Source organism: Papio anubis, chromosome 4, assembly GCF_008728515.1.
Source record: "Papio anubis isolate 15944 chromosome 4, Panubis1.0, whole genome shotgun sequence".
Lineage (NCBI taxonomy): Eukaryota > Metazoa > Chordata > Mammalia > Primates > Cercopithecidae > Papio > Papio anubis.
The window spans coordinates 134,894,576-135,016,471 of NC_044979.1; the positions used below are offsets into that span (position 1 = coordinate 134,894,576).

Genomic DNA, 121,896 nt, shown 5'->3' on the forward strand with positions numbered 1-121,896 from the left:
TGGTCTCGATCTCCTGACCGCCTCGGCCTCCCAAAGTGCTGGGATTACAGGCTTGAGCCACTGCGCCCGGCCACATGGACAAAATTAAAGTGTCCTGCGGTATAGAAAAGATAATAGTAACCTACCCATTTTATATGCAACACTGTGCCATTTTCTAGTCTATTTAAAAAATGTTTTGGGTTTTTTTGAGGGGGGGGATTTTTCCATTGTGTTGAAGAGATGGTCTCACTCTGTTACCCAGGTTAGGGTCCAGTGGTACAATAACAGTTTACTGCAGCTCTGAACTCCTGGGCCCAAGGGATCCTCCCACCTCAGCCTTCTGAGTAACTAGGACTACAGGCGCATGCCACCACATCTAGTTAATTTCCTATATTTTTATTTTTGTAGAGATGAGGGGTCTTGCTATGTTGCCCCGGCTGGTCTCGAACTCCAGGCCTCAAGAGATCCTCTTGCCTTGGCTTCCCAAAATGCTGAGATTACAGGCATCAGTCACTGTACCCAGCCTGTTTAATTTTTTTTTTTTAATACTTGCCATGCCCTGCTAAATTGATTTCACCATTCACTAGATGGGTCATACATAGCCTGCAGATTGAAAAATGCTACCTTAGGCCATCCAGAGCAGAAGTCAGAAAACTAGCCAAATCTTGCCTTTAGCCTTGTTTTGTTTCACCTGCTTTTTGTTTTGTTTTGTTTTGTTTTGTGTTTTGTGTGTGTGTGTGTGTGTGTGTGTGTGTGTGTGTGTGTGTGTGTGTTTTGAGACAGAGTCTCGTTCTGTCGCCCAGGCTGGAGCGCAGTAGCGTGATCTCAGCTCACTGCAACCTCTGCCTCCCAGGTTCAAGCAACTCTCCTACCTCAGCCTCCCAAGTAGCTGGGATTACAGATACATGCTGCCATGCCCAGCTAATTTTTGTATTTTCAGTAGAGATGGGGTTTCACCATGCTGGCCAGGCTGATCTCAAACCCCTGACCTTGTGATTTGCCCGCATTGGCTTCCCAAAGTGCTGGAATTATAGGCGTGAGCCACCGTGCCCTGCCAGTTGTTTTTTTTTTTTTTTAGAAATTGAATTTTATGCCTTCAGGCAGGCTTCGCTTCATCTGTACCATATCCAATCTTTTTTTTTTTTTCTTTTTCTTTTTTTTGAGATGGAGGCTCACTCTATCACCCAGGCTGGAGTGCAGTGGCGCGATCTCAGCTTACTGCAACCTCCACCTCCTGAGTTCAAGCGATTCTCCTGCCTCAGGAGAATGCACCACCACACCTGGCTAATTTTTTTGTGTTTTTAGTAAAGATGAGGTTTCACCATATTGGTCAGGCTGGTCTCGAACTCCTGACCTCAAATGATCTACCCTCCTTGGCCTCCCAAAGTGCTGGGATTACAGGCGTGAACCATCGCACCCAGTCACATTTCCAACTATCTGATAGCCAACTGCTTCACACATCTGTGTAATCTGTCTGGCCCCTGAATACATTTCTGTTTGGGCTTTCTAGATCTCTAGATTCTAAAGCCATAGATAGGTGCATTGATGCATTCCACAAATATTGAATGAGTGTCTCTCATAGGCCGGTCACTACTGCTGACAGTGGGAACACAGCGGAGAACAGACAAAATCACTGCCTTCTTGGAGTTGAGATTGTATAGGGAAGAGACAGATAAGCTTAAAAAGTGCTGGCGGTAGCTGATTGGCTCAAGCCTGTAATCCGCTTTGGGAGGTGAAGACGAAGGCCCGGATCCACGAGGTCAGTCGAGAGACCATCCTGGCTAACAGGTGAAACCCGTCTCTAAAAATACAAAAACTAACCGGCCAGTGTGAGCCTGTAGTCCCAGCTACTCGGGAGGCTGAGGCAGGAGAATGGTGAACCGAGGCGGGCTTGCAGTAAGCTGAGATCGGCCACTGCATTCCAGCCTGAAGTGACAGAGCAAGACTCCGTCTCAAAAAAAAAAAAATATGGCGGGCGGTAGCGGTGAGCTCAAGCCTGTCCCACTTTGGGAGGCGAGGCAGGGGCCCGAGGATCACAGGAGTCAGGAGATGCGAGACCATCTGGCTAACACAGTAGAAACCCGTCTCTACTAAAAAATACAAAAACTAGCAGGCGAGGTGGCTGAGACTAGCCTCTAGGTGAGGCAGGAGAATGAACCGGAGGCCCAGACTTGCAGTGAGCCAGAGATCCGGCCACCACACTCCAGCCTGAGCGACAAAGTCCGTCTCAAAAAATAAAAAAAATAAAAAAATGCACTGGGCTGGAGATCACTTGAGGCTGGGAGTTGAGATTAGCCTGAACAACATAATTGACACACCCCTCTCTACAAAAATGCAAAAAAAAAAAGCCAGGCACAGTGGCTCCGTCCGTATCCCAACGTTTGGGAGGCCAAGGTGATGGATCACCTGAGCAGGGAGGTTCAAGGGCTGGCTGGCAACATGATGAAACCTGGTCTCTACTAAAAATACAAATATTAGCCGGCTGTGGTGGCCCACGCCTGTAATCCCAGCTAGTTGGGAGGCTGAGGCACAAGAATCGCTGAACCCAGGAGGTGGAGGTTGCAATAAGCTGAGGTTGCGCCATTGCACTTCAGCCTGGGCAACAGAGCAAGACTCCGTCTGGGGGTGGTTGCGGGGGATGGAAGTAAAAAAAAAATTAGCCAGGCATGGTGCTGTGTAACTGTAGTCCCAACTACTCGGGAAGCTGGGGCGGGAGGATCGCTTAAGCCCAGGGGTTTGAGACTGTAGTGAGCTATAATTGCACCCCTGCATTCCATCCTGGGCAACAGAGCAAGACTCTGTCTCTAAAAAGTAAATAAAAGAAAGAAAGTAACAGAAAATAAAGTGGGAGGGAGATATGCATGCTCTAAGATCTATCTACCACAGATTCCAGGTTTTTCACCCTTTTGTGGAAATGACAAAACCTAGTATGTTCCTACCTAACAGAGGAGGGCTGAGGGAAGGTGAGGGAGCACAGCTGCAATTTTCCCCTAAAAGAGAGTTCTCAGCCTGCCCTGGCAGATAGATCTCACCCATCACGTCCCCAAATTACTCTGCCAAATGTCGAAGCACCAGTCACTTTAACCCAGAACATTTCAAAACCAGACAGCCATGAAGGAGGAAACTCTGTGGTCCGGGCGCATGGGCCCTGGGGTTGGAAGTGCCTCAGACGCATTTTACATTTTCTCCGAATTCAGCCTTCACAGTCCCCATCGCCCCCTCTCCCGCGGGATAAATGGCCACCTCATTAGCTCTGCACACATGTCCTTCCCGACCTGACTCCTAGTGACTGTGCCTGCCTTATCTCTTTTCTCTCCTCCCTCACGTTTTCCGCTGCAACAAAACCAAACACAGCACCGTGGGGGCTTTCACGCTTCTGTGCCCTTGGACACGCTGTATTGCAGCCTGGAAGGCCTCTGTCCTCCATCCGCGCGTCCTCACTCCCTCGCTACGAACTCTCATTCATCCTTCAAAACCCAGCCTGAATGTCCCCTCCTCCGGGTCACCCCCTTTGACCTGTCAATCCCCTCCCACCGTGTCCCCAGCAAGCTTTTCGGTTTGGCTTCTCTGCACTCTCATGACCGATTGCCCTACATCTTGGCGCTCCCAGACTCGGGCCTTCTCCAGCACCGGAGTCGTCTGGGTTGCTCGCTTTACACTCCAAGCGCCTAGTACCGAGCCTGAGTGGGTGCCAGAGGGCGCACTTAGGCTCGGGCTGGCTCCACCCGCCCAGTGCCTCCCCTCGACCTTCCCCGTGGCCCTGAGGGTGCCCGCGCTCCTGCATTTCCCGTGCACCGGGCTGCCGGTAGTTCGACCGCCCAGCCCCCGCGGCAGCAACAGCAGCAGCAGCAGCAGCAGCAGCACCGGGGGAGCCCCCCCAAGCGGACTACAAGTCCCGGCAGGCTGCGCGCGGGCCGCGCATGCGCAGCGGGGGCCGGCGTTTGAGTGGCAAGTTGTTTGTTACAGCGAACACCAGCTGCTCCCCGCGCCGGGCGCCGCGCGCCGCTGCTCCGCCGCTCGGCCCCTCGGTTGCTGCTCCGCCGGCGCTGCCTCCCTCGCCCCGCGGCTCCCCCTCGCAACTTGGCTGGCCTCCTCCCTTTTGTCCGGCCCGGCCTGGCCGCCGCCGCCCCCCGCGCCCGGCGCCGAGCTCCCGGGTCCCCGGGCCGGCTGTCGGTGCCGGCAGGGCGCGGAGGGGGCGGGGGCCGCGGCTCGTCCCCCCGCGGATGAGCCGCCGCGGACGGGGCGCGGGCGGACGATGGAACTCCACATCCTGGAGCACCGGCTGCAAGTTGCCAGCGTCGCCAAGGAGAGTATCCCGCTGTTCACCTACGGCCTGATCAAACTTGCCTTCCTGTCCTCCAAGACCAGGTGAGCGCGCGGGGACGCGGCGCCGGCCGGGGACAGACAAAGGGGGCGCACCCCGGGCCGCTGTCCTCGCCGCCGCGCCTCGGAAAACAACTTCGGGCCCCGGGAGCGCCCCCGCCCCGCCCCCGCCGCCGCTTCGCCCGCGTCTGACAAAGCCCGAGCCACAGGGTCCTGTCTCCCGAACCCCCCGCAACCCTCCACCCCCCGCCCCCCCCACCCCCCCCCCCAAGGCAGCCGCCCCCCCACGCCTCCCCCCCCCCCCCCGCGGTCGCCCCCCCCATCTCCCACCCCCTCCCCCATCGCAGCCCCCTCTCCGAAATCCGGGGGGCTGGGGCGGCTGCAGTGACGGATCCGTGAATGGATGAAGGAACGAACGAATGAATGAATGAAAAACAGGTGTGAGGACGCGGCCGTGGAAAAAACAAACTAACGCCCCCATCCCCCTCATCCCTCGGTTGGGCCGGCCCCCGTCGCCACGGCGGGGGGAGGGATTCCGCTGAGCGCGGTTACCCAGAGCAGAAAATCATAAAATCATTAGTGGGTGTTTATCTCAAGGTGCCTACGAGGCTTGTTCGCGGACGGCCTGGAATTGGGGGGGAAGCGGGGCTGGGCGAGGGCCAGGGAGGGGCTGCAGAGGACGTGATTCTTTCTCCTTGGGGTCCTGGAAAAGGGGTGGGGGATGTTTTGCCCAACCGTGGAAGGGGAGGAGCAGGCGTGTTTATGCATCTGCCTTGAGGCTGGGCTTGGATGCTGCAGGGGGAAAAATAGTTGAAGGCCTTGGAAGGTAAAAGAGGGAGACACACACACTCACAGACACACACACACTCTCACTGTCTCCCTCTCACTCGGATTTTCCCTGTGCCAGGTAAAGGTTTGACTTTGTGAGCTCCGGTGGGTGCTTGCATTAGGGTTTTGTTGTTGTTGTTGAAGGAGCCTGAGCCCAGGGGAGTGTGAGTACCAGCTAGCTGCTGGAACTTAAGTCTCGTTTGCCCACCATTGTGACTGTTAAAAAGGAATGATAAAGTTGTTACTGACTGGTTTTTCGCGGTTTGGGGCGGTGGTGGCTCTCCCTCACTGCAAAATGAATGAATACATTACAGGTCAAGGTTAGCGTGAAAATGACAGCCCCCTTAGGCTGCCCCCTTTGGCACTGAGCTCAAGGGACACAGGGAAATAATTCCATCCGAGCCTGTTATCTGCCTGTGAAAGTTCTTGCTTGGAAATCTCACTTTGATGTGTGTGTCTGAGCCGGGTGCTCAGTCCGGCTATTGTTTGCGAGATGGAGCCAGATCTGCCGGTGGTATCTTGTTTACTTTCTTCTCCGGCTGCTCAGTAGGGTATGGAGATTTGAAATCCTCGCCTAGACTCTGCCACGGAGCCTGTGCTCCCCGTTGATTGCAAAGGGTAATGATTAAACAGGTCATTTGAAAACAAAAGCCAACAGCTCGGATTCTGAACCGCGCCCCCACCCCTCACACAAAAGACCCCTCTGGCTGTTGACACTTTCAGATCCTGCTTCTGCCTGCCCTCTGCCCCCCACTCCCTAGCAGGGCTTGACGTTCCAAGGCTTGGAGGTAACAGAACAGCCTTGTTTTTCCAAGCCTTGGCCCTCAGCCCTGGGCAGCCCCCTGGCTGATTTCTCGGCCACCATTCAAATGAGGATGATGACTCAGGCTGCGGCTGTTCACTGGGCCTGGGTGCTGGAAGGAGGGGGCATTTGGGGGCTTCTTAGAAAGGTAGCAAAGGGCAGGATCCCTCAGCCCCTTCCCCTTGGTGGAGGGACTGGACTTCTTCCAACCCCCAACTCAGGGCTCCCTTTGGGGACTCATGGATAGGCATGCCTCTGGGGACAAGCCCCTCTGCTGGCCTCTGTGAACACAAGAAAACCTACCTCTCAGTGGATCCTCCTTCCTCCCTCCCGCAGAAGCAGCCTGTCCTGTCCCAGGCCCAGGTGACCCAGCTGACTAGTCCAGTTTCAAGATGACTCAGAGGCCAAAGGCCATCTCTGCGTTTCCTTGGTCTGGCCTCAAAAGGTGTTGGAACATTTGTCAAATGCCTGAGGACCAGCCACCCCAAGCACTTTGAGCCCAGATAGTGGCTCCGGATCATGACCAGAGCTCCCTGCCTGCGTGGCTGAGGCGAAGTGTCTCTCCTCTGGCTCACACTTTGTCCGTCTGTAAAATAGAGATAGCACTACTTGGCCCACTCGTGGACACAGAACTGTGTGGATGGCATGGGATGATTGTGGGAAATGGCTTTTTAGCAAGTGTTAATGGGTCGTAGAGTGGGGATATAGCATTTAAGCTGTTTTCAGTAATCAGCCATCCAGGTAGAACCCCCTAGAATCTTCCTGCAATACCTGCCCCCGGGTGTTGACCCATAGCTCTGTCACCTCCCTCTCCAAAACCTAAGTTTAGCCCAGACTAGCATAGCATGCCCTGAGGGTCCTTGTGCCACCTGTTTACTTTTTTTTTTTTTTTTTTTTTGAGACAGTTTTGCTCTTCTCTGGGCTGGAGTGTGATGGCGTGATCTTGGCTCACTGCAGCTTCCACCTCCCAAATTCAAGCTATTCTTCTGCCTCAGCCTCCCGAGTAGCTGGGATTACAGGCATGTGCCACCACGCCTGTCTAATTTTGTGTGGAGACGGGGCTTCTCCATGTTGTCAGGCTGGTGTCGAACTCCCGACCTCAGGTGATCCACTCGCCTCGACCTCCCAAAGTGCTGGGGTTACAGGCGTGAGCCACCGCGCCCAGCCCGTTTACAATTTTGTCAGTCACATTCTATAGCATCAAATCATTGACGTGGCATTCGAGGCCCTTTGGGATCTAGATCCTGAAACCTCATCTTTATTTTTTTATTTTTTATTTTTCTCTTTTAGAGACAGTCTTGCTCTGTTGTACAGGCTGGAGTACAGTGGCGCCATCATAGCTCAATGCAGCCTCCAACTCCCGGGCTCAAGCGATCCTCCCACCTCGACCTCCCAAAGTCCTGGGATTACTGTGCCTGGCCTTGAATCCTCATCTTTAGCCCTCCCCCAGCAAATACACAATTTGCCTTATTGTTCCCTACACACCTCTGTGCCTTTGTATCTACCTCTCTTCCATCTGCCTGGAATATTCTCCCCACCCACCATTCTGTTCAATCCTCAAGAGCTAATGACAGCACCCTGAAACCTTCCTGAACCTTTCCCTCCGCCCCTTAGCAGACTTAAGTCACTTCTTCCCTCTCGTGGAGTGGAGTTGTGGAAAGGGAATGGCATTAGGAAACATTTACTCTGTGTGGGGGTGTGGCTGGGTCCAAGCCATACAGAGATGCCTTGCCCCTTCCTCTGCCAAGCCCTAGAGCCTGGTGGAAGAGAAAGAAAGAGGCCATCACTCTACAGCAGGGGGGAGTCAGGGAAGGGCTGGTCTAGCAGGGTACCTAGAAGACTGGGTGCCTACCTGCAGGAGATGGCACTAGATCTTAGAGCTGTTTGTTTGTTTTTAAGAGATGGGGTCTCACTCTGTTGCTCAGGCTGAAGTACCGTGGCACCATCATAGCTCACTGCAGCCTTGAACTCCTAGGCTCAAGCAATTCTCTAACCTCAGCCTCCCAAGCAACTGGGACTGCGGGTACGCACCACCACACTCAGCTAATTTTTAAATTTCTTGTAGCGATGGGGGTCTCACTGTGTTGCCCAGGCTGGCCTCGAACTCCTGGCCTCACATGATCCTCCCACCTCAGCCTCTCAGAGGTTACAGGCATGAACTTGCAGGCATGAGCCATTGGTCCTTAGGGCTTTTGAAGGAGAAAAGCCGTAAGGGCCAGTGGCTCACACTCGGAATTAACTAGTCGGAAGAGGGGATCTAGACCCCAGGACCCACAGGTGCGTTCTGTGTATTAGGTATTAAACCTGCTTTGCAAACCAGGAACCTGGGGCTCAAAGATTAAGTGACTTGCTCAAGGTCACGTAAGAAGTGATAGACCCGGGATTTAAATGTGCAAACCTGCACCTCTCTGCGTAAGCTCCGAGTTTTTGCTATTGCAGGTTGCAAGAGATGCCCCCATTGAATGGTTATGTCCAGCCCTTCTGTCTGCAGCACACTGTTCTGAAAGGTTTGGGAGCACAGAACTGAAATGCTGGCCTTTCTATATTCCCGCCTACTTGGCCTTGGTGGGCCTTTTCTTTATTTTTTTCTTTTCTTTTCTTTTTTTTTGAGATGGAGTCTCACTCTGTCGCCCAGGCTGGAGTGCAGTGGTGCAATCTCTGGTCACTACAAGCTCCGCCTTCCGGGTTCATGCCATTCTCCTGCCTCAGCCTCCCTGGTAGCTGGGACTATAGGTGCCTGGCTAATTTTTTGTATTTTTAGTAGAGACAGGTTTCACCGTGTTAGCCAGGATGGTCTCGATCTCCTGACCTGGTGATCCGCCCACCTCAGCCTCCCAAAGTGCTGGGATTACAGGCGAGAGCCACCACGACCTGCTTAGACATTCTACTTCGTTAGAACCTTAGAACCTATCTCAGACACTTCCTTCCAGGCACCTTACGTATTTCTCAACTTTTGCCCGTAACAACGTGTTATTGGCTTGTCTTTTTCTCTTACCTAGGTTATAAACCTGCAGGTTTTTTGTGCATGATTTGATCCACCCCTCCCCACCACCACCATCACCACAGTACCTACCAGTGATGATGAGAGCTACCGTTGACTTTGCCATATTTTGCAGAGTGGTGAAGACACTAGCTTTGGAGAAGTACAACAGCAAGGCCGCACGGCTGGAAAGAAACAGAATTGGGATTTGAACCAGGTCCCGTCCCCGCTGCGCTTAGCACCCTGCTTTGTAGGCACTTAGTAAATGTCTGTTTGATGGATTTCTGACCATCAGAGTGACCCAGATTTCAGCCCAAGTATTTGCCAGAGTCTCATAGGAGTGCCCTGGGGGCTGGAAGAGACGTCGTTGTAGAAGGCAGAATCACACCTGGTAGAAGCAGAGCCCAGCGACCCTGGCCCAGGTCTGCTGAACCAAGCTTCCACCCACGACCTTTGGAGAAGCATCTGGGTGTGGCTGGACTAGGCGAGGAATGTGCTTATTTATTCTCAGCATAAAGCCAGAAGGCAAGACCCGGGTAGATGAAGTCAAGTCTGTCCGCTGAGTGTCCCTTGTCCTCTGTGGTAACCCTGAGGCTCTCTGACCTAGCTGAGGGCCCTCTGTGGCCCACCTTACCTGTCTCTCCAGCCTCACCTCGAAGCTTCCAGCCACACCCTAGGGTGCCTCCAGCCTTCAGGCCTTTGTTCTTTCTGCCTACAGTATTACTTCTTGCCTTACCCTTTTCTTCCCCTTGCATCCTTCTAGATTCCATTTCAGCTTCCCTGAGGGCACATTGGGCTCACTCTTCCTCTAGTAGGATGGGCTTAACTCAAAATGATGAAGCCAGGCCCAGTGGCGCATGCCTATAATCCCAGCACTGGGAGGCTGAGGTGGGAGGATCCCTTGAAGTTAGGAGATTGAGACCAGCCTGGGCAACAAAGCAAGACCCCATCTCCATAAGAAAAAATTTTTTTAAACAAATTTTTAAAAAATAGCCAGGCATGGTGGTGCACACCTGTCGCAGGAGTTTGGGTGGGAGGATCACTTGAGCCTGGGAATTTGAGGCTGCAGTGAGCTATGATGGCGCCACTGCACTCCAGCCTGAGCGACAGAGACCCTGTCTCTGAAAAACAATAAAAAAAGAAGATGAAATGTAACCAGGGGCTATCAACAAGGATGCTTTGTGGTTTTTGTTTGTTTATTTGAGATGGAGTCCCACTTTGTTGCCCAGGCTGGAGTATAGTGGTGCAATCTCGACTCACTGCAACCTCCGCCTCCCTGGTTCAAGCAATTCTCCTGCCTCAGCCTCTGGAGGAGCTAGGATTACGGGCACCTGCCACCACGCCCCGCTAATTTTGAATTTTTAGTAGAGACAGGGTTTCGCCATGTTGCTCAGGCCGGTCTCGAACTCCTAACCTCAGGTGATCCTCCCGCCTTGGCCTCCCAGAGTGCTGAGATTACAGGCATGAACCACTGCGCCCGGCCAGCAAGGATGCTTTGAGCTACAAACAACAAAAAGCCAGGACATAACCAATAAGAAGTTTGAACTTTGTGTGATCAGAGTTTATGGGTTGGGCTGCTCCAGGCTTGAGTAACTTAAAGGCTTGATGAGGTCATCAATTTCTGCTTGGCTACTAACCATGGCACAGAAGCATAGCCCCACTGTAATGGCTGGAGTGGCTCCGGGCGTCCTGGGCAGTCAGGAGGAAACTCGGTGAAGGAAGGCGCTGTTGCCTCTAGGGTGTCCCTGAGAAAACCTTTCCGGGGTAACCCCCATCCCTGCACAGACTTCCTCATCTCATTGGTCAGAAGTGGGTCACATGAACATGCCTCAGCCTATCACAGGCACAGGGAGTGAGACCATCATGGACCAATCAGGATTCACCACTCAAGGTGGGGCCTGCCACCTAGATGGATGGTCTCCGCCACAGGGAGGTGGAGGACCCAGCAGGGGTGATGGCCTTGTCCACAGTGGGACTGAGGCACTCGGTCCCGTAGCTGATCTACCTAGGACAGGCCTGGAGGCTGACTCAGGTGTGAGGGGCAGAGAGATTACTGTGCACAGACCACTGTGTGACCCCGGATCTAGGTGGAATCCCAGTGTGCCCCATCTGTCTGGCTCACCCCGACCCCGCTGGAACCTGAACCTACTCCCAGAGTCCCCTCTATTTTTGTATTAATATTATTATGGAGCCACCTCTTTATTATTTGTTTATTTTGGAGACAGGGGCTCTATTGCCCAGGCTGGAGCTCACTGCAGCCTCAAACTCCTGGGCTCAAGGGATCCTCCTGCCTCAGCCTCCCAAATAGCTGGGACTACAGGCGTGCACCACCACACCTGGCTAATTTATTTTACTCTATGTTTAGTAGAGACTGTGTTGCCCAGGCTGGTCTTGAACTCCTGGCCTCAAGCAGTCCTCCCACCTCGGCCTCCCAAAGTGCTAGGATCACAGGTATAAGCCACCATGCCTGGCTAATTTTTGTATTTTTAGTAGAGACGGGGTTTCACCATGTTGGCCAGGCTGGTCTCAAACTCCTGATCCGAGGTGATCCACCTGCCTCGGCCTCCCCAAAGTGCTGGGATTACAGGTGTGAGCCACCATGCCCGGCCGAGCAGCACCCTCCTTTTTGCCCGTGAAATGCTGTTATCTTTACATTCCAGTCTAGAAAGCCCATTGGATTGGCAAAAACTACACAGACAAGTATGCAATAAGCATGTGCCCATCAAAACCTGCTGAATGCCCGGATCTGCTGAATGCACGTCTGTGGTTTGTTTTGACCTTCTCTGGATCGTTCGTGTTCCTACCTGCAGGAAATCTTGCAAATGAACCACGGTGAACACTAAAGTCTTTTATTTATTTTATTTATTATTATTATTTTTTGAGACGGAGTCTCGCTCTGTCGTCCAACCTGGAGTGCAGTGGCGCAATCTCGGCTCACTGCAACCTCCGCCTCCCGGGTTCAAGCAATTTTCCTGCCTCAGCCTCCTGAGGAGCTGGGATTACAGGCGCACGCCACCACACCCGGCTAATCTTTGTATTTTTAGTACAGACGGCGTTTCACCATGTTGGTCAGGCTGGTCTCGAACTCTTGAGCTTGTGATCCCCCTGCCTCGGCCTCCCAAAGTGCTGGGAGGTATGAGCCATCGTGCCCAGCTAGTGAACACTAAAGTCTTAAGAGACATTTATGGGAGAAAAGCTTAAAATTGCACAAAGTCCATGCAGAGCCCTCATCATTCCTCGGAGCACACTGGGCTGAGGCCACTGTCTCATTGCAGTTTAGGGAAACGACAGGCTAGCCCAAGGGAGTTAGAGCCCTGGGACACCTCGGCTGGAATCCCAGCACTGCTTATCCTGGCTGTGTGACCTTGGACAAGTTGCTTGACCTCTCTGTGCTATGTTTCTTACCTGTAAAACAGGGATGGTGATCATGCCTGCAACCTCAGTGGTTGTGAGGACTTGATGAGATAAACGACGTCAAATACTCTCAAGAGTACCTGGTCCACTAGAAGCTCCAATAAGCATTCTTTTTTGAGATGGAGTATTGCTCTGTTGCAGGCTGGAGTGCAGTGGCATGATCTCAGCTCACTGCAACCTCTGTCTCCCAGGTTCAAGCAATTCTTCTGCCCCAGTCTCCCAAGTAGCTGGGATTACAGGTCTCCACCACTATGCCTGGCTAATTTTCGTATTTTTAGTAGACAGAGGGTTTCACCATTTTGCCCAGACTGGTTTCGAACTCCCAGCCTCAAGTGATCTGGCTGCCTCGACTTCCCAGAGTGCTGGATTACAAGCGTGAGCCACCGTACCCAGCCATTAAGCATGAACTGGGAAGGCCCTGGGGCCACTGGCCAGCACCAGTTTGTGAGGGCAGAGCCAGAAAAGCCCAGGATTAGAAAACTTTTTACACACAAACATAATCGCATCCTGATTCTGGAAAGTGGAGATGCTGTCACTGCTCTCGCAGAACTAAGCCTAGGACTTCACCTGTCACTTAGGTGTCGGCCTCTGGGGAGGGGCATCCAAAATGCTCTAGGACCACAGAGCTGTAAGCCAGTAAGGCTTCCTAGAGGAGGCGGCACCATCTGAGCCAAGAATGGGGTGATGGGTGACATGAGAAAATGTCAGGAGGTGCTGGGGATAAAGCAAGATGAGCAAGCAGGGAACAGGAGTGGGTGGGCACAGATGGATCAGGGGAGGGGTATGGGTGGAGAGGGCACGGGGTGAGCCCCAGAGCCTCGCCCATGCCCACTCGGGACAGCCATAGTCTGCTGCTGCCCAGAGAAAGGGGCTGGCTCAACCCCAGCTCCCAAATCTTTTTCCTATGCCTTTTTCCTTTTTCCTCATCTCTTTCCTGAACTATCCAGATAGCTTCCTGCCTCCTGCCTCTAGGGCAGCCCAAATGCTCATTGCAGCCCCATCCCTCTGGGCTGTAGGAGCAAATGCCTGGAGGCTGGAAAGAGAAAGGTGTCTGCAGGGAATAAGCCACTGTCCTGTGGCAGGTGCAAATCGGTACGCTGTGTTCACGCAGAAACCCCACAGCGTGTACCTGCTGTAGGCAAGGCCCGATAGAAGGCGCGAAAGGAGTTTCTGTCCTGTGAGAGGAAAAGATGTGAGTCCTGTGTGTTCTCCAGCAAAAGCAGAGGGTGAGAGGACCAGAGGCCCACACAGGGGTCATGGTTGGGAGTGCAGGGGCAGGGGGGAGTCCAGGAGGAAGGAGGGACACAACTGGAGTGGGTGCTGGGTGGACTTCATGCATTCCTTCCGAATCCCTGACCACATCTCTACCTTGCGTGGTTTTGTTTGTTTTTTGAGACAGGGTCTCACTCTGTGACCCACGCGGGAATGCAATGGCGCGATCTCAGCTCACTGCAACCCCTGCTTCCTGGGTTCAAGCGACTCTTACGCCTCAGCCTCCTGAATAGTTGGGATTACAGGCACGCACCACCATGCCTGGCTAATTTTTTTGTATTTTAATAGAGACGGAGTTTTGCCATGTTGGCCAGGGTAGTCTCGAACTCCTGACCTCAAGTGATCCACCCACCTTGGCCTCCCAAAGTGCTGGGATTACAGGCATGAGCCACCACGCCCGGCCTGAATCTTCCTTGATCAGATGTCTTCTGTCTATCCACTCTGGCTCTGTCTACTCCCTTCCCAACACATGCCCTGTTTGAGGTAACCATGGTAGTTTTGTTTTGTTTGTTTTTGTTTGTGGAGATGGAGTTACACGCTCTCTCCCAGGCCGGAGCACAGTGGCATGATCTTGGCTCACTGCGACCTCTGCCTCCTGGTTTCAAGTGATGCTCCTGCCTCAGCCTCCTGAGGAGCTGGGGTTACAGGTACCGCCACCATGCCCAGCTAATTTTTTGTATTTTTAATTCAGATGGGTTTTACCAGGTTGGCCAGGCTGGTCTTGAACTCCTGACCTCAAGTGATCTGCCCACCTCAGCCTCCTAGAGTGCTGGGATTACAGGCGTGAGCCACTGCACCTGGCCAACCATGGTAGTTTGTTTTGTTTTGTTTTAGATTTTTTTGTACAGAGAGGGTCTCACTCTGTTGTCCAGGCCGGTCTCAAACTCCTGACCTTAAGTGATCCTTCCGCCTTGGTTTCCCAAAGTGCTGGGATTACAGGCATGAGCCACTGCTCCCAGCTGCTGGCGGTTTTAAAAGCTAGGATCCCTCCACCCGCCTCTCCTTTAAATGTCTGTCTTAGCTACTTTCTTCTAAGTCACTGGGAGATGGTAAAAGCAATACTGCGAGACTTCCAAGGCTAGGGCACAAAAGGATAGCTTCTGCGTGGCGTTCCCTCCCTCCCAGATCCCTTGCTCTGTGGGAAACCAACCACCAAAGCCTGAGGACACCCAAGCAGCCCCATGGAGAGGCCCATATGGAGAGGAACTGAGGCATCCCGCCCGCAGTCGCCCGCAGTCGGCAGAGTGGGACTTTGAAAACAGATCCTTCCGCCCCAGGCAAGCCTTCCAGTGGATTGCAGCCCCAGCCAATGCCTTGAACTGCCAAGTTCAGCCACACCTAAATTCCTAACCCGTAGGAACTGTGAGAGATAATAAAAGTTTGTTGTTGTTTCAAGCCACTGAGATTTGGGGTAATTTGTTATGTAGCAACAGATAAGGAATGAAATGACCCTGCCATTTATCATTGAGATGGGAACAAACAGTTTTTAGAATAGCAGGAAGTACTTAAAATAATTACTAGATTGGCCAAGCGCAGTGGCTCATGCCTGTAATCCCTGCACGCCTGTAATCCCAGCACTTCAGGCTGATCGCTTGAGCTCAGGAGTTGGAGACCAGCCCAGGCAACATGGTAGGACCCCGACTCTGCAAAAAATGCAAAAATTAGCTAGGCATGATGGCGCGTGCCTGTGATCCCAACTACTCAGGAGGCAAAGATGGGAGGATTGCTTGAGCCTGGGGGATAGAGGTTACAGTGAGCCAAGATTGCACCTCTGTACTCCAGCCTGGACAACATAATGAGACCCTGTCTCTAATAATAACAACAACAACAACAGCCTGCAGACAACAGGGCAAACCTGGCTATGTGATCACCCTACCTTTAGTCCAGCCAGAGAACTCTCGTGGGTCCTTAAACCTAACACAGACACTTCTTGACGTCGGCTTCAGCATCCTCTCCTCCGGGAAGCCACCCTGGTGCCTGGTGAGTGGCTTCCTGGGATCACCCATGCCTCGGGGTGCAGGATGAGAAGGTGAGAGGGCTGGTCCCGATCCCCTTCTGTCCTCACCCCCAGGTCCATGTCCAGGGCTCAGGACTCGTTGACCCTTGGTGTTGACTTTCATCTCCCAGGGATTAAAAAAGTCACTTGTAGCTGGGTGCAGTGGCTCACACCTGTAATCCCAGCACTGTGGGAGGTCAAGGTGAGTGCATCGCCGGAGGTCAGGAGTTCAAGACCAGCCTGGCCAACAAGGTGAAGCCCCATCTCTACCAAAAATACAAAAATTAGCCGGTGTGGTGGCGGACGCCTGTAATCCCAGCTACTTGGGAGGCTGAGGCAGGAGAATCGCTTGAACCAGGGAGTTAGAGGTTCAGTGAGCTGAAATCATGCCACTACGCTCCAGCCTGGGCAACAAGAGTGAAACTCCATTTCAAAAAAAAAAAACGTTGTAAAAGGTTTAATTGGTCTCTTCTGAGCCTGCACACGGCTGGAAAGGTTTTCTCTTACAACAGATCTGCAATATGAGGAACCAGCCCAGTTGCATAAACGCTGGGCCAGTGGGATTCAGGGTGTCCACAGTCCCTTCGGGCCCTCCACGGTGCTAAATTAAAACTTTTTGAAAAAAATTCTTGAGACAGGGTCTCACCCTGTCACCCAAGCTGGAGTGCAGTGATGCAATCTCAGCTCACTCCAGCCTCGATTTCCCGGGCTCCAGCGATCCTCCTGCCTCAGCCCCATTGAGTAGCTGGGACTGCAAGCACCCACCACTACGCCCAGATAATTTTTGTATTTTTTATAGAGACGGGGTCTCGCTCTGTTGCTCAGGCTGGTCTCGAACTCCTGGGCCCAAGTGATCCTCCTGCTTTAGCCTTCCAAAGTGCTGGGATTACAGGCGTGAGCTATATAGCTCCTGGCCTACATGGAAAACTGGTGTCTAGGTGCCATATACTCAGCCTTGCCCTTACCATAACACGTTGAACATACTCCAACCTCTGAGCTAGATCTCTGCCTAAAAACCTGGGATTTTGCTTGTGCACCCACATTTTTTTTTTCTTTTTTTGAGACAGAGCCTTGCTCTATCACCCAGGCTGGTGTGCAGTGGCATGATCTTGGCTCATTGCAACCTCCATCTCCTGGGTTCAAGAGATTCTCATCCTGAGTTCAAGAGATTCTCATCCCCCAGCCCCCCCAGTAGCTGGGATTACAGGTGCACGCCACCACACCTGACTCATTTTTGCATTTTTAGTAGAGATGGGGTTTCACCATGTTGCCTAGGCTGTTCTTGAACTCCTGACCTCAAGTGATCCACCAGCCTCGGCCTCCCAGAGTGCTAGGATAACAGGCGTGAGCCACTGCACCCGGCCATGCACCCACATTTACAGCAACCTTATTCACTAGGGCCTAAAGGTGGAAGTGACCCAGGTGTCTACTGATGGATGAACAGATCAACAAAATGGGATGTATTCACGCAAAGGCATATTATGCAGGGGGGAACAAGGAAGGAAATTCTGACACATGCTACAACATGGATGAACCTTGAGGACATCATGCTGTGTGAAATAAACTAGTCACAAAAGGACAAATATTGCATGATCCCACTTGTATGAAATACCTGGTGTAGTAGCCAGAGTCATAGAGACAGAAAGAGTGATGGTGGCTAAGAGTTGGGGAGTTGGTGTTTAGTGGGTGTGGAGTTCCCATTGTGTAAGATGAAGAGTTCTAGAGATGGATGGTGGCAGTTGTGCTCAGTATTGCAGATTTACTTAATACGATTGACTTGCACACTTAAAGATGGTTAAGATGGTAGATTTTGTTATGTGTATTTTACCACAATTAAAAACAATAAAATTTGAGGCTGGGCATGGTGGCTCATGCCTGTAATCCCAGCACTTTGGGAAGCAGAGGCGAGTGGATTGGTTGAGCTCACAAGTTCGAGACCAGCCTGGGCAACACGGTGAAACCTCATCCCTACAAAATATACAACATGTAGCTGGGTGTAGTGGCGTGTGCCTGTGGTCCTGGCTACTCAGGAGGCTGAGGTGGAAGGATCGCTTGACCCCAGGAGGTAGAGGCTGCAGTGAGCCGAGATTGTGCCACCGTAGTCCAGCCTGGGCAATAGAGCCAGACCTTGTCTCAAAAAAAATAAAAATTAATGTTTAAAATTTTATTTTATTTTAGATTCAGGAGGTACACGTGCATGTTTGTTACATAGATATATTGCATACCGGTGAGGACTGGGCTTCTAGTATGTCCATTATCCAAATGGTGAACATTGTGTCCGACGATAGGTAATTTCTTAACCTTCCTCCCCTTCCCAACCTCCCCTCTATTGGAGTCCCCAGTGTCTGATGTTCCCATCTTTTTTTTTTTTTTTTTTGAGATGAAGTCTTACTCTGTCGCCCAGGCTGGCGTGCAGTGGTGCAATCTCGGCTCAATACAGCCTCTGCCTCCTGGGTTCAAGCGATCCTCCTGCTTCAGCCTCCCAAGTATCTGGGACTACAGGCATGTGCCACCACACCCAGCTAATTTTTGTATTTTTTAGTAGAGATGGGGTTTCACCATGTAGGCCAGGCTGGTCTCGAACTCCTAACCTCAGGTGATTCACCTGCCTCAGCCTCCCAAAGGGCTGAGACCACAGGCATGAGCCACTGCTCCCAGCCACAGCAGATCCTTCTTGAGCACCCACTATCCATGAGGCTTCCACTGGAAGTTCCCATCATTCACCCTTATAGCAGCTCTGCAGGAAGGAACTGTCTGTCCCCAAGTCACGCAGTGGGCAAGAGCAGTTTGGGGTTCAGCCTTGCCTGCCCCCCACTCCCAACTCCTCCTCGCCTATGTCCTCCTGCACTCCCTGCACTCCTTTCCACTGTTAACCCAAGATGGAAAAGCTGATGCCAAGGGTCATTTCTGAGGATGTGCACATAACAGGAAAAGCGTCAGACAGTTCTCCTGCCTTGGCCTCCCAAAGTGGTGGAATTATAGGCATGAGCCATCACACCCTGGCCTGGTTTCATCTTTAAAATAGGGATAAGGTCAGGCATGGTGGCTCACACTGGTAATCCCAACACTTTGGGAGGTCGAAACGGGAGGATTGCCTGAGCTCAGGAGTTTGAGATCAGCCTGGACAGCGTAGTAAGACCCCATCTCTACCAAAAAATAACTGGAAATGATACTCTGAATATCCTGGGTTGTTGTGAGAATTAAATGGGGAATGTTATGTCAGGAACTTAGTGAGGTGTTGATTACATAGTGAACCTATTATTCATATAAATTCAATGGATATTTATTGAGGTGCCCTGTACTTGATGCAAGCCTCAGCGAGGTGGCAGTGGTGGCCTCTGCTCCCGTGGCACGGATGGTCTGTTCTGCTTTGGAAGCCCGGGAAGGGCACATCTGACAATTGCAGGATGGAATGTCTAATGCTGATTTTTATTGGAGGAAGGGAAGCTGTTTATTTGTTTCAGATTGGCTGAGCTGTGGGGATGGGGGAGGCTGGCAGGAAGGGAGAGGTCTGTAGTAAGGAGACTAGAGAAACTTGGGGGCCGGGCAGGCAGCCCCCTGGTAAGAGCTGCTTCTTGGAACACAAAGAGCCATTGCATCCTCCGGCCGGCCTTGAGGAAGGTGTGACCTCTCTGCTCTCAGTAACGTCTTGGGGACTCTTTTCTGCCCTGCACACCAGCTCTGCCTGCAGGGTGCCTGGACACTCTGGATGTCTACTGTGTCCCCATACGGTGCTAGCAAGTCTTCCTCCCAGACTGCCCCGCTCCCACCCAGCCCACCCAGGTCTTGCCCACTTGACCCCCAGTCTTTCTCCAGTCGCCCCTCCTCTGCACGCTGATTGCCATATCTTATCTTCTTTTGCTTTTACTTCTTTTTTTTTTTTTTTTTTGAGACAGAGTCTTGCTCTGTCACCCAGGCTGCTAGAGTGCAATGGCGCAATCTCGGCTCACTGCAACCTCCGCCTTCTGTGTTCAAGTGATTCTTCTGCCTCAGCCTCCCAAGTAGCTGAGACTACAGGTGTGCACCACCATGCCTGGCTTATTTTTATATTTTCAGTAGAGACAGGGTTTCACCATGTTGGCCAGGCTGGTCTCGAACTCCTGACCTCAGGTGATCCACCCGCCTTGGCCTCCCAAAGTGCTGGGATTACAGGTGTAAGCCCGCATGCCCAGCCTGTCTGCTTCTGTTCTAGCCCTCTCACTCCTGACCCCGTAACCCTGAGGCGTCAGGACGACGGTCTCATCTCCAGGCAGGCCCTCCTTAGCAGGGCAGCTTCAATTCGTGTAGGGATCACATCCATCCTGTTGGGGCTTTACCATGTTCCCCAGGCTGGTCTCGAACTCCTGGGCTCAGACAATTCTCCTACCTTGGCCTCCTAAAGTGCTGGGATTACAAGTGTGAGCTGCCACGCTAGGCCTATTTTTTTATTTTTTATTATATATTTTTTTAATGTGGGAGAGTTCAAATGTGAAATTAAGGCCTGGTGCGGTGGTTCACGCCTATAATCCCAGCACTTTGGGAGGTGGAGGCAAGAGGATCGCTTGAGGCCAGGAATTCAAGACCATTTGGGGCAACATAGCCAGACCCCGTCTCTACAAGAAATTTTAAAAATTAGCCAGACGTGGTAGTGCGCACCTGTAGTCCCAGCTACTCTGGAAGCCGAGAGACAGGAGGATCACTTGAGCCCAGGAGTTGGAGGCTGCAGTGAGCTAATTGCACTCCAGCCTGGGGGACAAAGTGAGACCCAGTCTTAAGGAAAAAAAAAAAGGTGGGAGGAAGTGCAACCCACCACCCTTCTTCTTTGGGGTTAGAATTTTGGGCCTGCACTAGAATCTGGAACGCTGATAGGGGATGGGGACAGGTGGAGGTGTCAGGGGTGCCCTCAGACTCAACCCTCCTTCATTGCCTTAGAGGTGAGGCTGGGGAAGGACCCTGGGGTAAGGGGATTGCCCGTGCCCACTCCCCTGCATGCAGGAGCTGGATCTCTGATTCACTCCTCCGATTTCCTGATGGGAACCTGCTCCTGCATTTGGCCCCTGGGCCTCCAGGTAACCTTCCCCAGCCACCCAGGGCTTGACCCCAGGCAAGTGCAGCTCTAAGGGCAGACCCAACGGTGAGCTTTCTGGATGACTCCTTTGCACACACCCAGGCTGGACTCCCTCCACCCCCTCCCAGCTGAGCAATGATTTTGGGCTGTTTGGTCCACTACAGTAGCACAGTCAGGAATGAGGGAGTGTATGGGCTGGGCACGGTGGCTCACGCCTGTAATCCCAGCATTTTCGGAGGCTGAGGCAGGTGGATCACAAGGTCAGGAGTTCAAGACCAGCCTGGCCAATATGGTGAAACCCCATCTCTACTAAAAAATACAAAAATTAGCCAGGTGTGGTGGTACACACTTGTAGTCCCATCTACTCGGGAAGCTGAAGCAGGAGAATCACTTGAACCCAGGAAGCGGAGGTTGCAGTGAGCTGAGATTGTGCCACTGCATTCCAGCCTGGGCAACAGAGTGAGACTCTGTCTCAAAAAAAAAAAAAAAAAAAAGAATGAGGGGGTGACGCCTTGGAGAACAACCTGCAGGCCTGGTGTCACCTGCAGATGACAAGGCTACCATATCCATTCCTCAAGCCAGGCCTCTGAGGGGCCCTGGTGGGTAGGGTGCTGGAGGAAGAACTCAAGCTTGCAGGCAGTAAAACACATTTCTTTCTTTCTTTCTTTTTTTTTTTTTTGGTGTGGGGGACAAGAGTCTCACCCTGTTGCCCAGGCTGGAGTACAGTGGCGCAATCTCAGCTCACTGCAAACTCTGACTCCTGGATTCAAGCGATTCTCCTGCCTCAGCCACCCAAGTAGCTGGGATTACAGGCGGGCGCCACCACACTTGGCTAATTTTTATATTTTTAGTAGAAACAGGGTTTCACCATGTTGGCCAGGCTGGTCTCGAACTCCTGACCTCGGGTGATCCACCCACCTCAGTCTCCCAAAGTGCTAGGATTACAGGTGTGAGCCACTACACCTGGCCACATTTCTTCCTTTCTTTCTTTTTTTTAATCCATGCTTTTCTTCACACTCTTCAGACTTTGTTCTAGTCCACGATTTCCCTCCTGGAGCTTCTCTCTGACCACACACACCCCAGCCCCTCAGTCCAAATTAGCCTGGTGTAACTGGCTTTATTTGTCAGTTTCTGCAGAACAGCGAAGAAGGTGATAGCATCCACATTATAGGGCTGTTCACGGGAGGCTTAAGTGAGATCTTACAGAGAAAGTGCTTAGCAGGTGCCCTGGGTCCAGAGTCTGGGGTTGGCAGTGAGTTGTGTGTGTCTCCTGCCCTGACCCCTTCTGCAAACTTGGTGTCTGAGTGCTTGAGCACAGCCTCAAGTGCTTGAGTGAGGCACACTTGACCAGCTTATGTGATTCCCCATGGCACCATGGTGTGGGGAATATCCTCCAACAAGGCACCTAATCAAGCACTCTCTTTCCACTCCACTGTTCCTACCACATATCCCTGGGCAGGTCACCCTGCCTTTCTTTTTTTCTTTTGAAGACAGGGTCTCGCTTGCTTACCCAGGCCGGAGTACAGTGGCAAAATCATAGCTCACTGCAGCCTCGACCTCCTGGGCTCAAGGGATCCTCCTGCCTCAGCCTCCTAAATAACGGACTACAGGTATGTGCCACCATGCCTGGCTAATTTTTAAAATTTTGTAGCTGGGCGTGGTGACTCATGCCTGTAATCCCAGCAGTTTGGGAGGCCGAGGCAGGCGGATCACAAGGTCAGGAGTTGGAGACCAGCCTGGCCAACATGGTGAAACTCCATCTGTACTAAAAATACAAAAATTAGCTGGGCATGGTGGCTCACGCCTATAGTCCTAGCTACTCGGGAGGCTGAAGCAGGAGAATTGCTTGAACCCGGGAGACGGAGGTTGCAGTGAGCCGAGATCGTGCCACTGCACTCCAGTCTGGGCAACAAGAGCAAGACTCTGTCTCAAAAGAAAAAATAATAAAATATTTTGTAAAGACAGGGTTTGGCTTTGTTGCCCAGGCTGGTCTCAAACTCCTGGCCTCAAACGATCCTCCTGCCTTGGCCTCCATAAGTGCTGCATTATGCGATTACAGACGTGAGCCACCTTACCCAGCCTTTGTGAGCCGTTAGCTCTTATCTGTGTCTGGGGGCATTCTCAAGATCAAGGAATATAACACCAGGGTCAGACTCAGACTTTGCATACAGTAGGCTGTTAATACTTGGGTTTTCTGCTCGGTTTCTAGGGCATTGAGACTGATAGAAGCAGCTGACCCCGCTAAGGGAGGCAGGCACGTATTGTCACCAAGATACCCTGGAGATCAGGGGAGGTTATTTGGGGCTGGGGATCTCCGAGGAGGGGCAGGGAAGTTAGCACCATCATTGGGCTGGAAATGGGAAGCATTTGGCTTGATGGAAGTGGTGAGGCTGGGGTGTGGGACCCTGGCCATGTGACCTCCATGGGGTGATCTCAGTAGAAATTGGGACCCGCCAACCATGGTGGCCTGGGAGAGTTGAAATGCTGGGTGATACAGAACAACAGGCGAGCTGCTGTCTCCCCACCTTTGGGAGAGCACTCTCTGATGGTGGATCCCTGGAGGAAGGGCCACAGGAGCCCACACCCCCCTTCCTGCTCCTCTCACTGCTGTTGATGAAGATGACAGTGAGGCTCCCCCTGACTCAGGTTCCTATGGGCCAGGCCCACCGCCATACCCTTTGGATGCATTATCAACTCAGGTGGGTATATGACCTCCCTTATGTCACAGATAAGGAAACTGAGGCCCCAGAGGGTGAGGAACCTGCCCAAAGCCATCTGTATAACTTAGTCGAAGAAGCTAGCTTTGGACTCAGAAGTCTGATTTAAGAGCCACTCGGGCACAGTGACTCACACCTGTAATCCCAGCACTTTGGGAGGCCGAGGCAGGTGGATCACCTGAGGTCAGGGGTTCAAGACCAGCCTGGCCAATGGGGTTAGTAGAAAACCCATCTCTACTAAAAGTACAAAAATTAGCTGGGTGTGATGGTGCACAACACACCTGTAATCCCAGCTACTCAGGAGGCTGAGGCATAAGAATCGTTTGAACACGAGTGGAGATTGCAGTGAGCCCAGATTGAACCACAGCACTCCATCTTGGGCGACAGAGTATGGTCTGGAAAAAAAAAAGAACCACTCTAGACTGCGCCACTCCTCTCTATGCAGGGTGGGCCGGTGAGGCTCTGAAAGATGGGAGGTCTAGCCCCTTCTCAGGGCAGGTCTGGTTCTGGTCCTTGGGGCTCCCACAGAAGCAAAAGTTGAGCACCTTTCAAGAATCACTGTCAGGGGGTTGGGTGCAGTGGCTCACACCTGTAATCTCAGCACTTTGGGAGGCTGAGGTGATGGAATTGCTTGAGCTTAGAAGCTCCAGACAAGCCTGGGCAACCTGGCGAGACCCCCATCTCTACAAAAAAAAAATACAAGAAGTAGCTGGGCATGGTGGTTCCTGCCTGTAGTCCCAACTATTCTGGAGGATCGCTTGAGCCTGGGAGGTTGAGGCTGCAGTAAGCCAGGATCATGCCACTGCACTCCAGCCTCGGGGACAGAGATTGAGAAAGAGCTTGTCTCAAAAAAAAAAAAAAAAAAAGAATCATTGTCAGGAAATCTCAGTTCCACCCTGATCCTCTCATCCCAGCTCTGCCCTTGCTAACTGTGATGGTAAGCATGTTCAATTACCCCCCAGGCCTCAGTGTCCCGTCTGCAGAGGGGCATGGCAGAGCCTTCCTTAGGGTGGCCTGAGGGTTAGATGGCATCATGGACAGACCAAGCCCAGCACCACATCTACCACAGGTGGTTGCTCCAGATGGATACCTGGATAGCTCTTTTTTCCTTAAATCATTTTAGCCAAGTTCAGCTTTTCATTGACTCCTTCAGCATATGCTTACCGAGACACCGATGCCACCTTTATTTATTTATGTATGTATTTGTTTATTTATTTATTTATTTGGATTTTTTTTTTGAGATAGAGTCTCTGTCGCCCAGGCTGGAGGGCAGTGGCGCGATCTTGGCTCACTGCAACCTTCATTTCCCCAGTTCGAACAATTCTCCTGCCTCAGCCTCCTGAGTAGCTGCGACTACAGGCATGCACCAGCCCACCTGGCTGATCTTTTTGTATTTTTAGTAGAGATGAGGTTTCGCCATGTTGGCCAGGCTGGTCTCGAACTCCTGACCTCAGGTGATCTGCCCGCCTTGGCCTCCCAAAGTGCTGGGATTACAGGCGTGAGCCACTGCATCTGGCCAGCTCTTTTCTTAAATCATTTTAGCCAATTTCAGCTTTCCATTGACTCCTTCAGCGATGCTCACTGAGACACGGATGCCACCTTTATTTATTTGGATTTTTTTGAGACAGAGTCTTACTCTGTCGCCCAGCCTGGAGGGCAGTGACGTGCAGCCTCCACCTTCCTGGTTCAAGTGACTATACTGCCTTAGCCTCCCAAGTAACTGCGACTACAGGCGTGCACCACCACACCCAGCTAATTTTTTTGTATTTTTAGTAGAGATGGGTTTTCACCATGTTGGCCAGGCTGGTCTTGAACTCCTGACCTCAAGTGATCAGCCCTTCTTGGCCTTCCAAAGTGCTGGGATGACAGGCGTAAGCCACCACACCCAGCTGGATACCGTCTTTAAAACATGCTTGCAGAATGCCGGGCGCGGTGGCTCACGCTTGTAATCCCAGCACTTTGGGAGGCCGAGACGGGCGGATCACAAGGTCAGGAGATCGAGACCACAGTGAAACCCTGTCTCTACTAAAAATACAAAAAAATTAGCCGGGCGCGGTGGCGGGCGCCTGTAGTCCCAGCTACTTAGGAGGCTGAGGCAGGAGAATGGCGTGAACCCGGGAGGCGGAGCTTGCAGTGAGCCGAGATCACGCCACTGCACTCTAGCCTGGGCGACAGAGCGAGACTCCGTCTCAAAAAAAAAAAAAAACATGCTTGCAGGGGTGGATCACGAGGTCGGGAGTTCAAGACCAGCCTGGCCAAGAAGGTGAAACTCTGTCTCTACTAAAAATACAAAAAAAGAATTAACCAGGTGTGGTGGTGGGTGCCTGTAATCCCAGCTACTCAGGAAGCTGAGGCGGAGAATTGTTTGAACCTGGGAGGTGGAGATTACAGTGAGCCGAGATCGCGCCACTGCACTTCAGCCTGGGCGACAGAGTGAGACTCCGTCTCAAAAAAAAAAAAAAAAAAAAACACAGCTGCAGGTCTCAGTGTTACAGAAGGTTCCCATATCCAGAGCCCCAGGGGCCATGCGCTGAGTTCAGATACTGCCTGTGGTGCTTCTGATCACCTTCCCCTATGCCCCCTTCCAAAAATGTGGGTCTGGGAGAAGTGGTGATTTTCGGACAGCACAGCTCCTACCTGTACTGCAGGCCCTGCCTTGCACACCACATGTGTTCCTAGAATAGCCCATGAAAAACAAATGGTTTGACAGGGTGCAGTGGCTCACGCCTGTCATCCCAGCACTTTGGGAGGCGAAGGAGGGAGGATCACTTGAGGTCGGGAGTTGGAGACCAGCCTAGACAATGTAATAACATCCCCATCTCGATAAAAATTTTTAAATTTTTAAAGATTAGCCAGGTATGGTGGCACACGCCTGTAGTCCCAGCTACTCTGGAGGGCAAGGTGGGAGAATCTCTTGAGCCCAAGAGTTTGAGGCCGGCAGTGCACTCCAGCGTGGGCAACAGAGTGAGACCTTGACTTTAAATCCAAAAAAGTTCAACCATTAGGATCTTCCCCTGTGTTTATGTCACCAAGGAGTGTGTGTTCTGTAAAGCTAGCACTGGCCGGGTGCTATGACTCACGCCTGTAATCCCAGCACTCTGGGAAGCCGAGGCAAGCAGATCACGTCAGGTCAGGAGTTCAAGACCAACCTGGTCAATGTGGTGAAACCCCCATCTCCACTAAAAATACAGAAATTAGCTGGCCGTGGTGGCGGGCACCTGTAATCCCAGCTACTTGGGAAGCTGAGGCAGGAGAATCACTTGAACCTGGAAGGCGGAGGTTACAGTGAGCCGAGATCACGCCACTGCATTCCAGCCTGGGCAATAGAGTGAGACTGTCTCAAAAAGAAAAAAAAAAAAAAAATCCAGGACCCCTAAACCCTCCCATAGAAGAAGGAAGGTTCTCAAGTCCTCAGACACACATATCTGTTGGGAGGGCAGATTCCCCGGCAGTCTGGGCCTTTCTCCCGCAGAGGGCAGGGACAGGTGGCCAGAGGGAGAGCAATTCAGGCAATTTGTGTGATCCAGGAAGGCCATGCCTCTGGTTCTTCACCCCCATGGGGAGTCAGGCCCCTCTCACAGTGGCTGGGGAAGACGGAGATGGAGCAGTGAGAAGATTCTTTCTCTCTGGTTTTCTTTTTTTCTTTTAATTTATTTTTTCGAGACAGAGTCTTGCTCTGTCACCTAGGCTGGAGTGCAGTGGCGTGAGGTCGGCTCCCTGCAACCTCCACCTCCCAGGTTCAAGCACTTTTCCCACCTCAGCCTCCTGAGTAGCTGGGATTACAGGCACGCACCACCACAGCTGGCCAATTTTTGAATTTTTAGTAGAGATGGGGTTTTGCCATGTGGGCCAGGCTGGTCTTGATCTCTTGACCTCAAGTGATCCACCCACTTTGGCCTCCCAAAGTGCTGGGGTTACAGGCGTGAGTCACTGCGCCTGGACTTTTTTTTTTTTTTTTTAAATAATATTTTACAAAAATTGATGTTAAGCTGTTCTCGCTGTTGGCCTCTGGCCTTCAGTGCTCATTGTTCATCTGCTGTCCAGAGATGGCTGATGGTCACTGGCCAGTTCTTTTTTTTCTTTTTTGAGATGGAGTTTCATTTCTGTCCTGACTGGGATTCAGTCATCTCACATCCTGGGCCTCTGCTACTCCCCAGGTTCAAAGGTGTCTGCCTCAGCCTCCCAAGTAGCTGGGATTACAGGTGCCCACCACCACTCCGGCTTATTTTTTGTATTTGCAGGTAGGGGCAGAGTTTGCCATATTGGTCAGGCTGGTCTCGAACTCCTGACCCCACCTCGAAGGCAGCCCTGGAGCCCTAAGTCATCCTACAGGAACTTATCTCCACCTCGTTGGTGCTCTGGGCACTGACCTCACCATTGGTCACACACTGCCACTCATTACCATCCAGGAAGTCAGATGCCCTTAAAACCCAAGGCACTGAGCACCTTTGGGGGTCCAGGAAAGGAAAACAGCCTATCTCTAGACCAGGCTTGTTTTCTTTGGCCCACCCAGTGTGTTTTTAAAAAATTCCACCAGCATTTAAACATTGAGAAAGAGCATACAAATCTGGCCTTCCATCTTTTCTTGAAAAACTGGGAGACCCTTCAACCCAGGGCCCGTATGGCAACAGTTTATCGGAGTGAAGTGGCAGCTGTCCCCCCTGCCCCCACCTTTCAGCAGGGAGGGGGCCCCAGGTGACCTCAGTTCCTTCCACTCCCGGGTGTCCCCTGACACGGAAGCCAGGTCGTGGGTGCGTTTGTCGTGGTACTCATACCGCCCTGTTCCTTGGGTACAGAAAAGATGCCTCTACTGTTCCTTCCCAAAAGTGCAAGGAAGAGAAACAGACTCAGAGGGGCCCCCAGTTTCTTCGTGAACGTGGAGAATGTTCCCAGGTGTTTACTAGGCAAATTGTGTCTCAGCCCTGCATCTCTTCACCTGAGTATCTCAGCTGCCTGCCCTTTGCAGGCCTGTGAGCTGCAACCCCTGCTCTAGACACTTCTTTTGGTTTGTTTGTTTTGAGACGGAGTCTCAGAGCAGAGTCTTGCTCTGTCACCCAGGCTGTAGTGCAGTTGTGCCTCGGCTCACAGCAACCTTCGCCTCCCAGGTTCAAGCAATTATCCTGCCTCCGCCTCCCCAGTGGCTGAGATCATAGGCGCCCCCCACCACTCCCGGCTAATTTTTTGTATTTTCAGTAGAGAGACGGGGTTTTGCCATGTTGGCCAGGCTTGTCTCAAATTCCTGACCTCAAGCGATCCTCCCGCCTCAGCCTCCCAATGTGATGGGATTACAGGCATGAGCCACCGCTCCCAGCCCCTGCTCTAGACGTTTCCAAGTTCTTCCTTGATCGAGGTCCTCTCCCTCCTCCTCCTCCACCACCAGAACCCGCTGCAAAAACACAAGCATGTCTATGTCCTGACCCCGATCCCTCGCAGAGCTCTAGCAGGCACTGCTGACTTCAGTGGCAGTGCTGGCTGGGACGGCTCCTCTTGACACTCCTGGCCATCCTTCCAGGCTCTTAGCTGGAAGGGCACAGAGGCTGTGGTCTGCTTCGGTGTCAGCCCAGACTCGGCCAGGCCCAGGGGCTTTGGTTTCTGGGTCCTGCATCCCCTGGGGTCTCTTCTCTGGGCCACAGTGGATGGAACCTGCAGTGGTTCATTTTAGGCGGCCGCTTGCCTGGATGGAGGGATGTGCAGATAACGGGTAAGGCGTTATTTCTGGGTATATCCAAGGGGGTTTCCAGAAGGTTTGCCATTGGAATCAGCGTGGACAGGTACCATCCAGTCAGCTGAGGGCCTCGGCAGAACAAAAAGACAGAGAAAGCTGAATTTTCTCTCTCTCTCTCCTGGAGTTGGGACACCCTCCTCCTTCTGCCCTTGGAAATCAGGACTCGGGGCTCCAGGCTTTGAACTCTGCACCAGCAGCACCCCGGGTTCTCAGGCCTCTGGCATGGGATTGAGAGTTACACCATTGACTTCCCTGGTTCTGAGACCTTCAGACTTTGACTGAGCCACAATACCAGCTTCCCTGGGTCTCCAGCTACAGATGCCCTCCCGGGGGACGTCTCAGCCTCAATAATTGCACGAGCCAATTCCCCTAATAAATTCATTCTTATGGATCTCTATCTATTTCCTAGTGGTTCTGTCTTTCTGGAGAACTCTGACCAGAACAGATCCTGAGCCTGGCTCCCCTGCTTGAGAGAAGACGGAGCCCAGACAGGAAGCACGGGAGGGGTGTTTAGAGATTGAACAGGGCGGTCTTCCTTGAGCTGTAGAAACGATTCTTTTCCAAGCAGCCAAAGTGAGCTGCTTAAAACAGATCACATCTAGGCCAGGAGCAGTGGCTCACACCTGTAATCCTAGCGCTTTGGGAGGCCGAGATGGGTGGATCACTTGAGGCCAGGAGTTCAAGACCAGCCTGGTCAACATGGTGAAACCCTGTTTCTACTAAAAAGACAAAAAATAAGCCAGGCGTGGTGGCGCGTGCCTGTAATCCCAGCTACCCGGGAGGCTGAGGCAGGAGAATCACTTGAACCCGGGAAGGGGAGGCTTCAGTGAGCCGAGATCGCGCCACTGCACTCCAGCCTGGGCGACAGAACGAGACCCTGTCTCAAAAAAAAAAACCAGGTCACATCTACTGTCACCTACCCTCAAACATTTCAGACCCTTTTATCTTGTTTTTGTTTTTGCTTTTTGTCTTTTTGAGACAGGGTCTTGCTCTACCCAGGCTGGAGTGCAGTGGCACAATCATGGCCCACTGCAGACCCCAACTCCAGGGTTCACAGCCTCCCAAGTAGATGGAGCCACAGGTGCACACCACCACACCCAGCTATATTTTTTTTTTTTTTTTTTTTTTTTTTTTTTGTAGAGATGGGGGTCTCACTATGTTTCCCAGGCTGGTGTAGAACTCCTGGACTCAAGCGATCCTCCCGCCTCAGCCTTGCACTGTTGGGATTACAGGCGGGAGCCACCTCACCAGGCTCCTTTTTTTTAATGGACCTCAGGCGTGCAGAATTTGATGACTCATAATTTTTGGTTCGTGACATACTTATGGATCCTGCTTTTACTTTATGTTTGTTTATCGTTTGAATAACAATGCCCCCCACAGCAACCATGACATTGATGGTAACTGCTGTCTACCTACATTTATCTTTCCCTTGATTTTTGCAAAAGCTTTTGTCCCATTTATATGTATGGAAAGGATACCTGGCAGCCTGTGATATTCTGAGGTGTGCTTTTTTTTTTCTTTCCACATTGCATTTCAAAATGCAGAAGACAGTCTGTGTTTCTATTGCTGTAGGGTATTAGGTCATTCAGCACTACCGCCGGGGGAAATTTCTTTTTTTTTTTTTTTTTGAGACAGGGTCTTGCTTTGTCCAGGCTGGAGTGCAGTAGTGCAGTCATAGCTCACTGCAGCCTGGACCTCCTGGGCTCAAGCAATCCTCCTGCCTCAGCCTCCCAAATAGCTGGGACTACAGGAGTATGCCACGATGCCTGGCTAATTTTTGTTTTGTTTTTGAGATGGAGTCTCGCTCTGTCACCCAGGCTGGAGTGCAGTGGCACGATCATAGCTCACCACAGCCTCTGCCACCCAGGCTCGAGTAGTCCTCCCAACTCAGCCACCTGAGTAGCTGAGACTAACCACCATGCCCACCTAATTTTTTTTTTTTTTCTGTAGAGATGGGATCTCACTATGTTGCTCAGGCTGGCCTTGAACTCCCAGCTTCAAGCAGTTGTCCCACCCCAGCCTCCCAAAATGTTGGATATGGGCATGAACCACTGCACCCAGCCTGGATTAATCTCAAAAATAATATACTGAGCAAAATAAACCAGGCAGAAAATAGTACACAATGTGTATGTTTCCATGGATTTGAAGCACAACACAGACACAATGAATCCATGGCACTAGAGACTAGAGCAGTGGCTGCCTCCGATCATTGGGAAAGGAGCATGCAACACTTTCTGCAATGATGGGAATGTCCAATATACGTATTGGGGTGCTGGTTAAGTGGGGGATATACACTTGCCAAAAGGCATCTAATTGTCCACCTGAAAATTGTACATTTTATTATAGCAAGTTATGCCACAATTGTAAAAAGCGACTTTGGGGTTAAAAAAAATACATATCTATAAGAAATCATGGCCCAGGCTCAGATTTTATCTGATTAAAAACACGTTTTGACTGGGTGCAGTGGCTTCTACCTGTAATCCCAGCAATTTGGAAGGCCAAGGCAGGAAGATCTCTTGAGCCAGGAGTTCAAGACCAGTTTGTGCAACATAGCAAGATCCTGTTTCTATAAAAAATAAAAAATTAGGGTGGGTGTGGTAGCTCACGCCCATAATCCTAGCACTTTGGGAGGCCAAGGCGGTGGATCGCTTGAGGTCAGGAGTTTGAGACCAGCCTGGCCAACATGGTGAAATCCCATCTCTACTGAAAGTAAAAACATTAGCCAGGCTTGGTGGCAGGTGCCTGTAATCCCAGCTACTCAGAGGCTGAGGCAGGAGAATCGCTTGAATGTGGGAGGCAGGGGTTACGGTGGGCTGAGATCTTGCCACTGTACTCCAACCTGGGTGACAGAGTGAAACCCAGTCTCAGAAATAAAAAATAATAAAATAAAATAAGAAATTAGTTGGGTGCGGTGGCACGCGCCTGTAGTCCCAGCTACTCAGGCAGGAGGATCACGGAACCCCAGGAGTTAGAGGCTACACTGAGTTATGATTGGTGCCATTGCACTCCAGCCTGGGTGACAGAGCAAGACCCTGTCTAAAAAAAAAGAAAAAATCCCCACGCACCTAACCACCAACCACACAGTAGTTGGGCGAGCTGGAAGGTGTGAGCGTCTGTAGGTCCTCAGCCCATGAAGGTGCCCTGCCTGCCTGGTGATGGGAGACTCAGTGGCCTTTATCACATTCTCCGTAATTGGATATGTGGGAAGCATGGGACCGTGACCCACCCTCGGGGATTGCCCACACCAGTCATCTCACTGTACAACTGGAGAAACTGAAGCCAGGACAAGGAGTGGGCCGAGGTTCCATAGTGAGCAGGGGATGCTCTGTCTGCCTGGTGCACCACCCTCCCGTCCAGCTCCCAGTGCCCCCACCCACATCACCACAGGCCAGGAGCACCCCCTGGCACCCAAGGCAGGTGCAGAGTCAATCAGCAAATACTGCAAGGCTCGCCCAGAACTGGGAGCTGGGGTAGCAGTGACGAAGCCGCCTTGGTCTCTGCCCACTCAGCAGCTGAGACCAGGGTGGAGTTGGTAAACTTCAGCCGTGACCTAATGGCCAAACACCTCCCTACGTAGGCACTGATGGTTGGAGGGGAGATATGGGCATTGTTGAGGGGACGTAGTGGAGCGTGGTTCGTGAAGGTGTCCGCCCTGAGACCTGAAGGCTGGGGAGTGGAGTGAGGGTCCCACGGGGAGGATACGGCACACTAAGGAACGAGGAGGGGCCCAGCAGTGGCCACATGGGGGCTGGACAGAAACAGCCCAAATCACAGAGCTGGGAGCCATGCCGGTGTTCTCATGGAGGCAGTGGGAGCCACGGGGGGTGCTTGACCCAAGGAGCGAGGTCATCACATTTGTGCTTTGAGAAGTGCCTTTGCCTGTACTGTACAGCGTGGACAGACAGGGTCTCAGGAGACCCAGGAAGAGGCTTGGGAGATGACAGCAGGGATGAAAAAGGCTGGATTGGAGGTCCCCAAGGGGTCGATCGAAGAGGGTTTGGTGAAGGGCAGTCTGGGGGCATGGTGAATCGAGTGGCACACAGCAGGTGGACCCCAGGAAGAGTCTGGGTGGGTGTCAGGGGGATGGGCCACTGCTGGAGGTGGAAGATCTTCCCAGTTCTGGTCCTGGCTTGTGCAGGGTGTGACCTCTGGGTATAAGGTGTGACCTCTGGCAGATCCCATCCCGTCTCTGATCCCGAGTTTTTGTCTAAAGATGATCTATTCCGTGCTAAAATTCTTGCCTCTTAAAATGCTAATCGAGGGACTCTGGGTCCCTGCATGGTGGCTCAATCCTATAATCCTAACTCTTCCAGAGGTGAAGGTGGGAGGATGGCTTGAGGCCAGGAATTCAAGACCAGCCTGAGCAACATAGTGAGACCCTGTCTCTACATAAAAAGATTTTTTTAAATTGGCCTGGTATGGTGGTGCGTGCTTGTAGTCCCAGCTACTTGGGAGGCTGAGGCAGAAGGATTCCTTGAGCCCAGGAGCGCAAGGCTGCAGTGAGCTATGATCGCACCACTGCACTCCAGCCTGGGCGACGGAGTGGGACACTGTTTCTTAAAAACCAAAAGGGGGCCGGGCGCGGTGGCCCACGCTTGTAATCCCAGCACTTTGGGAGGCCGAGGTGGGTGGATCATGAGGTCAAGAGATTCAGACCATCCTGGCCAACATGATGAAACCCCATCTCTACTAAAAAATACAAAAATTAGCCGGGCGTGGTGGCACGAACCTGTAGTCCCAGCTACTCGGGAGGCTGAGGCAGGAGAATCACTTGAGCCCGGGGAGGTGGAGGTTGCAGTGAGCCGAGATCGCACCACTGCACTCCAGCCTGGCGACAGAGCCAGACTCCGTCTCAAAAAAAGAAAAAGGGAAAAAAACGGAAGCCACATAGAGATTCTAGAAATCATCTACTCCAAGATGGAATTAATTGCTCCAGAAAGAAGTGAGTTCCCCATCCCTAGGTGTATGTAAATGTAGGCTGGGCCACTGTCTGTTCAGGATTGCATTGCTGGAGGAGGCAACACAGAATAGCTTTCCAAACTTGATTCCGGGCTTCCTCGTGCCCCACCCCTACATCTGGGTGGCTCCCTGAAGGTCCTCCTTTGTGTGTTTTTTTTTGAGACGGAGTCTCACTGTGTCACCCAGGCTAGAGTGCAGTGGTGTGATCGCTGCTCACTGCAACATCCATCTCCTCGGTTCAAGCGATTCTCCTGCCTCAGCCTCTGGAGTGGCTGAGATTACAGGCATCTGCCACCACGCCCAGCTAATTTTTGTATTTTTAGTAGAGACAGGGTTTCACCATGTTGCCCAGGCTGGTCTCAAACTCCTGGTCTCAAGTGATCCACCCGCCTCAGCCTCCCAAAGTGCTGGGACTGCAGGTGTGAGCCACCGTGCCTGGCACCCCCCTTTCTTATTTGATGGCGAACTGTGCCACAGATTAAACAAAAAATGCTTGTAATTCTCTTCTCTCTGCTACTTTAGCTGGTTAAATCTGACGTCTCAGACAAGGTTTTGCCAGGCAAGTTTACCTGGAAGTGTCTCTCCCCTCCTGCACCCTCCCTCCCCGTCTGCCTTGGGGTTTCAGGTCTGTTGCTGGAACAGGGCTCTGGCTGGGCCAGGGCTCCTCGCCCAGGATGCCCGGGGAGAGGCCCCGTGTGAGGGCCTCACTCTGCGGGCTTAGGAATCCCAGAGTAAACAGATCAAGTTACCCGTGTCAGCCGGGCGTCCACAACAGGCAGCCGCAGTGATTGAAGATGGGAATGTTCTTCTCAGAGATGACTCAGCTACTCAGCTTCTCGGCCCAGATCAGGGGCCGCCCTGGGCCTCAGCTCTGCCCTGGTGCTTGGCTGCAGGCCAAGCCCGGGGTTGGGTGGTGGGGGGAACAATGGATTTTGAGAGTCAGCGACTGGTGTGCAATTCTCTTTCACCCTGTCAGGGTGAGGGTACATGTCAACAACTCTGGTAGGGTTGAGGGGACCCGCTGTGACCTGGGTCATCTGTAGGGTGGTGGCTCAGTCTCTCTAAGCCTCAGTTTCCTCATCTGTCAAATGGCCAGCAACAACTATGTCAGAGAGTTGATGGGAAAAATGAATCAACCGCCCAGGTGTGGTGGTTCATGCCTGTAATCCCAGCACTTTGGGAGGCCGAGGAGGGTAGATCACTTGAGATAAGGAGTTGGAGACCCCATTCCTACTAAAAAATACAAAAATTAGCTGGGCATGGTGGCAGGTGCCTATAATCCCAGATACTCGGGAGGCTGAGGCAGGAGAATTGCTTGAACCCGGTAGGCAGAGGTTGCAGTGAGCCGAGATTGCGCCACTGCACTCCAGCCTGGGCAACAAAGCAAGACTCCGTCTCAAAAAAAAAAGAATCAACCAAGGTTGTTGAAGCCAGGGTGCAGGCAGAGAAGTGCAAGTCTGCAGGGAGAGCCTGGGCCACAGTGGTTGGAAGCCCAGGAGTGAGAATCTGGGGAGAGGGTGTAATAGGAGATGAGAGAGGACCCCTGAGAGCTGCCTACACTGGGGAGGAGAAGAGCAGCCACCACAGGAAGCAAAAGAGGATTGTCAGTGTCCAAGACGTCAGAGGAGACTGTGCGGGAGATTGCAGATTCCAGGGAGGCCTTGACCAGCCATGTGGGTCCAGGCAACAGGTCAAGGGCAGGAAGGCACGAGGGAAGACGTCATCGGGCTGGGCTCAGGGAGGTCACTGATGAACGGAGCGGGATGCCCTGGAGGGCCTGAGGAGCTGGCCCAGTGGCAGGGGTTCGGGGTAAGGGAATGAAGGAAGACTTTTTTTAGGAAGGAAGAAACTTGATCCTGTTTGTTGTTAAGACTAAGAAGCCAAGTATGAAACAGACAGTTCAGGGAGGTGCTTGGGAGAGTCACAAAAAGGGGAAGGAGTTTGCCAGGGTGCTGATTCCTGAGGCCAAAGGGAAGGGATAAGATGATGGATGGACAGGTCGGGCACAGTGGCTCACACATGTAACCCCAGCACTTTGAGAGGCTGAGGCAGGAGGATCACTCGAGGCCAGGAGTTCGAGACCAGCCTGAGCAACAGAGTGAGACCCTGTCTCTACAAAAAAAAATGAAAAAAAAAAAAAAAGCCAGGCATGGTGGTGTGTCCCTATAGTTGCAGCAACTTGGGAGGCTGAGTTGGGAGGATCACTTGAGCCCAGGAGTCTGAGGCGGCAGTGAGCTGTGATTGCACCACTGCACTCCAGCCTGGGCAACAGAGCAAGACCTTATCTCAAAAAAAAAAAAAAAAAAATGGGCGAATGATCAGAGACTTTCTGAGAGGGTGCCCTCCCCAGTTGGTCTGTGTCTTAGGAAATCTGGGGTGCATGTTGGGGTTGCTGAGTGTGGCAGAGGGGCAGGAGTGGAAGAGGTCTGGGGGAAGGAGGGTTAAGCTGACCCAGCAAGGGGTGGATGGGCCCCGGTGGCAGGGAGGGGGATTTCTGAGCTGGAGGTCTTTGCTGAGGCTGGGTTTGGGCAGGGGCCATCTAAGGATGGGGCCAGCTGAGGCGGCTCCCAGGAACACCCAGCCCCACAGGCCAGCAGTACACGGTAGGGTTGGAGTGGTGGTGGCCGCAGGAGATGAGTGTGACCGGGAACCAGGGCCACTCCCAGTGTTACCAGGTGACAGGACAACAACTCCAGCCCAATGCCCCAGCATGTCCCCTAAGTCCTTTAATAGCAAAGCCTCCGGAGAATGTTGCGTCCAAATTCATAGTGTCAGGGCAGGACTGCAGGTTGCTTTAGGGTCACATATTTCCATTGTGGTCTTCAGCATGTTGACACAAACTGTCCGCATGCTTGGAAAGGTCAGAGGTTGTGTGTCTCGGTGTGTGTTCTCAGCTGTGGTGTAAGGAACACAGAAGGTTGAATGAGCTTCCGGTTATGTCGGGAGAAGACCAGGGAAGTGTGCCATTATCCAAAAACAGAAATGGTGCTGTTTATGAAAGCAACCACAGCATGCCTGGTGCTTTTATTTTTTATTTATTTTTTTTTTGGAGACAGAGTCTCGCTCTGTCACCCAGGCTGGAGTGTAGTGGTGTGATCTTGGCGCACGGCAACCTCCGCCTCCCAGATTCAAGCAATTCTTTCCTGCCTCTGCCTCCTGAGTAGCTGGGATTACAGGTGGCCACCACCACACCCGGCTAATTTTTTTTTTGTATTTTTAGTAGAGACAGGGTTTCACTGGCCAGGCTGGTCTCAAACTCCTGACCTCAGGTGATCCACTCTCCCTCGGCCTCCCAAAGTGCTGGGATTACAGGCATGAGCCACTGTGCCCGGCTGCCTGGTGCTTTTTTTATTTTTATTTTCTATTTTTTGGGACAAGGTCTTACGCTGTCACCTAGGCTGGAGTGCAGTGGTGCAGTCACAGCTCATCACTGCAGCCTTGACCTCCTGGGCTCAAGCAATCCTCCTTCCTCAGCCTTCTGAGTAGCTGGGACTACAGGTGCATGCTACCAGGCCCTGTTAATTTTTTCTTTTTTAGATTACTTTTTGTAGAGACAGGGTCTCACTATGTTGCCCAGGCTGGTCACCTGGTGCTTTTATCTACAAAGTGACACTGATTCCCCACCCTGGTTCCTGAAGGCAGACAGTATATAGCCCTCTTGGAAGTTTGGGGAACAGGCTCAGTAGCTGTGTAAATATGCCCAAGACCACAGGATCAGATCGCCAACTCCAAAGCATTGCTTTTTTTGTTTTTGTGTTTTGTTTTTTTTTTTTTTTGAGACAGAGTCTCGCTGGGCCAGAGTGCGGCGGCACGATCTCGGCTCACTGCAGCCTCGAACTCCCAGGTTCAAGCGATTCTTGTGCCCCCAGTAGCTAGGATTACAGGCATGTGCCACTACGCCCGGCTAATTTTTGTATTTTTAGTAGAGATGGGATTTCACCATGTTGGCCAGGCTGGCCTCGAACTCCTGACCTCAAGCGATCCACCTGCCTTGGCCTCCCAAAGTGCTGGGATTACAGGCATGAACCACTGTGCCTGGCCAAGTGTTTTTTTGTTTTTTGTTTTTTTTTTAATCATAGGTATTTTTAACTGTGTAAAAAGTGTACCCTGCCTTACACAATGTTTGGGGTCTTGTTTTTCCACCCTCAGTGCTGTGATATTGCTGACACTTGTTTATCTGTTTGCTTAACACTGTGGATGGTTCATGTTGCCTGCTGGGTAATATTCTGCCATTCTTCATGTCCTCTCCTGCCGATGGGCATCTGGGCTGTGGCCAGGTTTTTGTTACCGAGAACAGGCTGTCACGGATCCTCTCGTCCGTGTCTCCCGTTACACATCTGTAAAGGGTGGATGTCTCAGACTGGAAATGCTGAGTCATGGTGCATATGCTGCAAGTCCCACCTGCCTTCAGGAAGCCCCCAACCCGTAGAGGCAGCTCAGCCCCGGCTCGGCAGACCCCAGGCAGCTAACTGCTTTAACCCAACTAAGCTTCGGTTTTCCCGTCTGTGAAATGGGAATCATTCCACAGCACATTCATTCAGGTCACACTGATTACAGACCTCGTACCAAGCCCTGTGCTGGGCATGGGGTCCTGGAGGAGGGAGATGCAGCCTTGTCTCTTGCTCGTCAAAACAGAAATGGGGCCAGGCGCGGTGGCTCACGCCTGTAATCCCAGCACTTTGGGAGGCTGAGGTGGGAGGATCACCTGAGGTCAGGAGTTGGAGACCAGCCTGGCCAACATGGCTGAAACCCTGTCTCTACTAAAAATACAAAAATTAGCCGGACGTGGTGGCACACGCCTGTAATCCCAGCTACTCGGGAGGCTGAGGCAGGAGAATCGCTTGAACCTGGGAGGCAGAAGTTGCAGTGAGCTGAGATCGCACCACTGCACTCCAGCCTGGGCTACAGAGTGACTCCATCTCGGAAAAAAAGCAAACAAAAAAAAGGCAGACAGACCTGGAAGTGATTAATCTCAGTACTATGATGGATATTGCCATGGCTGGGGAGGTGATAGGCTGGTGGGGGTGAAAGGAAGTCAGGCTGGGGGCTGTGAGAATTGGGGAGACCCGAAATCAGTGATCATTTTGCACCAAGAGCCGACAAGCAGAAGGTATACTCTCCTGAGAGGAAGCCTGGGTCCCCGGGGCTTTCCCCAGATATTTGTGATTTCTTCTGCCCTATCTGTCCCCTTTGGTAGTCCTGCCGCTCCATAATCACCCTGGAATTTGCCAAGCGCCATCACCCACGCTGTCTGATTGGATTCTCCTGGTCACCTGTGACACAAGCACATTTTCTTTTCTTTTTTTTTTTTTTTGAGACAGTCTTGCTCTGTTGCCCAGGCTGGAGTGCAGTGGCGCGATCTCCGCTCACTGCAAGCTCCGCTTCCTGGGTTCACACCATTCTCCTGCCTCAGCCTCCCGAGCAGCTTGGACTACAGATGCCCACCACCAAGCCCAGCTAATTTTTTGTATTTCTTTTTTTAGTAGAGACGGGGTTTCACCATGTTAGCCAGGATGGCCTTGATCTCCTGACCTCGTGATCCGCCCGCCTCGGCCTTCCCCAGTGCTGGGATTACAAGCGTGAGCCACCACACCCCACCTTATCTTCTGTCTTAAAGCAAAATAACTCCTGTTCAGGATCACCCTTCTAATTGCAGATCCAATTAAGGGCTTTTTTCTAAGTAAAACTTGAAAGGGCAGCTTCTAGTTGCTACGAAGACAGGAGAAATGAAACGTAAATAACACGAGAGACCCATTGAAAACCCGGGAGAAACAGATTAAAAAACTGCAGCTGGTTAGAACAAAGCCTGGCACTCACCCTCCCCCTGATTTTCCTCTGGAAAGAAAAACCCCAGGAACAACAGTGGCCCCGAAACACTTCTATCACTCACTGCTTTTTTTTTTTTTTTTGAGATGGAATCTCGCTCTGTCGCCAGGCTCCTGGAGTGCAGTGGTATGATCTTGGCTCACTTCAACCTCTGCCTCCCATGCTCAAGTGATTCTCCTGCCTCAACCTCCCAAGTAGCTGGGACCACAGGCGCACACCACCACACCCAGCTAATTTTTATATATTTAGTAGAGGCGGGGTTTCACCATGTTGGCCAGGATGGTCTCGATCTCTTGACCTCGTGATCCGCCCGCCTTTTCCTCCCAAAGTGCTGGGATTGCAGGTGTAAGCCACCACTCCCGGCTGCTCACTGCATGTTTTAAAATGCTCCTGTCAGCCGGGCGCACTGGTTCGCACTTGTAGTCCCAGTACTTTGGGAGGCCGAGGCTTGGGAGGATCACTTGAGGCCAGGAATTTGAGACCAGCCTGGACAATAGAGCAAGACCCTGTCTCCACAAAACTTTAAAAATTAGCCAGCCATGGTGATGTACATCTGTAGTCCCAGCTACTCAGGAGGCTGAGGTGGGAGGATTGCTTGAGCCCAGGAGTTGGAGGCTACAGTGAACTATGATCATGCCATTGCACTCCAGCCTGGGTGACAGAGCAAGACCCTGTCTCTAAAGGAATGAATGAATGAATGAATGAATGAATGAATGAATGAATGAATGAATGCTACTATTAGCCATATCAGAAAAACATCAGCAGGGAGACAGCCAGATTGGCTGGCAGGGGCAAGGGTGGGCGGTCTCCGGAAGCAGGTGAGGCCCTCATCCCTTCATTCCCTCACTCGGACAGGCTGCAGGAGATGTGGCCAGACCTCCCTCATTCCAGACAGAACAGGCCACACTTTGCAAGAAACACCCCTGTCCTTCCACGCTTGTGCTGTAATCCCAAGTGGGCTGAGAAAGGACCTGCTTTAAGTAAGTCCCGAGAAGGTTTTGTAAACAGGTGCCCGAAGGCCGGGCGCGGTGGCTCAAGCCTGTAATCCCAGCACTTTGGGAGGCCGAGACGGGTGGATCACAAGGTCATGAGATCGAGACCATCCTGGCTAACCCGGTGAAACCCCGTCTCTACTATAAAATACAAAAAACTAGCCGGGTGAGGTGGCGGGCGCCTGTAGTCCCAGCTACTCGGGAGGCTGAGGCAGGAGAATGGCGTAAACCCAGGAGGCGGAGCTTGTAGTGAGCTGAGATCCGGCCACTGCACTCCAGCCTGGGCGACGGAGCGAGACTCCGTCTCAAAAAAAAACAAAAACAACAACAACAACAACAAAAAAAACAGGTGCCCGTAACATCCAAGATGCCTGTCTTGAGGCCTGTTTGCAGAGCCTCTCTGGTTTGGGTGGGTGGGTGACTTGAGCAGTGAAGGCCCTGGGCTTGTTTCAAAACGCCGCTGGCCAGGCTTTTTTTGGTTTGTTTGTTTGTTTTTGAGACAGAGTCTTGCTCTGTCACCCAGTCTGGAGTGCAGCGGCACAATCTCAGCTCACTGCAACCTCCACCTCCGGGGTTCAAGCAGTTCTCCTGCCTCAGCCTCCCGAGTAGCTGGGACTACAGGTGCGCACCACCATGCCTGGCTAATTTTTGGTATTTTTAGTAGAGGTAGAGATGGGGTTTCACCATGTTGGCCAGGCTGGTCCTGAACTGCTGATCTCAGGTGAGCCGCCTGCCTCGGCCTCCTAAAATGCCGGGATTACAGGCATGAGCCACCGCACCCGGCAGGCCAGGCTGTTAATTCCAAAGGTCCTGGCTTGTTCCCAGACAAGCTAGTAGGTGACCTTGGCAGAGTCTGGCTGACACAGGGCATGGTGACCCTGCAGGAATCAAGCTTGCGTCTTTTTTTTTTTTTTTGAGACGGAATCTCGCTCTGTCGCCCAGGCTGGAGTGCAGTGGCCGGATCTCAGCTCACTGCAAGCTCCACCTCCCGGGTTTACGCCATTCTTCCGCCTCAGCCTCCCGAGTAGCTGGGACTACAGGCGCCCGCCACCACGCCCAGCTAGTTTTTTGTATTTTTTTAGTAGAGACGGGGTTTCACCGTGTGAGCCAGGATGGTCTTGATCTCCTGACCTCGTGATCCGCCCGTCTCGGCCTCCCAAAGTGCTGGGATTACAGGCTTGAGCCACCGCGCCCGGCCGCGTCTTTTATTTTTTAAGACAGGATCTCACTGTGTCACCCAGGCTGGAGTGCAGTGGTGCTGTCATGGCTCACTGCAACCTCTGCCTCCCAGGCCCAAGTGATCCTCCCACCTTCACCTCCTGAGTAGCTGAGACTACAGGGGCGCACCACCATGCTCAGGTAATTTTTAAATTTTTTTGTAGAGATGGGGTCTTGCCATGTTGCCCACGCTGGTCTCAAACTCCTGGACTCAAGTGATTCCCCCTGGCCTGGCCTCCTGCTTGGAGTTTCTTAACAGCACTTAGCACCACACTGGGTACTTTCTGGCATTTGCTCCTCTTTCCAGCTCTTTGTAGACAGAGTACAGAGAGGCCACAAACCCCAGGGGCCCGGAATCTGGGATGTGGACCCGGCCATGACTCATTAGAAAAGGCAGAGAGAGAATTAGAACTGGAGACCTTAGCCTGTCCCAGAGGAGGATTAAGTCAAGGTGATACCACATGAGGGCAGGCAGGGTTTGTTCTCATTGACGCGTCTCTGAATTTGAAGGCAAGTGTGTGGCCACAGTCCGTCCCTTTGCTCAGCAATCCTTGAGTGTTGATTCCATGCCCAGCCAGTGTCAGATATGAGGTGTGTGTACGGAGGACCGTCTGTCCTTGCTTCTGAGAGCTGTGGTCTAATGAGGGAAGTAGACCCTTAAAGTATAATTTGTAATAGATCGTGGGAAGCACTTGGCACCGTCATGTGCAGTTGCACGGGTTGTGCACTGCACAACTTTAAGGGCATACTTCACATAGACTGTGAGATGAACTGTCTCCTAGGGCTGTGATGCACTAACAGCCCAGCTGTCCATAGTGGCAGGAAAGTCATCTCATAGACATAGCATGGGACTGTAGGCTATCAAAGGAGGACAACCTCTATGATGGGAGATGAGGAAAAGGAAGTGGCTGGTGTTGATCAGGCAAGGTTTTATGTTGTTTTTTGTATTTTTAGTAGAGACAGGGCTTCACCATGTTGGCCAGACTGGTCTCGAACTCCCAACCTCAAGTGATCCATCCACCTCCGCCTCCCAAAGTTCTGACATTACAGGTATGAGCCACCATGCCTGGCCAGGAGAGGTTTTACCCCAGAGGAGATGTTTGAACTGGATCTTAAAGGATGAGCATGAAGTCTTCAGCCAACAAAGTTGGGAGGCCATGCTGGGTAGTTGAAAGAACATTCAGGCCGGGCGCAATGGGTCATGCCTGTAATCCCAGCACTTTGGGAGGTTGAGGCAGGTGGATTTTCTGAGGTCAGGAGTTTGAGAACAGCCTGGCCAACAGGATGAAACCTTCTCTACTAAAAATTCCAAAAACTTGGCCGGGCATGGTGGCGGGCACCTGTAATCCCAGCTACTTGGGAGGCTGAGGCAGGAGAATTGCTTGAACCCCAGAGGCGGAGGTTGCCGTGAGCCAAGATTGCACCACTGCGCTCCAGCCTGGGCAACAAGAGCAAGGGGCGTTGAGGCCAGGAATGGAAGAGGGAGATAAGACAGGAGGGTAGTTCAGCCTTGAGTTTGCTTTGTGGGGAGTGGTGGAGAGGCAAAAACAGATCTCAGAGTGACCTTCAAGTAAAGAAGACATGAGGCTGTGTGGAGTGGCTCACGCCCATAATCCCAGCACTTTGGGAGGTGGAGGTGGGAGGATCGCTTGAGGCCAGGAGTTCAAGACTCACCTGGGCAACATAGCAAGATCCCATCTCTATAAAAATTTTAGAAATTAGCCAGGTTTGGTGGCATGCACCTGTAATCCCGGGTACTTGGGAGGCTAAGGATGGTCTGTAAGGGGGTGCTGTGCTTGGACTGGGGAATGGCCAACTGCCTGGCAGTATGGGGACGACTTGGAGAAGCACGGACAGGAGGGGTAAGCTTGGTAAGACAAGAAACGCAGCAGATGTAATCCAAAGGCAAAGGGGCACCTGTAGCTTGAATTAAGAAGTGGTGTGGGCCAGGTGCAGTGACTCACGCCTGTAATCCCAGCACTTTGGGAGGCCGAGCCAGATGGATTACAAGGTCAGGAGATCGAGACCATCCTAGCTAACACAGTGAAACCCCATCTCTACTAAAAATACAAAGAATTAGCTGGGCACGGTGGTGGATGCCTGTAGTTCCAGCTACTCGGGAGGCTGAGGCAGGAGAATGGCATGAACGCAGGGGGCGGAGCTTGCAGTGAGCCGAGATCGCACCACTGCACTCCAGCCTGGGTCACAGAGTGAGACTCCGTCTCAAAAAGAAAACAAAAAACCAAAAACGACATGGAGGTCAAGGAGAGGGAGGAGTCTGGGGGCTGACTCCTGAGGGTAGTGACCAGAGCGACGGCAGCAGGTGCCTCCAGCTTATCTGCCCTCTCCGAAGCCTGCCCGTGCCAAGGTGCACATTCTGAGATGTCCCATAGCTGGCAGAGCCGCAGAATCGCTCAGCCCCTGGGGACAGGTCACTTCAACAACATATTTATACTCCATTTACACAGAGGCCGCTGTTGCCTTCTGCTGGTGTGTATGCCCTCCGGAATAATTTGTGTGGTCTATTTCTGGAGCGTGCCTCACAGCCGAGGGCACCCAGAGCAAGGGCCGCGTCCGTTTGCCTCCCCGGGGCTCTCGGGCAGCTGGGCAGCCCCGCCCCACCCAGGGAGTACCAGCTCATGGCAATCTGGTGACTTGGGGCGGGGGAGTCCAGGGCTCTTTCTGAGTGCATGGGGGTCCCTAGGAAGGGTCCAGGTCTGACCAGTGATTGCCACTTACTGTGGTGATAATTTGCTGTTGTCCTCGAAGCAATTATAGATTTCATGTATCCAGGCAATACTTGCAAATTGGATATGGGACAGGCAGGGACAGAGACGTAATTTGAAAACCAAAGAGCCGGAGGGAAATTGATGAGCGTGGGCTGTTGTTCCAGCAGAACGCCTTACACCCCTCCCAGGGCGGGAGAGGCCACCTCATGGATGACCCTAGGACAGGCAATTTTTTTTTTTTTTTTTTTTTGGGAGATGGAGTGGCTCTGTTGCCCAGGCTGGAGTGCGGTGGCACGATCCAAGCTCACTGCAACCTCCCAGGTTCAAGCAATTCTCCTGCCTCAGCCTCCCAAGCGGCTGGGATTACAGATGCCCACGACCACGCCAGGCTAACTTTTATATTTTTAGTAGAGATGGGGTTTCGCCATATTGGCCAGGCTGTTCTCAAACTCCGGACCTCAAGTGATCTGCCCACCTCAGCATCCCAAAGTGTTGGGATTACAGACCTGAGCCACGGCGCCTGGCCCCATTTCTGTTTGTGAGAGCAAGAGACAAGACATCTCCCTCCAGGACCCCATGCCCAGCACAGGGGGGCTTGGTACGAGTCTGTAATCAGTGTGACCTGAATAGATATTGCTGTGGAATGATTCCCCATTTCACAGGCGGAGAAAAACAAGCTTAGTTGGGTTAAAGCAGTTAGCTGCCTGGGGTCTGCCGAGGATTTTCTTTACATTCAAGTTTATCAAAGGATGACTGACATACAGCAAAATTCACCCCTTTTTAGCAGACAGTTCTTCGGGTTTTGACAAATTCATATGATCTTGTGAGATTTTTTTTTGTTTTTTTGAGATGGAGTCTAAATCTAATCACCCAGGCTGGAGTGCGGTGGTGTGATCTTGGCTCATTGCAGCCTCCACCTCCCGGGTTCAAGCGAGTCCCCTGCCTCAACCTCCCAAGTAACTGGGATTACAGGCGTCCACAGACATGCTCGGCTAATTTTTGAATTTTTTGTAGTGACAGGGTTTCACCATGTTGGCCAGGCTGGTCTCAAACTCCTGACCTCAGGTGATCCACCCACCTCTGCCTCCCAAAGTGCTGGGATTACAGGCGTGAGCCACCACACCTGACCTAAATTTATATGATCTTGTAACCACCGCCACAATCAAGAGGCCCATCCCCCCCAAAATTTCCCGGTGTCCCTCTCTAGTCAGCACCTACCCGTCCCCTGGCAATCGCTAATCATTTGTCCCTATAGCCTGGCCTCTTCCAGAATGTCATATAAATAGAATCATACAGTATGGAATCTTTTGAGCTTGGCTGCTTTAACTTAGCAAAATGCACTTGAGATCCGCCCGTGTTAATGCATGAATCAGTAGTTTATTCCTTTTAATTGCCGACCCGTATTTCCTCATGTGGATGTGCCGTAGTTTATCCTCTCTCCAGTTGAAGGAAGGACATTTGGGTCGTTTCCAATTTAGGGTAAATACAAACAAAGGCAATATGTATTTGCATCTAGGTCTTTGTGTGGGCACCTGTTTTCACTTCTCTTGGATGAATACCCAGGAGCAGGATAGCTGAGGCTGTGGATGGTCAGTGTGTGCTGAACTTTATAAGACACTGCCGGCTGGATGCAGTGGCTCACGCCTGTAATCCCAGCACTTTGGAAAGCCAAGGTGGGAGGATCGCTTGAGGACAAGAGTTCAAGACCAGCCTAGAGAACGTAGCAAAGATCTCATCTCTACAAACAACTTTTAAAACTAGCTGGACAGTCTGGGCACAGTGGCTCACGCCTATAATCCCAGCACTTTGGGAGGCCGAGGCAGGTGGATCACCTGAGGTCAGGAGTTCGAGACCAGCCTGGCCAACATGGAGAAACCTTGTCTCTACTAAAAATACAAAAATTAGCCAGATGTGGTGGTGAGCGCCTGTAAGCCCAGCTACTGGGGAGGCTGAGGCAGGAGAATCACTTGAACCTCGGAGGCAGAGGTTGCAGTGAGCCGAGATCGTGCCACTGCACTCTAGCCTGGGTGACAGGGCGAGACTGTCTCAAAAAAAAAAAAAAATTAGCCGGACGTGGTATTGTGTGCCTGTAGTTCCAGCTACTCAGGAGACGGAGGCAGGGGGAATGCTTGAGCCCAGGTGTTCAAGGCTTCCATGAGCTGTGATTGCATCACTGCACTCCAGACTGGGTGACAGAGCAAGCCCCTGTCTCTAAAAAGAAGAAAGAAACTGCCAAATGAATGTTTGAAGCGCCGGGCCATTTTGTACTCCCACCAGCAGTATAAGAGAGTTCCAGTGGCTCCATATCCTTGTGAAAATTTTCAGGAGTAAATTTTAAAACGGAGCTGGAGAGGTTCCTATAGATGAGGGGGCTGCAGGGAAGCTGGCAGGAGAGGAGGCCAGGGAGGAGGGTGACCCATGGATACACCAGCCACCCCCATCCCCTGCAATGCTGTCTACTTGGAGATCCCGTTTCTGTTTGCATCTTTGAGAGAGTGATCCTTGCCCTTTGCCTGGTGATACTGTTTGGCTGTGTCCCCACCCAAATCTCACCCTGAATTGTAATAATTGCCATGTGTCAAGGGTAGAGCCAGGTGGAGATAATTGAATCATGGGGGTGGTTTTCCTCATACTGTTCTCATGGTAATGAATAAGTCTCATGAGATCTGATGGTTTTATAAAGGGCAGTTCCCCTGCACATGCTCTCTTGCCTGTTGCCATGTAAGACGTGCCTTGGCTCCTCCTTGGCTTTCCATCATGACTGTGAGGCCTCCCCAGCCATGTGGAACTGTGAGTCCGTTCAACCTCTGTCCTTTATAAATTACCCGGTCTCGGGTATGTGTTTATTAGTAGCATGAGAACAGACGAATACACCTGGGTTACTCATAGACCTCTTTCTGTCCCGGCTCCCCTCAACGGGTGGGGGTGCAGAGCCCATGCCTGGCTTTGTGCTGGAGAGCTGGAACACCAGATAAGTGACCAGGGGTCAGTTTCCTGCCAGCCTCTGCCTGTGCACGCTTGGACTTGCCATCTCTGCCTGCAGTACTCTCTAGGGTGCAGTGGGGGTGGTTCTGGCTAAATGGGGAACGGGGACACGGGCGTTGAGGGGGTGATGACCCCCCTCAATTACCCAAGGACCAAAAGCCTCGAAACCCAGCCCAAGGGCCACCTGGACACAGACCTGGGCACCAAAAGCATGCCCAGGACCGAGGCCAGCAGGGTCAGGGTTCCGTCCCCTGTTTTTGGGGAATTGATGGTCTCGTTTTGGGGGTAGATGAGCAACATACCTCCCAGGCTGAGCGGTGATATCAGAGGTGATGTGAGGTGGGGCGGAGATCCACGTCCCAGAAATGTCACACGGATGGCCGCACTCCTCCCTCTTCAGGCATGGGAAGTAAACCAAGGGCTGGGCTGTCAGTCAGCTGGTGGGAATGAAGCATTTTTGTGACTGGGAGCTCCAGAGTTGCTGAACTGGAGGCCATGACAGTGGGAGGGGAGATGGGGACAGACACCTAGAGGTTACAATGGCAGGGCCATGGAAAAGACGGCTGCTCTGCCTGCCCCACACTGGAGCCACCCTTCGGCCACTTCTTCCCTCTGAGAAAATGTGGGATCTCAGGCCCTCAGGCCTGGACAGAATCACAGGGGCTGACTGGCTCAGAGGTCCCCAAAGATTGGGGGGTGGCAGAGTGGGGACAATCGGCATCTCTGTGCCTGTCCAGAGTCAGCACTGAGTAGGGGGACATGAAGGGAGAGACAGACGACTTACCCGAAGTCACCCAGCAGCCTGGGGCCGGAGCGCTGGGTAAACTGAGTCATCATCCCCGGGGCACGGGTGAGCAGCTGCCCCAGGGGACCTGCCTGGACTAATGAGATCTTCTGTGTCTGTCTGTCCGTCCATCCAGGTGCAAGTTCTTCAGTCTGACAGAGACGCCAGAGGATTACACTATCATTGTCGATGAGGAGGGATTCCTAGGTAAGTGCTTCTCTCCCCAGGGACTCGGCTGGACCACACCCTGAAGTCAGGGCTGGCTGCCCACCTCCTTATTTCTGCTCCCACCTACCTCCTTATTTCTTCCCTCATCTACCGGTCAGCTAGAAAAGCAGCAGAGTATATTTCCTTCTCTCCCTGGGTTCTGGAGGGTCCCTTCCCCTCCTCCTCTTGAGATTGCCTAAGAAAGACTTCTGAGCTAAAAGAGTTAGTTGGTATGGTGCTACCCAGCTGAGAATTAGATTAACCAAGAAGGAAAAGGAACATGTTTCACTGAAGCCTGCAAAGTGCTTTAAAATATCCTCAGTCGGGCGCAGTGACTTACGCCTTTAATCCCAACTCTTTGGGAGGCTAAGGTGGGAGGATCACTTGAGCTGAGGAGTTCGAGACCAGCCTGGGCATAGTGAGACCCCCATCTCTACTAAAAAATTACTTTAAATTAACTGGACATGATGGCATGTTCCTGTGGTCCCAGCTACTTGAGAGACTTGGGACAGAAGGATTGTTTGAGCCCAGGAGTTGGAGGCTGCAATGAGCTGTTATTAAATCACTGCTTTCCAGTCTGGAAGACAGAGTGAGACTCCATCTCTTAAAAACAAAAAAAGAGAGAGAGAGAGAGAAGTGTCTAGATGGCAAGGGCACAGTTTAAGAGGACTTCCCAGAGAAGGCAACACTTGCAGTGAACACAGCTACGAGTAAAGAGCCAGGTATGGTGGTACACGCTTCTACTCCCAGCTACTTGGGAGACTGAGGCAGGAGGATTGCTTAAACCCAGGAGTATGAGACTGTAGTGTGTTATGATCACACCTGTGAATAACCACTGCACTCCAGCCTGGGCAATGTAATGAGAACCTGGTGTTTGTTTGTTTTGTTTTGTTTTGTTTTTGAGATGGAGTCTCACTCTGTCATCCATACTGGAGTGCAATGGCACGATCTCGGCTCACTGCAACCACCACCTCCCAGGTTCAAGCCATTCTCCTGCCTCAGTCTCCCAAGTAGCTGGGATTACAGGCGCCTGCCACCACACCCAGCTAATTTTTGTATGTTTTTAGTAGAGATAGGGATTCACCCTGTTGGCCAAGCTGGTCTCGAACTCTTGACCTCAGGTGATCCACTCCCCCTTGGCCTCCCAAACTGCTGGGATTACAGGCATGAGCCACTGCATCTGGCCTGAGAACCTGTTTCTAAAAAAATAAAAAATAAAAAATAAGTGCCCCCCCACCAGGTAGAAAACATTAATAAAACAGGCAGAGAGAACCCCACGTGTGTACAGCCACAGCTTCCAGTACTGGAGACGCACTTGGCATCCCCAGGGAACCAGAGTGTGAGAAGAGAGAGAGGAGGACAGGGCTTACCTGGAGGAGGGGGGATCAGGAAAGATTCCTCCATGGGGCTGTACACATGGGCTTCTCTGCCGGGAAAGCACCCCTCCCTTTGTGGTTTCTACCTGGCATGCAGGCCGTTAAATTTTTTTTTTTTCAGAAACAGGTTCTTGCTATGTTGCCCAGACTGGAGTACAGTGGCTCATCACAGGTGTGATCATAGTGCATGGCAGCCTCAAACTCCTGGGCTCAAGCAATCCTCCCACCTCAGCCTCCCGAGTAGCTGAGAGCAGAGGCGTGTATCGCCGTGCCTGGCTCTAGACTTTTTCCTGAACTCCCCTCCTATACTTTATTTGGGTTAGAAGAAGCATGGGGAGACTTCTGCAGCATGGCTGTTTCTGGGGGCTCAAAAGAGGAAGTTCCTGGTGAGCTCACATGGTCATGGAGGACTTCCTGGAGGAGGTGATATTTTTGCTGGCCTTGTGGGGAAGGAAGAAAACATGTCAGAGGAGAGCTGAATGAGAAAGTACAGGAGCAGAAGCAAGGGCCAGGTTCAGTCTCTAAAAAAGGAGAAGACGAGGTAGGCAGGGAAAGTTTGGATCTTATTCTTTAGGCACTGGGGAGCCATTGAAGGTTGTTGGGCTGGGTTAGGGCTAAATTGGGGTAGAGTCTGCTGAGGTGTGTGTGCAGGAGAGGGAACAGGGAGTGAAGTAGGAAATTCCCGGGAGTGAGTAAGCTCTGTTCAAATAGAGGTCCTTGGGCCCAGGCTGAGACCCTCGGCTGGCCCAGGGAAGGAATTGCCCTCTATCCCTCAACCCTGCCATTCCCCAGAGGCATCCATAATGGCCTTGTGACTTTTAAAACTGCCTTGCCCTGCCCCTCCCTGAGCCTTTCCCAGCCGCAGGCACAGGCGCAGGCTCAGCACTGAGGAACATGGAGCACTGGGAAAGCAGGTTTCAATTAGCCCAGCAAGGCCTGAGGCTTACCCTGTGACTTCAGGGTAAGGGCTTCCCTTCCAGGGTGCTTTTCTGGTCAGTAAACCAGGCTGCTTGGAAATCCATTATTGCCCAAGGAAAAAAAAAAATTGAGTGCATTTGTTTTTTCCTTCTTTTCTTTTTTTTTCTTTTTCTTCTTTTGTTTTTTTTTTTTTTTTTTTTTTGAGACGGAGGTCTTCTGTCACCCAGGTTGAGTACAGTGGTCGATCCCCCAGCTCACTGCAAGCTCTGTCTAGGTTTATGCCATTCTCTGCCTCAGCCTCCGAAAGTAGCTGGGACTACAGGCACCGGCCACCCTCAACTGGGCTAGTTTTTTTGTATTTTTAGTAGAGACGGGTTTCACTGTGTTAGCCAGGATGGTCTCATCTCCTGGACCTCGCGGATCCGCCTGCCTCGGCCTTCCCAGTGCTGGGATTACAGGCTTGAGCCACCACGCCCGGCTTTTTTTCTTTTTTTGAGACAGAGTCTGCTCTGTCACTTCAAGATGGAGTTTAGGCAGCCCGGACACTGCAACTCAGGAATTGCTTATTTTCCAGCCCAGCCTCCCCTGAGTAGCTGAGGATGAGGCACCGCCTGACAATCCAGCCAGGCTAATTTTTTGTATTTTTGTTATTTCCATGTTGTTAGGCTGGTCTCAAACTCTTGAACTCAAGTGATCCACCTGCCTTGACTTCCCAAAGTGCTGCCAAAATATTAGCATTTTGGCCAGGCATAGTGGTTCACATCTATAATCCCAGCACTTTGTGAGGCCGAGGCGGGCAGATCACCTGAGGTCAGGAGTTCAAGACAAGCCTGGTCAACATGGTGAAACCCTGTCTCTACTAAAAACACAAAAATTAGCCGGGCATGGTGATGCATGCCTGTAGCTCCAGCTACTCAGGAGGCTGAGCAGGAGAATCACTTGAACCCACGAGGCCGAGGCTGCAATGAGCCAAGATCATGCCGCTGCACTCCAGCTTGGGTAAGGGAGCAAGACTCCATCTCAAAAAAAGAAAAAAAAGGAGTTCGAGACCGGGCACGGTAGCTCATGCCTATAATCCCAGCACTTTGAGAGGCCGAGGCGGGCGGATCACAAGGTTAGGAGATCGAGACCATCCTGGCTAACATGGTGAAATCAAGTCTCTACTAAAAATACAAAAAAAACTAGCCAGGTGTGGTGACGGGCACCAATAGTCCGTCCCTGCTACTCGGCAGGCTGAGGCAGGAGAATGGCGTGAACCCGGGAGGCAGAACTTGCAGTGAGCCGAGATCACACCACTGCACTCCAGCCTGGGGGACAGAGCAAGACTCTTATCTTAAAAAAAAAAAAAAGGAGTTCGAGACCAGCCTGACCAACATGGAGGAACCCCGTCTCTAAAAATACAAAATTAGCTGGGTGTGGTGGCGCATGCCTGTAATTCCAGCTACTCAGGAAGCTGAGACAGGAGAATCGCTTGAACCCAGGAGGTGGAGGTTGCAGTGAGCCGAGATCGTGCCATTGCACTCCAGCCTGGGTGACAGAGCGAGACTCTGTCTCCAAAAAAAAAAAGAAGAGTAAGGACCCATTTTACAAGCGAGAAAGCAGACATTAACTTGCCCAGAGTTAGTGACAACCAAGCCAGGACGGAAGTAGGAAATGCTCTCAGGGCGTCTCTAGCCTAAATAAGGAGAAAGGGCTGCCGGAAAGTAATGTGAGAAGGCAGGGTATACCACCGTGTGTGGCCCAGGACTCGCAGGGGGCTGTGGCAGGATTTGGGCTGGGCCTAGGCACTGCAATGTGAGGCTAGGAGGACAAGCTCTACCACTCATCTCCTTGGAGGCTCTGTTTCAGAAGGAGAGTTTAGTGTTTGTTTGCTTGCTTTTCTCAAGACAGTCTTGCTGTGTCCCCCAGGTTGGCAAGGCTGATCTTGAACTCCTGACCTCAGGTGATCCTCTCGCTTTGACCTCTCAAAGTGCTGGGATTACAGGTGTGAACTACTACACCTGGCCCACTGGGTAGTTTTTGGGGTTTTTTTCTTGTTTTTTTTGTTTTGTTTTGAGATGGAGTCTCACTCTGTTGTCCAGGCTGGAGTGTAGTGGTGTGATCGCAGCTCACTGCAACCTCCGCCTCCTGGGTTCAAGCAATTCTCCTGCCTCAGCCTCCTGAGTAGCGGGGACTACAGGCATGCAACACTATGCCCAACTAATTTTTGTATTTTTAGTAGAGACAGGGTTTCACTGTGTTGGCCAGGCTGGTCTCAAACTCGACCTCAAGTGATCCACCCACCTCAACCTTCCAAAGTTCCAAAGTGCTGGGATTACAGGCATGAGCATGAACCACTGTGCACAGCCCACTGGCTAGTTTTTGTGTTTTTTTGGTAGAGGAGTCTCACTGTGTTGCCTACGCTGGTCTGGACCTCCTGGCCTCAAGCAGTCCTCCCACCTTGGCCTCCCAGAGTGCTGGGATTACAGGCGTGAACCACCTTGCACGGCCCACTGGCTAGTTTTTGTGTTTTTTTGTAGAGGAGTCTCACTGTGTTGCCTACGCTGGTCTGGACCTCCTGGCCTTAAGCAGTCCTCCCACCTTGCCCTCCCAGAGTGTTGGGATTACAGGCGTGACCCCAGGAAGAAGGATGCTGGCTCTAGCATGGGGAATGAAGGCCGGTGCCCTGTCACCCTGTTCTGCAAACCTCCAGCGCTGCAAACATTGCTTTCCCACCAAAGGGCCACTTCTGCCACTCTTAACATGAGCCAGGGTGCGTGTTCACTGGCAGCTTTGACAGTTAGAAGCTAGCAGCTGGCCATGGTTCAGTGGACCCTGGGTCTTTCCTGGGAGGGCAGAGGATGGCTTGTAAATGACACTAACCGGCAGAGTTCCTTGTTCAGTGTGAACGTTGTTAAGGGATTCTTGGTCTGAGCACAGTGGCTCATGCCTGAAATCCCAGCCCTTTGGGAGGCTGAGGCAGGCAGATCACTTGAGCCCAGAAGTTCAAGATCAGCCTGGGCAACATGGCAAAGCCCCGTCTCTACAAACGATACAAAAATTAATCTGGTGTGGTGGCGCATGGCTGTGGCCCCAGCTACTCAGTGGACTGTGGTGGGAGGATCACTTGAGCCTGGGAGGTTGAGGCTGCCGTGAGCCATGATTGTGCCACTGCACTCCAGCCTGAGTGACAGAGCAAGACCCTGTCTCAAAAAAAGAAGATCTTGGCTCAGATGGATGCAGTATGTCTGTGTGGCAGGCAGAGGGGTTGTACATGTGTATATTCTGATTTTTTACGTGTGTGTGTGTGTGTGTGTGTGTGTGCGCGCGCGCGCGTGCGCCTGAGTCTTGCTCTGTCACCCCGGCTGGAGTGCAGTGACACAATCTCTGCTCACTGCAACCTCTGCCTCCTGGTTCAAGCGATTCTCATGCCTCAGCCTCCTAAGTAGCTGAGATTACAGGCGCCCACTACCACGCCCAGCTAATATTTATATTTTTAGGACAGACAAGGTTTCACCTATGTTGGCCAGGCTGGTCTTGAACTCCTGACCTCAGCTGATTCCGCCTGCCTTGACCTCCCAAATTACTGGGATTACAGGCCTGAGTCACCGTACCCGGCCTCTTAAGTATTTAATGAGCACCATTTGCAGCGCTAGGTGTCCTGACAGATTCAGAAAAATGTTAGAAGCCTCTGGGTAGTGGGTAGAAGCTTCGACTTGGAGTTAGAGGGACCCAGTGCTCATCTGGGCTCCACATCACCAGCCCTCACCCTTCACAGTCCCCTTGCCTGTGAACTGGGGACAGCGGTACATGATTGTGGTCCATGCCACGCGTGGCAAGGCATGGTCAGCAGGCAGTGACCAATCAAAAGGTGGAGAGGTGGTCAGGCAAGGTGGCTCACGCCTATAATCCCTGGAATTTGGGAGGCCAAGGCAGAAGGATCGCTTGAGGCCAGAAATTTGAGACCAGCCTGGGCAACATCTCAAGACTCCCATCTCCACAAAAAAATTAAAAATCAGCCAGGTGTGGCGGCGTGCACCTGAAGTCCCAGCTACTCGGGAGGCTGAGGTGGGAGGATCGCTCGAGTCTGGGAGTTTGAGCTGCAGTGAGCTGTGATTGCACCACTGCACTCCAGCCTGGGCAACAGAGCAAGACCCTGACGCTAACAAAAAACAAAAAAGGAAAGAAAAAGAAGTAGAGGGAGGAAGCTCGAAAAAGAACTCCTGGCCTCGCCTCGTGCTAAGATGGGAAGAGCTAGGTTCAGATCGAAACTCTGCAGCCTTCCCTGCGTGTGAATCCGGGCAAGTTGCTCCACAACCTGGAGCCTCTGTGTGTTTGTCTGTGACACGGGGGTCACCGCGCCTCCCTCTCAGTTCTGCAACTCCGCAGATGCTCAGTAAGCGCCTGGGAATTGTCAAGTTCATTCTGTGCATCCAATAGCAGTGCACATCAGAACTCCCGCGTCTTCCTCCGAGCTCTAGCCCGGAATCTGCCGTGTCAGTAAGCCAAGGTGCAAAGTAGCATCCCTGGCGGGGGTCACCTCTACATGAGGGTCAAGCCAGTAAAGGAGCTTGCATCTTGGTCAGAATGGATGCCAAGCCTCAGGGCCGGTGGTTCTTACCGTACCCTGAATCCAGCCCTGGCCGTGAGCACAAACCAGGGCTCACTGCACACCTGCATTTGGAAGGTCAGCCCCGTTGTTTAAAATAACAGCTGGGGCTGGGCGCAGTGGCTCACACCTGTGATCCCAGCACTTTGGGACACCAAGGCGGGCAGATCACTTGAGGTCAGGAGTTCAAGACCAGCCTGCCCAACATAGTGAAACTCCATCTCTACTGAAAATACAAAAAAAAAAAAAAAAAAAAATGAACCAGACATGGTGGTATGCACCTGTAGTCCCAGCTACTCAGGGGGCTGAGACACAGGAATTGCTTGAACCCAGGAGGCAGAGCTTGCAGTGAGCCGAGATCGTGCCACTGCACTCCAGCCTGGGCGACAGAGCAAGACACTGTCTCAAAAAAAAAAAAACAGGCAGCAGTTCTGGGTTCCGCCCAGGGCTGAGGCCGTGAGCAGGGCGGGTAGACCAATCCATCAGACAGGCTGCCTGCTTCTGGCCAGCTGCTGATTGACCTACAATCCTCCAGCCAGCAGCAGCTGCTCTTCCCCCACACCCACGTTTCCAGCTGGTCTCAGGCCTGGGCTTCTCCCCAAGACCACTCTGGGAATCGTCCAAACCTGCTGAGAGACTCCTAGGGGCAGAATCCTGGTTATGTAAGCACCCCCTCAGGGTGCACATATGTACCCCAGCACTTCACCGCCTCGGAGGCTGTATCAGCAGCCGCTTCCGCTGGGAAGGACAGAGCCAGGATTGGCCCCTTGGAGCCCGAAACCTGTGCCTTTGATAAGAGATAGGCCTCCCACTGCTCAAGACTGGGGCTGCTTTTTCCCATTTCTGTGCAGCCGTCTGCCTCTCTAGCCACCCACTGGCTGACCACTGGTCCTTCTCAGCCAGCGGGACCAATGGGCTCCCTGGGCTGCGGTCACCATGGTGACCGGAGCTGGGCAGGTAGGAACAGCCATGGGCCTCACTCAATTTCCCGCCTCTCAGGCCATCTTGCCTGCCAGCAGAGCCCAGCTCGCCTTTCCCCAGGAATCTTCATCATCACAGCTACCTTAGCTTCCGCAACTCTGAGCCCCTCTCTTCCTTTTTATCTATTTATTTTTTGAGACAGGATCTGGCTCTGTCACCTAGGCTGGAGTGCAGTGGTGCAGTCATAGCTCACTGCAGCCTTGACATCCTAGACTCAAGCAGTCCTCCCACCTCAGCCTCCCAAGTAGCTGGAACCACAGGCATGTGCCACCATGCCTGGCTCATTTATTTTCTATTTATTTTTTTATGGGCTACGTTGCCCAGGCTGGTCTCAAATTCCTGGCCTCAAGCAATCCTCCCACCTTGACCTCCCAAAGCAGTGGGATTACAAGCGTGAGCCACTGCCTCCAGCCTCAGCCCCTCTCTTTTTAGCCCCCTGTTTTCTTAGGGTCTTGGTACTTTTCATTTGATGCCCAAGACAGGGCCTAGGTTTTTGAGTCAGACCTGCACTGGAATCCTGGCTCTGTTATTTCCTAAGTGAACTTAGGCAAATCCCTGAGCCTTCCAGGGTTTCTGGACTGTTGAGTGTACAGTGAGCAAAATAACCCTGCTTTGGCCAGGCGTGGTGACTCACGCCTGTCATCCCAGCACTTTGGGAGGCCGAGGCGGGCGGATCACTTGAGACCAGGCGTTCGAGACCAGCCGGGCCAACATGGCGAAACCCCCTCTCTACTAAAAATACAAAAATTAGCTGGGCATGGTAGTGGGCGCCTGTAATGCCAGCTATTCGGGAGGCTGAGGCAGGATAATTGCTTGAACCAGGAGGTGGAGGTTGCATTGAGCCGAGATAATGCCACTGCACTCCAGCCTGGGTGACAGAGCAAGACTCTGTCTCAGAAAACAGTCCCATCCGGCCGGGCGCAGTGGCTCACACCTCTAATCCCAGCACTCTGGGAGGCCGAGGTGGGCGAGTCACGAGATTGAGACCATCCTGGCCAATATGGTGAAACTCCGTCTCTACTAAAAATGCAAAAATTAGCCAGGCGTGGTGGCACGTGCCTATAATCCCAGCTACTCAGGAGGCTGAGGCATGAAACTCGCTTGAACCAGGAAGTCGGAGGTTGCAGTGAGCTGAGATCGCGCCACTTCAGGCACTCCAGCCTGGCGACAGAACAAGACTCTGTCTCAAAAAAAAAAAAAAAAAAAATCCCATCCTGTTGGAAAGTGAGGCAAGGTACAAGGTGGAGCTGGCGCCAGAGCCTCACTCCTCACCTCTCTGGCCTGCCTTGCCCTGCCCTTGGGACAGCTGGAACCCCAGCAGTCACAGGGCTGCCTTCTGTGTCTCCCTCCAGAGCTGCCCTCCTCAGAGCACCTGAGTGTGGCGGATGCCACCTGGCTGGCCCTGAACGTGGTGTCCGGCGGTGGCAGCTTCTCCAGCTCCCAGCCCATTGGCGTGACCAAGATCGCCAAGTCAGTCATCGCCCCACTGGCCGACCAGAACATCTCCGTGTTCATGCTGTCCACGTATCAGACAGACTTCATCCTGGTGAGCCGACCGTCACAGGCACACCTTACACACACACACCAGCCTCTCACACACACACTCGTTCCCATCTCCCACCCCTTACAGCCTCGCCCTTCCATGCTACTTCAGGGTGGGGGCAGAGTCTCAGGGTGAAAGGCCGGTGCCCCGGGCCCACATCCCCCAGGGCCACCAGGCACACACAGCCTCAACTTCTTGCCCCTAGGTGCGTGAGCGGGACCTGCCCTTTGTCACCCACACGTTGTCATCAGAGTTCACCATCCTGCGGGTCGTCAACGGCGAGACCGTGGCAGCCGAGAACCTCGGCATCACCAACGGCTTCGTGAAGCCCAAGTTGGGTGAGCTGGGGGCGGGGGTTTGTGCAGGAGAAACCTCACGAAGTTACCAGACCCAGCCGCAGACCAGCCTTGCTCTCAGCACGGGCTCCTGCCCACTGAGCATGAATGGAGTGCCAGGCAGAACGGGATGCAAAGGGCCTGACGCGGTGGCTCATGCCTGTAATCCCAGCACTTTGGGAAGCCGAGGCAGGCAGATCACCTGAGGTCGGGAGTTCGAGACCAGCCTGACCAACATGGAGAGACCCTGTCTCTACTAAAAATACAAAATTAGCCGGGTATGGTGGTACATGCCTGTAATCCCAGCTACTGAAGAGGCCGAGGCAGGAGAATCGCTTGAACCCAGGAGGCCGGAGGTTGCGGTGAGCCGAGATCGTGCCATTGCACTCCAGTCTGGGCAACAAAAGCAAGACTCCATCTCAAAAAAAAAAAAAAGAATGTGATGCAAAGGTCCTAGGCAGGCCCTGGTGCCGTGTCTAGCAAGGGTGGTGGACGTGCACGCAGACAGCAATGGCCAGAGGCCACTCCTGCGGTGGGTTTCCCTGGGCAGGGACTGTGGTGCTGAAGCCTGGAACACAGGTAGGAACGGAGCCAGGTGGTGCCGGTTGGGAAGAGCATCCCAGACAGCCAGCATAGCATGTGCAAAGGCCCGTGGGCCTGAGGGCGAGATGGAGAATCAGGACAGTGGTAATTGGTGGTAGAGGCTAGAGAAGCAGCAGTGACTAAGTCTCTCGGGGCCTGAGGCTGAGCCCTCCCCAGCCCTCTTCCCAGACCTTGCACCCACCCAAGCTGCTGCTTTCAGTCCCAGCCTCAGTGCCTGATATCTTTGTGCTCTTACAGTCCAGAGGCCGGTCATCCACCCACTGTCCAGCCCAAGCAACAGGTTCTGTGTCACCAGCCTGGACCCCGACACGCTGCCTGCTGTTGCCACACTCCTCATGGATGTCATGTTCTACTCCAATGGGTAGGGCCGCCTTGGGCATGAGGGGCCACAGGGTGGGCGGGGGGAGACACGGCTCCGCCTAGGAGTCGTAGTCTGAGAGGGGAGGCTTTGCCAGGAGCTCATCTGAGGGAAGAGATACAGACCTGCCCCAGAGCTGGTCTGAGCGGGAAACACGGACGACTCACCCTGGAGCTAGTCTGAGTAGGAAGGCAAGGACCCGCCCCAGAGCTAGTCTGATGGGGGGACAGAGATCCGCCCCACAGCTAGTCCGCAGCTAGTCCGAGGCGGGGGACAAAGACCCGCCCCAGAGCTAGTCTAACGGGGGAGACAAAGACCCGCCCCGGAACTAGTCTGAGGGAGGAGACATGGACCCACCCTGGAGCTAGTCTGAGGTGGGAGACAGACCTGCCCTGGAGCTAGTCTGAGGTGGGAGACATGGACCCGCCGTGAAACTAGTCCAGGGGGGAGCCATGGACCTGTCCCAGAGCTAGTCTGAGGGGGGAGACACGGACCTACCCTGGAGCTAGTCTGAGGGGAGAGACACGGACCTACCCTGGAGCTAGTCTGAGGGGAGAGACACGGACCTGCCTGAGGCTGAGGAGGAGATACAGCTCTACCTAAAAGCCCCAGTCTCAGAGGGGAGACATCCTACCCTGGGAACCCCAAAATTTGGTGAAGCCCCAAAGACACACTGGGAGCTGTAACAAACTCCCCACTCCCCACTGAGCTCCAAGGACAGGCCCAGTCTGTTGAGGAGCTGAGAACTCAGATTGTTTCATTTGGTGAACAACAGACATTGTGTCACTTCCCCAGCGGATGTTGTAAAGTTTAGGCCAACACGAGGTGGGGCGGGCCGGGGTCCAGCATGCTGACAGCCACCACAGCCTGTGCTCTGAGATGCGGGCAGACCCGGGAGGGGGCCCGTGTAGCCTGCGTGGGGGACCGGCCGGGCCTCCAGCACTGCAAGGTGGAGCACCCGCCTCTGTGAATGCCATGAAATCATCCCCGTTGCATAGCAAGCAGGATGAGAAGGACGCTGACCCAGGGTCACCCGGGTGGCATCAAAGCCTGGGCAGGGCCCAACTTCCCTGGGCTGGTGTGAATGTGCAGGGGCCACAGGAGCCCCATCCTTACCAGCTGTCCCCGGTCCCCAGAGTGAAGGACCCCATGGCCACCGGGGATGACTGTGGCCACATCCGCTTCTTCTCCTTCTCCCTCATCGAGGGCTACATCTCCCTGGTGATGGACGTGCAGACACAGCAGAGGTGAGCCAGGCCCTGGGGTGAACGTTCAACCCAGGGTGGGCCCCAGGATCTGGGGGGACTCTGTGAGGGCACATCACCCACTTTGTCTTTTTTCTTTTTTTTTTTTTGAGACGGGGTCTCGCTCTTACCCAGGCTGGGGTGCAATGGTGCAATCTCGGCTCAGCACAACCTCTACCTCTCAGGTTTAAGCAATTCTGTTGCCTCAGCTGGGATTACAGGCACATACCACCATGCCCAGCTAATTTTTGTATTTTTAGTAGAGACAGGGTTTTGCCACGTTGGCCAGGTTGGTCTCGAACTCCGGACCTCAGGCGATCCGCCTGCCTCAGCCTCCCAAAGTGCTGGGATTACAGGCATGATATTTTTTATTTTTATTTTTGTTGAGACAGGATCTTGCTCTGTCACCCATGCTGGAGTGCAGTGGTGCAGTCGTAGCTCACTGCAACCTCTGTCTCCCGGGTTCAAGCAATCTGCATGCTTCAGCCTTCTGAATAGCTGGGGCTACAGGTGCCTGCCACCACACCTGGCTAATTTTTGTATTTTTATTTATTGTTTGAGACGGGGGTCTCACTCTGTCGCCCAGGCTGGAGTGCAGTGGCACGATCTGGGCTCACTACAACCTCTGCCTCCCAGGTTCAAGTGATTCTCCTGCCTCAGCCTCCAAGTAGCTGGGATTACAGGCGCACACCACCATACCCTATTTATTTTTTTTATTTTTTCTAGAGATAGGGTTTTACCATGTTGGCCAGGCTGGCCGTGAACTCCTGACCTCAAGTGATTCACCCACTTCAGCCTCCTAAAGTGCTGAGATTACCGGTGTGAGCCACCGCACCTGGCCAGTTTTTGTATTTTTGGTAGAGATGAGGCTTCACCATGTTGACCAGGCTGGTCTCGAACTTCTGACTGCAAGTGATCTGCCAGCCTCAGCCTCCCAAAGTGCTGGGATTACAGGCGTGAGCCACCGCACCCGGCCACTTTGTCTCTAATAAACCCTCACCATAGCCCTTCATCATAAGTAAACTGGCCCCCCAGCTCAGAGAGGTACAGCGGTTGTCCAAGGTCCACTGTGGGGTGGTGGCAAAGTGGGGATTTGAACCGCAGCCCGGGTGCTATTTCTCCCTCAGCTTCTGCTCTGGACCTGGGAAGAGGTGTCTAGACCAGCCTCAGCAAGGGTTTGGTCTTGTTCCAAAGCCCAGCCTGACATCACCCTCCCTATCTGCCTCCCCGCAAGACGAGGAGGCTGCGGGCTGAATGGGCCCCGGGTGTCTGGCAGGGATTGTGTTTGGGGGGCCCTGAGCTCTGCCCAACCCGTCCACCTGCCTGGCCAGCCCCGTGCCTCGCGCTGGCTGGTGCACCAGCACGCCAAGGAGGGAGCGCAACTTACATCAGCCTCGGGGATTCTTCTCTCGATCCTTTCGAAGGTTTCCTAGTAACTTGCTGTTCACAAGCGCATCCGGAGAGCTCTGGAAGATGGTCCGGATTGGAGGACAGCCCCTGGGGTTTGGTGAGTCCGGGGGTGGATTGCACGGGGGATTGAGCGGGGCTGGCATTGCTGAGCTCACATGCATTGTCCGCAGTGACTCAGCCCCTGCTGGGGGGTACAGATGGGGAGACTGAGGCTTGGGGAGCCTGAAGTTTCTGTTGCTCCCCATCGTGTGGCAGGTGTACACAGGCCTCTTGGGGACGGGGGGGCAGCAGGCTTCAATCAGAGCGCTTTTATTTTGCCCCCTCTCGAAAATTAATATGTTGCTTATTATTAGAAAATTAAACAGCTGGGCGCGGTGGCTCATGCTTGTAATCCCAGCACTTTGGGAGGCGGAGGTGGAAGGATCCATTGAGCCCAGGAGTTCTATACCAGCCCGGGAAACATAGCGAGGCCCTGTCTCTACCAAAAGTGTTAAAATTAGCTGGGCATGGTGGCCGGCGCCTGTAATCCCAGCTACTCAGGAGGCTGAGGCAGGAGAATTACTTGAGCCCAAGAGTTCAAGGCTGCAGTGAGCCATGATCATGCCATTGTACTCCAACCTGGGCGACAGAGCAAATCTTTGTCTCTGAAAATTTAAAAAAGAGGCCGGGCGAGGTGGCTCATGCCTGTAATCCCAGCTCTTTGGGAGGCCGAGGCAGGTGGATCACCTGAGGTCAGGAGTGTGAGACCAGCCTGGCCAACATGATGAAACCCCGTGTCTACTGATAATACAAAAAATTAGCCAGGCATGCTGGCGTGTCCCTGTAATCCTAGCTACTCAGGAGGCTGAGACAGGAGTATGGCTTGAACCCAGGAGGTGGAGGTTGCAGTGAGCCAAGATCATGCCGTTGCACTTCAGCCTGATAACAGAGCAAGACTCTGTCTCAAAAAAAAATAATAAATTAAATTTAAAAAAGAATAAATTGGGGCTGTGATAAAAATTAAAGAGAAAAAAAATCACTACTTAGTTGCACAGCTCAAAGATAATAGCTGCTGGCAACTTTTTAACGTGTTTTCTTCACATAAATACATGGAATTGTCAGACATCTCCCAGAGAGTCTGACACCCACCACTTTACCCCTAAATGCCTCACCTTTTCCATCCTGGGAAGAAGCACTTTCTCCTGTATAACCACAATGACAGGATTCCACAGGAGAAAATTGTCAGTCATTCCCTAAGACTCAGTCTTTCCTCTGTTTCCACAATTGTCCAGACAGTGTCTTTGGTGGATAGCATTTTTTTTTTTTTTGCTTTTTTTTTCTTTTTGAGACAGGATCTTGCTCTGTCACCCAGGCTGAAGTGCAATAGCACAATCTTGGCTCACTGCAGTCTTCGCCTCCCGGGTTCAAGTGGTCCTCCTGTCTCAGCTTCCCAAGTTGCTGGTACTATAAGCGTGTGCCACCACACCTGGCTAATTTTTTTATTTTTAGTAGAGATGGTATTTCACTATGTTGGCCAGGCTGGTCTCGAACTCCTGACTTCAGATGATCCGCCCGCTTCAGCCTCCCAGAGTGCTGGGATTACAGGCATGAGCCACCGCGCCCAGCCAAGGTGCTACACTTTTAAACAGCCAGATCTCATGAGAACTTACTGTCACAAGAGCAGTACTAAGAGGATGATGCTAAACCATTCATGAGCAATCCACCCCCATAATCCAGTCAGCTTGCACCAGGCCCCACCTCCAGCACTTCAGATTACTATTGGAGGATTTGGGCAGAAACACAAAGCCAAACTATGTCACTGGCCAGCAACCAGAGAAGGCTCTTGGATGGGGGACATCTGGGTTAAGCCTTCAAGAGGGATGGGGATGGCGAGTGGGAGGCCAGGTGTGGTGGCTCATGCTTGTAATTCCAGCACTTTGGGAAGTCGAGGTGGATGGATCACTTAAGGTCGGGAGTTCGAGACCAGCCCGGCCAACATGGTGAAACCCCCATCTCTACTAAAAATACAAAAAAATTAGCTGGGCGTGGTGGTGCATGCCTATAATCCCAGCTATTTGGGAGGCTGAGGCACGAGGACTGCTTGAACTCAGGAAGCAGAGGTTGTAGTGAGGTGAGCTCACGCTAGTGCACTCCAGCCTGGGTGATGGAGCAAGACTCTGTCTCAAAAAAAAAATAAAAGGGATGGCAGATGGGAATCTCTAGGAGGATGGTGGGTGCAGGGTAGGCATTGCCCACTGAGGGTAGAGGCTGAAGAGCCACATAGGCCAGGGTAGCCAGGTTACACAGAGGCTAAGGACGGTCTCCCCTGTCCCTAGATGAGTGTGGCATCGTGGCCCAGATCTCGGAGCCCTTGGCCGCTGCGGACATCCCAGCCTACTACATCAGTACTTTCAAGTTCGATCATGCACTTGTGAGTGTCCAGACCCAGAACCCTCCAGGGCAGGGCCGGGGCGGGGAAGCGGGTTCCTGGGCTCACGGGCAGGCATCTGCCTCCTCTCCCCCCGCACAGGTCCCAGAAGAGAACATCAATGGTGTCATCAGTGCCCTGAAGGTCAGCCAAGCAGAGAAGCACTAGAAGGACCTCTTCTGCTCCTCCCTGCTGCCGCCCGGGCCCAGCCCTAACCCCGAAGATTGATCTTGCAGTATTTCTCTACAGACTGGAAAATCGGCCTGGGGACCCCGAGAAAGGGGCCTCTCCGGGAGACTCCGTCGATTGCCAATCCCTCCAGGTCAGGGGCCCACGCCAAGGCCTCCCCATGCCCTCCTGCCTTCCCGGAGCCCCCCAGGCCCTCCAGAGGACGACCTTTCTCTTCCCCACCTCCCCACCCCAGAAAATGCTTTCGGAGGCCCAGGGAGCCCGTGAGCTGATGCGCCTTTTCATCTGGCCTCACCCATGGCCAGGGGCAGATGCCGAGGGAAGCCAGTCCCTCCTACGAGACACCGGCGTGCCAGCTGTCATGTCACCTTGCAGGGCTGGAGTTGGCAGGGTGGGGCCGAGTTTGGGGTGCCCGGGAGGGTTTGGGGGTGAGTACTGGGGTCACTGGTCTCTGCTTCCATCAGCTCAGGGCTGGTTCCCTCAGAATGGAGGCCAGCGCGGCCCCCTCAGGTCACTGGGGCTGGTGAGGCTCAGACAGGAGCCCAGGTGGGATCCTCGAGCTGGGAAGGACCCAGACTCCCCCTGTACCCCGCCTGCCAACCACAGGGCCTGGGCCTGACTCCCAGCAAGACTGCCAAGAGGGCCCTGTCCAGATCCTCCCCCACAAGCACCCAGTCCTTGGGGGAGGAGGGAGGGTCCCAGGAGACCCACCAGTCTGGAGCACCAGCTCCTGTCCCCTCGGCTCTCCCTGGACCAGACTTGGGCAGGTAGAGCCTCAGCTTCCCCCAGCAGGGACATCCCTGACTTTCCGGGCCTGGGGTCTCTTAGGTGGTGTCCCACCTCCCCAACAGACGACTAGACCAGCATAGGACTCCCCGCCGTCCTCCTCTCTCCCGTGCCCCCAACTCACCTGCCTGCCCGCCCGCCCCGCGGTCGGGGGCTGTGGCATTCATGAGTACTTGACCCAGGAGGCAGCTTAACTGAGCCTTAATAGAGAAAACCATACTTTGTTTTAGTTTTTTATTTAATGTATTTGCACCCAGGCTGCTGTTGGCGGTAGTTCCTGTGTGGCGAGGATAGGACCTGTTTGAGTTCTGTCAAGGGGGCCTGGAGGCTCCGCGTCACTCGGCTGGTGCTCTGTGGCTCCAGGGACAGGCATAGGAGTGGGGAGATGTCACAGGAGCCTTGGCCCTGTCTTCTGAAGGGAAGCTGGGAGCAGAGATTTGTTGCAAGACGCTGGAGCCGCTGGCAGCCCACGTAGGACCCCCCCCAACCAGCTGTGGTTCTGTCTGAGCAGCGGAGGGCGTGAGGGAACCCGAGGGCCATGGGGAGGTGGACAGCGGGTGGCGGGCCAGCTCAGTGTTCCTGTCCAGGAGGCATGGGGTCAGCCAGGGTGTCCCTTCCAGTGGGGTAGTTTTCTGGATGAGCAGGACCGAGGGCCCCTGTGGCTTTAGCTCCGGTGGTTGAATTGTGCTGGTTTTTTTTTTTTTCTTCTTTTTTTTTTTTGAGATGGAGTCTTGCTCTGTTGCCCAGGCTGGAGTGCAGTGGCACGATCTTGGCTCACTGCAACCTTCTTCTCCCAGGTTCAAGTGATTCTCCTGCCTCAGCCTCCCGAGTAGCTGGGATTACAGGCACGTGCCACCACACCTGGCTAGTTACTGTGTTTTTAATACAGACAGGGTTTCGTCACGTTGCTCAGGCTGGTCTCGAACTCCTGAGCTCAAGTGATCCGCCCGCCTCGGCCTCCCAAAATGCTGGGATTACAGACGTGAGCCACCGCACCCAGCCGAGTTGTGCTGTTTCTGAGGTCAGAGGAGAAGGGATATTTTCTAGTCCTGACAAAGTGCTCCCCGCTGCTCTGAGCTGAGTGGGACCCTTGGTGCCCTGGAAGCCCACCAGATAGAGAAGCTGTTCTTTAAGATCCTTGTGGGTGTTCGGGACCCACCACATGAATTAGAAACCAACTTTTTTTTTTTTTTTTTTAAGTTAATTCGTTTTGCACAAAACTCCAAAACAAAACTCGTACATTACTGGTCCCAAAAGGGAGGCGGCTGAGTGGGGCAGGGCTGCGGTGAAAGCCCTGAGTCCCCTTTCTGACCTTGCAAGGCCTTGATTTTCCTTTCTGTCATTTCCCCCTGACGGTGTCATTTCTCTGCCTTTCCTTCCCGCCGTGCAAGTGTGTCGGCCCCGTGACCCCAGAGTCGTGTGTCCCCTAGACTTCCTAGGACGTATCTATTGTACACACCTATAAATACTGTGTTTTATGTTGATAGAGATATATACTGTAAATAGCATATATACTTGAGCAATATATATGTTAATATATACTGTGTGCGCAGTCGTGGACACAGCTCCCTGCTGTGTGTGCACACGTGTGTGGGCGTGACGGGCCACCCCGCGCCGTCTGCCATGCACGCGGGCACGTGAGCCACCATATATTTTTAATTCAAGTATATAGGCAATACGATTATTACAGAAGCCGACGGGTTCCCTCAGACCTGACTGGAGAGAACAAAGCCAGCAGCTCAAAGAGCCTGCGACACGGGACGTGGGATGGGTGCTGAGAGCCCGCTGTGGCGTGGGTCATGCCTCCCGCAGCCCGCTTTCCCCAGCCAAGGTCCCTGGGTACCCTTGTTTTATTTGGGGGGACGTTGATCCCGAGGGAGGAGTATTTGGAATTTCTTGCTTTTAATCAGAATACCCCCTCTCCCCTGCCCCCCACCAGCGGCCTCACCCTGAAGACCCGGGCCTGCTGAATGGGCCACACGCTGCCTGCATCCCGCCTCCGTGGGTGGCAGTTTTTACACAGGTGGCTTATCTGTTTTTTTGTTGTTGTTGTTTTTTGTAACCTGCAAGCTTAGAAATCTCAGGTTCTGCTCCCGGGGCACCTCCTCGGGACTGGCCTCGTGTAATGGAGAAAAGCACGCATGTCGGGGCGCACCGTGGCCAGAGTGTGGCTCTCCGCCCTGGCTGGCTCTGCAGGGGTGGTCCCTGTTCTAGCCCGATCCATGGGAGCTGCCCCCCGGGGACCCCGCTCCTCGGTCACAGGGGGCCCCTTTAGTTTTCCCGTCCCCATCCTGCTCGTGTAAAGCTTGGTTTATCTTCTCGGCGTCCTGTGTGTAGTGTCGTTTTGGTTTGATCTCCACAGCTCTTTGGGGGTGGGGCGTGAGTGTGATTTTCCCTAGGCAGGGGCCGTCTGCCCTCGTCCCCCAGCCATCTCCTGGTCTGCTGGGTGGGAGCGTCTCTCCAGGCCCCAGACCCCACTTGGAGGTGCGTGTGTTTCTCGGAGGGGCTCCATCCGCAGTTGCATGGAACTCTGTACCTATCTGCTGTCCATCCCTCGGAGGTAATCAGAGGAGTGGGCCCGTTATCTTGGCGCTGGCGGATGGGGCAGGTGCCTGGCGGGGAGAAAGAGGGCTCTCCATCCATGATGTGGATTTTTTTGTTTTGTTTTTGAGATGGAGTCTTGCTCTGTCGCCCAGGCTGGAGTGCAGGGGCACGATCTCGGCTCACTGCAGCAACCTCCACCTCCTGGGTTCAAGCGAGTCTCCTGCCTCAGCCTCCCATGTAGCTGGGATTACAGGTGCCCGCCACCACGCCCGGCTCATTTTTGTATTTTTAGTAGAGACAGGGTTTCACCACGTTGGCCAGGCTGGTCTTGAACTCCTGACCTCAAGTGATCCGCGTGCCTCGGCCTCCCAAAGTGCTGGGATTACAGGCGTGAGACACCGTGCCTGGCCTCATGGAATTTCTAGGGGTGAGCAGGTGACCCTGGGGCTGCCACTTGGGCTCTTGGAGTGTGTGTCTTGGCCCCTGTGTGGTTCTCCAGTAGGAAAAGCTCAGACAGTCTCAACCCCCCCCCTCTTCCCTTGCTGCACACTGAGTACCAGTGGGAACTGAAGGATGGGGAGGAACAGAGCAGTGACCACCCGCTCCCTGCCACTGATAAGTTTTGCCTCGTCGTGGGGCTCCTCTGGTTTCCAGGACACCCCTTTTTCCCTCATTCCCTCATCCTGACCCAGCGAAGATCTGGGCATTGCTGACTCTGTACCTCCGTCCTCCATGGGCATCTCTAGGACCGCCCCCCTTCAAGGAGCACTGCCCATGCCACCGTCCTCAGCCCAGGGCATGCATCCAAGCTGGAGAGGTTTGCAGGCCTGACCCTGGTAGCCTCCCGTCCCCAAGATTCAGAGGCGGGGGCCCAGAGCCTCACTCCAAACCACCGGCATTCTCACCTCCAGGCTGTTGATAGGAAAGGAAGGAGCTGGGGGATCAGAGGCTCCCAGTGTGGCCTCTGGAAGCAGCAGCATAGCCACAGTGACATTTGTTTAGCAGGAGGAGGCTTGGTCTGGAGGGGCTTGCCCCTCTGAGGTGACAGAGGATGCCCTGGAGGTCAGGAGAGAAGACTGGGAAGACAGGAAGGGCCAGGCCCCTGTCATAGCCCCTGCAGGGCACTATTTGCCTGGTGATCTTCAAAGGTGAACCCCGACCCCCTCCCACCAACCCCCTCCTCCTGGCCACATTTTCCAGGGATACCCTGGGGAGTCCTAAGGCCACCCTGGGCCCCTTTCTGAGCCTTGAGATCTGGATGTGGGGACAACCAGGGCTTTTCCCAGCCCCAGCTAAGAGAGGGGGCTTTAAGGCAAGAGCACCCCAGCCGTACAATGGCGGGGGGGAGGGGTTTTTTTTTTTTTTTTTTTTTTGAGACGGAGTCTCACCCTGTCACCCAGGCTGGAATGCAGTGGTGCGATCTCAGCTCGCTGCAACCTCTGCTTTCCAGGTTCAAGCGATTCTCCTGCCTCAGCCTCCCAAGTAGCTGGGATTACAGGCACCTGCCACCACGCTCGGCTAATTTTTGTAGTAGAGACGGGGTTTCGCCGTTGGCCAGGCTGGTCTCGAACGCCTGACCTCAGGTGATCCGTCCACCTTGGCCTCCCAAAGTGCTGGGATTACAGGTGTGAGCCACCGCGCCCAGCCAATGGGATTTTTGACACCACTTCCTGAGTGAGGCACTTTGCATGGGGATAGGAAGAAGCTCCCCCAACCTTCTAACCCGCTCCGAGCAGGCCTGGAGCAATGGAGACACTGAATGGTGTAATAGGCAGAGCTTGAGTGAGGCCGGTGGGCTTCTCCAACAGAGAAAATACACTGGCTTTGGGTACCATGCTGAGGGAGGGGGTTAGGCCTGGCGGGGGCCCATTCAAAGGAGGCCAGACCTGGTGGCTCAGGACTGTCATCCCAGCACTTTGGGAAGCCAAGGCAGGAGGAGAGCTTGAGGCCAGGAGTTCAAGACCAACCTGGTTAACATAGCAAGACCCTGCCTGTACAAAAAATAACAAGAGGCCCCAGGGAAGGAAGCCAGCTAGGCGCAGCCTGGAGCAGAGGCAGGAGCCTGAGGCCTGAGCCCTGGCATCCGGGGGCAGCCTGGTGGCCGAGAGCTTATGGCTGTCGCTACGAGGGAAGAGGAGCTATGGAAATTGGAAGTGCAGGGCCGCCTGTGTGCTAGGAGTGGGGACACAGGCCTGGGTGGTTTGTGCACACGCGTGTGCATGTACGTGTGAGCGCGGATGTGTTCCTATGCATTAGCGTGTGTGTGCGTGCACGCGTGCTGAGCCCACACCTGAGATAATGGGACTGGCTCTTGGAGCATTTTGAGTTCTCAGTAGCAGTCTTGCTTTCGGGCCTCGAGTGCAGAAATTAGGTGAGTGAGGTTAGGACTCGAATGCAGGCCCTGGCTCCAGGGGAGAGGGTGGGGCATCTCTGGTAGGATGGCCTCACCCCACTTGTCAGAACTACTCTGGAGCGGGGCAAAGGTGTGAAGAAGTTTGAGCAGTTCTGGCTCAGGGTCATTCATGAGGTTGCTATTGTCCGAAATCTTAGCTAAGGATTGGAGGATGCACTTCTGAGTTAGGCCTGGCTGTAGGCAGGAGGCCTCAGTCCTTCCCCAGGTCGACCAACCCATGAGGCTGCTTGAGTGTCCCCACAGTATGGCACTCGGCTTCCCCCCAGAGCAAGAGATTCAAAGGCACAGGGTAGAAGCCGAAGTGCTCTTTTTATCCCTAGCCTCAGAATTCACACGCTGTTGCCTCCACCATGCTCTGGTGTGATGCAGCCCAGCTCTGACCTGAAGGGACTGGGGCTGCCCGTGCCGACTCTCCAAAGGTCCATCCTAAAGATGGCGTTCACAGGGAGAGCCTCATCTACTGGGGCTCATTCTGGAAGAAAGTCCAAAAGAATTGGAGACCGCCGCCCCTCACCCAACTTTGGAGGTGGCAGGGTGAACAGCAGACCAAGTTCAGGTCCCAAGACAGGCCAAGGCCAATGTGGTTTCCCTTCCACTGCCTCAGTTTACCTGTATTCAGAAGACGGTCCAGGAGGAGTTGAGCAGAGTTCCCTCTAAAAGAGTAGGGAGCTGATAACAGTTCCAAGCCCTCCTCTTTCTCTATGCCAAAATCATTTCCGTTATCCTGAGATGGGGGTGATTGGATGAATGGTGTACTGAGGGACCTCTGCCCTGCCCAGAGCCCCCCATCGTAGTGGGGACAGGGGACTTCCTGCCCACGGCCCCCTCCAGCCCTCACCTGGCTTGCCCGAGTCACCAGCAGCAGCGGCGTTTTGTCGGTCCCAAGATCTGGGTGAAGGGGAGAACCCGCCATCTTATCCCTACCCCCCGGGGCCCTCAAGCTTATTTTCTTGTTGAAGAAACACAAAACCCTCGAGATTCATGTACTGTATGTTGGAGAGAAAAAAAATTACCTAATGTTCCCCCAAAAAAGACAGTATATTTTGTACTTTGTAAAGTGTTAATTAAAATGAAAAGAAAAAAAAAAAACGATGCTGGCTGGTGGCTGTCTGGTTTTTTGCTGATCTAGCCAGAACCTGGTCTCATCTCTTTCTCCTCCATACTGTGGTCGGGGGAACACAGACCAGGGGCTAGAGGCGGGGAGAAAAACACGCAGAATCACCCCGTCTCTACTAAAAAAATACAAAAAACTAGCCGGGTGAGGTGGCAGGCGCCTGTAGTCCCAGCTACTCGGGAGGCTGAGGCAGGAGAATGGCGTGAACCCAGGAGGCGGAGCTTGCAGTGAGCTGAGATCCGGCCACTGCACTCCAGCCGGGTGACAGAGCGAGACCCCGTCTCAAAAAAAAAAAAAACGCAAAATCTGAGGAAGGGCCCCCAGAGCCAGAGGGGTTGTATTAGTTACCTGAGCTGCATAACAAATTGCTCCCAAACTTAGCAGCTTAATAGGATCATTATTTATGGATCACATTTTCTGTGGGTCAGGAATTCAGGAAGTTTGGCTGAGCAATTCTGGCTCAGAGTCACTCATGAGGTTGCCGTTGTCTGAAATCTTAGCTAAGACTGAAGGATGCACTTCTAAGTTAGGCCTGGCTGTAGGCAGGAGGCCTCAGTCCTTCCCCACGTGGGCCAACCCACGGGGCTGCTTGAGTGTCCTCACAATATGGCGCCCGGCTTCCCCCAGAGCAAGAGATGCAAGGGTCCAGGTTAGAAACCAAAGTGTTATTTTTATTCCTAGCCACAGAATTAACACACCATTGCCTCCATCATACTCTGGTGTGATACAACCCAGCTTGATTTGACATGGGAGGGAACTACATAAGTGGGTGGAAACCAGGAGGTAAAGATGACTGGGGGCCATCTTGGAGACCAGCTACTATGCCCAGCATCTCCACCCAGACCTTGGGCAGAGGCAGGCCTGGGAGTTGGGGGCAGTGCGGGGAAGAAGTTGGACAGGGCCTTTCTGATGGTAGGGGAAGGTCAGGGGCTGGCTGCCCAGCCGAAGGGTCTCTGACCCAAACCTAGAGCCCTGCCACGGACATCACAACAACAGGTAAGTTCCAGAAGCCCAGGAGCTGATACCTCCAGATTAGATACCCTGCGGGCAGGAGAGGGGGCACCATGCTTCTGGCTCCTGCCCCCTTGGTAGGCGGGGCACTGGGGCTATGCCAGCAAGAAAAGATGGGCTTGAGACCAGCAGGTTCTAGACCTGACACCCTTCCCCTTCTCCTCTCTCAGATTTTCCATGGTGGGTAGCTGTGAGCAGGGCAGGGCTGAAGACCCACACCTGCCCTAGGCCCCATCAACCCCCGCCCCAACCCTGCCTCACCGCTGGCCCACAGGAACAGAACCTGGAGACCATAAGTGAAAATGGAACCTGAATATTCTTCCCTCACCCCGAGCCCAGGAGAGTTCTAGCTGCTGGGAAAGTTTTATGCCTGGGGTCTGAAGACAAGTCCTGTCGCTCTGGCCTTCAGATAATACCACAGGAGGGCCGGGTGCAGTGGCTCACACCTGTAATCCCAGCACTTTGGGAGGTGGAGGTGGGAGGATCACCTGAGGTCGGGCAAGACCACCCTGGTCAACATAGTGAAACCCCATCTCTACTAAAAATACAAAAATTAGCTGGGTGTGGTGGTGGGTGCCTATATAATCCCAGCTACTTGGGAGCCTGAGGCAGGAGAATGGGTTGAATCCGGGAGGTGGAGGTTGCAGTGAGCCGAGATTGTGCCCCTGCACTCCAGCCTGGGCGTCAGACTTGTCTCAGGAAAAAAAAAAAAAAGATAATTCCACTGGAGCCGGAACATCCATGGGGGAACTTGACTGTCCCAGAACTCTCAAAACCATCCCCTTGTGCTGGTGCTGGGGGCCCACCATATCCCCTGCACCAGGCGTCCCTCCCAGAGCATTACAGGGGGTGCAGTGCTAGGATGGACCACAAGGGGGTGTTGTGCTTGGACCAGGAAATGAAGAGCCACCAGCCAATAGTAGAGGGAAGACTTTGAGAAGCAGGGAGGGACAGAGGAGCTAGGCTTAGTGAGACAAGAAACACAGCAGGTAGAATGCAAAGAAGGACCCGTAGTGGGAATTCAGAAGTGGGGTGGGCCAGACGCAGTGCTTCATGCCTGTCATCCCAGCACTTTGGGAGGCTAAGGCAGGCAGATCACAAGGTCAGGAGTTCAAGGCCGGCCTGGCCAAAATGGTGAAACCTCGTCTCTACTAAAAATACAAAAATTAGCCAGGCGTGGTAACAGCCACCTGTAATCCCAGCTACTTGGGAGGCTAAGGCAGAAGAATCACTTGAACCCGGGAGGCAGAGGTTGCAGTGAGCAGAGATTACACCACTGCACTCCAGCCTGGTGACAGAGTGAGACACTATCTCAAAAAAAAAAAAAAGAAGTGGGGTGGACCAGGTGCAGTGACTCATGCCTGTCACCCCAGTACTTTGGGAGGCCGAGGTGAGCAGATCCCTTGAGCCCAGGAGTTAAAGACCATCCTGGGCAACATAGGGAGACCTTGTCTCTACAAAAAATAAAAAATTAGGCCAGGCACGGTGGCTTACGCCTGTAATCCCAGTACTTTGGGAGGCCGAGGTGGGCGGATCACCTGAGGTCAGGAGTTCGAGACCAGCCTGGCCAACATGACGAAACCCCATCTCTACTAAAAATACAAAAATTAGCCAGGCATGGTGGCATATGCCTGTAATCCCAGCTACTCAGGAGATTGAGGCAGGAGGATCACTTGAACCCGGGAGGCGGAGGTTGCAGTGAGCCAAGACCATGCCATTGCACTCCAGCCTGGGCAACAGAGCGAGAGTCTGTCTCAAAAAAAAAAAAAAAAAAAACCCCGAAAAAAATTAGCCAGGTGTGGTAGTGCACACCTGTAGTCCCAATCACTCAGAGGCTGAGGCCAAAGGATCACTTGAGCCCAGGAGTTGGAGGCTCCAGTGAGCTATGATGGCACCACTGCATTCCAGCCTGAGCAACAGAACAAGACCCTGTCTCTAAAAAGCAACAAATGCAAAAAAAAAAAAAAAAAAAAATTTAATTTAATTTAAAAATAAAGCAAAGGCCACAAAAGGAAAGGGCATCATCTTTGGTCACTTTGCCGACCCTGGTTTTGTCATGTGAATTTCAGCTGACTGGGGCAGGGGAGGGAGTGTCGGGTCAGCTCCCATGGTAAAGAAAGCGGAAAAAAAATATGCACCAAAAGGGAATGTGTGCAATGAAATCATGGTGACAGCTGCACAACACAGTTTGCGAAAAACCACTGAGCTGTGTGCTGTAAATGGTTTTATGTTATGTGAGTTACATCTTGATGTTTTAAAGAAGGAATGTGGTAGAAAAAGCAACAGGTCTGGATGCATGTGTGGAGGACAGCTGAGAAAGAAAGGTGATTGTGACCAGGCGCAGTGACTCACACCTGTGGTCCTAGCACTTTGGGAGTCCGAGGCAGGCAGACCGTCTGAGCTCAGGTGTTCAAGACCAGCCTGGGCAACACAGTGAAACCCCGTCTCCACTAAAATACAAAAAATTAGCCGAGCATGGCGATGTGTGCCTGTAATTTCAGCTATTTGGGAGGCTGAGGCAAGAGAATCGCTTGAACTAGGAGGTGGAGGTTGCAGCGAGCCAAGATCACACCACTGCACTCCAGCCTGGGCAACAGAGCGAGACTCCATCTCCAAAAACAAAACAAAACAAAAAAGGTGATTGCTCTGACGGTTCTTGGCAGCTGAATGTGGTCTTCGCCTTGTAAAAGTTGGTAGCAGAACATCACATTTGAGATGTTTTTCCAAGAGATGTCTACCTGAGCTGAGCAGGAAACTCGAGCAGCAGCAGCTAGACCCAGGGCCTGGTTTGTTTGTTTCTTTAAATGTATTTGCTCACTGCAGCCTCGAACTCCTGGTCTCAAGCAATCCTTCCATCTCAGCCTCCAGAGTGGCTGTAACTATAGGCGTGCACCACTACATTTGGCTAATTTTTTTTTTTTTTTTGTAGAAATAAGAGTCTTGCTATATTGCCCAGGCTGCCCTTGAACTCCTGAACTCAAGTGATCCTCTCACCCCAGCCTCCCAAAGTGTTGGGATCACAGGCATCAGCTACCATGCCCAGGGCCCATTTCCATGTACACGGTCATTATAAGCTCTGATGACTACTGGGCACCAAGAGGGGTCCCTAATTTATTTATTGACATTTATTTAGAGATGGAGTCTCGCTCTGTCACCCAGGCTAGAGTACAGTGGCATAATCTAAGCTCTGCAGCCCCCACCTCCCAGTTTAAAGTGATTCTCGTGCCTCAGCCTCCTCAGTAGCTGGGACTATAGGCACACACCACCACACCCGACTAATTTTTGTATTTTTAGTAGAGATGGGGTTTTACCATGTTGGCCAGGCTGGTCTTGAACTCATGACCTCAAGTGATCCACCCGCCTCGGCCTCCCTAAGTGCTGGGATTACAGGCATGAGCCACCGTGCCCCGCCTGGGTCCCTGGGTTAGAGGCAGAAACACAAGAAAAGCAGATAGAAAGCCTGCCAAGAGCCTGCAAGGAACAGCCCAAGTTGTATGCAGGGAAATAAATATTCAGTATCTTGGAACTTACAGAGCGTGTTGTAGATTAAATGATGCAAATGTCAAAACTCAAAAAAATTTAAATGAATGAGCCGGCAACTCCACTCCTAGCTATACATCCATGAAAATTGAAAACTTATGTTCACACAAAAACATTCCAGAAACAAAACACTGGGCCAATGTGAAACTTATACATGAATGTTTTGACATTATTTATAATGGTCAAAAAGTGAAACTAACCCAAATGTCCAGCAACCGATGAATAAATATGCAAAACGTCATATATTTAAAACAAAACAAAAAAAGGTTGGGCGAGGTGGCTCACACCTGCAATCCCAACACTTTGGAAGGCTGAGGCAAGAGAATCATTTGAGCCCAGGAGTTCAATACCACCCTAGGCAACATAGTGAGGTCCCCCCGTCTCTACAAAAAATTTTAAAAATTAGCCGGGCATGGCCTAGTGTGCCTGTAATCCCAGCCACTTAGGAGGCTGAGACAGGAGGATCGCTTGAGCTCAGGAGTTCAAGGCTGCAGTGAGCTATGATCGTGCCACTGTACTCCAGCCTGGGCAACAGAAGCAAGACCATCTCAAAAAATAAAAGCTTCCAGATGATTCTATGCTATAGTATTATACAAGCAGGGTTGAGAATGAGAACCCCAGGTCTGAGGGGTAGAATCTGCTCCAAGGAATCCCAAAGTTGCTTTTTTTTTTTTTTTTTTTTTTTTTTTTGAGATGGAGTTTTGCTCTTGTTACCCAGGCTGGAGTGCAATGGCATAATCTCGGCTCACTGCAACCTCCGCCTCCCGGGTTCAAGCGATTCTCCTGCCTCAGCCTCCTGAGTAGCTGGGATTACAGGCATGCACTACCACACCCAGCTAATTTTGTATTTTTAGTAGAGACGGGGTTTCTCCATGTCCATGTTGGTCAGGCTGGTCTCGAACTCCCGACCCCAGGTGACCCGCCCGCCTTGGCCTCCCAAAGTGCTGGGATTTACAGGCATGAGCCACCGTACCCTGCCCAAAGTCCCTCTTATGAACACCATTGCCTTGGCTGCTCTGCAGGGCAGGTGGCGGACCAGCCCCAAGACACACACCCTTGAATGCAGGCATCCTTCTCACCACCCCATCTGCAGCTCCTGGCATACGGGACGTGCTGGGGAGCACGTGGTTTATCAATCATCTTCTTCATCTTCAGTATTTTCCCCTGGGGCCAGGCGTGGTAGCTCACGCCTGTAATCCCAGCACTTTGGGAGGCCGAGGTGGGCAGATCACATGAGGCCAGGAGTTCGAGACCAGCCTGGCCAACATGGTGAAACCCCGTCTCTACTAAAAATATTAAGCAAAAATTAACTGGGCCTGGTGGTGCATGTCTGTAGTCCCACCTATTCGGGAGGCTGAGGCAGGAGAATCACTTGAACTACCCAAGAGGCAGAGCTTTCAGTGAGCTGAGATTGCATCACTGCGATCTCACTGATCCAGCCTGGGTGACAGAGTGAGACTCTGTCTCAAAAATATATATATGTAATTTTCCTCCTGGAATGCACACCAACTGCTAGAGTTGTGGAACCAGCTACCACCGTTAGCTTGAGCCTAATCAGACTGAGGCCCCAAGGAGGGAACTCAAACGGATCATCTTTCCGACTGGCATGATTTCATATGCTCCACTCTGGCTTCCTGGCATTCAGCTGCCACCTGCTACCAGCGCAAGAGCGAGATGTTTCCCCAGCAAAACAGCTGCCTCCTGGTTGGAGGTGATAACAGTGTCTAGGTTTACCCATTTATTTATTTGTTTGTTTATTTATTGAGACAGAATCTCGCTCTGTCACCCCGGCTGGAGTGCCGTGGTGTCATCTCGACTCACTGCAACCTCTACCTCCTGGTTCAAGCAAGTCTCCTACCTCAGCCTCCCAAGTAGCTGGGATTACAGGTGCACGCCACCATGCCTGGCTAAGTTTTATATTTTTAAAAAGTAGAGATGGTGTTTCACCATGTTGGCTAAGCTGGTCTCAAACTCCTGACCTCAGGTGATCCATCCACCTCGGTCTCCCAAAGTGCTGGGATTACAGGCGTGAGCCACCAAGCCCAGCCATGGTTTATCCTTTTTTTTTGGAGATGGAGTTTCGGTCTGTCTCCCAGGCTGGAGTGCAGTGACTCAATCTTGGCTCATTGCAACCTCCGCTTCCCAGATTCGAGCGATTCTCCTGCCTCAGCCTCCCAAGTAGCTGGGACTACAGGCACTCACCATCACACCCAGTTAATTTTTGTAGTTTTAGTAGAGATGGGCTTTCACCATGTTGGTCAGACTGGTCTTGAACTCCTGACCTCGTGATCAGCCCGCCTCAGCCTCCCAAAGTGCTGGGATTACAGGTGTGAGCCACCACGCCTAGCCATGGTTTAACTGCTTAAACATGACCACAGAGGATGCACCTCACTGTGGCCCCAGATCCTAGAAAAGCACAGCTATCAGGACTCCCAACACTGTCTCCAGCTCAGGCTTAACCCGGGCTGCTGCTGTCTCCATGTTAAATATCGGGGTTGGTGTTTAATGAATTCGGACCCCTTGGTTGGTGCTGCAGGAGTGTCTCGGGTAGCCGCATAGTGCCCCCTGGGAGAGAGAAAGCAAGTGTGGGGTCCTGGAAGCAGGGACAGGTACCTGGTGCACGATCACAGGCAGGACAGGGCCTGGAGCAGATGCTGCCTGGGGCGGGGCCGGGCCAGTGCCGGGTGCTGGCCTCATGGCCATCTCTGAAAGGGTCTGTCCCATCAGGGAGTTAAGATGGGCCACTAGGTCAGTCCTGGTGCCATGGATTGCATAGAGAAGACCCCAGAACACTTTATTTGTTTGTTTGCTTGCTTGTTTGAGACGGAGTCTCGCTCTGACACCCAGGCTGGAGTACGGTGGTGCAATCTCGGCTCACTGCAAGCTCCGCCTCCTGGGTTCACACCATTTTCCTGCCTCAGACACCCGAGTAGCTGGGACCACAGATGCCCACCACCACGCCTGGCTGATTTTTGTATTTTTAGTAGACAGGGTTTCACCATGTTAGCCAGGATGGTCTTAATCTCCTGACCTCGTGATCCACCCGCCTCAGCCTCCCAAAGTGCTGGGATTACAGGAGTGAGCCACCCCGCCCGGACTGTTTGTTTCTGAGACAGAGTCTCGCTCTGTCACCCAGGCTGGAGTGCAGTGGTGCAATCTTGGCTCACTGCAACCCCCACCTCCCCGGCTGAAGCAATTCTCCCGCCTCTGCCTCCCGAGTAGCTGGGATTACACGCACATGCCACTATGCCTGGCCAATTTTTGTTTGTTTATTTATTTATTTATATTGAGCCAGCGTCTTGCTCTGTCACCCAGGCTGGAGTGCAGTGATGTGATCTTGGCTCACTGCAACTTCTGCCTCCCGCCCTTTTTTTCTTTTTTTTTTCCCCTGTGCACAGACCAGTGTTTATTCCTACTCTATGGGCAGGGACAGGAGTGCCTAGATGGGAAGTCAGACCAGGCAGGGGTGGATGGACGACAGCCCGTGAGCTGGGACTAACTGGATCAGGGCCTGTGGGTAGTCTGGTGACTGCATCCTCGGATGCTGCAGTGGTTAGACTGGCACCCAGCACGCAGCCCTTGAAGAGCTCAGAACATGGCTCCATGGCAAGGGAGGGTCCCTGGGAGGCAGCTCACTGAGCCCTGTGAAGTTGCTGTGCCAGTGGCAGATGACACCCTGCCTCAGAGGGGAAACCCAGTCTCAGGAGAGCAATGCCTCTTCCCAAGGTCAAAGAGCGGAGTAGAGCAGGGAAACGATTCTCCCGCTTAAGCCTCCCAGGTAGCTGGGACAACAGGTGCGTGCCACCACGTCCAGCTAATTTTTGTATTTTTAGTGGAGGCAGGGTTTTGCCATGTTGGCCAGGCTGGTCTCAAACTCCTGACCTCAAGTGCTCTGCCCATCTCGAACCCCCAAAGTGCTGGGATTACAGGCGTGAGCCACTGCACCCCGCCTCCCGCAACAGTTTAAGCAGCTCTTGCTGCCGTCCAGGCAAAGGCCAGGCGTCCTTTAGATGTTGGCACCAGGTGGGAGGCAAGAGAAATGTGGGATTTCATAAGCGCATCCTGAGTTTTGATCCTGGCCCAAGCACGGTACTGAGCACTTGGCCTCGGACTGCAACCTGCTGGACCGTGCCCGAGCATTCTCCTTAGGGCGTATTTGTCAGGATTTGACTTCGTCATGCAGAGCAGAGTCAGCGCGTATTTCCTGAATTAATGAAAATGTGAGCTGACCATATATTCAAGAAACAAGTGACGACAGCGTTCTATTGAGGTTGACAACCTGAGCTTTGATGAGCTGTGAAGGGTTTTCATGCCAGTGAGGCCCATCTCTTCCCCGCAGAAATCAGTGTGGAGTGGTGGTCTACATACCTGCAGGGGCGAAGAGGATGGAAAACTCGACCTACGACCCCTGCAAACTGTCCGAGGGAGATGGGGGTGGCCTCCTCAAGCCTGACAACCAGGACACGCTATGTCTTCCACCCGGGTGCCTCTCTGACCTTGGTTACCGACCCCATCAGAGAGAAAGGGACAGAGTCCTCGTCTATGGAGAATGGCCTGGGGACACATGGGGTTGGTACAATGCTCACTTCATCGCGGGTGCTGTTCACATGCTCACTAAAGCGAGAGGAGACGGGAGCTTGCAAACACTGATTTTTCACGGGAACACGATGATCGAGCCTAGCAACGGAGCTAATGGCATAGTAGGGTTTCTATGGATGCGTGTGTCAAATGCTGGGGTTTGGGGTTGGGGAGGGCACGAGGGAAAGAGAGGACAGACGCTGAGATGCAGGCACTGGTGACAACTGGGGAGAGGGCTTGGTTCACGGCAGAAAAGCTCCAACCAGGAGCCCTCGTGACCCACAGAGGGCACAGCCAAGCAGCCCTCCTGGGCAGACAGAGCCCAGCTGGAAGAAAGAAAAGACAAACTCAAGGACATCCCTGCTTCTACACTGGTTGCTATGTCCAAAGTCAAGATCATTACTGGGGCCGGACCTGGTGGCTCACGCCTGTCATCTCAACACTTTGGGAGGCCGAGGAGGGCGGATTCCTAGAGGTCAGGAGTTCGAGACCAGCCTGGCCAACATAACAAAACTCCATCTCTACTAAAAATACAAAAATTAGCCAGGCGTGGTAGTGCATGCCTGTAGTCCCGGCTACTCGGGAGGCTAAGGCAAGAGAATCGCTTGAACCCAGGAGGCGGAGGTTGTAGTGAGCTGAGACCACGCCACTACACTCCAGCCTGGGCAACAGAGAGAGACTCTGTCTCAAACAAACAAAAAAGATCATTACTAGATCTGTATCTTGGTTGCCATTAGGGTGGGAGGATTAAAAAACCCACCTTCTCCAGAGACCCTCCATCCGCCATCCTCACCTGCCATCCTGAACCCCGCCCAGTGTGACCTGCGTCTGACCTCCAGGGGCACTTACCATCTCTAGATGAATACGTGCTTTGCTTCGCGGCTTGAATTTCACCGAGGTCGGATTACCCTGCTTCACAGCAGGGGCAACTTTAGACCTGGCCCCAGTAGGAGTTTCAGGAAGGAAAAATGACACACGGTTTTCAATTTCTATTTCAAGTATATGAGAAAACTTGACTGTAATAAACCTAAGAATGGAGTTCACAGTCCCGATGAAGGGCCCCTGGCCTGGATATCTAAGTAGCTAGTTCTCATGGCCGCGAGAAGGACACCGCTGGCTGGGTGAGCATTCCACTTTAATGTACAGCTCTAGGCTGTACACGGGCACGGTGGCTCACGCCTGTAATCCCAGCACTTTTCGAGGCCGAGGTGAGCAGATCACCTGAGGTCAGGAATTCAAGACCAGCCTGGTCAACACGGAGAAACCCTGTCTCTACTAAAAATACAAAAATTAGCCAGGTGTGGTGGCGGGTGCTGTAAGCCCAGCTACTGGTAGGAGAATTGCTTGAACCGGGAGGCAGAGGTTGCAGTGAGCCGAGATCGTGCCACTGCACTCCAGCCTGGGGGACAGACAGAGACTCCATCTCGTAAATAAATAAATAAATAAATAAAGTGCAGCCCTCCCAAGATCCCATCCCCTCCTCCTGCTTTCTCTCCACAGATCACAGAATCATTTCACACGCTGCTTCTCATTTTTCCTGTTTCCCTCCCTAGAATGTAAGCTTCACGGTGCGCGGATTTTTGTCACCACATTCCCCAGCATGAGGACAGTACCAGGCACCGAAGGGGCACACGACAAGTATCTGTTGTGAACGCATAAAAGGAACGGGATAAAGGCAGACAGGGCATGGGAGTCCAGCCTGTGACAGGAGCACCAAATATTTTCTTCCAACTGAATTATGGGAGTAGAATCTGCTCAGAAAATATTTGTCAAGTATGGCTGCGTGCAGTGGCTCATACCTGTAATCCTAGCACTTTGGGGGACCAAGGCAGGCAGATTGTCTGAGGTCAGGAGTTTGAGACCAGCCTGGCCAACATGGCAAAACCCCATCTCTACTAAAAAAAAAAAAAAAAGAAAAAAAAATTAGCTGGGTGTGGTGGCGCATACTTGTAGTCCCAGCTACTCAGGAGGCTGAGGTAGGAGAATAATTTGAACCCAGGAGACGGAGCTTGCAGTGAGCCGAGATTGAGTCACTGCACTCCAGCCTGGGCAACAGAGCAAGGCTCTGTCTCAAAAAAAAAAAAAAAGACAAAGAAAAAAAAAAAGAAAATATTTGTCAAGTAGGACTGTCTTCTAAACTATTTTTCAGTTGAGCATGGTAGCTTGCACCTATAATCCGAGCACTCTGGGAAGCCTAGGCAGGAGGATGGCTTGAGGCCAGGGGTTTGCGCCTAAGCAACATAGCAAGACCTTGTCTCTATAAAAAAAAAATAAAATCAAAAGACCTCATCTCTATAAAAGTATTTTTCACTGGCTTCTGCCTCTGTATCAAAAGGCTTGTTTATAAAAGCAAAACTCTAAATGATCAAGTAAAATTTTAAGAAGACCTCCTCAGATCTTAAAAACCAAACGACAGAAAATAGACTTTATTCCAAGACAGATTTGTAAAAGATGTTTTTAAAGGGAAAGGCAAGTCACGCTACTAAATCAAACGTTGTTCACAATTTCTGGATCTCCCTCCTCCGCCTGGCACTGCAGCTGAGCCTTGGCGGATGTGCTCGGGGCCCTTGGCCCACAGGAACTTGGCCTCGATTCTCTTCCTGAGGGGCTTCTTAACTTTGCCAAGCCAGGCAGTGAGCGTGGTGGGAGGCTGGGGCTGGCGCCCGCGGATAGCTCCAGATGGAATCCCAGGCCATGGTGCTTCTGGTGTCCCCCCAGTGAGCTTGCGGTGTGGCAGGCGGCCAGGAAGGGCCATCAGCAGACTGGCTTGAATGAAAACCGAGGGCCGAAGTCAGCCTGGCTCCCTCGCCTAAGCTGGGGCTCGGTCCGAAGCACACGCATGGCCTTAGCCAGACACAAACCAAGAGACTGCCATGACAGAGGGAGGAGAAACCTCCCGAGCACTGCCTTCAAGCTAAGCTTTCCTAAGACGGGCTTCTCAGGCCAGACGTGACACCAGACACCGTCGCATGTTACTTGGAGAGAGCAGAGACGCGCGGGCCACAGCGGCCCACCAAAGGCTGCTGTCCCGTGCTGAGTTCCGCAGGCCTCACCCGCGACTGGAGAGGGACCTTGCCCCAATCCTCCTGGCAGGTACCCGCTAAGGGATTCAGGAGACAGCATCACACTGCACGCAGGGTCCTCTGCCACCACCATCCAAGAACCCCGGGGGGCTGGCCACGCGCTGGCCTCTGCCAAGCAGTGCCAGTGGTTCCCAGGCCGGGGCCGCCCAAGCAGGTGAGGGAGGTTTAGATGAATGACTTGGCCAGGGTCACCATGTGGTCCACGCCACATGCCACATCCATGGGCTCCCCAGGCATCGTCACCTGAAAAATAAGACCCAGCATACCATGAGTGGGGGTGGCGCACCCGGAGGAGGCAGGCACTGGTGTTGGCCAACTGGCCCTACCTCTCAGTAGGAGACGGTTTCTCTGAGCCGTGGCTCCCTCCCCTCTGGGAATGGGGGCGTTCACGCCTCCCCAGCAGGTCCATCAGGACAACTGCATTTGGTCATGTAGACAAGGCCATCCCAACTCCCTCCAGTCAACGGCAGCCATCGCCATTCACATCAGCCTGAGAGGCCACGCTGGACAGGAACACAGGCCTGTGCGCATCCCTGGAATCTGCACGCCCCACAGGGGCTGCTCCCCTTCTGACCCTAACCCCAGCAGGCTCCATGCCCCCAGACCAGGTGTTCAGAGATCTCTCCTGGAAGCCACTGCTATGGCTCACTAAGAAGCTCCAGGGGCCGGGCGCTGGAGCTCACACCCGTAATCCCAGCACTTTGGGAGGCTGAGGTAGGCGGATCATGTGAGGTCAGAAGTTGTGAGACCAGCCAGGCGTAGTGGCGTGCGCCTGTAATCCCAGCTACTCGGTAGGCTGGGGTGGGAGATTCGCTCGAACCCAGGAGGTGGAGGCTGCAGCATTGAGCCAAGATTGCACCACTGCACTCCAGCCTGGGTTACAGAGTGAGACTCCGTGTCAAAAAAAAGCTCCAGAAACCCTTTCTCCTGCTTTGCAGGTCCAGTCTGGGAACCAGACCTCACTGGCCCAGCATCTCCACTCATCTCTTTTTTCCTTTTTTTCTTGAGATGGAGTCTCGCTCTGTCGCACAGGCTGGGGTGCAGTGGTGCGATCTTGGCTCACTGCAAGCTCCGCCTCCGGGTTCACGCCATTCTCCTGCGCCCGACCTCTGGAGTAGCTGGGACTACAAGCCCGCCACCTTGCCCGGCTAGTTTTTTTGTATTTTTTTTAGTAGAGACGGGGTTTCACCATGTTAGCCAGGGTGGTCTCGATCTCCTGACCTCGTGATCCACCCGTCTCGGCCTCCCAAAGTGCTGGGATTACAGGCTTGAGCCACCGCGCCCGGCCTTGAAAACTACTTTTAACTGATTTCTTATTAACTTTCCAGAGGTTTGTTTTCGTTTTAAGAGACAGGGTCTAGGCTGGGCACAGTGGCTCGTACCTGTAATCCCAGCACTTTGGGAGGCCGTGGCGGGCAGGAGTTTGAGACCAGCCTGGCCAACATGGTGAAACCTCGTCTCTACTAAAAATGCAAAAATTAGCTGGGTGTGGTGGCGCACACCTGTAATCCCAGCTACTCGGGAGGCTGAAGTAGGAGAATTGCTTGAACTCAGAAGACAGAGTTTGCAGTGAGCCAAGATCGCACCATTGCACTCCAGCCTGGGCAACAGAGCAAGACTCTGGCTCAAAAACAAAAAAGAGGCAGGGCTTCACTTTATTGCCCAGGCTGGAGTCTAGTGGTGCAGTCACTGCAGGCTTAACCTCCTGGGCTCAAGCGATTCTCCCGCCTTAGCCTCCCAAGTAGCTGGGACCACAGGCACGTGCCACCATGTCTGGCTAATTTTGTTTGTTTGTTTGTAGAGAAAGGGGTCTCACTATGTTGCCGAGGCTGGAGTACAGAGACACAACTGTAGCTCACACCACAATGTCGAACTCCTGGGCTCAAGATATCCTCCCACCTCACCCTCCCAAGTAGCTAGGACTACTGGCGTGCACCACTACGCTCAGCTTATTTTTGTATTTTTTGTAGAGACAGGGTATTGCCATGTTGCCCAGGCTGGTCTCAAACTCCTGGGCTCAAGTGATTCTCCTGCCTCAGCCTCCCGAAGTCCTGGGATTCCAGGCGTGACCCCCAGACCTGGCCTTCCAGAGGTTCTTTATGCACAAAAGCAGATATGCGTCTCTTTTTTTTTTTTTGAGATGGAGTCGGAGTTTCACTCTGTTGCCAGGCTGGAGTGCAGAGGCACGATCTCGGTTCACTGCAACCTCCGACTCCCTGGTTCAAGCGATTCTCCTGCTTCAGCCTCCCAAGTAGCTGGGATTACAGGCACGCAGTACCATGCCCAGCTAATTTTTGTATTTTTCATAGAGATGGGGTTTCACCATGTTGGCTAGGATGGTCTCGATCTCCTGACCTCGTGAGCCACCTGCCTCGGTCTCCCGAAGCACTGGGATTACAAGCGTGAGCCACCGTGCCCGGCCTTCTCTTCCTTTCTTAAGTGCCCACTGCAAAGGAAGTGCCCCTGCCTGGCTTGGCCCGAAGACCCCTGCCAGGATGCTGGCACCTGATCTACTGACCAGGTCCAAATTCGACCACCCTCCCCTGGTGGCAGCATGCAGCCAGGTGGTGTGACAGCTGGAAAGGGGATCTGTCACAGTCTGTGGAGTTTACCGAGCTTAAGAGGGAAACCGCCTAATCCAGATGGCCTGGCCCTAAAAGCCGAGAGGCAGCAGGCGCTGACCCTGGAGCTTTGCGCCTACGCCGGGAGACAAGACCATTAGAGACTCCTGGCCACAGGCAGATGGATGCTGGAAACCAAGTCATGCTGTCCTCCCCCGGCCCTGTCCCTAAACAAATGAACGTCTCTAGCAGAACCCATTACAGGAATCACTAAACAAACAAGAACGGGGCCCAGTGAATCACAAAGGCACGTAGATGCAGAAAGCCTGTGAGGCCGGCGGGGGAAGACAACAGGCTGCCTCTGCGGTGACTGGGCCCCGACCGCCTCTTAGCAACCTCCGCAGCCATTAGGGAGTGCTCTATTTACCTTTCCCGGGAAAGTGCGCTTCCTCACTCATCGGCTGCACTTAAGCCCCCAGGTCCTTGCTCCCCTAGGGCTCTGGCCATTCAAGCCCAAAGCAGAGGAAGCCAGGATGGTCTCTGCTGTGGTTGGTGTGGGCAGCGAGGGCTTGGCTCCTGGGAGCCCTCCCTGGGGACCAGTGTGAGGCTCCCCAAGGTTCCAGCTCCCCCTGGCGGACAATCTCACATGGTCTCTGAACTGAGTCCAAGAGGAGACTGCCCTCAGCCATGTTTTATTTTTGTCCTAGGCAAGGTTAAATGGCGTTTTTCTTTTAAGCCAATTTACACTCACAGCTCCACTGCTGAGGGAAACAGCTCCAAAACCCAGAACCATATTTAGCCTCGGTGACTCTCTTAAAAGTCTCAGCAGAATCCATTTAGGAACATTCCTATCCACAATTACAAGTTGCTAAAACAAACGCCCACCAGGTGAAAGACGGGGGTGCGGGAAGAAGGAACCCTGAGCAGTGAGTCCCTCGTGGGGACAAGAGAACCCGGGAAAGGGAGACTGCTCTGGCGCCCAGCTCTGCAGTTCAACAGCACCAGCTTTTGCATATATATATATATATTTTTTTTTCAATGAAAAGGAGTCTCAATGTCACCCAGGCTGGAGTGCAGAGGCGCGATCTCGGCTCACTGCAGCCTCTACCGGCTCACTGCAGCCTCTACCTCCCGAGTTCAAGCAATTTTCCTGCCTCAGCCCCCCAGGTAGCTGGGATTACAGGTGTGCGCCACCATACCTGGCTAATTTTTGTGTTTTTTTGTTTTGTTTTTTTCTTTTTTTTTGAGACGTCGTCTCGCTCTGTCACCCAGGCTGGAGTGCAGTGGCCGGATTTCAGCTCACTGCAAGCTCTGCCTCCCGGGTTTATGCCATTCTCCTGCCTCAGCCTCCCGAGTAGCTGGGACTACAGGCGCCCATCACCTCGCCCAGCTAGTTTTTTGTATTTTTAAGTAGAGACGGGGTTTCACCGTTTTAGCCAGGATAGTCTCAATCTCCTGACCTCGTGATCCGCCCATCTCGGCCTCCCAAAGTGCTGGGATTACAGGCTTGAGCCACCGCGCCCGGCCTAATTTTTGTATTTTTAGTAGAGACAGGGTTTTACCACGTTGGCCAGGCTGGTCTCAAACTCCTGACCTCGTGATCCGCCCACCTCAGCTCCGCAAAGTGCTGGGATTACAGGCGTGAGCCCGGCCACTTTTGTATTTTAAATTTTTGTTTAGAGACCAGGTCGTGCTCTGTTGCCCTGGCTGGAGTGCAGTGGTGTGATCATAGCTCACTGCAGCTTCCAACTCCTGGGCTCAAGTGATCCTCCTGCCTCGGCCTCCCAGGGAGCTGGGATTACAGGCACACGCCACTGCACCTGGGTCATTTGTGTTTTGTAGAGATGGAGTCTCACTATGTTGCCCAGGCTGGTCTCGAACTCCTGGCCTCAAGCAATCCTCTTGCGTCTGCCTCTCAAAGCGCTGGGATTATAGGCGTGAGCTACCACGCCTGGCCTGTGCCCAGCTTTTAACCTCACTCCTCTCCTGCTTAGTTAGAACCACCTAGGTGGGTACATACATAGACGAATAAATAAAATATTTTTTTTTTTTTTTTGAGACAGTCTCACTCTGTCGCCCAGGCTGGAGTGCAGTGGCACAATCTTGGCTCACTGTAACCTCTGCCTCCAGGTTCAAGGGGAATCAAGTGATTCTCCTGCTCAGACTTCTGAGTAGCTGGGATTATAGGTGTGCACCCCCATGCCTGGCTAATTTTTGTATTTTTAGTAGAGATGAGGTTTCACCATGTTGGTCAGGCTGATCTCGAACTCCTGACCTCGTGATCTGCCCGCCTCGGTCTCCCAAAGTGCTGGGATTACAGGGACGAGCCACCGCACCTGGCCAATAATTTAAAAAAAAAAAACCACTGGCCAGGAGCAGAGGCTCACGCCTATAACCCCAGCACTTTGGGAGGCCGAGGCAGGTGAGGAGTCCGAGACCAGCCAGGGCAACATGGTGAAATCCTGTCTCTACTAAAAATACAAAAAGTAGCCAGGCATGGTGGCACATGCCTGTAATCCCAGCTACTGGGGAGGTTGAGGCAGGAGAATCGCCTGAACCCGGGAGGCGGAGGCTGCAGTGAGCCAAGATCGTGCCACTGCACTCCAACCTGGGTGACAGAGTAGGACTCCGTCTCAAAAAACAAACAAACAAACAAAAAGAACCACCACCTAAGACCCAGGGCCATGGAGGCAGTCGTATAAGCGAGGCTGGAAGTCAGCGAGCTCCCCAGCTGTGTCTCCAGACCCCATCGGTCCTGACCTGCCGGGCCCACGGGGAGGGGAAGCACTGTCTATAGGCAGAGTCGCAGGTTCAAATTGTACCCAACCCGCTCAGGGGCCGTGAGACCTGGGGCAAGCCCCTTTGCTCCTGACATCGGTGTCCCCGTGTGCGCACTGTGGAGGGAGCAACCCCACCCTCAAGGTGTCTGGAGGATGACAGAGAATGGACGTCAGGTGCCCAGCACGCTGTCCATGCCCTGTCCTCCCCGAAGCCAGGCTGGAATGCTTGTCCGTGGAAAGCCAGGGCGCTCCCTGGGGGATGAGGGGTGAAGGCCATTCCACACCCCCTCGTCGCTGTGGGTCCACAGCATCTCCTCTTAGGTCGGAGGGTCCTGAAAGGCCAGACAACACCTGGTCGAATGTTCCCTGCCACTGCGTGCTGCCTTATCTCCACACCAGCTTCAGGTTTGCCCAGGGAGGTGGGTGACTATAGAAAGACCATTATCTTTTTTTTTTTTTTGAGACGGAGTCTCGCTCTGTTGCCCAGGCTAGAGTGCAGTGGCACGATCTCGGCTCACTGTAAGCTCCAACTCCCGGGTTCCCGCCATTCTCCTGCCTCAGCCTCCCGAGTAGTGGGACTACAGGCGCCCGCCACCACGCCCAGCTAATTTTTTTGTATTTTTAGTAGAGACGGGGTTTCACCGTGTTAGCCAGGATGGTCTTGATCTCCTGACCTTGTGATCCACCTGCCTCAGCCTCCCAAAGTGCTGGGATTACAGGCGTGAGACACCGCGCCCGGCAGCAAAGACCATTATCTTAAAACTCAGAGGTAACTGAGTCCAAATCCTGGCTCTGACTCCGACTTAGATGTGTGATCCTGGGGGAACCACTGAACCTCTCTGAGTGATGAGTCTCAACATGTAGCAAAAAAACAGGTCCTGGAAAGGTTCTGGAAGCAGAGGTTTGAATCAGGTGGCTCAGATGTCGCCTCCCGGGCCCACATACTCAGAAAAGGCCAAATTCTGTGAGTCTAGGAATAACTAGTTGGTACCAGTGTACGAGCTACAAGTGAAGTTTTACTCTTTTTTTTCTCTTCTTTTCTGGACTACTTCTTAAATGATGTAATATATCCCCTACGGACCATTAATTTGAACATAGTTGTTTTAAAGAATAAAGATCACCCAGGCACAGTGACTCATCCCTGTAATTCCAACATTTTGTGAGGCCAAGGTGGGAAGATCGCTTGAGGCCAGAAGTTTGAGACCAGCCTGGGCAACATAGTGAGACCCCATCTCTTAAATAAATAAATAAAATAAAACAAATAAATATAAATAATAAAATAAGCCGGGTGTGGTGGCACATGCCTGTAATCTCAGCTATTCTGGAGGCTGAATGAAGCAAGAGGATCACTTGAGCCCAGGGGGTTGAGATCAACACATAAGACCCCATTCCTTAAAAAAAAAAAAATTATTTGGGTGTGGTGGCACGTGCCTGTCATCCCATCCCACATCTCAGTTACTTGGGGGGCTGGGGCAGGAGGATCGCTTGAGCCTCGGAGTTTGAGGCTGCAGTGAGTTGTGATCTCACCGTACTCCAGCCTAGGCGACAAAGCAAGACCCTGTTTCAAAAAAAAAAAAAAATCCCGGGTAACACAGCAAGACCCCATCTCTACAAAAAATACAAAAATTAGCCAGGTGTGGTGGTGCAAGCCTGTAATCCCAGCTACTCGGGAGGCTGAGATGGGAGGATCACTTGAACCTGGGAGACAGAGGCTGCAGTGAGCCGAGATCCTGTCACCACACTCCAGCTTGGGTGACAGAGCAAGACCCTGTCTAAAAGAACAAACAAACAAAACAACGAAAAGAAAAATCACTTGTAATTTTTTTTTTTTAAGTGAGACATCAGAAGGAACTGGACCGTCCCACCCCCAATCCAAAGAGGACAGGGGTCGAGGCCACTCCCTGCACAAACACTTAGGGGCTCCCTGAATGTGCAAGAGGCAGGACAATGGTTTGGCGCCAACTGCCGCCATCATGGGGACAGGCTGGGGTGCTCTTTTCCTGGGTACAAATGTGTTTAAAAAGCAAATGATAGCCAGGCATGCACGTGTAATCCCAGCTACTAGGGAGGCTGAGGCAGGAGAATCACTTGAACCTGGGAGGTGGAGGCTGCAGTGAGCTGAGATCGTGCCCCTGCATTCAAGCCTGCGCAACAAAGCAAGACTCCATCTCAAAAAAATAATAATAAAATAAAAATAAAAAGCAAATGACCAGAAGGACACTTGGTGCGTGGAGAGTCAGGGCAAGTGACCCAGATGGAATGTCAAGGGGATCGGGCTCCGGCCACTCCCTGCCCGCACAGGGACCAGCGCTTTGCACAAGCCCCTTGTGGCAGGGGCAACATGACCTGAGTCAAATCTCAGGCTGATCACTCTGCTTTGAAGGAAATGAGGGCAGGGGGCAGACCCTCGTCAGCATTCTTTCACCCAAAACCCGGCTGCTTTAACTGTTTCCCAAGCCCGCCCTCACAAGGAAGTCCTTTTCGAAAGGAAGGGCTAAGTGAGAGAAGAGAGGAGTCAGTGAGAAAGCAGTGGGCATGTAGATGACTGACGCTCACATTATCTGAGCTGCATCTACTGCCTGACTCTCCGTTCCTCACAGCGGCGGTTTCCAGGCCCAGGAGAAAGCCGGAAGGTCCAACACCTTGGGAACAACTCTATTATACAAACACTTTTCCAACAAGGCTAAAGTCGGCCAGGTGTGATGGCTCATGCCCGTAATCCCAGCACTTTGGGAAGCTGAGGGAGGCAGACTGCTTGAGGCCAGAAGTTTGAGACCAGCCTGGGCAACATAGCGAGACCCCCATCTCTACTAAAAATACAAAAATTTGCCAGGTGTGGTGGTGTACGCCTGTGGTGCCAGTTATTCAGGAGGCTGAGGTGGGAGGATCACCTGAGCCCAGGAAGGTCAAGGCTGCAGTGAGCTGTGATCACATCACTGTAATCCAGCCTGAGTGATAGAGTGAAACTCTGTCTCATAAAAAGCAAAAATAAAAAACAAAGTAAAAGTCTCCATTTCAACTTGCTTTCTCAGAGCCTCCACCAATGGTCTTGAAAAAAAAAAATATATATATATATACACACACACACACACACAGATACATACATATATATATACACACACACATTTCTTTTGCAAGTCCTTTTTTTTTTGAGACAGAGTCTCCCTCTGTCGCCCAGGCTGGAGTGCAGTGGCGCGATCTCGGCTCACTGCAACCTCCGCCTCCCGGGTTCAAGTGATTCTCCTGCCTCAGCCTCCCGAGTAGCTGGGATTACAGGCGCCTGCCACTACCCCTGGCTAATTTGTTTGTACTTTAGTAGAGACGGGGTTTCACCATGTTGGTCAGGCTGGTCTCGAACTCCTGACCTTGTGATCTGCCTGCCTCAGCCTGCCGTTGGGATTACAGGTGTTAGCCACCGCACCCGGTGCAAGTCCTTTTTAAAAATGCTTTTCACGGGGGAGGGGGAGGGACTGCATTGGGAGTTATACCTGATGTAAATGACGAGTTGATGGGTGCTGACGAGTTGATGGGTGCAGCACAGCAACATGGCACAAGTATACATATGTAACAAACCTGCACGTTATGCACATGTACCTTAGAACTTAAAGTATAATAATAATAAAAAATAAATTAGCCGGGCGCGGTGGCACAAGCCTGTACTCCCAGCACTTTGGGAGGCCGAGACGGGCGGATCACGAGGTCAGGAGTTCGAGACCATCCTGGCTAACACGGTGAAACCCCGTCTCTACTAAAAAAAATACGAAAAACTAGCCGGGCGAGGTGGCAGGCGCCTGTAGTCCCGGCTACTCGGGAGGCTGAGGCAGGAGAATGGCGTAAAAACCCGGGAGGCGGAGCTTGCAGTGAGCTGAAATCCGACCACTGCACTCCAGCCTGGGGGACACAGCGAGACTCCGTCTCAAAAAAAAATAAAAATAAAAATAAAAAATAAAAAAAATAAATTAAAAAAAATTTTAAAAAAAATGCTTTTCACAATTTCAAAACAAATTAAAATGCAACCTTCTGATAAAGTACACCCATATGCATCCTGCACACACATGCATGCACTCACACACACACACATGCACACACGCATATGAGTTTCTATGCAGAGACTATCTCTGGAAAAGAACATAAAGAAACCAGGACCAAAACTGGAACGAAAACTCTGGAACAAAACTGGGTGGTGGGAGACTTATTTTCCATAGTATATTTTTTTGTACCATGAACATATGTTTCATGTTCAAAAAACCCCAAAAACCTCCTTTTTTAGAATGCCTTAAAGAACTGACTTAGTAAACAAAGCAAAGGTAAACTACAATTTTAGAACGAGTCTCTCTTCCCCTGTAATTCTGGAAGGAGCCTTTTTGTCTAATTGCATACTACCGCCCCTAAGGAAGCGACTTCATTTTTTCACTTCATGGCTGCGGTTGGACCATCTAAATATTAAACATCCTGCTTTCTTTTAAATTCATTGTGAAGCATTCCCCTATGTGGGCTTCTGTAAACAGCTCCTAGTGTGCCGACTTCATCGAGTATCTCCCCCTCTCTGGAGCCTCACGGCACCCTGCCAGAGCCTTGCACCATCGTGCCTCTGTTTCCCCGATCCACCCCAAGGACGGCCTCCAACAGGCCTTCTTACAGGACTGGATGCTTGGGTGAGCCACTGCCTCCAACCTCCCACTCAGCGGGCCGGGATGGGTTGACCCAGCTCCTGCACCCCGAGAGCCTGGTGTCACTCCCCCGCCCATCACACCATGCAGATGTCCCACGGGTATCTCATGGGTGTCACCACAGAGTGTGCTATGGCGTGGCATGCTGCACTGGAGGAGCGTAGCCAGGACCCGGAAGGGGGAGCAGGTCCCGTGGCCCTCGTCCTGGCCCAGCTGCACGCGAGGTGTCTGCGGTGACGTCAGGTGACTCTACTCTCAGCGTCCATTCTCGAGACCGCCCCAGTCAGCCTTACCCTCCATGGGAAATACTGGTCCTCCAGGCGACCGATTCCCAGGCAGCCTCGGATGTTCTTGCCCCATACAAACAGCTCTCCTTTGTCTGCAAAGGGAGGAAAACGGGTTGGTTGGCACTGTGTGAAGAACAAGTCTCCAAGGAGAGGATGGGTCATGAGAACAGGCTTTTTAGAACCAGATACCTACAGAGCCCACTGTTCAGCTTTTACCAGGTGTTCATGCTTTCTTTGAAGGCAAAAGTAAGGGTCAGAGATGCTGCCTCCATAACGAAAACAGGTCCATGCCCAGGACTTCTGCTGTATCCACCCATGTGGGAGATGAGCACGAGCACGTAAATGAAGATGGGGGCTGGGGTGGTGCATGGAGCTGGGGTCTGGGGGTGGTGGACAGGGCTGGAGGTCACTGGTGCACACAGCCCACTCTGCTCACCCCTTGTGCCCCGCCTACAATCATGTGCCACCAAACTCTGCCCTCCACACCCTGGGCTTCCTGATTTGGCAGTGAAAAGTAGGACAATTTGTCATTCCTGGATTGACTGTCCATATTTTGGGAGCATTTGGCCATAGGGCATCTAATGACCGAGTGCCTGCTTGTGCTGGGTCTAGGTCTGTGTTTCAGGAGCTGGGGACAGGCTGGAGATGGAACAGACAGATGATTTTAATATATGTTTACAAACTGTAAAAACTGTGAGGAAGAAAAAGTACAGGATGCTGTAAGAGGTCAACCCAGGAGATGGCCTCTCTCAGCCTGGCCTTCAGGTGGGACTCTGTCTCTACCAGCTGGGGCACTCCTGGGCCCATGTCACCACCGGCTGTCGGGCAAAAGGCTTGGGTCATGGGGGGCAGAGGAAGTGACAAGGAAAAGCCAAGACTACAAGACCCGGGGTTGATGAAGTACGGAATAATTACAAGCTATCTTAGCCCCCCTGATCTGAGCGTGCCCCTTGTCCTCCACACTCAGACCTCAGATAGTTTTTTGTGTGTGTGTTTTTCTTTGCTTTTGGGACAGGGTCTTACTCTGTTGCCCAGGCTGTGATGCAGTGGCACAAACACCGCTCACTGCAGCCTTGAAGTCTCAAACTCAAGCAGCAATCCTTCCATCTCAGCCTCCAGAGTACTGGGACTATATAGGCTGGTGTGCACCACCACACCCAGCTAATTTCTGTATTTTTTGTAGAAACGGAATCTTACTATGTTGCCCAGGCTAGTCTCGAACTCCTGGGCTCCAAGGATCCTCCCATCTTGGCCTCCCAAAGTGCTGGGATTACAAGCATGATCCACTGCACCCAGCTAGACCTCGGGTGTTTAACAGAACAATTTGGTCTGGCTCCCCAAAATGCTAGCAGACCACAGGATAAACCAACCAACTCCAATTCCCAGATGGCTATCTGCAAATGCCAGGCACACAGGCAGGAAGACAGCCACGCTCTGTCTACCAACAGGCAGTAACTCACCCTTACAAGGAGGCCTGTTGGGTCTTGGGGAGAAATCCAGAAAGGAATTTCATTTCGCTGTGACCTGAAATGGCTACATGGCATGAGGGCAAATAGAAAAGCCTCTGCTCTAATCAAACACTTCACACAGATTTCTAAACACATGACTCTGCCCATAGTTTAGGCCTTAAGAACTTTCTGGAAAGTAGATATTTGTTTCTCCAAAAATTAGTCCATATGACTCTTACTTGCCAAAACAAAATAGCTTTAAGAATTCATGATACCAAATTAGCCAGGCATGTTGGAGGGTGCCTATAATCCCAGTTACTCGGGAGGCTGAGGCAGGAGAATCAGCTTGAACTCCAGGAGGTGGAGATTGCGCAGCCCAGCTGCACCCAGCCTGGGCAACAAGAGCAGGACTCTGTCCTCAAAAAAAAAAAAGGCCGCATGCAGTGGCTCAAGCCTGTAATCCCAGCACTTTGGGGAGGCCGAGACGCATGGATCTCACGCAGGTCAGGAGATCGAGACCATCCTGGCTGACACGGTGAAACCCCGCCTCTACTAAAATAAAACTTAGCCATGCAGGTGGCGGCGCCTGTAGTCCCAGCTACCTCGGGAGGCTGAGGCAGGAGAATGAAGTGAACCCGGGAGGTGGAGCTTGCAGTGAGCTGAGATCCGGCCACTGCACTCCAGCCTGGGCGACAGAGCGAGACACCGTCTCAAAAAAAAAAAAAAAAACAAAAAACAGAATTCATGAGACCTACACTCAGCTGCAAATGCAAGTGGCCACTCTGGCTGGGCAGTGGCAAGGAATTCTCTGGCTTAGTCATGACCACTGCGACTTCAGTGCTTCAACCTAGATCCAGATAAAACTCCAGCCGACAGCCGTAACAACCCAGGCCTGCCTGTCTGACGGCCTCTGAAGCCTGGAATTCAGACAATAAGGGAATAGCAGTTAGGACCCCGGTACAGAGGGCGGGCAACTGGGACAGGCCCCACGTGGGAATGAGGCCAGAGAACTCAACTGAAGATGACACGAACTGACTGTTCCGGCCCAGATGTTTGAAAAGAAAACAATTACTTGCCATGAGATGAAAAGATTCTTTTAATTGCAAGGAAATAACTAATTTACTTGAGAATCACAGAATGAAATTAATTCAGGACAGTTTGACTATTCGAGTCAACTAGAGAGCAGCAAATTGAATCCACAGTAACCGTAGTGGAGGAGATTTAACCAAGAAAAGGACACATTCCTTACCCTTACCCTGCAGGGTAAGCGGATATTCTGTGGCTTTGTAATCTGGCAGGCCTTTGGGAAAAACCTCCATTTCGCTCTCCCCTTTCATCACTCTCTGCCCCAGCACTTTGGAGAAACCAGTAGATTTACCTCCGTGAAACCACGGGATAGTCTGACAAATGGGCCTTTTGCCATCCCCTATCCTGGGTCAGCTCAGGGTCTGGGCTCGGCCGGGGAGTGGGATTAAGCCCCACACAATCACTTCCTAATCACCCACCCGTGGATTCGCCAAGCCTCTGCTGGTTTCCTCCGGCACCCGACGTACTGGCGGTGCCCCTTCCTACCACCGACGGGTGCTCTCTTGAGAATACGCATGTTCACGTTAGCCTACCCACAAACCAAACGAACCAAACCCAAACCTCCAGGGGGGAAAACAGGGAACATTATACAACCTTGAGGCAAACAACTTCTCGTTTAGCCCTCGCTTGAGTTATCAGTACAAAGGCGCCGTTCTGTTGGATGGGTGGAAGTTTGGGGTTGAACTTGAGAGAGAGAGAACCTCTGCTGGGCTTACACCGGGGCCGTCCGGCTTGGTCACTTACTGGTCAGTGCAGCAAAGTGGCTGAGTCCACATCGGATGCGGGAAACCTGGATTTCTGGGTTGAACTCCGTCAAGCCAAAGAGAGTGGGTGGAATCATTTCAGGGACAGCACTTTCCACTAGGTTTGGGCCTTTCCCAAGAATTCCATAGCCCCAGACAAAAACATGTCCTTCTCCTACATTACAGTAAAAACAAGGGTCAGTAAGTCCATCCAAGTAAGAACCCTCCCTCACCAGAAACTCCAACTACACCACCAAGGTTTATGACATCCACATGATTTTTGTTGTTGTTGTCCTTTTTTTTTTCCTCCTTGCTTGGCAAGAATGTGCAGACAGAGATTTAGAATAATTCACTCCCCCCTGCTTAAATTCTTGCTGGGGGAGTCTGTCTCGCCAGCTCTCCTGGCTCAGAACACAAACTTCCCACATCTTGAGGGTTAGTAACCTGGAGGGGATCAGTGCATAAATCAGCCAGAAAACCCATACGAATACCAGAGAATGGAGGATGTCTTCTCCGCCTAATGACAGCACCGTGTTTCGCACTGATCGGAAGAGCAAAGCCAAACACATCAACAATGTCTGGCCAGATTCTTAAAACTCTTAGAAATGATGTTTTGGATACAGAAAGTTTAATATTCATCAGTGGTGCCAGACATTTCATCGCTATCCAAAGCTAAAGGCTGTTCTCCCATCTGCCTTTGATTTTTTGGCTGGAGAACGCAGAGCTGGAATCTCTCTGGCCCTGGTTAAGGGAGGGGAATGAAGTAGTTCGCTCTCCACTCCAGAGGTTTGCTCTAGGATGACTCAGCTCTGTGGTCATGTGTCTACAGATAAATAGCGGGCTATTTGCTTTTTGTTAAGAACTTTATTCACACCCTGTAATGACTGAGCTCAATCCAACGACATCTTCCCATGGCCACAGTTCCTTCCTTTTTTGAAACAGGGTCTCGCTCTGTTGCCCAGTGCAGTGGCATGATCATAGCTCACTGCAGCTCGAACTCCTGGATTCAAGAGACCTTTCTGCATCAGCCTCCTGAGTAGCTGGGATTACAGGCGTGCACCACCATGCCGAGCTAATTTTTCATTTTTTCTTTTTTTTTTATTGAGACAGAGTCTCGCTCTATCACCCGGGCTGGAGTGCAGTGGCGCGATCTCGGCTCACTGCAACCTCTGCCTCCTGGGTTCAAGCGGTTCTCCCACCTTAGCCTTCCGAGTAGCTAGGATTACAAGCATGCACCACCATGTCTGGCTAATTTTTCTATTTTTAGTAGAAACAGGGTTTCACCATGTTGGCCACGATGGTCTTGAACTCCTGACCTCAGGTGATCCGCCTGCCTTGGCTTCCCAAAGTGCTGAGATTACAGGTGTGAGCCACCACACCCAGCCTTCCAGCTAATTTCTCCACTTTTTGGCAGAGACGGGGTCTCGTTATATTGCCCAGGCTGGTCTGGAACTCCTGGCCTCAAGCAATCCTCCTGCCTCAGTTGTCCAAAGTACTGGGAATACAGATGTGAGCCACCACGCCCAGCCATGTTACCCTCCTGAGGCTGAGGTCTACAGCCTGCAAATCCAATGGACACTGACCACTCCCTATGCAATCCACCTACAGCTTCCCAATGAACCACCGGAAAGAAGGCCTCACCGTTTAACACTGCACAGCCTGTGCCACCGCACGCAGCCTGTCGCACCTTCCCCACTCCTGAGAAGTGTAAGCACCGGGGCACATTCACCTGAACCAAAGAAAGGAGCCACACTGTTAGGAAAGCAAACCAGTAAGGACTGGGAAGTGTTCTGGCCTTAGGTACAGAGTAGCTGAGTCCCAGTTCATTCATTCACTCCAGAGATACTTCTTGAACATCACATGCCAAGCATTAAACTAGGGGCTGGGGTATAATGGTAAGCAAAAGAGACCCAGTTTCCACGCTCAGAGAGTTGTAGTCTAGTGGAGGAGGCAGATGTCAACTAAAGTTAACATGAAATGACATTTGTGGCCAGGTGTGGTGGCTCACGCCTGTAATCCCAGCACTTTGGGAGGCTAAGGCAGGCAGATCACTTGAGATCAGGAGTTCGAGACCAGCCTGGCCAACATGGTGAAACCCTGTCTCTATTAAAAATACAAAAATTAGCTGGGCGTGGTGGCAAGTGCCTATAGTCCCAGCTACTCAGAGGGCTGAGCCAGGAGAATCGCTTGAACCCAGGAAGTGGAGGTTACAGTGAGCCGTGATCATACCACTGTACTCCATCCTGGGTGACAGAGCAAGATCCTATCTCTAAATAAATAAATAAAGTGTATTGTTTTAATCCACTAAGTACTGGGGCCTTTTGTTATGTGGCAATATATAACAATGGCATGCCACTGGATCTGTCCCCCACAGGAAGGCCATGGGTGACATTTCTCTCAGGCCTTGGTAGCTGGGAGAGCCATATTTCTCCCCAACACCTTATTTGCTGTTTATCTTACGGAAACAATGAATCATTTAAATGGCCATGTTTCTTCTTTGCTTTCCCTACTAGGAAGCTCATAGCCAAATTTGCAACCACTTCTAGCTACTGTACCTGATCACAGGGGAGGCTTTTAAAAATCTTATTAGCTGACCTTTACTTTCCCTTTGTGCAGATTTCTCTATCTATTAACACAAATTTAAAACCCTGCTGTATGTTGTCAGAAATTTGATCATATCAAGGAATGTAATATGTTTATTTATTAGAGATGGGATCTCACTATGTTGCCCAGGCTGGAGTCCAGCAGCTATTCACAAGCAGCATGATCACAACACACTGCAACCTCAAACTGCAGCACTGCACCAGCCAGGTACAGCAGTGGTCATGCCTATAATCCCGGCAGTTTGGGAGGTTGAAGTGGGAGAATCGCTTGAGGACAGGAGTTTGAGACTAGGCTGGGCAAAAAAGCGAGACCCTGTCTCTACAACAAAATTTTTTGTAAATTAGCTGAGTGTGACAGTGTGCACCTATAGTCCCAGTTACTAGGGCGGCTGAGCTGGGAAGATTGCTGGAGCCAGGAGTTCGAGGCTGCAGCGAGCTATGATAGCACTCCAGCCTGGACAACAAAGTGAGACCGTATGTCTAAAAAAAAAACAAAACCAAAACCAACAAACAAATAAACAAAAAACTAGCCATTAGCAATATGGGGTTGTTTGGAGGAGTCATTAAAATATTCTGAAATTAGATAGTGGTAACAGTTGCACAGCCTTGTGAATATGTTAATACTAAAATCCACTAAATTGTAAACTTTAAAATGGTGAATTACGGTGTGTGAATCATATCTCTATTTTTTGAATTGGCCGTTAGTTGGTAATTGTGGAACATGAGTGATGGGATGAAAGAGATTAGTTACACAATTGATATGGTTTGGATCTGTGTCCCCACCCAAATCTCACGTTGAAATGTAAACCCTGGCTGGGTGCGGTGGCTCATGCCTGTAATCCCAGCACTTTGGGAGGCTGAGGCGGGCGGATCACGAGGTCAGGAGATAGAGATCATCCTGGCTAACACAGTGAAACCCTGTCTCTACTAAAAAAAATACAGGCCAGGCCGGGCGCGGTGGCTCAAGCCTGTAATCCCAGCACTTTGGGAGGCCGAGACGGGTGGATCATGAGTTCAGGAGATCAAGACCATCCTGGCTAACACGGTGAAACCCCGTCTCTACTAAAATACAAAAAAAAATTAGCCGGGCGAGGTGGCGGGCGCCTGTACTCCCAGCTACTCGGGAGGCTGAGGCAGGAGAATGGCGTGAACCCGGGAGGCGGGGCTTGCAGTGAGCTGAGATCTGGCCACTGCACTCCAGCCTGGGCAACAGAGCCAGACTCCGTCTCAAAAAAAAAAAAAAAAAAATACAGGCCAGGCGCAGTGGCTCAAGCCTGTAATCCCAGCACTTTGGGAGGCTGAGATGGGCGGATCACGAGGTCAAGAGATCGAGACCATCCTGGCCAACATGGTGAAACCCTGTCTCTACTAAAAATACAAAAATTAGCCGGGCATGGTGGTGGGCACCTGTAGTCCCAGCTAGTCGGGGGCCTGAGTCAGGAGAATTGCTTGAATCCGGGAGGTGGAGGTTGCGGTGAGCCAAGATTGCGCCACTGCACTCCAGCCTGCCAAGAGAGTGACACACTGTCTCAAAAAAAAAAAAGAAAAAAGTGTGGGGCGGCTGCCCTGCTATGGAGTAGTCATTCTTTATTCCTTTACTTGTCCTTTTTTTTCTTTTTTTGAGACAAAGTCTCACTCTTGTCCACCAGGCTGCAGTGCAATGGTGCAATCTTGGCTCACTGCAACCTCCACCACCTGTGTTCAAGCTATTCTCCTGCCTCAGCCTCCCGAGTAGCTGGGATTACAGGTACCTGTCACCACACCCGGCTAATTTTTGTATTTTTTTTTTTAGTAGAGACAGGGTTTCACCATGTTTGCCAGGCTGGTCTTGAACTCCTGACCTCAGGTGATCCGCCCGACTTGGCCCCCCAAAGTACTGGGATTACAGGCGTGAGTCACCGTGCCCAGCCTATTTGCTTTGTTTTGAGACAGAGTCTTGCTCTGTCACCCAGGCTGGAAGGCGGTGGCGCGATCTCAGCTCACTGCACTCTCTGAGCGATTCAATTCTCATGCCTCAGCCTCCTGAGTACCTGGGATTATAGGCATGCACTACCACACCTGGCGAATTTTTGTATTTTTTTTGTAGAGATGGGGTTTTGCCATGTTGTGCAGGCTGGTCTTGAACTCTTGACCTCAAGCGATCTGCCTGTCTCGGCCTTTCAAAGTGCTGGGATTACAGGTGTGAGCCACCACACCCGGCCCCTTAACACTTTAATGTTTCCAAACCTCCCAGCACCACGCTGTCGGTGACCGCATACCTGTGTGGAGTCAGTAACAGAGGCCAGCTGCAGGTACTCCGAGTTTCCCCAACCAAAAAGTCCTCCGTCGGCGGACACGGCCAGGCAGCAATCACCGTAGGTGGTAACTTGGACAATGTTCACTCCCGCCAGGTCTCCACCTAGCTTGGTGGGCGCGCTGGTGATATTGTAGTGACCCAGACCTAACACAGTGGAAAAGACGGATTTTTAATTATTTGCTCTTTTAACAAACACATACACAGACTTACTATACGCCAAGTGCAGTTTTAAGCACTTAACAAATATCAGCTCAGAAATCCTAATCTGGGGCTGGGCGCAGTGGCTCACGTCTGCAATCCCAACACTTTGAGAGGCTGAGGTGGGCAGATCACTTGAGGTCAGGAATTCGAGATCAGCCTGGTCAACATGGCGAAACCCTGTCTCTATTAAAAAAAAAAAATTACAAAAATTATCAGGGCATAATGGTACATGCCTGTAATCCCAGCTACTCAGGAGGCTGAGGCACAAGAATTGCTTGAACCTGGGAGGCAGAGGTTCCAGTTAAGCCAAGACTGTGCTGCTGCACTCTAGCCTTGGCAAGAGTGAGACTATCTCAAAAAATAAAAAAAGAAAGAAAAAGAAAGAAAAGAAGGAGGGAGGGAGGGAGGGAGAGGAAGGGAGGGAGGGAGGGAGGGAGGGAGGAAGGAAATCCTAATCTGCTTATTTGCATGCTCATACAACTTATTTATTTATTTATTTTTGAGATGGAGTCTCACTGTGTTGCCCTGGCTGCAGTGCAGTGGCGCGATCTCAGCTCACTGCAATCTCCACCTCCTGGGTTCAAGCAATTTTTTAATTCTTGTGCCTTAGCCACCTCCCAAGAAGCTGAGATCACAGGCATGCACCACCACACCCAGCTAACTTTTGTATTTTTCATAGAGATGGGGTTTTGTCATGTTGGCGAGGCTGGTCTCAAACTCCTGACCTCAAGTGATCTGCCCATCTCAGCTTCCCAAAATGCTGGGATTATAGGCGTGAGCCACAGAGCCTGGTCTAAAATTTTTTTTTTAATTGAAATAGAGACGGCGTCTCACTATGTTGCCCAGGCTGGTATCTAACTCCTAGGCTCAAGCAATCCTCCTGCCTCAGCCTCCCAAAGTGCTTGATTACAGGTGTGCGTCACCTGCCCGATCACAACAAGCAATTTCTAATGCACTGGTGGTCTTGCTAGAAATAAAGAAAATCACTAAGAGCCCATGCCATCCCCAACACCACTCCCAAAAAACAGGGAACTTAAAATGGCATGGTTAACAGTCAGCAGAGAGGCCAGGCACGGTGGCTCACGCCTGTAATCCCAGCACTTTGGGAGGCCAAGGTGGGTGGATCATGAGGTCAGGAGTTCAAGACCAGCCTGACCAAGATGGTGAAACTCCGTCTCTACAAAAATTAGCTGGGTGCGGTGGCAGGCACCTGTAATTCCAGCTACTCAGGAGGCTGAGGCCGGAGAATCACTTAAACCCAGGCGGCAACGGTTGAAGTGAGCCAAGATCATGCCACTGCACGATCATGCCTGGGCGACAGAGCGAGCCTCCGTCTCAAAAACAAACAAACAAAAACAGCAGAGAAAAGGACAGGCAGGACCTGCCCAAAAGCAAATGTCATTATCGGCACTTGCTATGGGGGTAACCCCTGGGCAGCAGCCCAAGGCAGAACACTGAACTGTAGACTCCTGCCTTCAACCAGGGTCCTCAAAGGGATGGACCTGTTCCTCAGCAGGTGAATGGATCAACCATGGTGCATCCAGACAATGTAATGTTTGTTATTTAGCACTAAAAAGCAGTAAGCCGCCAAGCCATGGAAAGGCGTGGAGGAAACTTAAATGCATGATACTGATTAAAAGAAGCTTATCTGAAAAGGTTACATACTATAGCATTCTAGCTATACGGCATTCTGAAAAAGACAAACTATGGAGACAGTAAAAAGACTGGGGCCGGGCATGGTGGCTCATGCCTGTAATCCCAGCGCTTTGAGAGGCCTAGGCGGGCAGATCACGAGGTAAGATCGAGACCATCCTGGCTGACACGATGAAACCCCATCTCTACTAAAAAATACGAAAAATTAGCCGGGCGAGGTGGCGGGCACCTGTAGTCCCAGCTACTCGGGAGGCTGAGGCAGGAGAATGGCATGAACCTGGGAGGTGGAGCTTGCAGAGAGCCGAGATCGTATCACTGCACTCCAGCCTGGGCGACAGAGTGATACACTGTCTTGAAAAAAAAAAATAATAATAATAAATAAAATTTTAAAAACTTTTTTAAAGCCTCAAACAGCTTGTTCTTGTTGCTAAAAGACTCAGAACTCCTCTGTTGAGTGGCCAAAGATACCCTAATGCTCTCTCAGTTCATTTTTTTTTGAGATGGAGTCTCGCTCTGTTGCCCAGGCTGGAGTGCAGTGGTGTGATCTTGGCTCACTGCAACCTCCGCCTCCCAGGTTCAAGCAATTCTCCTGCCTCAGCCTCCCTAGTAGCTGGTATTACAGCCATGCGCCACCACACCCGGCTAATTTTTATAATTTTAGTAGAGATGGGGTTTCACCATGGTAGCCAGCTGGTCTCAAACTCCTGACCTCAAGTGATCCACCCACCTCGGCCTCCCAAAGTGCTGGGATTACAGGTGTGAGCCACCACACCCAGCCTTCTCTCAGTTTATTTCTGTGGCAGCCAGTGCTGAGGGGAATGGAAGAGATGCAAAAAAATAGTATTACAGGAGGGCACAGTGGTTCCCACCTGGAATCCCAGCACACCAAGAGGCCACAGCAGGCAGACTGCTTAAGGTCAGGAGTTCAAGACCAGCCTGGGCAACACGGCGAAACCCTGTTGCTACAAAAAATAAGCTGGGCTTGTTGGCTCACACCTGTTGTCCCAGTTATTCTGGAGGCTGTGGTGGGAGGATCACCTGAGCCTGGGAGTTTGAGACTACAGTGAGATGTAATCACACCACTGCACTCCAGCTTGGGCGATGGAGCCAAGAACAGTGTTCCTCAGAAAGTGATAAGAGGTAAGAGCTGAATTAAGGAAGAAGGGTTCTAGCCCATAAATGCCCTGCAGCTCACAGCTCCACATGACATGGACCGAGAACTTTCACGACCCCAGTGCATGAAAAGAACTCTACCTGTTTGCCCATCAGCGCCCCATCCGCAAGAATAGACTTCTCCTTTATCCGTCAGGAACAGACTATGATCCTGACCACAGGCGACCTAGCAGACAAACAGAGGTCAGGGGGATGAGAAGAAATGCTTAGAACCCTGGTGTCCTCATCCAAAGAAGGACCAGCACCATCACCTGCCACTCCTGGGCACCTGGAGCATGGTCCGGGCAGGCTGCTCTATGCTCATCTTACTCCTTGTCAATCCACCAGTCTCCCACTGCATTGAAACTGCTCTTATTAAAGTAAAATGCAGATCTCCAAAGGGGCAAATCCAAGAGCTCTGCCGTCCATCCCACACCATCTCTAAAGAACCACCCCTCCTCCATAACCCTTCTCCTCCCAGCTCTCTCTTCTACTCTCTCACAGCTTCCAGCCTTGCTCGCGCACTCAGCCTCTACTTCAGACCCTTTGCTGTTGGGATCTCTCTCCAGGGTCTGTCTCCTGCCCTCCTCTCTCCTCACTCCTCATGCTACCCTGGGAGACGGCAGCCACTCCCAATGCTTAACTGTGGCCTCTGCATTGTGATCTCTGGTCTCAACCACTCTCCCCAGTTCCAGACTCATTTTTCTAACTGCCTAATGAAAAGTGTCATCTATTGAACGATTTTTATGCCAGGCACTGTGCTAAGTCAATACCCAAAACCACCGAGTAAGAAACTGAATCTCAGCTGGGCACAGCGACTCACTCCTGTAATCCCAGCACTTTGGGAGGCTGAGGCATGTGGATCACCTGAGGCCAGGAGTTCAAGACCAGCCTGGCCAACATGGTAAAACCCCATCTCTACTAAAAATATAAAAATTAGCCACGTCTGGTGGCGCATGCCTGTAATCCCAGCTACTAGGGGGTCTGAGGCACTAGAATCACTTGAATCCAGGAAGTGGAGGTTGCTGTGGGCTGAGATCTCTGGTAACTTGCACAAAGTCACTCAGTCTAATAGGTGAAGGAGGCCCGGCATGGTGGCTTACACCCGTAATCCCAACATTTTGGACGGCCAAGGCGGAAGGATGGCTTGAGGCCAAGGGTTTGAGACCAGCCTGGCCAACACAGTGAGAATCTCTCTCTCTTTAAAATAAAATAATTAGCCAAGGATGATGATGCACGCCTGTAGACCCAGTTACTCAGGGGGCTGAGGCAAGAAGATCACTTGGGCCCAAGAGTTCAAGGCTGCAGTGAGCTATGATCGCGCCACTGCATTCCAGCCTAGGCAACAGAGTGAGACCCTGCCTCTAAAAAATTTTCAAATATGGCCAGGCGCGGTGGCTCACACCTGTAATCCCAGCGCTTTGGGAGGCCGAGACGGGCAGATCATGAGGTCAGGAGATCGAGACCACCCTGGCTAACACGATGAAACCCTGTCTCTACTAAAAATACAAAAATTAGCCGGGCGTGGTGGTGCGCGCCTGTAGTCCCAGCTACTCGGGAGGCTGAGGCAAGAGAATGGTGTGAACCCGGGAGGCAGAGCTTGCAGTGAGCCGAGATGGCGCCACTGCACTCCAGCCTGGGCGACAGAGCAAGACTCCGTCTCAAAAAAAAAAAAAAAATTTTTTTCAAATAAAACAAAAAGCCATATCACAGTATAATTAGTGCTGTGGTGTTCTAGGCCAGCTGTATTTTGCTCTCCATTTTATTCTCATCCCCAGAATAGCGCCTGGCTCATGGTAGGTACCTACAATAAATATTTAAATGCATATATGCATGAATACAGCAAGTGCTGTGATACCTTTGCTTCGGCCTCCCCAGATGCTGAGGTTACAGGGGTGAGCCACCACATCTGGCCTCAGTGAGCTTTTTAACTTGTTCACCCACTAGAGTATCATCCCCAAAAATCTTTTTTTTTAAGACAGAGTCTTGCTCTGTCGTCCAGGCTGGAGTGCAGTGGTGCAATCTCTTGGCTCATTGCAGCCTCCACCTCCCAGGTTCAAGCAATTCCTGTGCCTCAGCCTGCTGAGTAGCTGGGATTACAGGCATGCGCCACCACACCCGGCTAATTTTTATATTTTTAGTAGAGATGGAGTTTCACCACGTTGGCCAGGCTAGTCTGGAACTCCTGACCTCAGGTGACCCACCTGCCTCGGCCTCCCAAAGTGCTGGGATTACAGGTATGAGCCACCATGCCTGGCCTCAAAATCTTATTAAACTTGGTATCCCTAGAATCTAGTATAAATCCTGGCCTATAGTAGGTAGGCTATAATTTTTACTAAAATAATTTAATTCGGAAAATTCCCCTAACAAATGTGCCATCACCCGACCCAAATCTCAACTTTTCAAAAGCACCCCGGGAACAGAATAAGCAGCTCTCGGCCCATCTCTCTTACCTGGACCACCTGGCCATCGAAGTCCTGCATTCTGTGGACTCTGTGACTTTCACTACAGCCAGGAACAAATTGGGAAGAAGCAAGGGATGCGGTCACGACAAGCCCTGTGAAGCCTTTCCCCTGTCACCCCAACTGATGGTCTGTCCCTTCTGCACACACAGTAACTGTTAGGGTAACTCTCAAGGTCAAATTTGAGGCCGAAACAGGCCTGGGCATGAAAGTAAAACAAAACAAAATCCTAGGTGATTTTGACACACGGCCAAAGTCGAGAGTGGTGTTAAGGCCCTCCAACATCACACAAGGAACTAGAGGGAAATGTTTTTAAACACTAAAATGAAAAGAACTGACTAGGCATGATGGCTCACGCCTGTAATTCCAGCACTTTTGGAGGCCGAGACGGGCGGATTACTTGAGGTCAGGAGTTTGAAACCAGCCTGGCCAACATGACGAAATCCCATCTCTACTAAAAATACAAAAAATTAGCCAGGTGTGGTGGCGGGCGCCTGTAATACCAGCTACTCGGGAGGCTGAGACATGAGAATCGCTTGAACCTGGGAGGTGGAAGTTGCAGTGAGCTGAGATCTCACCTGCACTCCAGTCTGCGTGACACAGTGAGACTCTGTCTCAAACAAACAAAAAATAAATAAAATGAAAAAACCTGAAATAAAGGGGAATGTTTAAAAATCAATTTGATAAAATAAAAACTCAATTTGTAAAAATTCATCCTAAGAGGGCCAGGAGCGGTGGCTCACGCCTGTAATCCCAGCACTTTGGGAGGCCAAGGTGGGGAGATCATGAGGTCAAGAGATGGAGACCATCCTGGCCAACATGGTGAAACCCCGTCTCTACTAAAACTACAAAAATTAGCTGGGTGTGCTGGTGTGTGCCTGTAGTCCCAACTACTTGGGAGGCTGAGGCAGGAAAATCACTTGAACCTGGGAGGTGGACGTTGCAGCGAGCCCAGATCGCGCCTTTGAACTCTGGCCTGGCGAGAGAGTAAGACTCCATCTCAAAAAAAAAAAGATTTATCCAAAGAAGTTTTACACATCAAAACCAATGCTCACGCCCCCTCTTCTCCCACCAAGCTAATGCATGGTGCTCAACCTGAAACAGACAGGACTCCCCCAGCTTTCTGCTGAGTTCTCACGGCCCCCTCTCAGGCATGCCTCTGACCGCCCCATGGGTTTACCACAGTCATCTCCCTAGAAATGTTTGACATTTAACCCAACATGGGGAAGGGGTAGGCCTTCTAGGAACTCACCTGTAAATTTCATTTTCGATCACCTTTCTTCCACATTGTCCATAAGAATTGTTTCCCATGCTGAAGACTAAAAATAACACCACTGATTAAATCAGTTCTGCAGGTTTGTGGGATCCAAGAATGTGAGGACTGGAAGGGGTCTCACTGGTGGTCCCGTCCTGGTTAGCTCACCCCCCTCCTCCAACAGCCCCTGGGTTTCCTTCTCCAACTTTCTCAGGCTCTGCAGAAACTCCCAGGAGGCGTGTGGGGGTCTAGATCCACCTTCCCCTCCTGGCCCTGGATCCACCTCTTGGGAATTCCACCTTCTGAGGCTAGAATTGCACTCCCCGTACCTGTCACCAGCCTGCCTTTAACACCAATCCCCTCTAGAAAGAGCTCCTAAATGCCACCTCCGCCTTCTCCTACAGAGCACACTCAGCCGGAAAATGAAATTTGAAGCTAGGCACAGTGGCTCATGACTAATCCCAGCGCTTTGGGAGGCCAAGGCAGGTGGATCACTTGAGGTTAGGAGTTCAAGGCCAGATTGGCCAATATGGTGAAATCTTGTCTCTACTAAAATTACAAAAATTAGCTGAGCGCAGTGGTGGGTGCCTGTAATCCCAGCTACTCGGGAGACTGAGGCAGGAGAATCACTTGAACCCGGGAGGTAGAAGCTGCAGTGAGCCGAGATCCTGCTACTGCACTCCAGCCTGGGTGACAGAGCAAGACTTTGTCACAGATTAAAAAAAAAAAAAAAGAAAAAAAGAAAATGAAATGTGAAAAATGTAATTCACACTGACCTTTCCTTGGAAAGAACCCCTTTTCTAAAAAAGGGCCGTGTTACCCAGGGGCCCAGACTCTGAAAGCCCCCAATCACTTAGAAGATGTGTTAGCAAACAGGCATCTTTCAATACCAATAGAAAAAGCCACTTTTGGCTGGGTGCGGTGGCTCACACCTGTAATCCCAGCACTTTGGGAGGCCAAGGCAGGCGGATCACCTGAGGTCAGGTGTTCAAGACCAGCCTGGCCAATGTGGTGAAATCCTGTCTCTACAAAAAATACAAAAATTAGTTGGGCGTGGTGGCGGCCACCTGTAATCCCAGCTACTCGGGAGGCTGAGGCTGGAGAATCACTTGAACCCGGGAGGCAGAGGTTGCAGTGAGCCAAGATCATGCCACTGCTCTCCAGCTTGGGCAGCAGAGCGAGACTGTTTCAAAAAAAAAAAAGAAAAAATAGAAAAAGCCACCTCTACACACCACCCAGTTCAGTGACTTCACAGCAAATGGATCAGGCTGCCTTGTGTGCAGTTATATTTATAAACACATACGATTTTCCAAGAACCAGAGAGCGGACCACATAAGAATCACATAAGAATCACATAAGAATCAACAAGCTGTGCCCAGCTGTCTTGAGCAATCCCACCGATCTGCTCAGGAAACGCCACAGTTCACTCATTAGATGTGGTTCAATCGAACAAGCCACTCAGGCTGATCTGAGGCTCCAGTTCATAGTGAAATGGTCCCCACACTCCTCCACTACCCTTCAGCAGGGTAACTCACCTCCTTCCCTGTCAGTCAACACAAGAGAGTGAGCTCGGCCGCAGGAGACCTGCAGCACCCGTGTCTCCTGAGGTCTGTCCAGAGGCAGGGAGACAGGTGAGGGCTCCAACACATACTCATAGCCCCTCGCTGGAAAAGACACAGGACACCGATTGAGAGGCATGCATTTCTAACACTGGGAATCACACTGTCCAACTCCACACTACTACACTGGAAAAAAGAGAGTCGGAGGTAGGAAAGACTCATCAAGGCAGGTAAGTTACGGGCAGAGCGAGGACCAGAAGCCCAACTCCCAGCTCATGCCATGGGAGTTACACAAAGCAGGTTCCAGAAAAGCATACTTGGTCTTCTGGCCAGGCGCAGTGGCTCATGCCTGTAATCTCAGCACTTTGGGAGGCCGAGGGAGGCGGATCACCTGAGGTCAGGAACTCGAGACCAGCCTGGCCAAAATGGTGAAACCCTGTCTCTACTTAAAATACAAAAATTAGCAGGCGTGGTGGCGGTGCCTGTAGTCCCAGCTACTTGGGAGAGCTGAGGCAGGAAGGTGCTTGAACCCAGGAGGTGGGCGTTGCAGTGAGCGAGATATAGGCCACTGCACTCCAGCATGGGGAAAAGAAGCAAGACTTCATGCGAGGTGGTGGGGGAGTGGGGGGGGGGGAAGCATACTTGGTCTTCTTGTTTTTTTTGGTGAGTCTTCACTGTCTCACTGACTGGAGTGCAGCAACGGTCTCAGCTCACTGCAAGCTCCGCCTCCCGGGTTCACGCCATTCTCCTGCCTCAGCCTCCCGAGTAACTGGGACTACAGGCGCCCGCCACCTCGCCCGGCTAGTTTTTTGTATTTTTTTTGGTAGAGACGGGGTTTCACCGTGTTAGTCAGGCTGGTCTCGATCTCCTGACCTCGTGATCTGCCCGTCTCGGCCTCCCTAAGTGCTGGGATTACAGGCGTGAGCCACCGCGCCCGGCCTGGTCTTCTTATTAAAGAAATCTTGGCCGGGTACGGTGGCTCATGCCTGTAATTCCAGCACGGGAGGGAGGTCAAGGCGGGCGGATCACCAGAGGTCAGGAGTTCGAGACCAACCTGGCCAACATGGTGGAACCCCCATCTCTACTAAAAATATAAAATTAGCCAGACATTATGGTGGGCACCTGTAGTCCCAGCTACTCAGGAGGCTCAGGCAGGAGAATCGCTCAAACCCAGGAGGCAGAGGTTGCCAGTGAGCCAAGATTGCACCACTGCACTCCAGCCTGGGAGACAGAGCAAGACACAGTTTAAAACTATACATATATATACACACACACACACACACACACACACACACACACACACACACAAAAGTACAGAAATCAGCCGAGCATTATGGTGCATGCCTACGGTCCCAGCTACTTGGGAGGCTGAGTTGGGAGGATCATTTCCAGCTACTTGGGAGGCTGAGGTGCGAGGATCACTTGGGCCAGGGAGGTTAAGGCTGCAGTGAGCAGTGATCATGACACTGCACTCTAGCATGGGTGACAGGGCAAAACCCTGGCCCCCACCCCCCCCAAAAAATTAAACTGTTGGAATTTGCTTCAAATTTACTGAGGGGGAAGGTGGGAAAAATGAAGAAAACAAGACTGGCATGAGTTGATGACGCCTGAAGCTGGTGATGCTACATCATAGTACTCTGTACACTTTTTTTTTTTCTGAGACTGAGTCTCGCTCTGTCACCCAGGCTGGAGTGCAGTGGCGCCATCTCGGCTCACTGCAACCTCCGCCCCTCCAGGTTTAAGCAGTTCTCTGCCTCAGCCTCCAGAGTAGCTGGGATTACAGGTGCCTGCCACCACGCCTGGCTAATTTTTTTGTATTTTTAGTAGAGACGGGGGTTTCACCATCTTGGCCAGGCTGGTCTTGAACTCCTGACCTCGTGATCCACCCGCCTCGGTCTCCCAAAGTGCTGGGATTACACGCGTGAGCCACCGCGCCCGGCCTCTGTACATTTCTGTACGTCTAAAATTGCTCTGGATAAAAGGTATAAAAAATGTAACGCGGGCCGGGCACAGTGGCTCACGCCTGTAATCCCAGCACTTTGGGGGGCCAAGGTAGGCAGATCACCTGAGGTCGGGAGCTTGAGACCAGCCTGACCAACATGGAGAAACCCTGTCTCTACTAAAAATACAAAATTAGCCGGGTGTGGTAGCACATGCCTGTAATCCCAGCTACTCGGAAGCTGAGGCAAGAGAATTGCTTAAACACAGGAGGAGGAGGCTGCAGTGAGCTGAGATCACGCCACTGCACTCCAGCCTGGGCAACAAGAGTGAAACTCTGACTCAAAAAAAAATGTAATGTAACATCTTACAGCTAATAAAGACTTCAATACTGACTTATAAAAGACATCTGATACATAGATCAGGCATGCTGGCTCACACCTATAATCCTAGCACTTTGGGAGGCCAAGGCAGGCGTATCACTTGAGGTCAGGAGTTCAAGACCAACCTGGCCAAAATGGTGAAACCCCCGTCTCTACTAAAATCCAAAAATTAGCCAGGTGTGATGGCAGGTGCCTGTAGTATCAGCTACTTAGGGGGCTGAGGCAGGAGAATCACCTGAACCAGGGAGGTGGAGGTTACAGTGAGCCAAGATCATGCCACTGCACTCCAGCCTGGGCGAGAGCAAGACTCCATCTCAAACAAACAAAAAAAAGACATCTGATATAAAATAAATGAAAAAAGACAGAAAACAAAATATATGCTACGATTAAAATTATGTAAAAATGTATTTGTCTGTGAACAAGGGAACAGTAAAAAATAAAAATGAGAGGTTTGTCCAGTATGTATTTCTGGGTAATTTCCTCCCTATTTTAAGAACTCTCTTTCTTTTTTCCTTTTTTTTTTTTTTTTTTTGAGATGGAGTCTGGCTCTGTGCCCCAGGCTGGAGTGCAGTGGCCAGATCTCAGCTCACTGCAAGCTCCACCTCTCTCCTGCCTCAGCCCCACAAGTAGCTGGGACTACAGGCGCCCGCCACCTCGCCCGGCTAAATTTTTTTGTATTTTTTAGTAGAGATGGGGTTTCACCGTGTTAGCCAGGATGGTCTCGATCTCCTGGTCTCGTGATCCACCCGCCTCGGCCTCCCAAAGTGCTGGGATTACAGGCATGAGCCACCGCGTCTGGCCTCTTTTTTCCTTTTTTTTAAGAGACATGCTCTTGCTCTGTTGCGCAGGCTGGAGTGCAGTGGCGCAGTCACCACTCACTGCAGCCTCAAACTCCTGGGCTCAAGCAATCCTCCTACCTCAGCCTCTGGAGTACCAGGATTTTAGGTGCATGCCACCATGCTCAGCTAATTCTTCTTCATTTTTTTTTTTTAGAGACAGGGTCTCGCTATGTTACCCAGGGTGGTCTGGAACTCCAGGTCTCAAGCAATCCCTTCCACCTCGGCTTCCCAAAGTGCTGGGATTACAGGCGTGAGCCCCTGTGCCTGGCCTAGGAAATATTTCTTACTGCTCTCATAGTAATTTTTAGTTAATTTCTACTTTTCTGTTTGTCTGTTTGTTTGTTTCAGACAGTCTCACTCTGTCACCCAGGCTGGAGTGTAGTGGCATGATCTCGACTCACTGTAACCTCCACCTCCCGGGTTAAAGAGATTCTCGTGCCTCAGTCTCCAAAGTAACTGGGACTATATAGGCGCATGCCACCATGCCCGGCTAATTTTTTATATTTTTAGTAGAGATGGGGTTTCACTATGTTGGCCAGGCTGGTCTCAAACTCCTGGCCTCAAGTGATCCGCTCTCCTCGGCTTCCCAAAGTGCTGGGATTACAGGCGTGAGCCACCACGCCTAGCCGGGCTAATGTCTACTTTTTAAAATGCCATTATAAGTTATTTCTAACATTTTTACAGTCCAAGTCTCAAACATTTGGACTAAAGCCTCCATGTTAACGATTTCACTGCCTTTTCCCCCCAAAAACATATTCTAGGCACTGCAGAGTACTTCAGCCTGCCTGTCTCCAAGCTAGGAAAAAAAAGGTCATCTCTTTTAGGCCACAAAAGAACATCTTTACTTATCTGCAAAGGCCAGGTGCTTCTCCTTTGCCTGATGGTTCAACATTGATACCAAAGAGGCTAAAAAATAATCTAGCCCAGATGGTTTCAAACAACATCCTTTAAGTCTTTGTCTATTTTTTTTGCGATGGTTTGGTTTATGAAACCATGTTCTTGAACACCAAAGGAAGGGCTGGGTGCTGTGGCTCACGCCTGTAATCACAGCACTTTAGGAGGCCGAGGAGGGTGGATCACCTGAGGTCAGGAGTTCGAGACCAGCCTGGTCAACATAGTGAAACCCCATCTCTACTAAAAATATAAAAATTAGCCAGCCGTAATGGTGTGAGCCTGTAATCCCAGCTACTCGGGAGGCTGAGGCAGGAGAATCACTTCAACCTGGGAGATGGAGGTTGCACTGAGCCAGGATCTTGCCACTGCACTCTAGCCTGGCAACAGAGCGATACTCTGTCTCAAAAAAAAAAAAAAAAAAAGAGCTTTCTCAGACCAATCCCGGCAGAGAGGAGACAAGGTAGGGATGCTCACTTTTATCTTTCCGGCTCCTGTGAAATCCAAGCTGAGAATCTTTGTTGAGTCCCATCCCCCAGACTTTCGTAATATCTGTGGTCTTAGAGGACAGCAGTGTGAATCCATAGCCACAAGCAGCAGACGAAATCTGAAAAGCAGTTCCCACAAAGCATGAACTGATTTGTAATGTCAAGTTTGCTCAGTAATAAGTGACAGGTTATTTACCAAATCCAAGAACACAGACTATTTTGGGGTTTTTTGGGGTTTTTTTTGAGACAGTCTCACTCTGTTGCCCAGGCTGAGTGCAGCGGCGGGATCTTGGCTCACTGGAATCTACATTTCCCAAGTTCAGGCCTCCCATGTAGCTGGGACTGCAGGTGTGTGCACCACATCTAGCTAACTTCTGTATTTTTAGTAGAGACAGAGTTTCACCATGTTGGCCCAGCTGGTCTCGAACTCCTGGCCTCAAGTGATCTGTCCACCTTGGTCTCCCAAGGTGCTAGGACTACAGGAAACAGCCACTGTGCCTGGCCTAAGAACACATATTATTAAGACAGCAACTAGCATTTATTGAGCATTTACTATATGTTTGATAAGTATTATCTCATTTAATCTTTATAATCACTCTATGAAGGATGATTTACATGTAGACGATAAATATAGTGGTAAATATCAGCTCACCACTAGGTATTACCATCCCCATTCACCAAAACCAAGACACTCTCTAGCAGCCGAGTACAGTGGCTCACAACTGTAATCCCAGCACTTTGGGAGGCCAAGGCAGGCAGATCACTCGAGGTCAGGAATTCGAGACTCGCTTTGGCCAACATGGTGAAACCCCCTCTCTACTAAAAATACAAAAATTGGCCAGGCACGGTGGCTCACGCCTGTAATCCCAGCACTCTGGGAGGCCGAGGCGGGCGGATCACAAGGTCAGGAGATTGAGACTATAGTGAAACCCTGTCTCTACTAAAAATACAGAAAAAAATTAGCTGGGCGCAGTGGCGGGTACCTGTAGTCCCAGCTACTCAGGAGGCTAAGGTCAGAGAATGGCATGAACCTGGGAGACGGAGCTTGCAGTGAGCCGAGATCGCGCCACTGCACTCCAGCCTGGGCGACAGAGACAGACTCTGTCTCGGAAAAAAAAAAAATACAAAAATTAGCTAGGCATGGCGGCGTGTGCCTGTAATCTCAGGTATTCGGGAGGCTGAGGCCGGAGAATTGCTTGAAGCCAGGAGGCAGAGGTTGCAGCGAGTCAAGATGGTGCCACTGCACTCCAGCCTGGGTGACAGAGTAAGACTCTGTCTCATAAAAAAACAAAAAAACAAAAACACCACCGTCTCTTACCATGGTAGGTAAGTTGAAAGATCTCCTTAGACTGAATCCTGGCTCCATCCTTACCAACTGTGTGACCTGAAGTAGATTACTTTCCTCTCTGTATCTGTTCTCCTTCTCTAAAAAGTGAAGATAGTACCATCTCTCTCATTGAACTATTGTGAAGACTAAACGAGTTAACACAGCTAAAGCCCTTATAGGGAACAGTACCCAACTCAATGTAAGAGCTATATTTTGAGCCTGGGCAACAAAGTGACAACCTGTCTCTATGCAAAAATCAAAATTTAGGCTGAGCGTGGCAGCATATGCCTATGGTCCCAGCTACATGGGAGGCTGAAGCAGGAGGATCACTTGAACCCAGGAGATCGAGGCTGTGGTGACCCGTGATCATGCTACTGCACTCCAGCCTGGGCAACAGAGCCAGATCAAAAAAAAAAAAAAAAAAAAAAAGCTATATACATACATACATACATATAGGTATATATAGACACACATACACACATAGGTATATATATACATATATACACATATAGGTGTATATACACATGTATATATGTGCGTATATACACGTGTATATATGTATATCTGCATATACACACATATATATACACATATATACATATATAGAGAGAAAGAGAGAGATAGGGTTCTCACTATGTTACCCAGGCTGGTCTCAAACTCTTGGGCTCAAATGATCCTCCCGCCTTGGCCTCCCAAAGTGCTGGAATTACAGGCATGAGCTACCACACCTGGCCTATATTTTAGCCTATATTTTACGTTTCATTTTTGTTGTTGTTTAGGGTTTTTTTTGTAATTGCTTTTTTTGTTTTTCTATGTTCTATTTCTTACTGCTGTTAGCAGCAGTAGTATAAGGCAGATGAGAAAGTGTAGTTTAGCTAGAGGTTGAGTAACTTGACTACATGCTTTTCACCCTGACACTACACCGTTACATTCTCGGGCTACTACCATGAAAAGGAAAACTCAGTACTACAGCTACTGTGAAATTAACACAGTGACAACCCCAAGGTCTTTGGTGGGTGTTTTAACTACACTCTCATCAATCCTCGCCTTCACTGACCCAATGAGAAAACCGGGGCTTCCAGTGGGGTTGGATACAGACCAAAGATGGTTTGATTTTAAAATCAACCCTCTTCTGGCCGGGCACAGTAGCTCATGCCCGTAATCCCAGCACTTTGGGAAGCCGAGGCGGGCGGATCGCTTGAGTTCAGTTCAAGACCAACCTAGCTAACATGGCGAAACCCCATCTCTACTAACAATACAAAAATTTGCTGGGCGAGGTGGCAGGCACCTGGAATCCCAGCTACACAGGAGGCTGAGGCAGGAGGATCTCTTGAACCCAGGAGGTGGAGGTTGCAGTGAACAGAGATCATGTCACTGCACTCCAGCCTGGGCGAGAGAGTGAGACTCCATCTCAAATAAAATAAATAAATAAATAAATAAATAAAATAAACCCTCTTTCCATACCACCCAGAGTGACCATATTCCCAGTTGGCCTGGGGCAGTCCTGGTTTACAGCCAATGTCCCAATGTTCACTCTCAAATTGGATGATAAATTATATGGTCACACTAACCATCCCCTACTACCTCTTGGCTGTTTACAGTTGATCAGACGCCTCTGTAGTGTCTCTCAGGGACCATATGTAAATCTAACCTAATCCTAACACGATCAGTGGTAAACCCATACCAAAATGCCTGCTGGAAAACGCCACTTCAGCACTAATCATGAACAAACGCTGGGAACTCTTTTTTTTCATTCCAGCATTTCTTTTTTTTTTTTTTTTTTTTTTGAGACGGAGTCTCGCTCTGTCACCCAGGCTGGACTGCAGTGGCCGGATCTCAGCTCACTGCAAGCTCCACCTCCCGGGTTCACGCCATTCTCCGGCCTCAGCCTCCCGAGTAGCTGGGACTACAGGCGCCCGCCACCTCGCCCGGCTAGTTTTTTGTATTTCTTAATAGAGACGGGGTTTCACCGTGTTAGCCAGGATGGTCTCGATCTCCTGACCTCGTGATCCGCCCGTCTCGGCCTCCCAAAGTGCTGGGATTACAGGCTTGAGCCACCGCGCCCGGCCTCATTCCAGCATTTCTTGAAGAAAGCTAGCTAAATATTTCTTTAAATTTGACGTGTTGACACCTTGTTTAATCAAGTCATCCAAGAGTGATATTTTCTCTTGTAATATGCATTTGGAATACAATATATAGGCCTGCATAATTGTGCTAGTCAAAAAAACCTCCAGTTCTCTGGCCTCCTAGAGCCCCCCTACACCTCTGGAATGGCTCCAGTACCACCAAAACAATCTATGTGGGAGGCAGGAGACAGCCCCTGGCCATGCATTCAGAAACAGAAAAGAGCAAAGTCAGCCAGGCACTGTGGCTCATGCCTGTAATCCCAGCACTTTGGGAGGCTAAAGCAGAAAAATCACTTGAGGCCAGGAGTTCAAGACCAGCCTGGGCAACATAATGAGACCCGCCCCCCTCCCCGCCCCACATCTCTAAAAAAAATTTAAAATTAGCCAGGTGTGGCGGCATGCGCCTGCAATCCCAGTTACTCAGGAAGCTGAGGTGGGAGGATCACTTGAGCCCAGGAGGCAGAGGTTGCAATGAACAGAGATCAAGCCACCGTACTCCAGCCCCAGTGACAGAGTGAGACCCTGTTTCAAAAGAAACTCAAAATTACTAAATGAGCTTTACGGCAGATGTGAGCAGGCAAAAGAAAGAATCACAATCAGTGAACTTGAAAATAGGCCAACTGAGATTGGCCAGTCTAAGAAACAAAGAAAAAAAGGCCAGGTGCAGTGGCTCATACCTATAATCCCAGCACTTTGGGAGGTTGAGGTGGGAGAATCACTTGAGCTCAGGAGTTCGAGACCAGCCTGGGCAAAATAGCAAGACCCATCTCTACCAAAAAAATTAAAAATTAGCCCGGCATGTTGGCGCACACCTGTATTCCCAGCTACATGGGAGGCTGAGGCAGGAGGATCTCTTGAGCCCAGGAGGTCGAGGCTGCAATGAGCTATGACACCACTGCACTCCAGACTGAGTGACAGAGCGAGCCCCTGTCTCTAAGAATTAAATTTAAAAAAAAAAAATCCCCTTTCTGAGTTGTTCATTGAAACACCTCAGCTGGTATACATTTTCAATGGACTTTCGAATTTTGCTTTCCTAACATCGGAACTCCTGCAGTCACGCTGGCCTGAGTGAGAATCCCACCGCATATAAACAGCTAGCAGCGGTGGGGCCTCGGGCCTCAACCTCTCTGGGCCTCTCCTTCCTCCCCTGTAATTGGGGATAACAATTGTCGACTCAGTGCGTCCTAAGCGAATGACACGACCCGGCACAACATTTGGCACTGCCACCCAATAAATGTTGATGGCCACCCCTAACGCCTTCCCCTCCCGGGCTTGCAGCCAGCTCGAGAGTCGTCCTCCCCGAAGTCTGGCCACCCAGAAGAGCCAGCTTCTTGAAGAGAGCCGTATAATAGGTCGACGGAGGCCGGGAGAGCGCAAGAGAGGAAGGGAGGGAGGAAGCCGCGGCCCGCACCTTTTGGTCCAACTCCAGGCGATAGGGCACGGGCTGGATCCTGCGGCGCTGCCGGGCGCCGGCGCGGGGCCCGGGGCCGGAGCTGGGCACCACAAAGGTGGGCACGCCCAGCGCCCCGGAGAAGCTGAAGCCCCACACGAAGACGCGATCGGCGCGGGCAGCGCGCTCGCCCACGTATTGGAACACGGGCACCTCGGCCTCGGCTTCTGCCGCTTCGCGCCGGCTCCGCGAGCGCCCGGCCGCCGTCCAATGCCCTCGCCCCAGCCCCGGCCCGCTCAGCCGCCGCCCCAGCCGAGCCCCAGCCACCAACGCCACCAGCGCCATCCTCCGCTCCACGCCTCAGCAGCCTCTGGACACCGCCATCTTGCGTGACCCTTGACACCACGCCTCGGCGGAAGAGGTTGCGGCCACCTTTACTCCTGGTTGAAGGCAAAGGCGCTGACGGCAGCCCAAGGCTCAGGGGGGCGGGGCGGGGCTTGGAGGGGCGTGGCGATAATGAGGGGCGGGGTTAGGGGCGGGATTAGGATTCTTGTGCCTTAGGAAAACTCCGTGTCTTGTTTTGCTCCCTTGCTATTGCCCCTCGACGTTTCTCACCTGGCCTTGCTGCAGCCATCCGCGCTCCCGTCTGCTCCCACGCCGCCCCAGGCCGTCCTCCAGCCACAGCGAGCTGGAGTGGGCGATTCCCTGCTGCCTTCGCTTCCCCTGCCCAGGTCCCCTCAAACCTATTACTCACCTTTAGACAGACAGCTCACTGCAACCTCCCCCTCCCGGGTTCAAGTGATTCTCGTGTCCCAGCCTCCCGAGTAGCTGGGACCACAGGCGTACGCCACCACGCCCGGCTAATTTTTGTATTTTTAGTAGAGACGGGGTTTCACGATGTTGGCCAGGCTGGTCTTGAACTCCTGACCTCCAGTGATCCACTCACCTCGGCCTCCCAAAGTGCTGGGATTACAGGCATGAGCCACCGCCCCCGGCCTGTGCAGGCCTGTTTTATGGAAGGTGACTGGGGAACACCCACTGATAAAATGTGGTGACCGCAAGACTGCTCATGGAAAGCCTCTTACTACAGGGAGTAAAATTCATGAAGGCACTGAAACCACCAGTCTGCCTGGCTATGAAATCTCTTCTCTGCAGCGGACCGAGTCTTCCAGCAATTTGGAAGACAAAGGTGGGAGAATCACTTGAGAGTTCGAGACCAGCCTGTGCAACATAGTGGACCCTTTCTTTACAAAAAAATTTAAAAATCAGCTCGGCGTGATGGTGTGCACCTGTGGTGCCAGCTCCTTGGGAGACTGAGGCAGGAGGATGGCTTAAGCCCAGGAGTTTGAGGCTGCAGTGAGTCATGATTGCACCACTGCACTCCAGCCAGCACAACAGAGTGAGACCCTGTCTCTGAAAGAAAAAAAAAAAAAAAAAAAAAATTAAATTAAATTAAATGTAAATATAAAAGTAAAAATAAATGTGTCCATGGACCCACCTGGTAGTAAGTTCCCTGGCACCCAAGGACACATTTGGGATAGATACACTTAGCAGCTCACATTGGTCCCCTTACCCTGTCTCGACCCAACCAGTATTCAATCAGAACCCACACTGTTTGCCACATGGAATTGTAGACGCTAGTGCCACCTTCAAAGATGTAAAGGATTCAGAGGGGTGGTGATTCCTATCCAATGGGTGGCTCTCCATTGAGTTCACCTGTTTAGCTCCTAAAAAAAATGATGGATTGGCCAGGCACAGTGGCTCACGCCTGTGATCCTAGCACTTTGGGAGGCCGAGGTAGGCAGATCACGAGGTCAAGAGATGGAGACCATCCTGTCCAACATGGTGAAACCCTGTCTCTACTAAAAATACAAAAATTAGCTGGGCATGGTGGCATGCACCTGTAGTCCCAGCTATGCGGGAGGCTGAGGCAAGAGAATCGCTTGAACCCGGG

The 121,896-nt window shown here is 52.0% G+C and overlaps 2 protein-coding genes across 2 annotated transcripts; one reads left to right on the plus strand and one right to left on the minus strand.

Moving 5' to 3' along the window:
* Positions 1–3,876: 3,876 nt before the first annotated feature.
* Positions 3,877–71,567, plus strand: CASTOR2 (cytosolic arginine sensor for mTORC1 subunit 2). Its single transcript, XM_003895903.4, has 9 exons — positions 3,877–4,347; positions 48,713–48,783; positions 57,999–58,192; positions 58,395–58,527; positions 59,365–59,488; positions 60,622–60,732; positions 62,154–62,236; positions 64,455–64,549; positions 64,649–71,567. Exons 1-9 carry the CDS (start codon positions 4,235–4,237, stop codon positions 64,712–64,714), a joined length of 990 nt encoding a protein of 329 aa, XP_003895952.1. The 5' UTR covers positions 3,877–4,234; the 3' UTR covers positions 64,715–71,567.
* Positions 71,568–83,118: 11,551 nt separating this feature from the next.
* On the minus strand, positions 83,119–120,430 carry RCC1L (RCC1 like). Its single transcript, XM_003895901.3, has 11 exons — positions 119,964–120,430; positions 115,089–115,218; positions 110,537–110,665; positions 108,999–109,065; positions 107,738–107,789; positions 105,387–105,471; positions 102,241–102,422; positions 99,021–99,108; positions 97,381–97,554; positions 94,109–94,194; positions 83,119–84,047 (listed from the first exon to the last, which is right to left on the minus strand). Exons 1-11 carry the CDS (start codon positions 120,285–120,287, stop codon positions 83,970–83,972), a joined length of 1,395 nt encoding a protein of 464 aa, XP_003895950.1. The 5' UTR covers positions 120,288–120,430; the 3' UTR covers positions 83,119–83,969.
* Positions 120,431–121,896: the final 1,466 nt, after the last annotated feature.

Coding starts and splice junctions, on each gene's coding strand:
- RCC1L (XM_003895901.3), bottom strand. CDS start 120,287: ATGGCGCTGGTGGCGTTGGTGGCTGGGGCTCGGCTGGGGCGGCGGCTG. Junction 115,219..119,963: donor GCCTGGAGTTGGACCAAAAG/GTGCGGGCCGCG, acceptor ACTGCTTTTCAG/ATTTCGTCTGCTGCTTGTGG. Junction 94,195..97,380: donor CCACTTTGCTGCACTGACCA/GTAAGTGACCAA, acceptor CTCCCTTTGCAG/ACAAAGGAGAGCTGTTTGTA.
- CASTOR2 (XM_003895903.4), top strand. CDS start 4,235: ATGGAACTCCACATCCTGGAGCACCGGCTGCAAGTTGCCAGCGTCGCC. Junction 58,528..59,364: donor CTTCGTGAAGCCCAAGTTGG/GTGAGCTGGGGG, acceptor GTGCTCTTACAG/TCCAGAGGCCGGTCATCCAC. Junction 60,733..62,153: donor GACGTGCAGACACAGCAGAG/GTGAGCCAGGCC, acceptor ATCCTTTCGAAG/GTTTCCTAGTAACTTGCTGT.